Raw genomic sequence first — 143,896 nt, 5'->3', positions numbered from 1 at the left:
TGCTTCATTTCTATCACTAGCAAAGTCAGCATTTGAATAACCCACAAGCTTTAGATTATTTGTCTGATAGCATAACTTAAGTTCCTTACTTCTCTTTAAATATCAAAAAATTCTTTTCACTACTTCCCAATGAGAGAGCCCATGATTACTTTGATATATACTTACTAGACTTACAACAAAACTTAAATCAGGTCTAGTGCAAAACATTGCATACATCAAGCTTTCAAATGCCTGAGCATAAAAAATATTCAACTTTTTTTGTGCATCTTTTAGACAATAATTCTTACTTGGTTTTAGACCTTTTACTACAGAAGTACCTTTTGCCTTAGTACTTTTCATTCTAAATTTCTTTAGAATGTAGTCAAGATATTTTTCTTGACTTAGACACAACAATCTTGATTTTCTATTTCTTTGTATTTTAATTCCAAGAATATATGAAGCTTTGCTCATATCCTTCACTTCAAATCGATAACTTAACTATGATTTAATCATATTTATCATATCTATGTCATTTTCTGCAAATAATATATCATCAACATAAAGAAATAACACAATAAACTTACTTTCACTATTCTTTACATATACACAGTGGTCCAGACTATTTGCCTCATAACCCAACTTGGTTATAGCATTATAAAAAGTCAAATACCACTATCTTGGTGACTACTTAAGTTCATACAAGGATTTATTCAACTCATATACTTTATCCTCTTGACCTTCGATTTCAAAACCTTCTAGTTGCTGCATGAAAATAAATTTATTTAGTTCACTATTTAAGAAGGTCATTTTTACATCCATTTAATATAGGTCAAGATCAAAATAAGCTACTAATGACAAAATAATACAAATAGATATCAGTTTTGTCATAAGAGAATAAATGTCTTCATAATCAATCCCTTCTCATTGAGAGTAACCTTTTGCTACTAATCTTGCCTTGAATTTTTCAATAGAACCATTTGCCTTGAGTTTTTTCTTGAGAACCCACTTACTACCAATTGCCCTATATCTATTAAGTAATATGGTTAGTTCTTAAACTTCATTCATTTCTATGTAGTCTAACTCATCTTTCATTACTTCCTTCTATATTTCAGATTTATTAAAAGCAACTGCATTTTCAAAACTCAAGTTGTCAAGAGTTTTATTAAAGTTCATGGAATAAGATAATTTCTCACTCAAGAATGTATAATAATCCTTCGAGTAAGATAAAGGAGTTCTTGTTCTTTTCTGTCCAACTACTAGTTGTAAAGTTTGCTCAGTATTCACAACTGAATCATTATGCTCTAACTCTTGATTAGGTGCTCTAGAATTATTAATGATATCCAAAATGACACCATCATCTTCAGGATCAAAATTACTTTATTTAGTTTCCAGAAATTCTATCACCCTGTTTTTTATAAATCCTTTCTTAGGATTATATAGACGATATCCCTTTGATCATTTTGGGTATTCCATGAAGATGCATTTGATAGTCTTGCTATCTAACTTGTTTTTCATCTAACTAGGAATCAACACATGAGTAGGTGACTCTTACTTTCGCAAATGACTCAAGTCTAGCTTCCTGTCAGTCCATAACTCATGAGGTGTAAGCTCTACATCTTTAGAAGAAACTTGATTTAAAATATACATGACAGTGCATATTGCTTCTCCCTAAATTTTTTTGAGAAGATTTGCATGTGCCAACATAGATCTTGTCGTATCCATTAGGGTTCTATTCATTCTTTCTGCTACACCATTTTGTTGAGGTGTATAAGGCATAGTTGTATGAGGAATTCTGTTATTATCATTACAAAAGGTCCTAAACTCATCAGAGTTATATTCATCTCCTCTATCAGATCTAATAACTTGATTTTTTTTTTCCTAATAATCCTTCAACTTCATATTTATATGCCTTAATTTTTTCTAAAACTTCAGATTACTTATATATTAGGTTTTTTATATGTATTCATATCTTGAGTAGTCATCTAAGAATGTGATGAAATATGATTTCTTTTCATGTGTTTTTACTGTTAAGGGTCCACATATATCCGTGTGTACTAAAATTAGTAAGTCACATGCCTTACTTTCCTTAAGAAAATGTTGTCTAGTCATTTTACCTCATATGCATGGTTCACATCTTTAAAATTATACATTTTTAAGATAAGGTAATAATCCTATGCGAATTATTCTTTTCATTTTATTGATATTTATATATTCTAACCTTAAGTGACATAAATATGCATCAACATTAAATGCACAATCAATATAACCAGAAACATTTATTGTATTATTTATAGGAGTTACATTTAAATGAAAGATACCATGATCAACATCATAGCGGCCCCTGAATTTTACTTTTTCATCTTTCCTAATAGTGACCTTGTTACCACGTAAACATATTTTGAATCATTTTTTAGCAAAGTATCCTACTGCTAAGAGATTCTTTCTCATGGAAGGTGTATAAAATACATTTGTCAGTAAAAGACTAGTTTCTTTTATTTGGAGTTTGTAGGTCCCTATCTCAACCACATCACTATAGGTGCTATTTTTTATATACATCTTATGATATTCAAGCTTCAACTCCTTCATCTCCACAAGTTCTTCTTTTGACTTAGATACATAGTGTATCACCCCTAAATCAATCTACCATCTTGGGAGATTGCCATCTGTGATCAATGATTCAGACATAGTGCATATTATTTTACATTTTCTAGTTACTTGTTTTCTTGGATTTTCTTTCTTGGTTCTATTTGTATAATTTTTCTTGAAATGACCAACTTTTCATAGAAAAACATGCTCCCTTGGTTGCAGTCTTTGAGTTTTTAGTTTGCACTGGACGCTTCTTGTTGAATTTATTCTTCTTAAAAACTTTGAAGAATGTGCTCTTAGGCTTGAACCTATGAGAAGTTGTTGGAAAGGATTCTTGGTTATTCATGATTTCTCCCTTCATGTCTTTTGACATGTGCTCTTACTCAAGAACCATCAGCAAAGGGATCTCGGTTAGAGAGAGACTTTTCTGGTTTAATCTTATGACAATTGACACAATCTTTCAAGTTGAAAGAAGGCTGTTTAGTATGATAGAGATTTGCATTCGTTCAAGAATATTATTTTCAGCTATGGTTAAGTCCTTAGCCATTACTAACATTTGATTCACATGATCAACTACATTGTTTGACTCTTTCATCTTGCATGAGTTGTATTATTTCAGAAGAAGTTGAATATGGGTTTTTAAAGTCATATCATACTTCTTTTTGACTTCTTTCATTGTTTTCTTTGTAATGTCAAAGTCTTGAAATACTCGGATGATGATATCTTGCATAAATGTTAGAAGAGTTGCTCGAGCAATTAGATCGTCCTCGATAAACTTATTATAAGCTATTTTGTTTTCTTCACTAGATTTATCATTTACTAAAGATTTTATATTATTCAATACATGTAGGGTCTTGTCACATTTCAAATTTCATCCCATTGAGTTTCTCAATTTTGAAAAACTCAACCATCACTATTCGGTTTGCCATTAGCCTAATTATAAACAAATATTAGGATCTTTTTCCAAGTACTATTGAATGTAACATGCAATTTTAACATAAAGCACGAAAAAAAAGTTTTAGATCATACAATTTCTAAGCAATATAAATATAGTACATTAATGTGAGGTTTTATGCAAGACAACTACTTTTTTTGAAAAATCAGAAAAGTAAAAATATAGTTTCTGTGTTAATACAGACTTAAAGGGATTGTGTTACAATTTTTTGAGTTAATAAGAAAAACTCACACCTTTTTCAGTAATTTTAAAAACTCAGTAACCTTTCCTTTGCATAAACTATATTTCAGAACCCTTATTCTGAGAATATGTGAACTTTCTTTTTTTGAGTTAAACAAAAAGTTCTAACCCTCTTTCTGTAATATAAAAAAGATAAGAGTCTCTGTTCTGCAAAAATTCAATAAAGCAAAACACCTTTTAAGATTTTTTTGAGTTTATTAGAAAAAGCAAAAGCACTTTTCTGTAATTTAAAAAATATAGAACGTGTTCTAGAATTTTCAAAAAGCTTGAGTACCAAACACAAAAAAGTGTTTCTTTGATAAATACTTAAAGGAGAACTCGATTAGGGTTCTTCTTTTTCAATTTTCTGAGGAGAGAAAAGAAAAAAATAGCTGGAGCGGTGAGGGTTTTTCAACAACGTTTCCCCTTTTTATTTTTATTTTTTTGTTCCTCTTCTCCGGAGATGAGTTCCTGTCGATAAAAGGGGTGTTTCGACGATGACGTCCTCCTGCCTTTCAGTGCCTGATCTAGTCACCAACGACCAGATTTGTTGATAGACCACCACCGCCCCACCCGACATCACCAGTTGCCACCACCGGCATCCGATTTGGCCACCACCAACGTCAGTTCTGATGGGTGTACACAGAGGTAATCCGTTAATTTTTAATTTTTTTTTGTTTCAACGACCTAGCCCCTACCCTTCCGTCACTGCAATCGATCTCCGACGGGAGAGCTTTGGGTGGATTCTTCTCTGACCCAGCTGAAAATAAAGAGAGGAAATTTTTTGAAGAGGGTATTCATCGAGTTTCGCCTTCTAAACGCTTTTTGGGGTTTCCTCCTCCAAACAGAGAAACCCAGTAAGGGAACACTGGTAGTTGTAGCTCCTTCTATGGCTTCCACTGACAACATAATTGCCTCTTATAGCACCATAGCTTGACCAGAACTCCACCATCTCCTGCCTCTCACCATGGTTCTTCCTTTTTCACCAGAATTCGATGGCGTCAGGGCTAAAACACACACTCTCAATGTAACGCTCCCCCATCGTGGGGGGGGGGGGGATTACGGAAGGAGATGGAGACGACGCCCCTTCCTCTCCCACGAATCAGATCGTATGAGAGGAAGCAGGCAGCCCCCATTTAATACAGAAGGAGGGAGGGGGTAACCAACCAACCCCCATGGCTATAAAAGCCATGGGGGGGCCTCCTCTCATTTCCCTATTCGATCACCAGAGGAGCAGAGAGGGAGCGTGAAGGGAAAATCGGGAGGAGGTGTTGCAGCCGTCACCGGTCGCCGTCAGGTAAGCCTCTCCCTCTCGTTGGTTGTCTAAATACGGGGGTCGCCGGCAACCTCACAGTTGCCGGTGAGTTGTAACAAAACAAGGACAGAGAGAACCCTGTCCCTGCCTTGCAATAGAAGAAGGAGAATGACAGAGGGGTTTCCCCTCTGTTGTTGCCTCTCATTGGTGACAGAAATGGGGAGGGAAGGATCGGCTGTCGTAAGGAGGCAGGAAGTTCGACCGTCGCCCTCATCACCACATGCACCGGCCCATCTGCAGAAGCTGCAACAGTTCGGCAACAATGATGTTGCCAAAACTATTACAGAATTAATACAGAGCAGAATCAATCTGCATTTTCTGCAGACTTAGTCGGCCATATTGCTCGGTTTGAGCATGACCGGATCGAGCTAGGTCAATGCAAACTAAGATAGGGTCTGAGTAATCTGACAGACCGACTCGGTCTTAACGAACCGAGTCGGGTCTATAGACCGTGACAAACCGTCTCAGTCTATTCGGATCAAGTCGGGTCTTGATTAGTAAGCAGACGGAGTCAGGTGTGTAATGGGGGATCGATTTCGTCCAAACCAAAGGCGAACCCAATATGGGTCAGACCGACTAAGTCTAGACCGAGATAAATCGGATGCGTGTGCGATTGATTCATCAAGTGCGGTGGAAAAATCGAGGTAGCGAAGACTCGATTTTTCCATTACAAATTGGATTCAGGTTTGGATCTCAGTTTGGACCTAAAACTCAAATGAATTCGATTAGACGACCTCGTTTAGATCCAGACAAACCCTTTTCAAGCATGTTTGGATCAAGAATACCAAATCCATGATCCAAATCATAGTTGAGTTGATGACCTGTGTGGTCAAATTTTATTATGTGTGTGGATCTTAAAGTAACATGAAGTAAAGATGACATAGAGGTCATTGAAAGAGCAAAAAGACCATTTTGCTCTTGATACGCCTACAAAGCATACAAAGCATGACTAAGTGCCCCGAGGTCAGATCCATGTGATTCTTGAATCCATGGATTCTACTGCTTGGGTAGAATCTATTAGTAGGGGATGTGTGAACAAACTCTGATAGAATGAAGTCAGAGTTTGACAATTAAGTTTAAGGGTGTTTTAGTAATTTTGATGATACGAGGTATTCGTTGTTTTTAGATGAAAGGTTGCAATTGAAATTTAAGCGTTCCAGGTAAGTGAACATTTGCAAATTCATCCTTAGTTGATTAAAACACATGCTAGTTAGTTTAGGCATTTTAGATATGATTCGAAGTGCTTCAAGTATGCTAGTTATGTTTATTATGAATAGACACTGTTTTTGCATGCTTATGAATCTATAAAATTAAAGTATGATGCTTAAACTTGATCATGCATAATTTCTGAGTTATGAAATAAGTGTGGCATGACATGATTGCATGTATGAGATTGATGTGTTATGTGAAAATGGAGGGTAGAGTTCCATAGTCTCAAGGTAGGTATTACCTTGGGAATGTCACACTTATGCCTTGGGAGGGGCGTTGTAAGTGTCGTGTGGTGGGTTGCCATCCTTAACAGTTTAGACATGTAAACATGTGTTAAAAAGTAGTTAGTGGATATACATTGAGGATTGTATAATGCACTGCCTCCAAGATGTGAATGTTGAGTAAAAGTTATGTATAGGATGACTACCCTGTGTTTAATTGGAACTCTACTAGGAGGCATGGTCTGGGGCAATGTGGAGGTGTGTACCTCGTGAGCAACCTAGGAATATCTCAGACGTTTCTAGGTGACCCTTAGGGGTTAAAACATTGCCCACTAGACACATGTAGGATGTAGCATGAACCACAAAACCTTGGGGGCAGGTATAGCTCCTTGAGACACCTTGGGGGCAGGTATAGCTCCTTGAGACACCTTGGGGGTAAGTATAGCCACCCTGGCTCTTCGGCTAGCTATCGTTTGAGTCCCTTCGCTCCCGGCTTGCAACCGACGAGCTGCTGCAGCACCTATGTCTGTAGTCTGGGCCGGTTTGGACTACGTTGTTTGTGAGTGGTTCATAAGTCTGGCCAACATTGTAGACTCTGAGTTGTCTACATGGGTTGCTACGCCCGAGGAGGCTATGTCCGGAATAGCCGATTAGAGTAGAAGAGGTGTTTGAAAATGATAATAGAGATACGGTAAAGGGGGTAAAACTCATAACTAACATGTGTGCATAAGTAACAAATTAAACTAAGACTAGGAGCTTAAAACTCACTGCAGTTGCAATGGTCGTATATATTTGTAAATGAAATCTTACTGGGTTGTAGACTCACCCCCTTCTTTTGGTTGCAACTGTATGTTCAGAGACTACTGCCATCACTCACAAGACTTAGTATGACTCTGCCACATCAGCCACATTAGAAGTATGGTTTCCGTTTACTTTTTATTCTGCTTTTTTCTTTGGATGGTTATGATACTGTAAATGTATGTATGGACCTTCAAGTATTGAATAATAATAATAAAAAAATTATGGCATGATCTTGAGTTGTTTTTGAGATTATTGAGTAATTTCTCTCTGAGAATTAACGTCCACGAACTCGGGCTCGAGAGGCCCCGGATCGGGTCGTTACAAGTGGTATCAGAGCCAGGTTTCAATAAGAAAATTTGGATTGTAGAAGAAGAATTTTGTTTGAATTTGAAATAAGTTGAAGGTCCTAAAAGAACGATAATTACAACCATCCAAAGAAATAGGTGACAAAAGAGTCATAGGAAGGTCTTGAACTTATGAGTGTCTCTTGTTAGCAGGAATGGATACTAACAATGAAAGTGACAACAAGAGCGACCATAGAGGCGGTAGGAGCTCTAGGAGACAAAGACATCCTGAAGTGATCCAGACGGATGAGATGGTTGCCGTCCTTTCGCTCTTCGTGACGACCATGATAGACGTCACTAGGGCAACAGGGAGTATGACACCTCATGTTCTTTCTCTAACCCCAGTTCCAGTCATAATCAACAACTGGGGGTACAATGATTAAGAGGAAGAGGTAGCACCACCCCAACCATCCGTTGGAGAATCGCCAAGGTCACGAGGACGTCCTCCATATAGGCACGTTCGAAGAAGTTCACTGGCAAATCGAGGTGGTAGGGGAGCTGCAACATGTTGCTCGGGCTGCAACAGGTCTCATTTCAGACAATATAGGGCAGGACCGAGCAATGCTACCAGTAGCGGGAAAAGTCATGAGCAACCCGGTGCATCCGGTCATGAGGGTGTTCAAGGGTCAATGGTGCAACAAAGTAGGGGCACTAATGTCATAGAGAATGAACAAATAAGAGAATCAGTGCAACCTCTTCTAGGAATGACCTTACTGAGGAGAAGCAGGGGACATATGAATAGGCACGCATACATACATGCTCTCAACAACATGGCAGTGCCATCACCAGTTAGGGTTCCTTTAGACTCCAAGAAAGAAGAAGAACCTACTTATACCCCTCGTACCTCGACACCTTAGTGTTTGTTTTGTTTAAATTATATAATAAAGGCCTATGGTTGCCTAGTGATACCAGTAATTAACGGGTTGTATTACGGAAGAACCCATGAAAAGTTATAAAAACGTTGTTTTTATTAATAAATAGCAAGTTATTACAACAAATATGCAAACCTGTGTGGAAGCAAATGTAAACTTTAGTAATCACTTTATTCATATTGCAGTATGAGGACTCGTCAGGGAACATCGTACCAGTCAAGAGGTTCTCAAGTAAGAAAGAGACAAGTAGGCCCTTCTCAAGCAAGGCGTGTGAGTGAGGGCTCTGCAAGGAGAAGTGTTGCAAGCCCCATTGGTCCTATGTCTCCACATGCATCAAATAGTCTACCTCCAAGGAGCATGCGAGCAGAAGGTGGAGGTGCTTCACCAGTTTCACCTCGACACGAACGTGCTACAGTTGGTAGTGGTGTGCCTTCCGGCTATACCACAGAAAGAATTTTGTATGAGATATTACAAAATTCACTGCATCAAAGTCAAAACCAAGTAGCGTCAGGAAGCAATTCTTGGGCTGAGAAGTTCAAGAATATGAGAGTGTCCACGTTCGACGGAACTTCTAGAGGAGTAGCAGCAGAGAAATGGATGATGTAAGCGAAGAAAGCACTGGATGCGATACAATGCCCAGAGGACCAGAAAGCATGGGTCACAACATCAAACTTAATTGGGGATGCTGAGTACTGGTGGCGATCCATCAGAGATGTCCTGAGAAGTGGAGAGTTTGTTTCCTGGATCACCTTTAGGAACAAGTTCTACAGACAATTCTTTCCCAGGATTGAGAGGACGAAGAAAGAAGAAGAATTTAGAAAGCTCAAACAGAGAAGTATGAGTGTAGCAGCCTACATCGCAAAGTTCAATTCATTATCCAGATTTGCAAAGGCTTTAGTATCTACTGAGAAGCAAAAATGCAAGCTATATGAGCGCGGATTAAAACCTGAAATTCTGAGGATGGTGGGACCTTTGCAAATTCGAAGGTTTGTCAGGTTGGTGGAGATGGCATCTCGGTACAAGTTTTGGGATGCTCGAACAACAAAATCGGAGATACAAGAGAAACCTAAGCAAGTACAACAAGGACAAACTAGTTCGTCGTCTCGAAGGTTTTTCAAGAAGGGGCAAGGCAACGACAGATCTTTGAAGCCATAAGAGAGAAGCAATGTAGAAAACAACAATAAGCAGCAGAGAAAGAAGCCTGAACAACCAGAAGCTAAGAAACCTCGATATCGAGGAGCGCCTTCCAAGGGCAACAACTGTAGGACTTGCGCCTTCAAGCATGAAGGTCGTTGCGATAAAAAGAATATTAAATGCTACAATTGCAGTCAAATGGGACACATTGCAAGGAAATGTCCCCAGCCAGTACAGGGAGAAGGAGCAAAACCCAGGGAGAAACCAATTGCTCCAGGACGAGTTTATGCAGCGACTCTGCAGAAAGCTTTGACTAGCCCTGACGTGGTGGAAGGTACACTTCAAATTTCTGGCGTTAGTGCACATGTTCTATTTGATTCAGGTGCTACAATAGTTTCATCACCCCTATTTTTGCTGCACTATTACCTGTTTCACCAGTACCTCTAAAAACAAAGCATCAAGTAGAGACATCAGTAGGAAAGTCGGTGTATATAGATGAAGTCATCCAAGGATGTATGGTACAAGTCGAAGAACGTCTATTGTCGGTAGCCTTCTAATACGGGACTTTAAGGGAGTGGACGTTATCTTGGGCATGGATTGGTTATCTAACCATCATGCAACAATTGATTGTCGAGGAAAAAGTGTCAGTTTTCAACACCCTGAAACCTCAACTATCACCTTTCAAGGCGTTAGAAAACTTGCAAAACCGACAATCATCTCATGTCTTCAAGCCAACCGGTATCTACAAAAGGGCTGGATTGGATACTTGGCTTATATGAAGACTGGGGATGATGATAAACTTTCAGTCACAGAGGTAGAGATTGTACGGGAATTCATGGATGTTTTTTCTGAAGAACTTCTAGGACTTCCACCAGATAGGGAAGTCGAATTCCAGATAGATCTAGCTCCAGGAACAACGCCCATTTCTATTCCTCCATATAAGACGGGACCTGCCAAACTCAAACAACTCAAGGATCAACTGCAGGAGTTGTTGGATATTGGATTTATCCGACCATCGGTATCACCTTGGGGCGCACCGATCTTGTTCGTGAAAAAGAAAGATGGGTCATTGCGTATATGTATCGACTACAGGAAATTAAATGCAGTGACAATAAAGAACAAGTATCCTCTGCCAAGGATAGATGATCTATTTGATCAACTTCAAGGTGCAACCTATTTTTCTAAGTTGGATCTACGTTCTGGATATCATCAACTAAAGATTCAGGAAGAAGATGTATCCAAGACAACATTTCGTTCAAGATATGGTCATTATGAATTCCTAGTCATGCCTTTTGGGCTGACAAATGCACCAACTGCATTCATGGATTTAATGAACAGAGTATTCAAACCATTCTTGGATAAGTTCGTAGTGGTGTTCGTGGATGACATCCTCATATATTCGGCCAGTAAGGAACAACACACAGAACATTTGAGAATCATTTTGCAAATACTTAGAGATCAAAAGCTATATGCTAAGTTCTCTAAGTGTACGTTCTGGCTTGATCAGGTGTCATTTTTTGGACATATTATCAGTAAAGAGAGAGTGATGGTGGACCCAGCAAAAGTTGAAGCGGTAACCAACTGGCCTACACCCAAGAATGCCACAGAAATTCAAAGTTTTCTTGGGTTAGCTGGTTACTACAGACGCTTTGTAGAAGGATTTTCTATATTGGCAGCTCCCATGACTAAGCTGACAAAGAAAGAAATGAAGTTTAAGTGGAATGAGAAGTGCGAGAAAAGCTTTCAAGAAATCAAGAAGTGATTGACCACTGCACCAGTGTTAGTTTTGCCTTCTGGCACTGTAGGTTTTACCGTTTATAGTGATGCATCACATAAAGGATTGGGTTGCGTTCTGATGCAACATGGTAGGGTTATCTCATATGCCTCAAAACAACTAAAGGTGCATGAGATAAATTATCAAACTCATGACCTAGAATTGACTGCAGTAGTATTCACACTCAAAATATGGCGACATTACTTATATGAAGAACGATTTGAGGTATTCACTGATCATCAAAGTTTAAAGTATTTGTTTTCTCAAAAGGAACTAGATATGAGACAACGATGATGGTTAGAATTATTAAAAGATTATGATTTTGAGCTAAAGTATCACCCATGGAAAGCTAATGTAGTAGTTGACGCACTCAGTCGAAAAGCAGAATCAGTCACGAGACTGTCTATATCAAGTCTGTTGGTAAGCATTGTAGAACAAAAAGTAGAAGTGCAATGTCTGCCGAGTCGATTGATGTTTGTCCAGACGACCTTAGGGTCAAAAATTTGGGACAAAATCAGAGAAAAGCAACTTTTAGATCAAGAGTTAGAAGGAATCAGGTCAATAGCAATTAATGGTGAAGATCCAAAATTCAAAGTAGATGATCAAGGCATGTTGAGATTTCGAGAGTGGGTATGTATCCCTAAGGATGAGGAACTTAGGAAACAATTGCTTGCAGAGTCACATCATTCAAAGTATTCCATTCACTCTGGAAGTACAAAGATGTACAAGGATTTAAAGAATAATTTCTGGTGGAATGAAATGAAGAGAGATATTGCTGAGTATGTTAGTAAGTGTCTAATATGTCAGCAAGTAAAGATTGAACATCAGAGGCCGGGTGGCCTATTGCAACCACTACCTATTTCTGTATGGAAGTGGGCAGATATAACGATGGATTTTGTTATAGGATTTCCTAAGACCAGAGAGGGAATGAATGTGATTTGGGTAATTGTTGATAGACTGACAAAGTCCGCACATTTTCTCGCATGCAAGACAACGTGTTCCTTTGAACAATTAGCTCATCTTTTCATAAAAGAGATAGTGAGATTGCACTGAGTGCCAGACTCCATTGTTTCTGATAGAGATTCAAAATTTACCTCTAAGTTTTGGCAAAACTTTCAAGAAGCAATGAGAACTCAATTGAAAATGAGCACAACTTTCCACCCACCGACGGATGGGCAGTCAGAAAGGACCATCCATATATTGAAAGATATGTTGAGAGACTATACACTAGAATATCGCAACTCATGGCATGATATTTCACCGCTAATTGAATTTGCCTATAATAACAACTTCCAAGCAAGTATTGGGATGACTCCCTATGAAGCCTTATATGGGAGACATTGTAGGACGCCACTATGCTGGGACCAAGTTGGGGAAAGAAAAACCTTAGGACCTGAATTGGTTCAGCAAATGGAGGAGCAAATCAGATTCATTCGTGAAAGACTCCAAGAAGCCCAAAGTCGTCAGAAAAGTTATGCAAATAAGAGGCAACGTGAGTTGGAGTTTGAGTTAGGTGATCATGTCTTCTTAAAGATATCACCGTTTAAATGGGTAATGAGGTTTGGAAAGAAGGACAAACTAAGTCCAAGATATATCGGCCCATTCGAGATTTTGAAAAGAATAGGTTCTACAGCGTATCAGTTGGCATTACCCCCATCGCTTTCCAGAATACATAACGCATTATATGTATCCATGTTAAAAAAGTACATGCTAGATCCTTCACATATACTGGATACAATGGAGTCGGTGTTAGACATCCAAGAAGATTTAAGCATTCGGGAAGAACCAATTAAGGTAATTGAATTTAAGAAGCACAAGCTCAGAAACAAGGTTGTCTCAATGGTCCTAGTGAGATGGAAGCATCACAGTAAAGATGAAGCTACATGGGAGAATGAGGCATATATGCACGCACAATTTCCTCAATTATTTTCGAAAAAGATTTGAGATGAATCTTTTTGTAAGGAGGGTGGAATTGTAACGCTCCCCCCATCATGGGGGAGTTACGGAAGGAGATGGGGACGACGCCCCTTCCTCTCCCACAAATCAGATCGTGGGAGAGGAAGCGAGCTGCCCCCATTTAATACAGAAGGAGGGAGGGGGTAACCGACCAACCCCCATGGCTATAAAAGCCATGGGGGGCCCTCCTCTCATTTTCCTATTCGATTACCAGAGGAGCAGAGAGGGAGCGTGAAGGGAGAATCGGGAGGAGGTGTTGCAGCCGTCGACGATCGCCGTCAGGTAAGCCTCTCCCTCCCGTTGGTTGTCTAAATACGGGGGTCGTCGGCAACATCACAGTTGCCGGTGAGTTGCAACAAAACAAGGACAGGGAGAACTCTGTCCCTGCCTTGCAATAGAAGAAGGAGAACGACAGAGGGGTTTCCCCTCTGTTGTTGCCTCTCGTTGGTGACAGAAATGGGGAGGGGAGGATCAGATGTCGCAAGGAGGCAGGAAGTCTGACCACCGCCCTCATCACCACATGCACCGACCCATCTGCAGAAGCTGCAACAGTTCGACAACAATGGTGTTGAAAGTGTACTAGGATCGAGACAACGAGCACTAGAAAGGGGGTGGGGGGTGGGGGGGGGGGTGAATAGTGCTTTTAAAAATAATCTACAGAATATTAAAGGATTTTGCACTTTGAAAAGCAAACACACAAAGAACACAAGATTTTATCCTGGTTCGGTCTATCCTGACCTACATCCAGTCCCCAAGCAAAACCCGCTTGAGATTTCCACTATCAACCTTGTTAACTACAAGATCACACACACCAAAACCGGTCCCACTTTCAGTAACAACTCTACTGAAAGCAAACAACTCCTTTAAATCAAGGAGTTCTTCTTTTTACAGAAAATAAGTAACAACTTACAATACAACCTATGAGCTTTTCTTTTGAATGCAAATGAGATGCAATTGGCTTTTGAGGTTGTTGAAATACTCTACTCACGAATTCACTATCTCTCGAAGGGATTTGAGTGAAAAACTGAAGTGAAAATATCAAGTGAGTGAGAAAACAAATACTTGAATGAATAGGAGTGAAAAGCAATAAGTAAATAATTCAAATTGATTGAATTCAAGTTGTTTTTGAGTGTAAAATGCACTCATATTTATAGTTAAAAAACTCCATACGTTGAGAGTATGAAAGGGTGTCAAAATAGTTCATTTTGAACGATCAAAACGTTTGAAAAATGAAAAGACACGCCTTTTTTGAAGTTTCAGGAAAATGACAAAATTAGTCGACTGGAACCGTAGTTAGTTGACTAATAGTTAGTTATTAGTAGACTGACAGTTATCGTCGGTCAACTGATCTGTTTATCGAGCCGTTTGAAAATCTGAACTTTTGAAACTTAGTCGACTAGAGAAAAATTAGTCGACTGATAATATCATCAGTAGACTGAAAAACCTTTCAGTCGACTGCTGCTAAAATCTTCTGAAAAACAAACATTCTGTCCGGTCGACTGATAAAAGCATTAGTCGACTGCTGCTAAATTTTTCAGAAAACACATTATCTGTTCAGTCGACTGATAAAACCATTAGTTGACTGCTACTAATTTACTAGAAAACAGACATTTTGTCCAGTCGACTGATAAAACCTTCGGTCGACTAATTTGACAAAAATGTCTTTTTAGAAAATATGGCGCAAAAAGATTAGTCGACTGGTAAGTCTATTGGTCGACTAATAAACACAAAAATTTAAGAAAAGAGTTTTCTAAAAAGATTTTCATGAGGGGTTCTTTTAGAAAAGTTTTTCTAAAGACTTTTAGGTAAAATACAACCTAAATATGCACTCTAAGTAAGGCTCTTACAAGAATCTAAGACTTTTAATGAATTAAACATTTGCACACTAGTCTTCAAAGATTCTTCATCGAATTCTTCAATTTCTTCATAGCCTTAGCTGAAATACAGTTGATTTCACTTGCTCATCATCAAAACCTTGTACTTGAAGTATCATGTATGACTTCATTGTCGTAACAATCTCCCCCTTTTTGATGATGACAAACTTACTCAAAGATGGAGTATTTTAGATGCATAGATGGAGATTTTACTCCCCCTATCAATATGCTGCAAAACATTAAAAAGTTAGTACTTTCAAAGTACATATATCACATATTGATTGGCTTGCATTTTCATTCATCATTACTTCATGCATTTATAATTGCATTCATTCAAAGCTTACTTTTTCTCTTAATTTCACATTTCTCTTGCAAGATGTCTTGCAATTTCAATTTAATGCTATCTTTTATCTTTTTCTCTCCCTTTGTTAAAATAAAAAAGAGTAAGGGCAGAAATAGCATAAGCAAAATAGAGATAGAAGTGTAAAATATTACAACCCATAAAGTATGAAAGTTTAGACAACAAAGATCAGAAAAGTGAGTTGATCAAATCCTTGATTGAAGTAATCTCTTTCTGAATAGATGATAGTTGTTGAGTCACATCTTCACGAAATTTGTGTTGATGCAGCTCCAAAGCTTCCAATCTCTGCATAACTTCGTCATTGTCTTGACTTGTAGATTTTTTTTTTCTTTTTGCATGAGATGAAGGTGTCGCAGAAGGTGAAGGTTCAGAAATTGATGGTTCAGTAGGATCAGATGGTTCAGTTTGATCAACATTTAAAGGAAGAAGATATTTAATTTTCATTCTATTAAAAATTGTTTGATCAAAGAACTCTTTTTGCTCAATATATTTTTCATTTGTTAAGGGAACTTTGAAATGTTTAAAAATACGAGTTAGAAGACAACCATAAGGAAGAAATGGTTTTTGTTTCCACAAATTTGTAAAATACACATTGGCCCAATTTACAGAAATATTTCCAAATAAAACATAAAGAGCCGTAGGTAGATCTGTGGAATAGTAATCAAAAGAACCAGTTTTAGGTAGAATATTGTGGGCAAGGATTCGTCCAACAATGCGTGCACGAGTTTGAAGATTAGTATTTTTGAAAGGAGGGCAGTGAGGTGCACCTAGAAGAAGAATTTGTTCAAAAATTCTTTCATCATTTAGTTCAACAATGTTGAAAGGAGTGTCTGAAGGTGGAATTTCTAGAATTTCTCCAAGCAGTTTAGAATCAAACTCGATTTCAACATCACGAACAAGAGAAGAAAGAACTCCAGTTTCATGATCAATTTGTAAATTTGTGTAAAACAAGTGAATCAGAAAAGGATAGTGAAGGGTATCTGCACAGGCATCAAAAAGATGTTAAATTCCAGGAAATAATTCTCTTATTTTGAAACGAGAAAACATGTGAAACAGTACATTTCGGCCTGGTAAAATAGGTAGTGCAAAAATTGATCCAAAACTATCATATAAAAGAGGATTTCAGAGTAATCTGAGTGAAAAACCATGTCTTGAAGAAGGTGTAGGAGGAGGAGAACCTAAACCTTTTGCAGATGCAGACTTAGTACGAGGCATGATTAAAAACAGATTTACCAAAAATGTTGGCTTCCAAATGACGTTTGTCAAGAGGAAAATGTTGTTCGACGTTCATAAACTAAGGAAGATACGGTGGCTGACGGCGAGTGTGAAGGCTGCCACAAGGGGATTCCGGCAATGGCTAAAGATACACCGTCACGCCAAGAGTGTTCCAGCGTGTTTTGAAGATGCGCCAGTTACTGCAAGAGGATTCCGACGTTTTAAGATCACGACCAGAAGATTCCAGCGTCTCCCTCTCACGGCAAGAAAATCTCGGCGAAGATCGAACGACACTCCGAGGGTTTTTCGGAAGAGAGAGAGGAAAGAGACCAAAAAGGGTTTTCGTTCCTTTAAAATAAAAACGAAAAGGTGTGAAAATGAAACGATGCCTATTTTTTTTTTTTAAAAAATGGGTGTAAAAAAAAATCCAAGGGGTATCGGGTCCCTTCATTTAAAATTAAAAAAAAAAAATTTAGTCGACTAAAACTTTATCGGTCGACTAAGAATGTGCGACTCATTCTAAAAACATCAGTCGACTAGAAATATATCGGTCGACTAATATGGTGCGATACATTCTAAAAATTTAAAGCATCAGTCGACTAAATTTTTATCGGTCGACTAATATAGTGTGATTTTGAGATTTTGTTCAAAAATTAGCATTTTTATAAATCCAAAAATGAGCAAATACCTAGTTCTCTCCCAATTCTCATAAAATCTTCATTTTTAAGAGGTTTAGTGAAGACATCAGCATGTTGTTCTTTAGTGGAAATAAAATTTAACAAAATATCTCCTTTTAACACATAATCTCTTAAGAAATGATGTCTAACTTCAATATGCTTAGTTCTTGAGTGCTGAACAGGATTGTTTGAAAGATTTATAGCACTAGTGTTATCACAATAAATAGTTGTTGTGGAGTAATTCAAACCAAAATCTTTTAAGGTCTGTTTCATCCATAGTACTTGTGAATATGCTAAACTAGCCGCTATATATTCTGCTCCAGTTGTTGAGAGTGATACTGAATTTTGCTTTTTACTGAACCAATAGACTAAAGAATTTCCTAAGAAATGACAAGTTTCACTAGTACTCTTGCGATCAGATTTACTTCCTGCAAAATCTGCATCACTATATGAAACTAAATCAAAGGAAGATGATTTTGGGTAAAACAAACCGAAATCTGAAGTATCTTTCAAATAACGAAGAATTTGTTTTACGGCAGTTAAATGAGATTCCTTTGGATTAGCTTGAAATCTTGCACACATACAAACACTAAACATAATATCAGGTCGACTAACAGTTAAGTATAATAGAGATCCGATCATACCTCTGTAGAGCTTAGTATCTACACTTTTACCATTTTCATCTTTATTAAGAGAAGTAGTTGTACTCATAGGATTCCTTCTTGATTTTGATGAGTCCATCCCAAATCTCTTGAGGAGTTCTTTTGTATACTTTCAACAACTCCATTTTGTGGAGCCGCTCTAGGAAAAGCAAAGTTGTGAGATATATCATGTAAATCATAAAACTTTAGAAAAGATTCATTTTCAAATTCACCACCATGATCACTCTGAATTTTAATTATAGATGTAGATTTTTCATTTGTAATTCTTCTACAAAGTTTAGAAAAATCCGAAAAAGCATCATTTTTGCTTTTTAGAAAAATCACCCATGTAAACCGGGAATAATCATCTACTATAACAAAAGCATACTTGCTACCATTCAAACTTTGAATTCTAGATGGTCCAAATAGATCTAAATGTAAAAGTTTAAGAGGACGTTTTGTTGAAACTATATCTTTTGCTTTAAAAGAACTCTTGATTTGTTTACCCTTTTGGCAAGCATCACATAAGTGATCCTTTTTATATGGTATTCTAGGTAGGCCTCTTACAAGATCATTCTTGGATAACTTTGAAATAATTTTAAAGTTAACATGTCCAAGTCTCTTGTGCCATAACCATTGAATTTCATTTGAAACAATAAGATATTTTTCATTAAAAATGGGTAATTCATCTAGATATAGTTCATACACATTGTTCCTTCTTTTACCTTTAAAAATGATCTTTTTAGATTGAAAATCAGAAATTAAGCATAAATCATTTTCAAAAGAAACATGAAAACCTTTATCACATAATTGACTAATAGATAATAAATTATGCATTAAACCATCTACTAAAAGAACATTTTCTATCAAGGAAAATTTTGGATTACCAATATTACCAATACCTATTACTTTTCCCTTGTTATTGTCACCAAAGGTGACGGTTCCTCCATCCTTATTTTGGAGGGTGGAAAATAACTCTGGCCTTCCAGTCATATGTTTGGAACAACCGTTGTCCAATATCCATTTGCTCCTTATGTTGTGTACCTACAACAAAATTAGAAAACAGAGCATTTGACCCCTTTCTATTTTCGGGTCCATGAGAGTTAGTCTTAGGAACCCATATCCATTTGGATTTTGGTTTCCTTTGATAATAAATATTCTTTCTATAAAAGAATTTATCATGTCTAGAATAATCATGTCTAGGCTTATAAGTATTATAGTTTCCATGTTTAGATGCATTTCTATTAGAACTAGAAAGTTTAGTTCTATTAACAAATGGTTGAGAATAATGTCTTTGATTTTTCACCACATAGTTTGGTCTATTTTGAGTATCAAAGAAGCTATATCCCAATCCGGTTTTATTAACCAAGCAACTTTGAGAACCAAGAAGTTTTTCTAGATTCTCTTGACCATTTGTGAATTTGGTCACTATGGAAAGAAGATCGTTTGATTTTTCATTTAGACTAGATATTTCTTTTTGTAAGAGATTGGTTCTAACTCCAATTTCTTTTATCTCAAATGCTTGGCAAGAGTTTTCCTTCTTGAGATCTTCTATCTCTTGAAGTAACACTTTATTTTGAGAGTCAAGAGTTAAATTTTCAGTTTTTAACTCTTTATTTTTAGAACTTAGACTCTTAAATTTAGCATATAAATCATTGAATGCTTCTAACAAATCATCATAGTCAACTTGACTTACCGAATCTTCTTGTGCTACAAAACACATGTTAGCAACTTCTTCATTTGATTCTTCATCGGAAGAGGAGTCACTATCATCCCAACATGCTTGAAATGCCTTTTTCTTCTTGAATTGGTCCTTGGGCTTGATTTTGAGAAGAGGACAATCTTTCTTGATATGTCCTGCCTTTTTGCAGTTAAAGCACTTGACTTCATTAGGATTGAAAGAATCTGCTTTCTTTATCTTTCTTTGAAATCTTCCCTTTTTGATGAATCTTCTGAATTGCCTTGTGATGAGGGCAATATCTTCATCTTCATCTTCTTCTGAATTTTCTGAGTCAGAAGTAGCCTTAAAAGCAAGAGATTTCTTCTTGAGCTCTTCTTCTTGTCTGTCTTGAAGTTGGACTTCATATGCTATAAGGTTACCAACCAAATCTTCAAGAGTGAGAGTGTTAAGATCATTTGATTCTTCAATAGCAGTGGTTTTTCTCTCCCATTCAGGAGTTAAACACCTTAGGATCTTTCTAACTAAATCCACTTGTGAATATTCTTTTCCAAGGGATTTCACAGTGTTAGTTATATCGGTCATTCTAGTTACCATGTCCGATATAGATTCATTTTGCTTCATCTTGAACAATTCAAATTTATGAACTAAAGAAGCAATTTTAGATTCATTTACCTTTAACGTACCTTCTTGAGTCACAAGAAGAGTATGCCAGATTTCATTTGTTGTAGAGCATTGAGAGATGCGATTGAACTCTACCTTGTCAACAACACAATATAATGCATTCATCGCCTTGGCATTAAGTGAAGCAATCTTCTTTTCTTCATCGGTCCATCGATTGAAATCAATTAATGGAGTTTGGTACTTATCTGAAACAACTCTCCAAATATCGAGATCCATGGATTGCAAGAATATTGTCATTCTCACTTTTCAGTATCCATAGTTTGTTTCGTCAAAGAGAGGAGGACAAACAGAGGAGCATCCTTTTTTGTGCTGAGATGTTATAGTTGTCATGCTAGATGATCAAATCAGAATAATATCAAACCTGCTCTGATACCAAATGAAAGTGTACTAGGATCGAGGCAACGAGCACTAGAGGGGGGGGGGGGGGTAAATAGTGCTTTTAAAAATAATCTACGGAATATTAAAGGATTTTGCAATTTGAAAAGCAAACACATAAAGAACACAAGATTTTATCCTGGTTCGGTCTATCTCGACCTACATCTAGTCTCCAAGCAAAACCCGCTTGAAATTTTCACTATCAACCTTGTTAACTACAAGATCACACAGACCAAAACCGGTCCCATTTTCAGTAACAACCTTACTGAAAGCAAACAACTCCTTTAAATCAAGGAGTCCTTTTTACAGAAAATAAGTAACAACTTACAATACAACCTATGAGCCTTTCCAAATACTTGAATGAATATGAGTGAAAAGCAATAAGTAAATGATTCAAATTGATTGAATTCAAGTTGTTTTTGAGTGTAAAATGCACTCATATTTATAGTTAAAAAATTCCATATGTTGAGAGTATGAAAGGGTGTCAAAATAGTCCATTTTGAACGATCAAAATGTTTGAAAAATGAAAAGACACGCCTTTTTTGAAGTTTCAAGAAAATGACAAAATTAGTCGACTGGAACAGTAGTTAGTTGACTAATAGTTAGTTATTAGTAGACTGACAGTTATCGTCGGTCGACTGATCTGTTTATCGAGCCGTTTGAAAATCTGAACTTTTGAAACTTAGTCGACTAGAGAAAAATTAGTCGACTGATAATATCATCAGTAGACTGAAAAACCTTTCAGTCGACTGCTGCTAAAATCTTCTGAAAAACAAACATTCTGTCCGGTCGACTGATAAAAGCATTAGTCGACTGCTGCTAAATTTTTCAGAAAACACATTATCTGTTCAGTCGACTGATAAAACCATTAGTTGACTGCTACTAATTTACTAGAAAACAGACATTTTGTCCAGTCGACTGATAAAACCTTCGGTCGACTAATTTGACAAAAATGTCTTTTTAGAAAATATGGCGCGAAAGGATTAGTCAACTGGTAAGTCTATTGGTCGACTAATAAACAAAAAAATTTAAGAAAAGAGTTTTCTAAAAAGATTTTCATGAGGGGTTCTTTTAGAAAAGTTTTTCTAAAGACTTTTAGGTAAAATGCAACCTAAATATGCACTCTAAGTAAGGCTCTTACAAGAATCTAAGACTTTTAATGAATTAAACATTTGCACACTAGTCTTCAAAGATTCTTCATCGAATTCTTCAATTTCTTCATAGCCTTAGCTGAAATACAGTTGATTTCACTTGCTCATCATCAAAACCTTGTACTTGAAGTATCATGTATGGCTTCATTATCGTAACAGGTGTTGCCAGAAGTATTGTAGAATTAATACAGAGCAGAATCAGTCTGCATTTTCTGCAGACTGAGTCGGCCATATTGCTCGGTTTGAGCATGAACAGATCGAGCCAGGGTCTGAGTACTCTGACAGATCGACTCAGTCTTAACAGACCGAGTCGGGTCTATAGACCGTGACAGACCATCTCAGTCTATTCGGATCAAGTCGGGTCCTGATTATTAGTAAGCAGACGGAGTCGGGTGTGTAATGGGGGATCGATTTCGTCCAAACCAAAGGTGGACCCAATATGGGTCAGACCGACTAAGTCTAGACCGAGACAAATCGGATGCGTGTGTGATTGATTCATCGAGTGCGGTGGAAAAATCGAGGTAGCGAAGACTCGATTTTTCTATCATAAATTGGATTCAGGTTTGGATCTCAGTTTGGACCCAAAACTCAAATGGATTCGATTAGACGACCTAGTTTAGATCCAGACAAACCCTTTTCAAGCAGGTTTGGATCAAGAATACCAAATCCATGATCCAAATCATAGTTGAGTTGAGGACCTGTGTGGTCAAATTTTATTATGTGTGTGGATCTTAAAGTAACGTGAAGTAAAGATGACATAGAGGTCATTGAAAGAGCAAAAAAACCATTTTGCTTTTGATACGCCTACAAAGCATGACTAAGTGCCCCGAAGTCAGATCCATGTGATTCTTGAATCCATGGATTCTACTGCTTGGGTAGAATCTATTAGTAGGGGATGTGTGAACAAACTCTGATAGAATGAAGTCAGAGTTTGACAATTAAGTTTAAGGGTGTTTTAGTAATTTTGATGATACGAGGTATTTGTTGTTTTCAGATCAAAGGTTGCAATTGAAATTTAAGCGTTCCAGGTAAGTGAACATTTGCAAATTCATCCTTAGTTGATTAAAACACATGCTAGTTAGTTTAGGCATATTAGATATGATTCGAAGTGCTTCAAGTATGCTAGTTATCTTTATTATGAATAGACACTGTTTTTGCATGCTTATGAATCTATAAAATTCAAGTATGATGCTTAAACTTGATCATGCATAATCTCTGAGTTATGAAATAAGTGTGTCATGACATGATTGCATGTATGAGATTGATGTGTTATGTGAAAATGGAGGGTAGAGTTCCATAGTCTCAAGGTAGGTATTACCTTGGGAATGTCACGCTTATGCCTTGGGAGGGGCGTTGTAAGTGTCGTGAATTAATCTGTGGTGGGTTGCCATCCTTAACAGTTTAGACATGTAAACATGTGTTAAAAAGTAGTTAGTGGATATACATTGAGGATTGTATAATGCACTGCCTCCAAGATGTGAATGTTGAATAAAAGTTATGTATAGGATGACTACCCTGTGTTTAATGAGAACTCTACTAGGAGGCATGGTCTGGGGCAATGTGGAGGTGTGTACCTCGTGAGCAACCAGAGAATATCTCAGACGTTTCTAGGTGACCCTTAGGGGTTAAAACATTGCCCACTAGACACATGTAGAATGTAGCATGAACCACAAAACCTTGGGGGCAGGTATAGCTCCTTGAGACACCTTGGGGGTAGGTATAGCCACCCTGGCTCTTCGGCTAGCTACCGTTTGAGTCCCTTCGCTCCCAGCTTGCAACCGACGAGCTGCTGTAGCACCTGTGTCTGTAGTCTGGGCCGGTTTGGACTACGTTGTTTGTGAGTGCTTTATAAGTCTGGCCAACATTGTAGACTCTAAGTTGTCTACATGGGTTGCTACGCTCGAGGAGGCTATGTCCGGAATAGCCGATTAGAGTAGAAGATGTGTTTGAAAATGATAATAGAGATACGGTAAAGAGGGTAAAACTCATAACTAACATGTGTGTATAAGTAACAAACTAAACTAAGACTAGGAGCTTAGAACTCACTCCAGTTGCAACGGTCGTGTCTATTTGTAAATGAAATCTTACTGGGTTGTAGACTCACCCCCTTCTTTTAGTTGCAACTGTAGGTTCAGGGACTGCTGCCATCACTTACAAGACTTAGTACGACTCTGCCACATCAGAAGTATGGTTTCTCTTTACTTTTTATTATGCTTTTGTCTTTCGATGGTTATGATATTGTAAATGGATGTATAGACCTTCAAGTATTGAATAAAAGAAATAAAAAAATTCTGGCATGATCTTGAGCTGTTTTTGAGATTATTGAGTACTTTCCCTCTGGAAATTAACGTCCATGAACCCGGGCTCAAGAGGCCCCGGATCGGGTCGTTACACTCAATCTCTCAACATTCTCTAAAAACATATTGGGTCTCAGATCTCCCCCAAACAATGTGTTTTCATAGAGGTCAATTGACACTGATGACCAAAGCTCATAACTAAACTCTGGTTGTTGGATCCCCATGGCAATCTCAATCGAGGTCATGACCACTAGGTGGAAATCTTGGGAGAAACCAAGAAGATCTCCACCTTGGAACGAGGCAGAGTTGGTGTTGAGGATGCTACCCAGAATGGCGCCAAAGAAGTTGTTGTTGGAGAGGTCGAGCACTTGGAGGCTATCGAAGGAGAAGATCGAACCGGGAAGCTTTCCCAAGAAGCTATTTCTAGCAAACAATAGCACCTGAAGGCCTACCCACTTAAGGAAGGCATCTATTTTTTTTCTCAGTGGTGGCTAAGTTTTCACAATACCCAAAGCCTCAACGAGACTGAAGTGCGCAACACCAAGCTGGTTGTATCCCTTGAACCAGTCGGGCTTGAGCTCGACCATCTCCTCAGCATTGGCTATGGCATCAGAGTACCTATGGAGGGAGGTGTAGGCAGTGGAGCAGTTAGAGTAGAGGACGTAGTTCACCGAAGCTAGGGCGATGGCATCAGAGAAATGCTAGATGACCTCTTCAAACTGCCCGACGGAGAACTCTGTGTTGCCCTTGGCCTTGGCCTAGTCTGCCATCGCGTACATTTTCGGTCTTTGATTTTTTTTTCTTTGCTTCTCTAGCGCTTTATCGGTCTCAACCGGCTGCTCCTCTTGCACACACTGGTACTTTGCTCTTATACCACTGTTGAATTTTGGACTGTGGTGTGCGCAGTGAGGGCAAGTTCTAAGAGATAGAGGAGAAGAGAATTAGGTTGTGATTAACCACCTATGGAGGTTTTCTCGATGCAATTATCGAGCTCTCTCAATGCAGAGACAGGGGCTGGGTTACTTCTCCTTTCCTAGGTAGCCATTACTCAACCATAATTGTCTCATTGAATTCCCAAACATGCTTAAAATCTAATATGATATGGGGCCTATCACTATCTCAATGGTTCATAACTCAATGGCTTGTAAAGTGGGTTATTGGATTTCTGGCCCACTATTCTGGATTCAATACTTAGATCCATATTTCAGGTACAATACCTGGATCTATCTTTGACTTATGGGTTCCATGTATGAGACCCAATGACCATATTGGATCCATACCAAGATCCAACGATTTGATCATGTTATATTTGAGTTTCATCTAGATTTTTGTTGTGTAAAGGAGCAGGTGATGGGAGAGAGCTCATACGGGGCAAGAGTAGTAGGGCCTCTATCAACTAAAGTCTGAAGCTACCTATCGGTTAAGAGATGGAAGTCTTGATGGGAGAGAAGACCAGCTTAGATCGGTTGCATCAATGCCTTGGACATCTAGCTTTCTGAGTAGTGAAACAAATAGTTAGCCAGTTTGGTTCGTCTTTCTTTTATAAAGTAGAGAACAATATTTGTGATGCATGCAAGGAAAAAATCATGCCTTGCCATTTTCTTCTTGTCAACATAAAGTTTCTGGACCTCGATGTGTGAGGCCTGACTCCAATATTTAGTGTTGATCATTATGGTTATTATGACATATTTGTTGATGTTTTTTCTATGTTCACCTGGATTTACATGATGACATATAACTCTAATGTTAAGCATGTCTTTCATCCGTTTAAAGCTAGCGTTGAAAATATTTTTGGTAGGAAGAATAAATGTTTGCAAACCGATGGTGGAAGTGCATATTAAGTTCTTGACTCTTATCTTCATAGTTGTGGTATTGCACATTGTATGTTCTCTCCTCACACCCATGAGCAAAACTATGTTGTTGAGCGCAAGCATCATCATGTGGTTGACATCGGTTTGCGTATCATGAGTCAAGCCAAAGTTTTCATAAAATATTGGTCCTATGCCTTCAATGTTTTTTTAATAAACAAGCTCCCTTCTCCCCTCAGGAAGAACATGTCCCCTTATGAAGTGTTGTTTAAGCATAAGCCTGATTACAAGGAAATACATCCCCCCATGGGGGGAGGTGTGACCCTGTTTACACAAGAAAACTACTTGTTAGCATTTAAATGATTGGGCCCCACCACCTCTTTCTCACAAGGTTGTTTGTTTTACTCCCATGTCAAAAAGGGGCTTTCTTTCCCATGAAAGAAGACTTTTTTCTTCTTCTACCAACTGGGGCTCTACTTGTCTGGCAGGAGCAGTTAGTGCACGTCACTTTGTGTTGGGATGTTGCAAGTTCATACCCCAAAAGTATATGGTTGTATAATTAGTAGGGGTTTGCCTGTTTCGTACATCCATATTTTTCACCTTTTTGTTTGTGATGTATATACCTCTTTGGCAATCTTGAGTGCTCTTAAAGGCTTTACGACTTACGAACCCCGTGTATTCAGACCTTTTTTCTTCTTTATGTACTTTGCTTTCAAGTATCTATAAAAGAAGCTTTATACATCCTTGACTCTTTGCTCTCTTTGTGATTGTGTATGCATGTATTCTTGCTTTCACTCTTGCGCATGTGTTGTGAGTTGTTTGTGCGCTTAAAATGCCTACTTTCAGTGTTTGCGATTACCCGAAGCTACGTTGTAGGGGCCTTCACTTCTAAGCCCATGTCAAGTTGATACTAGAGCCTTGTCGACATTAGGATTGACATTGGCGCTGAAGAAGAATGTCATGACTCCTTCAGGCAGTATGGTTTCTCCTGAAGAGGACTTCATGACCAATGATCGGGTGTCAGTCATCTCGCATGATGTTGTCGAGCTGACTGAAACAGTGACCAATATGGAGAAGTTGGTCAATGAGACTTGTACTGCTTTTAAGGATCTCAACACAGAGATCAAGACAGAGGTAGAGGGGGTGGAAGACTGTGAAAACTCTTGCCACTAGATTTGGTTATTCAGTGGCGGACCGTGCCACCAAATTTGATGATCTATTCGGTCGGTTCAACATCATGGTTGTTGAATTGAATGTTGTTTGACGGAAAAATGATCATTTGGAGAGACAGTTGAGGACTGCCCCAGCTGGCGACGCACGTGGATAAGCCACATTACAGGCTACTTGAGCCCGCAAAGTATAAAGGTATGCCAGACTCAAAGGATCTCGAGAACTTGATCTATGAGATAGATTAGTTTTGGAAAGTTGTGAGAATAGAGAAAGACGTTTATAGTCTGCAGACCGCAACAATGTATTTTTGTAGATGAAGCGACTCTTTGGTGGAGACATCGTTTGGGCAATGTTTGACGCGGGTTGGTTGCTATAGTCTCGTGAGAGGACCTTAAAAAAGAATTACGAGGTTACTTTTTGCTTAAAAATCAAGAGAAAATGGTTTGCAAAAGGTTGTTGACATTGAAACAGACAACGTCAGTGCATGACTATGTCAAGGCATTCTCTTCGATAATGTTGAAAGTCGAGAGAATTGATGATCAGGATCGATTGTTCTATTTCAGTAATGAGTTGCAAGAATGGGCAAACTTAGAACTCATTTGACATGATTCTTCAATGCTAACTAAAGCACTAATGGTTGTAGAGAAGCTTGCCGAGCTTAATAAGAACAACATAACATTTCAAGGCAAGCAGCAGGAAAATGATTGTAACAATCGAAGGGACAATCAAAGGAACGATCATGCATAAAATGATGACTGAGGAAACCAACAGAATTAAGGCCAACAGGATGGCCAAAATAATAATTAGAACATGAATAACTTTCAGGGCGACAACTATCATCGCAGTGATTGTCGTATCTACCACGATGATTATTGGGCCGATACATGTCCCAACAGGAATGGGGATAACCACGCACCTCGAGCTGTGAATGTCATTCACAGTGAAGAAGTTAATCAACCTGCAGAGGCACCAACATTTGGTGCAATACAGATGATGAATACAGTAAAGGTGATAGCTACTACAACACTGGTCTTATGCAAAGAACTGATGTACTTAGAACTTCTACTCAACGGAAGACTCACCAAGGCACTGGTAAATACATGTGCCACACATAATTTTATCTCGCGTGAAGAGGCAAAACAATTGAGATTACAATGAGAAAAGAAAGAGAGCCGCATGAAAACAGTTAACTCGAAAGCCAGGGCCATTTACGATGTTGTTCGTGATGTGCCAATGCAGATTCAGAACTGGTAAGAAAGGATTACGTTACCGGTCACACCCATGAATGATTTCAAAGTCATCCTCAGAATGGAATTCTTGAGAAGCAATAAGGTAGTGTCGATGCCTCACCTCAACGCTCTCAGTTTTGACGGTGAGAATCAACCATATATGGTTACTGTGATACCAGTGAAGCCTTGCGAGCGCTTAGTGTTCACGCTCCAGTTGAAGAGAGGCATGAAAAACAGTGATGAAACTTTTCTTATCATAATTCATGCTACATGTGAGGCGAAAGAAGCTACGGATGTCCCAGAGGCCTTAGCGCCAGTATTAAAGCAGTTTAGTGATGTTATGCCCGACAAACTGTCGAAGAAGCTACCTCTCATGTATGACGTAGACCACCAGATTGAGCTAGTGCTGGGTGCACGGTCACCAACAATGGCTCCCTATCGTATGACAATTTCTGAGCTACAGGAATTGCACAAGCAATTGGATGACATGCTCGAAGCAGGAATCATCCAACCATTCAAAGCCCCCTTTGGAGTGCTCGTGTTGTTTCAATCAAAGTACAATGGGTCGAAGCATCTTTGAGTCAACTATAATGCCCTAAACAAAATGAATGTGAAGAACATGTATCTGCTTCCCTTGATCGCGGACTTGTTTGATAAGCTCAAAAAGATAAATGACTTCTTTAAGTTGAACCTAAGATCTGGCTACTGACAAGTCAGAGTTGCGGATGGGGACGAGCCAAAAACTACCTGCATAACACAATATGGGGTGTTCGAATTCCTTTTTATGCCCTTCGGCTTGACAAAGGTGCCCGCCACTTTCTAAACCCTACAACAACAACAACAACAACAACAACAACAACAACAACAACAACAACAACAACAACTACGCCTTCATCCCAAAACAATTGGAGTCAGCGATATGAACTTAAAAAGAAAATCATTCTGGGTCTTCCACTTGAATCCTTCTAAACCTTGATGAACAAAATTTTTTGCTCTCACCTTGATAAGTTTGTTGTTGTGTACTTGGATGACATAGTGGTGCATAATGATTCTATCGAGCAACATATTTAATACCTTTGGATTGTGTTTCATACTTTGAAGGATCACGAGTTGTATGTCAAGCGAGAGAAGTGCCTATTTGGTCAGAAGAAAGTTCACTTCATTGGCCATATTGTGGGAGGAGGCACATTGAAGATGAACCATAAGAAGATTAAGGTTATTCAAGCTTGGGAGCGGCCTACTAAGGTTCCTGAATTATGCTCTTTCTTGGGGCTTGCAAATTACTATTGGCGTTTCATTAAAGGATATTCGCAGATCATTGTTGTGCTCACAGATTTGTTGAAGAAAGACAGACTATGGCTATGGTCTGATGCATGCAAGAAGGCTTTTGACGGGTTGAAGCACGCCTTGACAGAGAAATCAATACTAAGGTTGCCCGGCTGTCAGCGACTGTTTGAAGTGCAGACTGATGCATCTAACTTCACAATTGGAGGGGTGTTTCTCAAGGAAGGACATCTCATTGCATTTGAGAGTCGAAAGTTGAACGACATCGAGCATCGATACACTGTGCATGAGCATGGGATATTGGCGATCATGCATTGTCTCTGCACATGGAGACACTATCTTTTGGGGTCACAATTCATTGTGTGCACTGATAATGTTGTAATAAGCTACTTTCAGACTCAGAATAAGCTGAGTTCAAGACAAGCTTGCTGGTAAGATTTCTTGGCAAAATTTGATATGGTCATTGAGTACAAGCCTGACAAGACCAATGTTGTTTTTGACACCTTGAGTCGGAAGGCGAAACTTGCAACTTTGCTCGCTTGGGATAGCAGTGTGAGCCAACCGATGCGAGTTCTTCTCGAGCAGGTTCAAGAAGCTTTAAAGAGTGACTCGACGGCTCAACAGTTGATTGCATTGGTAATTGAAGGAAAGACACATAGATTTTGACTGGAGGACGATTTGCTCTGCTCAACGAGCGACTATATATATATCTCGTGACATGATATTCTACGAAGACGCTTGATGCATGAGTGCCATGATACCACTTGGGTGGGTCACCCAAGACAACAAAGAACTTTGGCATTATTGGAACGCGCATTCTACTGGCCGCAGATGCGTGACGATATGGATACTTATGTGTGAACTTGCTTGATTTGCCAACAAGACAAGCCCATCAATCAAAGACCCGGTGGGTTACTGGAGCCCCTACCAGTGCCAAGTCATACGTAGGAATACATAACCATAGACTTTATCATGAGCTTGCCAAAATCTCAAGGTTGCATTTCTATCTATGTGGTTGTTGATAGGTTTTCAAAGTGTGCTATCTTCGTGTCTGCTCCTGCTACCTGCTCAATTGTCGATACTGCTAAGTTGTTCATGCAAAATGTAGTTAAGCATTGTCAGTGATCGTGATGTCTGCTTCACTGGCAAGTTTTGGCGAGAAGTGTTTCGCTTGATTGGGATAAACTTGCACTTCAGCACAAGATTTCACCCTTAAACCGATGGATAGACGAAGACGATCAATGGCATGTTGGAGGAATATCTACGACACTTTGTTAATGCCAATCAAAGGGATTGGGTTGCTTTACTTGATGTGGCTCAATTCTGCTACAACCTTCAAAAGAGCGAGTCATCCGGCCATAGTCCATTCAAAGTTGCAACTAGACAACTTTCACAGACTCCACACTCTCTTGCCGCTCGAGGACATGGCAAAACGCCTTATACATACCAATTCATCAGGAACTGACAAGTTTAGACATAGTTAGTAAAGGCGTATTTGAATAAGGCGATCAAACACATAAATAAATGAGCAGATGAGAAGCGTCGACCAACAGAATTTCATGTTGGGGACAAGGTCTTGGCGAAGCTCTTTCACGATCACACAACTATCTTTTGGGGCCACCACCGAGGCCTTATTCGCAAGTATGACGACCCATTCACCATTATTAAGTGTGTGACAAACTTTGTGTACAGGCTGGACTTATCAACAAACTTTCAAGTGCATCCAGTGTTCCACATATGCAACCTGAAGTCGTTTCACGAAGATGAAGGAGACTCTCAACGGAGATTGCTTCAACGTGCTCCTATTTTACAACGCACACCATCAACGGTCAACGTCTCAGGCAGAGAACCTGAAGTCATCTTTAACCATTCTAACAACTACCTTGAGGAAGTAAAAAAGTACTTAATGCAGTGGAAGAAATCGCTAGAATGTGAAGCCACCTAGGAGAAGTCCACTAGCATGTTTCAACGTCAATAGCTTTTAGATGACTACCATGAACAATTGACGTCGAGGATGGTGCCAACGTAGGCGGAGGAGCGTATTTCAGACCACCATAATTTTTACCTTTTTGTTTATGATGTATATACCTCTTTGGCACTCTCGAGTGATCCAAAAGGCCTTACGGCTTAAGAACCCTGTGTATTTGGACCCTCTCTTCTTCTCTTTATGTACTTTGCTTTCAAGTATCTATAAAAAAAACTTTATACATTCTTGCCTCTTGGCTCTCTTTGTGATTATGCATACACTTACTCTTGGTTTTGCTCATGTGCGTGTTGTGAATTGCTTGTATGCTTAAAAGGCCTACTTTCAGTGTTTGCGATTATCCAAAGCTATGTCATGGGGGCCTTTGCTTCTAAGCCTGTGACACTGTCTAACCCCAACTTTCTCTATCGTAAAAATGAGATGACCTTTTTTATAAGAAAGAGAGTGACACAAATGCCCCCTAAGGCAAGTTTGTTACACATGCACCGTAGGAGCATGTTTTCTGAGGAAACTGCACTCAAACCATAAGAAAGTGCTTATCTCCTTCTTTTTGCCCTTTCTAACCCTTTAAATGGGGATTTCGTTCCCTGTTCCACATTCGCATGTTTGTTTCAGCCATACTGACAAACATTTTTTTGGCAAGATCTCATTTTTCAAAAACTTGCGAGAAATTGAAAATTTTTCATGAATCTCGCATATTTTTTTTAAGCATTGGCAGTTAGCCCAGATGGTATACCTATCGAGGCTTGGAAATGCTTAGGAGAGAAAGGTTTAGAATGGTTGACAAATCTTTTTAACAAGATTTGGCGGACAAATAAGATGCCTAATGAGTGGAGGAAGAGTACTTTGGTGCCTCTATATAAGAATAAGGGTGATATACAAGATTGCACAAACTATCGTGGTATGAAACTCATGAGTCATACTATGAAACTTTGGGAGAGGGTGATTGAGTCTAGGTTGAGGAAGATTGTCATGATATCGGAGAATCAATTTTGTTTTATGCCTGGAAGATCAACTATGAAAGCTATACATCTTCTTAGAAAACTTATTGAGAGAAATAGAGAGAGGAACAAAGATTTGCATATGGTTTTTATTGATTTGGAGAGGGCTTACGATAGAGTACCTAGGGACGTTCTCTGGTGGACAATGATGAAAAAAGGTGTTTCTCTCAAGTACATTAGTATAATTAAAGATATGTATGAAGGAGTAGTAACCAATGTCCGCACTTGTGGAGGGGTGACAACCAATTTTCCTATAACGGTTGGGTTACATCAAGGATCTGCTTTAAGCCCTTTCCTATTTGCTATAGTGATGGATGAGCTTACGAGATCAATTCAAGAAAATGTGCCGTGGTGTATGTTGTTTGTTGATGATATTGTTTTGATTGATGAGTCTAGAGCTGTGGTTAGTGCTAAGTTAGAATTATGGAGACAGACATTGGAAGCAAGAGGTTTTAAGTTGAGTAAGAATAAGACAGAATACATGGAATGTCGATTTAATAAGCAACAAAATAGAGATGGGAGTGTAGTGAAGCTTGGTGGGCAAGAAATACCGGTGGATGATTCTTTCAAATATTTGAGATCTATCATTCAAAAGTATGGAGAAATTGATGGAGATGTAAATCATAGGATAAAGGTTGGGTGGATGAAATGGAAGAGTGCAACTGGAGTGTTGTGCGATCGTAGAATGCCATTGCGGTTGAAGGGAAAGTTTTATAGGACAACTATTAGGCCCGCTTTACTATATGGTACGGAATGTTGGGCTGCCAAGAGACATCATATTCAAAAAATGAGTGTAGCTGAGATGCGTATGCTGAGATGGATGTGTGGAAATACAATAAAAGATAAGATTCGGAACGAGGAGATACGTAAGAAGGTAGGCGTTGCACCCATTGAAAATAAGATGAGAGAGAATCGTTTACGGTGGTTTGAACATATTCGACGAAGGCCTAATGATGCTCCAGTTAGAAGGATGGAGAAATGGGAAAATATATTAGTTAAAATAGGTCGGGGTAGGCCTAGGAAGACATGGATGGAGGTGATAAGAAAGGATATGAATGCTTTGAACCTCACCGAGGACATGGCATTGGATAAAAATGAATGGAGGAGAAGGATTCATGTGGAAGACCCATAATGATTTTCTTTGTTGGTTCATGTCGCCGACCCCAATTGTTTTGGGATGAAGGCGTAGTTGTTGTTGTTATAAAAAATATTTTTATAAGAAAATATTAATAAAAAAATTTAAAAATAAAAATACACAGTTTTTTCATGATAAATAGTTATTTAAAGCGTAAATATTGCATTTAAATCACGGCATTTATGTTTTTTCATAAATCTCACAATATTTTGGCAATTTCTTGCGATATTATCGCGAGTTTTTCATAAATATCACGGTATTTGTCACTATGGTTTCAGTGCCCATCATTAAAAGGCCTATTTAATTTTCATGACGAAAATGGCCCTCTTTCCCATGAGTTGGGTTGATACAAACGCAGCACAAGGGTTGTGGTTATAACCGTTCCACCCATGTTTCACTGTCTCTTTTAAGACCAAGACCTATTGAGCTCTTGGACAGAAGGGGGCGAGCCTGGATAACAGGGCTGCTTGGAAATTAGCCTGTGTTTCATTTGCCACTGTAAACTTCCATTAACTAATTGGGATAAGCTTCAATCACGTTGCACTTGAGCAACCTTGGGGTCCAACAGCAGATGAAGCGCAATCAGGTGCAGCAGCACATTGCATTTTTCTTTTGATACTTACATAGAGAAACCACCCTCAGGATCAGAGACATAGCCGCACAGGCTCTGCCTGCTGCGGTCACTGTCCCGGCAGAGTAAAACTCTGTGGGCTTACCCCTTGCCTCCAGGGAGTCACCACGCTTCGGCTTGCGCAAAGGGTGATGCCCATGAGATTTGAACCTAGACCACCTGACTAACAGCCTAGGTCTTATCTCACCACACGGAACCTCTTTTTGGCGCAACACATTGCATTTGACCCGTCCTCCTATTCACAAACCGTGGCAGATGCATGCCCAAATGGCCTAGCAGTGCTCAAGGACAGTGACCCATGTGGATTGTAGCTGCCTTAGTTGCACTTTCAGGATAAGTTTGCTTTTGCCACCTACCATGAGATTCTGAATCAAATCTTGACTACAGAACCACAAGAGGCTGACAGCAATTGTAACCCATTTTTTTTCGACAGAGAAAGCTGGGGTTAGGCAGACCCCTACCAGTTATACAATCATATACCATTGGGATTCAAACTTGCAACATCCCAACACAAGGTGACATGCACTAGCTCCTGCCAGACAAGCGGAGCCCCATTGGTATCCACAGCAATTGCAACTCATTCAATTGAGAAAATGACTTTCCATGCTCCATTCATCGTTTGCTTTGATGTGAGAAAATGGAGCCAAATAAAATCATTCTAGAGAATGATTTTCTTTGAACCCCTCAATTGGGATGGGTGGAGACTGCTACTAGCCACAAAAGGATTCAAATGAAAGAGTGAACGCCAGTCACACAAGTTCTATTTGATGTAGACCCTCCAGCCAAGCCAAGTAGAGGTTAGACTGGGCTCTGTTTGCGTGTAAGCAATCAGGCATGACCCTTTGCAGATCTATCTTACAACCAATTTGTTTGAGTCAGCACGTTTGGTTCAGCACACCGTCTTGGAATTGGTTGGTGAAGAAGAAAAGGACATGATGAAGATGATGGTGAGGGTGAGTTAGATGATTTGCATCATTATAGCGACATACACCAATATATTTCAAAAATTCTTTCTTTCTGCCTGCTATTTTTATGTTATTTATGGAGGAGAATCTCTGGTTCATGTGGTGGGGTAAGCTTTTTACGCTGCTAGAACCACAATAAGTATGGCAGGCAGAGCCAACCGGCCCAACCTTACTAGGGGGTGGCAATCAGGTCGGGTCGGCGGGTCAGCATACCTCAACACAAATCCGACCCATTTATTAAATGGGTTGGCTGTGGCAAACATGATCCCGACCCATTTATTAAACAGGTAACCCGACACAACACGGTTAACCCGTTTAATAAACGGGTCAGGTCGGGTAAACGGGTTGGCGGGCTAGCGGTCGGGTCGGGTTCGGATAAACGGGTTGGCGGGTCAGGTTTGAGTAAATGGGTAAACGGGTTGGCGGGTCAGGGTTGGGTAAACGGGTTGGTGGGTGGGTTGGCGGGTCAAGGTCGGGTAAACGGGTTGGAGGGTCAGATTTGGGTAAACAGGTTGACCCGCCCACCTAACCCGTTTATTAAACGGGTCAGCTGGGTTGGCATACCCCTAACACAAACCCAACCCGTTTAATAAATGGGTTAGGTGAGTCAACCCATTTACGACACAAACCCGTTTAAGCCAAAATCAGATTTTGCCACCCCTAGCTACTACGTCTCTCTGATCCTGAGAGGGGTTTCTCCATGTAAATATCAAAAAAAGGTGGTGAGGTGAGAGATTGAGCCTTGTCATATTTCTACCTACACGTGGTTGAAACTTCTCAGCAGACCGTTAGCTGTTTCTGTCTTTATGGCTAGAGACGCCCACCACAAATACCAACCACTTGACATCTTTTGACTTGAATGCTTTAAGCCAACCCACCTAACCAAGTATGTGGAACCACACTACCAACGGGGTCTCCGGGTCTCCGTGTGGTTGGTAGGAGCTGTCAGTGTAGGTTTCTTTGTGATGTGACTTTGCAGGTTCAAACCCCAGTGATACCTGGAATAATAACTGGTAGGTTCTGCTTAACCCCAGCTTGACTTCAAAAAAAAATGTGTGGAACCACACCCCCCCACCTAACTATTCTTCTTAGCAAGGAAAAATCACCTCTATAGTTTAGATCAATGTTCTCAAAATAGAATCGGTCTTAGCTGATTTGAAATTGGGGTCGTCTCGACCCATTTTGACTCGTCTGAATAGGTCAAAATTGGTCGATTTTTCATTGAATTGGTTCTGATTAAAAAAAAAAAAAAACATAAACACGTGTAAAGTGTAACATGTGTTTTATTTAATGGGCTGTGATGCTACTCTATTATTTTGTTATTTTTTCATTTATTTTTTTAAAAAGTTTCTGTTTTCTATTTTTGTATTTTTCTGAATTTTTTAATAAAAAATCAAATTTTAAATGCTTTAATTCATAAATGATTCAATTTTTTTTTTTTTAAGAAACCGACTCACTTATTGAACCGATTTTAACAACACTGGTTTAAATATCTTGTTATGGGCTGAGAGGTGTCACATTGACTGTGGACCTGACATAGTTTCCCCATTTGACTTAAGCTTTGCAGCAAAGGATGCATATCCTAAAGTATCAAACTTTCAACCACCTTCAACTTGAAAGCCTTAAGCCGATCCACTTGATCAGGTGTATGGAGCCCTTGTAATTTTTTTTATTTTTTGTTACTCCAATAAAACCTTTCTCCCCCCCAAATCATCAACCACACATTGGCTGACCTTCGGTTCGTAAGACCCTTGAGGTCTCTTTTTTTTCTTATATAGAAATGGGAAAACCACCCTTACCCCTTGACCCCAAGGAGCCACCAGCTTCGGCTTATGCAACCGGAATAACGCCCCCAAGAATTGAACCCCGACTGCCAGTCTAACAGCCGAGGCCGGTTCCAACTATGCTACCCCTCATATCATCTTGAGGTCCCCTTACCCACTAGGGAGTACACCCAACTTTGATCTTCTTGCCAACTATGTCACCCGCGTGTTTTGAACTTGTGATATCCTGTCAACTTGGTGCCATTTATAAAAATCACCCCTAAAATCAACCCTATTAAATGAGTAGAGCCCTTGTAGACTATATTTAAAATATTTTGGATTATATTTCAAATGTTTTACTAATACAAGAAACCAAAAATTTAACTTATTATGAATGTGGATGATATTGACAAAATTGCTCACTCAATTGACATTGTTGTCAGAGTTTGGAGATCTTGTTAGAAGGGGTTGCCTGCCTTAATTTGCCTTCCCACTCAACTTGGAAACTGCATGCTTTTGACAAAGACTGCAAAGACCTCTGGTCCTTTGATAAAGTCATCCATCATTTTTTCTATTTATCATGACTCATTGGAGTTCATCAACTTTAATCTATTTCACATGTTTGTCACCAAGGTGAATATGAATCGAATTATTTACCAAATGCTTACAAGGGCTCTGCTCATCTGGTAGGGGTGGCTTGTGAAAGTCATCAAGTTGATGGAACATCACAAGTTGGAAACCCATGAGTGGTGTTCCTTGCCGCAAGGTTGAAGCTGGGTGTACTTAGGGATGGGCATCGGTGCGCGGGCTTTTGCCCGATTCTTAACGAGCTTGGGTTTGAAGAGCAGCCCATGACCTGACACATCGATCCAATGTGCCAATATTTAGCATGTGGGGCCGGTCTGCTAGACCCAAGCCCAACTAATTAGTGTAATTAATTAGGTAAATAATAAACAATTAACAAGTTTTCATGTACTCAACCAATTATCTTTATAGTTTTTACAAAATTAATACAACTAACTAATTAGGTAAATAATAAGTTATTATACAATTAATTACTTTTTTTAAAATTTTATATTATTAAAAATTAATAAATAGCTTAGGCGGCCGGACCCGGTCCTACAATATCAATATTTTCTTATGAATTATTGGTAATTTTCCTTTCGCCAACCAAACGACTTGCCGACGTCAAATGTGACCAATTGAGCTCTGCGTTGGCTTTATCCTCATTGTCACAATCTTTATACACAAAAAACAAAACGGCCAACCTAAAATCTCAAAAGAGCCCTGATGAATTAATGAATAGTTCCATAGAGGTATGCTTGGAACATTCACAGTTTTTGAGGGTATCCCTTGAATTATGAATAAGGGTTGGTTAGGTGAGCCATCTAAAGATTTCCCTTATAAATGGAATTCCATGATGGCCTCGAGTTGTGTGGAAATACCAACAAAGTTCCGATAACCATGGGAGCTCAAGATGAAGGCAAAAATGCAAGAGATGAAGCATATGTCTCTTTGCTATACAAGGTAAGCAACTTTTCTTTCATATATATCTTCTTGGTACTTGGGCATTCTTAAGCTAGCATAATTTTTCATGGTTTCAAGTGAAGGAAAAAGAATATGATGAATTTTGAAGTAGCTAGTTGTTGATTTCATGATGGCATGATCTTCTTTGAACCAGGAAGCTGCAAAACCAGAATCTTCTGTTTAAAACAATATGAAAAAAAACCCATAGTCTACATTCCTTCCATCTTTTTGAAGACTATGCTTTTAAAAATCATTGGTTTTTCAAATTTGCTTCCCAAATTGGCAGATATGGTTCTGATTGTAGCCATGCCATGGTCACAACAATTGGATACTGCACACCAGTTTTGGGTTCAAATGGACCTCAGAGAGAGTTCATTGGCCTGATACAAGTCAGTCCAGGTGAACAGAGTAACAGACTACAAGCCCGAGCTCTTCCAAGTCCATTACCTGCAGGTTGTATGTGATAATTGGATTGGTAGAATGCACACCATCTTAACCAAGGTGTCTGAGATTTGAATCTCACTTGGGGGATTATTCCCCAGCTTGACTATAAAAAAAAAGGGCCTCCACATTTGGGAGTCTCTGGATTATGATTGAGGATTAAATTGGTCAGAAACCTATCGTTTTTTACACCAAATTTAAGTGTACAGACACCCCAGTATCCCAAATTCTACAGAATCACTGGTAAATATAGTGATTCACAAATTTGGGTAGTTTTCACTTCTGACTGAATTCATTTTGATAGTGTCTGGCCAGCACAACTTTTTGGGCCTAAATCCAAAAAGTCTGCTTCAATCATCAATCTATGATCAGACACAGTGTCAAAATTCAAGATGGTTAGGTCTAGCCGTCTAGGTAAGCCAATTTGAGTAAGCCATCTGAACCGTCAATCTCCACATACCAACAGAATCAGGTCTGCTCATATTGGTTGCTGATTAGGTGCAAACCCAACTACCCCACTTATAAGAAATGGTTGATGGCTACTTTTGTATGTGAATTTTAGCATCATAGGTCATGTCAAATATTCAAAGTTGGACACAGGGCCCACAATGGTTGGTAAGGTTGTTTTATTTAATTTTCTGATCCATTGTGTGTGTTCCAGGATGTAAACGAGGAAGTAACCGAGGATGGTTCCGTTGACATACGTGGAAGACCTGCTCTCAAGTACAGAACCGGCAATTCAAGGGCAGCTACAATGATTCTAGGTGAGGACTTCTTTGTTATTATGATATTATTGTTCTAAATGTTTGGTAAACTTCTTATATAGTTATAGGTCAAAAAACACCACGCATATTTCTCTCAAACCCCACTGAAATATAATCAGCCTTCGTGGTGTGGGAGAGGTGGTGGTGAGGGTCTTGAGATGAAGACACTGGATTAAACCCCACTAGTATACAGGTGTGTTCATAGTACGTAGAACCACACTAGTATACAGGTGTGTTCATAGTACGTAGAACCATAGCCGGAGTTTTCTCGTTTTTGGAGATCGCAAATCACACGTGATCTGTCAAATCACTTTGACATCTTCACCGTCCACAAGTACCTCACACTTTTCTTTTGGCATATCTGGTGTCTTGCTTCGGTGAGAGTTCCTCGTCATTAAAAAACAAGAGCTGACTGAAAAGTAAGAGAGCTCTTCTGTCGACAAGTGATGATCTGGGCCTTTGTTGGCAAGTCTTTTGTCACGTTAGGTGGTAGAGACGTGTTGCACTCTTACAATTTCCAGGGGTTGGTAGCGTGAGCAGGTTTTGACTCCTCACTCTTTCTCTAATCATGAGGGGTGCCATATGGTAAGAACATGGAAGTACATGGCTTTTAAGTTTTGATTGAAATAAGCTTATTTTAGCAAAAGAAGCTTAGGATTTTGACCTGATCTATAAGCATACTCTAGCACTAGAACCAGTTGCTGACATGGTCCTCTCATTGATCTGTGGATGATGGGTCCCTCTAAAAGTGGGTATTGGAAGGGCAAACCTTCGGACCGGTTTTCCTTTGATTGTAATACGTAAATTGTTATCCTCATGTAACTAGTCCGGTTCAGCCTAACTCCAGCTTATCAATCCAAAAAAAAGAAAAAAGAAAAAATCTCTCGAGAAAAGGTTTTGGTTTGGTTTTAATTTAGAAAATGGAGCACCTAACAATGCATTTTCTCCGCATCAAGAAATTAAAAGCAAAAAACAATGGCATTGATGATGATGGTGATACTTCATTTGCAGGGGTTGAGTTATTTGAAAGCCTAGCTGGTTATGGTGTTTCCTGCAATCTACCAATGTATCTGAGAAAGGTACTCCGTGAGGGCAACGCTTCAGTTGCATCAAGTGTTACAACATGGACAGGGACCGGCTATCTGACACCCTTCTTGGGAGCCCTCCTTGCTGATTCATACTGGGGGAGATACTGGACTACCTTCAACTTCTTCTTTGTATATGCCATGGTATGTCCAGTAACTTTGATTAGTTCTGTTTCAAAATTCAACACTAATAACACATACCTTTGTTTCATGGGGTTCTATGAGAACAATCAAATTTCTAATATAAATTTTGTTCTCTCTATCTTCTGAGTGTAGGGTATACTGATTCTCACTCTATCATCGTCCCTCCCTCTATTAAAGACTCCAAGTTGTGAAGGAATTGAATGCCCTTCAGCAAGTTACATTCAGAAGTTTGTCTTCTTTGCTGGGTTGTACCTTGTCTCGTTTGGGTCAGGATTCATCAAGTCCTCATTGCTGCCACTTGGTGCTGACCAGTTCAGTGATATGGACCCCAAGGAGAGTGTGAAGAAAGGGTCCTTCTTCAACTCGTTCTACTTTATCATGAATGTTGGTGCTCTGATTGCAAGCACTGTGCTGGTCTGGATCCAAGAGAATGTTGACTGGTCACTGGGATATGGCATCTCTTTAGGGTTCATTATCTTGGCCATTGCCATGTTCATCATTGGCACTCCGTTTTATAGGATACAAAGACCAGGAGGCAGCCCTCTAACAAGGGTAAGCCAAGTCTTGGTGGCCTCTTTTAGGAAGATGGCTTTTCAAGCTCCTACTGATGGCAAGCTCCTCTATGAGGAGGAAAACAAGTTGGCTGGCAGTTCCCACGTCCATCTGTCTCATACTGACGACTTCAGGTTTCTCTCTCTCTTACTGATGACTTCAAGTTACTTCACAAATTTCCTGTTTTGAGTTGTGCATATAAACTAAGAATGAATTTCTTCATGTATTCAGTTTCCTAGACAAAGCGGCAATCATATCTGATATGGATATGGAGGATGGAAGTTCTAGGGATCCATGGAAATTATGTACAGTTACACAAGTGGAGGAGATAAAGTTACTCTTGCGCTTGCTGCCTGTGTGGTTTACTGGCATCATATACTCTGCAGTATATGCTCAAATGTACACAGTCTTCATAGAACAGGGTGGCACCATGCAGACGAAGGTTGGCAACTTTGACATCCCACCTGCAATGCTATATGCCTTTGAGGTACTCACTGTCATATTTTGCACCCCAATCTACGACACCGTTATCGTCTCAATCGGACGAAAGTTTTCTGGCAATCCACGCGGGTTCTCGGAGCTACAACGGATGGGGATCGGGCGGTTCTTGATTATTCCCTGCATGGCAGTAGCTGCACTTGTGGAGATGAAGAGGTTGGAGAATAGTAAGGATGGCAAGTTGATGAGCATAGCATGGCAACTTCCTCAGTACTGTCTTATAGGTGTCTCTGAGGTGTTCACTTATATTGGGCAGTTGGAGTTCTTTTATGATCAATCACCAGATTCTATGAGGAGTGTCTGCACTGCCATGTCTTTGCTAAGCTTGTCACTTGGTAACTACCTTAGCTCTATGACTGTGGCCCTTGTGAATTGGATTACCGCAAGGGGAGCGGGGGCAGGGTGGATACCTGATGACTTAAATCAAGGGCATCTGGATTATTTCTATTGGGTGTTAGCTGGGGTCAGCACAGTGAACTTGTTTGTCTATCTAGTTTGTGCAAAGAGATACAAGCTCAAGGAGCTAGCCCATGACCCCAATATGCTATATGTAAGTTAGTAGACAGATGTATCATATTGGTCACACACAATGTAGAGAGATACATCATATTATTGGTCACACAAAGAGGTGTATGTTCAAGGCGACCATGACTCCAATTTGTGAGTTAATGTCAAGTTGTAAAGAAACGTGGGCCGAATATATCTGGATCGACAGATCCAGAATCACAGGCTCCAATCTCACTGGTGGCTGCCCCCAGCTCTACTGAGAAAAAAGAAAAGCAACAAAAGAGTGACAGATATCAGAGAGATTATGTAAGTATTTTGTTGTATTGCTCATTTCAAAAGTGAAAGCAATCAGAATCCCTTATTTATGATGAGAACTGATATTAGGACCTTGCGAGGAATGCTGATACAGATGCGAGCAGGGGATTTGGGTAATTAGCTTAAATGCTAATGTGGTAAAAAAAATTGAAGCTCATGGTGAATACCATTCAAGTAAGGTGTACAATGATATAATTCAGGTCTACACAAGCCCATCTTGGGCTAAGATTCATTTGGAACATATAAGGTGTTCCATAGTTTACAATGTGTAAAGTGGTGGTTACATCACCTCTTCAATGACAGGATGGATGCACTCCTGCACGTCCTGTTTGAGCTAGCCTTGATGCACAACCAATGCTAATTGCCTATATCCGAACCTAAACCGGATCAAGTTTGAAGATGCAGCCTCAAACCTGGACATTTTTTTCATCTTTTTTCATTTGGGTCTTCAAAAGCCAAACCCAAGCTTTCAGGTCCAGGTAGGTCAGTTCGACCGACCCCATTAATAGCCCAGAACAGATACATGGTTCACATGCTTAAAAATCAGATCGTACCCTAGCTGCAATTGGATTATATATGATAACAGGCTTAACTATGAGTCTAATAAGAGGATCACAGATGCATGATAAATGTTTAATGGTAAGAACCTGCATTAGTCATTGCCCGGTCCCCTCGATGGTAATGGCTTTTTTGCCCAACCATAAACATAGTTCTAAAAGCCTTGAGAATAACAAAGGCCAACAATTGATAAGGTACTAGTCCTGGGAAATAGTCACCCGTCCAAGCCATTTCAAGAATAACCAATGTGCTTAAATCCCATCGCTCATTAAGCATTTGAACTGTCATAAATCCCATCGCAGATTCTTACCTACATCAGTTTTCTCAAGGATGCATGAATTTACTTTTACATAGTATCTCCTGTGTTTATCAAAAAGGTTAAAAAAAAGGACCTTGATCCCTCGTGGCAATCTCCATGTTAGACATACCATGAAAGATGCAATACAAGAACAGTATCCAATACATGACTCTTCTCTTGTTGAAAATCTATTCTTCTGTTTGCCAAGGCAATGCGTTCTCTAAGCAGGAAGTTTGAGCTTCTCATGGTTTCTCCAACTGATTACATGCAGTAAAAAGGTTAGATCAAGTTTGAGAATTCATACAAATAATATAAAACGCAAATAGCCTGATAACCGATTTACCTCTTAATATAGTAATAGAAGAAATCAGCATAAAGGGCAGTCTGAATCAGACCTGAAAGCCAAGCTATAACAATTTGGAAATTGTTCAGACAATAGCACATGGTCTGAACCAATCACTAGTTGAATTACAAGGAAGAAAATGAAGACAATTCATAGTCAGCAGAATAGACTTACGGATCCATCTTGTCCTGTGAATCTCAGTGAAGTAACGGTAAATCCAGTTGAGCAAATATAGCGCTCTGTAAGCCCTGGTAATAAGATAATGCGTAAGGTATCATTAGCTTCAGAAAGACGAGCATAGGAAGTACTGATATCATCCATCCTACTAGTTTATACTTGACCGACTCCCTGCATTTGGTAGTCTAGTCTTTTGTTGTTTCCTATCTTATACTATACATGCATATGGTATTCCATGAAAGTCGGGAGAATATAGCTCTCTTGCCTTCACATTCTGGACAAAATCATTGGACAAACCCAAAGCGCAAATAAATTGTAGGACAAAGCACTAATTGCACATACAGAAATGTCTTGGTCTCTTAAGAGTGTGAATATGAACTTTAATAAAACACAGTTATTAGATGGGGAATGCACTTTTTCCTGCTTCCTACAAGCTGAGTTTGTTCCAGCCATGACCTCAAACGAGAATGTTTGCTAGTCTTCATATAAAATAATGACAGTATCTGTGCCTTAGCTGAACTGCATCAATTTGCAATGTTATCACTGCAGGCATGATGATATGGAGTTTATTTTTTATTTTTGGATGAGTTTAACAAAACACAACAGCATCATAAGCCTGAATGAGGTTTTACAGTTACTGCACAGTGGTTAGCATTGTAGCTAATCGTCAAATAAGTCATGTTCCACAAAAGCAAGAAAAACCATAAGTTCCAAAACATGAGCTGTAACTCAATGATTTCCCCCATTATTTTCACATGTTTTGAAATGTAAAAGAGAACAGTAAATTAATAAAAAAGTAGGGGAAAAACTAATAGAACATACCCGAGAAGGAAAACATAGTTTCCAGTCAAGTTGTCAATGTTACTAGATCTTTGCAGCAACACAAGTTGAGGAAAGATTGCAACTGCTTCAAGATACAAGGAAAAAGTCCACAGAACCTGTAACATAGGCCCATTTTGAATTCAATATTTGAAAGCAAGAACTGGTACAAAAGGATTGGACACCAACCAACAGTAAGTGGTACAAAGAAGATAGCAACCAGTGGCCATTAAAAACCTGGTTGAAGAATTAACAGACAAATAACAAGGTTCCTAAATAGATAAGCCAACAAAAACACGATCATAAATGGGAAATGAACACCTGAACTAAGTCATGCTGGAAAAACAAAAATTTTTGCTACCACCTGTAAAGTTCAAGCTATTTTCTGAAAGCCAGCGCAACCCTTTTTTGAATTCCTTCAATGCTTCGTGGCATTGCAAACATAGCAGAACCACTACGTTTGCTCTTGCTTTATTCATAGAGTACTAGTGTAGAATGTATATCAAGAAATGAAATCCCATGTATGCCTTTCTATTGATTTAAGTGACATTGAAAGTTTTTTATATCTAACTGGTTCCTACCAGTAACTTCTGAGAGAAGGTGATGGCCTCAATTTTTTCTCTTCACACACACACACCAAAAGGAAGAAAAAAAAAAGCTTCTTAGGAGGGTTTATCATTGGAAGGTGATTCCGAATTTCAAATGAGCTATTGGTGTTTATATTCCAATCAAGACAAAGGTAAGAATGCGATACGTAAGCAATCATTTGCACATCTGAAGATCTATAAACACAAATCTACAAGGACTGCATGAATCAATCCATAAAAAAGTAAGAGATTGTACTCATAGCTAAAAAAATGGGAGACATAAGAACCTGTGTTCAACAGTGAGCAACGGTCACATTCTGAGCACTTTAAAAAGAACAGGTCATTTACAATCACAAGATAACATTGTCATATTAGTCAAAACTTTTATTCCAAAGGTGTAAATTTTAACTAAAAATAAATGAATGAATAGATAATACATAATTTATTGAAGCTGAAACATACTTCAAAGCATTTAAATATTATTATATAATACATTTTAATTCAATAATTTAAACATCTCTCCAAATGCAGTTCCTGTTTCAGTGTTTCAATCCTTAATCTCTCATCATATCTTTTGAAAACTAAAAGCTAAATTGAGTGAATGTATGTGTAGGCAAACTGTCTCCAATTTGAAAAATCACATTTTGTGCTCGGACATCTCCAAAGAGTAACAAGCAGAGTTAGCGGAAGTGCCAAAGGGAGTGGGGAAGCACGCTTCCCCGAAGCGCGAAACATCATGCTTCCGAAACGTGCTGGGCGTTTCGCGCTTCCGAAACGTGCTGGGAAGTGCAAAAAAAATTGGGAAGCACACTTCCCCCTTTTTTTCAAATTTTTTATTTTTTTTTATTTTATTTTTCTCTTTTTTTGCTTCCCCCTCACTTCAGATTAGCTTCCGAGACGATTCCTGGTTCGCTTCTAAGTCGTCCCACGTTTTCTGCTTCCTAAAATTTTGAAAATGCCTCGCTTCCCGCTCTTGCTTCCTCGACTTGCAACTCTGGTAACAAGCTCTAAAAATTAAAAAAGAATCTAGTTTCTATAAGAAAAAAAAGAAAAATTATAGGAATAAGGTTTTAAAGGGTTCACAAATCAGCATTCAAAACATAATAACAATATACTGAAATTCCATAACTTACCGCATTTAAGATGGAAAGAAATTCCCTTGATTAAAAAAAAGTGCAACAGAATACATGTAAAACCCGTTTAAAAAAATCCCTTGTTGGGCACGTGCCTGTTAAAATATGTGTACTCGTACACATATATGTATATATATATATATATATATATAAATATATACATATATGTGTGCAATACCCGATAGGGGTATTTTTGTCTTTTTGCATTTGCTATATAGTTGGTTTTAGAAAACAATTATTTATTTTTTAGAATTAGTTTATATTTTATATTTTTTATATTTTTTCTGTTTTTTATTTCACGCAAGTGGGGGGCCCACATAGATTCGTTGGGGCCTCCAACGGTGACAAATGTGACCGTTAGGGGCTCCCAACGTCTCTATGGGGAGCCCCTTTTGGCCTCTCCTTTTCCTCTCTTCGTGCATAAATAGAGGCTTTCCTCTTTGTATTCACCACTTCTTGTAGGAGCTTTTGCTCCATTGTAATGGGTGTTACACCCTTCTTCTCTTCAATAATATTAACTTATGCCTTATAGACATTTTTGCCCCTTTCATGGGTTTATGTGTTAGCACATTATGTGCTTGTGTTTTCCCCTTTATTGGGTATATCCGCACTTCATGTGCATGTGTATTGGTTCATTATTGAACCTAATGTATTCAAAGTCGTTTCCTTATATGGTATAAGAGCAAGGTTGGGATCGAGTTGCTCTTTGTTGCATCGGAAAGCATGCTATTCAAGAAATTTTAAAGAAAAATAGTGAAGTCCTCATTTCTCTCTTTTGTTTCTTAAAATTATTCGGTATGCATTATATTTCTTTAAGTATTGTGCATTATGAAGAATTAGATATGTTTTGCATATGTGTTTTCTTTGTCATTATGAGTTTGGGTTCTTAACATTTCATTGAACTTTTTTCGTATATTATTCTTTTTCGTATGTCTTTTCTTGAAAGTCTTTTATTGGTTAATTCTAAAACCGGTGAACTTGTTTTTCGAATAATTAAATATGTGATTGCTCAAAACATGGTCTAATGGGTCGATAAAAAATTATGACCATTGGAATTTTTGAATTTATACCTAATTTTGGTTGTAAGAAAGTTATGTTAAAAGTAAAATGTTTGTGAGATATGTAGCATTGCTCACATACTCTCATCATAATTGTTGGTTCATATTAAAGGTATGTGTTTATCCACTAAAATGTCCTATATGAGGCTTTTCATAATATCGTGTGATTGACATATATTAACTATGAAAAATTCCTTATTAATTTTTTATTTTCCTACCTAATGAGTTCTTTTCATATGAACAATATTTAATTAAGAAGGCATTTTATAATACCGGTTGAATTAAGTTTTAAAAATGATCTCATGAAATATAGTTATTTTCTTTACATTCTTCAATTCAATTTGAAGAATGTGTTTTATTATAAAATTTATGGTCTTCATTAATGTTTGTTGCATACTTATTACATTAGGAGTTGGTTATAATCTATTAAGTCATATGTTTTTAATAATATTATGAATTTTTGTTTATAGATTTATGCCATAACGCAATCCTATTATTCTTTTTGTTGGGATTTTCTCCACTTTAATGAAGTTTTCCCTCTTCCTTTCGTATGTACCCTCTTTTGGGGATTTGTTATTGTGTTGGATATCTCTTTGAGAGGCCTTTTGATCCTTGTGAATCTTCTTATGAGTATATACTCTTTGAGAAGATTTCATGATTGTTATAAGCTTCTTTTTAAATGACAATATTGGTTTTTATGAGATTTTTTAAATATTACCATCTTCATGAATGCTTGGGAGCTCTCTCTCTTTTTTCAATAAGAATTGTTTATATTGTCTTCTTTAGGGCTTGTGTTTGTTTTGTCTCTTAGTGGACTTGTGAGATTGTTTCTTTTATCGTTGCAAGTGCTTCCGTAATATCTTGTTATATGTTGTCCTAAATTTGTTATTTGCTCATTTTAAGATTATTGTCATTTGACATCTTGTATTGCGTAAAAATGCATCTATTATCATTTGATGTGCATATAATTGCACTTTATATCTATCATAGTTAAAGGTTTGATTTAATTCTTGGATTATTCCAAATCGGTTCTTACACATGCCGTTGCTTAATATTCTATGTTGTGTTTGTGGCATAAATAAGCCTTTTGATATAAATGACTTCTTTTTAAAGATTTGATCATGATTAAGCATAATTCGTGTTTATGCAAAATTATTGTTGTGATTGATTATATTGGACCTTTGATTTGATTTTTTCAAATCGACCCGCTTTGTAAAATCACGTATTTGGAAAATGATTTCCTTATGTGTTCTTTGCCTTTTTATGGCATTCATTTTTTATATGATGCATCAATCCTTTTTGGCCTCGTTATTGTTATATTAAGAGATGTTTGTTGAGGTGAGTTATGGACACCTAGTGTTATGTCTTTTTAGGTTGTCAACTTGTAGTTTGATCCTAAAATGACTTGTTATGTGATCTCTAATTATGAGTGTGTCACTCATTTTTTGCCATTATTTTTATGGATGCTCTTTATTATGTGAACTTGTGATAGATATATGATTGTTGGAACCTTAAATGTTTTAAGGTATATTAAAATTAATGTTTTATTTGTTATATGTTTGTCATTATAAGTCTTATTGTCTCAAAAGTCTTCTCCTTTTATAACTCTTATCTAAGTGTCATCATATGTAGACAAGATTTTTATTACACCTTTGTGTGTTGGTAGCCTTTTGGTGGTTTTGTTCTCTTGGTCTAGTAGCTGAACACACTTGTCTTGAGTGTTATTATATGTAGACAAGGCACGTTGATTCACACCATGATGTGTGATTTTAGTCCATGTTGGCATTTGTGTTCTTGTTCTAGTCGCTGAAATGTATGCCCATGGTTGGCTTCTTTCACTCATTTCAAGTGTCATTTTATGTAGACAAGAGATGTATTGTGTTTTAACCCATGGTTGGCTTGATACTCTTGTTCTAGTAGCCGAACATACATGATTTTGAGTGTCTTTTTACGAAGACAAGAGATGTTTTTGGTCCATATTGGCGTGTATTCTTTTATTCTTGTCGTTGATACACTCATTTCAAGTATTATTACATGTAGACCAGAGGTGTTTATACACACCTTTGTGTGTGTCTTTTGGCCTTTAATGGCATTATGATTATGTTCTTGTTCTAGTAGCTTATACACTTCATTTGTGGGTTTTGGAGGACTAATGAGGTAGTTGCTTGTAGTGGATGAACTATTATTGAAATTTGTGAAATTTCATTCATATTTTGTCTTTTTAAAGATACAAGTGAATAATATCATTAATATGCATATTTTAAAATCAAATTGATTTTTTGGCATTTAATCTACATACTAAGTGCTTATGGTTTTGACCACCTTTGTATTTGATATGCAAAATGAGTTTTTTGCAATCATTTGAGTGAGATGTTCCTAAATATGTAAGGTTCTCTACTCAAATAACATTCATTCTTGAATCTTGGGTGGATGTTTTAATATACTTAGTCAAATCATGCTTCTTATATATGATATTTGTTTGACATAGATCTTCTCCCTAAAGATGTGAAAAACTCTATTGTTAATCTATGCGTGTTAAATATGCTTTTATAAAGCCCCTCTTATTGAAGTTCATATTCGTCATGCCTTTGGACATTTGTAGCCGTGTTCTTTTGTGCCCACACTTCTTCCTTTCAAGTATTGATAAATTCCTTTGAGTACTTATTGGGCCTTTGTGCAAAACAATTTGTGGAAGTTGGTGCACATCATATACATTGTTTTTCTTGAAGACTTTTTCACATAGTATTGAAATGATTAAATAGTTTTTTTTTAATTATCCTATTATGATCTTCCATTTAGATATCCTTTTTTTTTGGATTTTGTTTTAAATGTCTCTTAATAGACATATTTCATCTTAGTAAATCATGATTTACCGTCATCCTTAAGGAATGTTGTCTCTTATCTAATGATTTGAAAAGTTTTTACTATCTTATTTAAAACCACTCTTGCTTGTCAATATATTATTGTTGCAATTCTTGGGTTAGAATATTTTATTTTTCTTGTATACTTTGAGTCTTCTCTTGGTTTTTTTTTTTTCTCTACAGGATCGCTAAGATGTGGTACCTTAGATACATCATGGATTCGATCAATGGAGGTACTATGGGGATAATTGCCAATAAAGACATTTTTTTGAAGACTTACATGTGAAAGCATATGTTGAAGAATTGGACTTGAAGACTTAGCTCAAGTGTCATAAAGATGGAGTTTTCCCTTGAAGACTTTTGAAGAATTGGACTTCTTTTCAAGACTTTCTTTTGTTTTTCCAAACTTTCGGGTTTTTTTCCCCGCAAAGTTTGAGGGGGGTGTTAAAATATGTGTACTCGTACACATATATGTATATATATATAAATATATACATATATGTGTGCAATACCCGATAGGGGTATTTTTGTCTTTTTGCATTTGTTATATAGTTGTTTTTAGAAAACAACAACAACAACTACGCCTTCATCCCAAAACAATTGGGGTCAGCGATATGAACCAAAAAAGAAATTCATTTTGGGTCTTCCACATGAATCCTTTTCCTCCAATCATTTCTATCCAACGCCATGTCCTCGGTGAGGTTCAAAGCATTCATATCCTTTCCTATCATCTCCATCCAAGTCTTCCTAGGCCTACCCCGACCTCTTTTAACAAATATATTTTCCCATTTCTCCAACCTTCTAACTGGAGCATCATTAGGCCTTCGCCGAATATGTCCAAACCACCGTAAACGATTCTCTCGCATCTTATTTTCAATGGGTGCAACACCTACCTTCTTACGTATCTCTTCGTTTCGAATCTTATCTTTTATTGTATTTCCACACATCCATCTAAGCATCCGCATCTCAGCTACACTCATTTTTTGAATATGATGTCTCTTGGCAGCCCAACATTCCGTACCATATAGTAAAGCGGGTCTAATAGTCGTCCTATAAAACTTTCCCTTCAACCGCAATGGCATTCTACGATCGCACAACACTCCAGTAGCACTTTTCCATTTCATCCACCCAACCTTTATCCTATGATTTACATCTCCATCAATTTCTCCATATTTTTGAATGACGGATCCCAAATATTTGAAATAATCATTCACCGGTATATCTTGCTCACCAAGCTTCACTACACTCCCATCACTACTTCGTTGCTTACTAAACCGACATTCCATATATTCAGTCTTACTCTTACTCAACTTAAAACCTCTAGCTTCCAATGTCTGTCTCCATAATTCTAACTTAGCATTAACCCCAGCTCTAGACTCATCAATCAAAACAATATCATCAGCAAACAACATACACCACGGTACATTTTCTTGAATTGATCTCGTAAGCTCATCCATCACTATCGCAAATAGGAAAGGGCTTAAAGCAGATCCTTGATGTAACCCAACCGTTATTGGAAAATTGGTTGTCACCCCTCCACAAGTGCGGACATTGGTTACTACTCCTTCATACATATCTTTAATTATACTAATGTACTTGAGAGAAACACCTTTCTTCATCATTGTCCACCAGAGAACGTCCCTAGGTACTCTATCGTATGCCTTCTCTAAATCAATAAAAACCATATGCAAATCTTTGTTCCTCTCTCTATATCTTTCAATAAGTTGTCTAAGAAGATGTATAGCTTCCATAGTTGATCTTCCAGGCATAAAACCAAATTGATTCTCCGATACCATGACAACCTTCCTCAACCTAGACTCAATCACCCTCTCCCAAAGTTTCATAGTATGACTCATGAGTTTTAGAAAACAATTATTTATTTTTTAGAATTAGTTTATATTTTTTCTGTTTTTTATTTCACGCAAGTGGGGGCCCCACATAGATTCGTTGGGGCCTCCAACGGTCACAAATGTGACCGTTGGGGGCTCCCAACGTCTCTATGGAGAGCCCCTTTTGGCCTCTCCTTTTCCTCTCTTCTTTGTGCATAAATAAAGGCTTTCCCCTTTGTATTCACCACTTCTTGTAGGAGCTTTTGCTCCATTGTAATGGGTGTTACACCCTTCTTCTCTTCAATAATATTAACTTATGCCTTATAGGCATTTTTGCCTCTTTTGTGGGTTTATGTGTTAGCACATTATGTGCTTGTGTTTTCCCCTTTATTGGGTATATCCGCACTTCATGTGCATGTGTATTGGTTCATTATTGAACCTAATGTATTCAAAGTTGTTTCCTTACAGTGCGCGGTTGGACTGTCGTGTCGGACCCGGATCCAAGCCCAACCCGGATCTGAGCCCGACCTTGGACCCGGCTTCTCGAACGATCGAGAAGTCTGTGTCTTTAAAAAGACACAGGCGCCTCGAGCGAGGGGCAAAAGCCCTCGCCCCTTCTCTCTCCTCTGCTCTGCCTCTCATCTTCGGTCCCTTCCTTGCGGACGCCAGCGATCGGAGCTGCCGGCGGTCTTCGAGCTCTGGCAACCCACCACCCCCTTCGACTGTCGCCACCTTCTCCCTTGCTCTCCAGGAGCCTCCCTTCGCCGCCATTCTTCTCCTCTGGTAAACCCCCCACTGTTGCTTGTTGTGTCAGCAGGGGGCTTCGCTCCCCCTGTCCCTCTTTTCTTGTCGGCAGGGGGGCGGAGCCCCCTACCGTTCGTTGTGTTGATAGGGGGCTTCGCTCCCCCTGTCCCTCTTTCCTTGCCAACAGGGTGTCGTTCGTGGTGTCGACAGGGGGCTCCGCTCCCCTGTCCCTCTTTTCTTGCCGGCAGGGGGGCGAAGCCCCCTGCTGTTTGTGGAGTCAACAGGGGGCTCCACTCCCCTTGTCCCTCTTGTCTTGCCGGCAAGGGAGGGGCTCGGCTCCGCTCCCCTTGCCGTTTGTCTTGTCGACAGGGGGCTCTGCTCCCCCTGTCCCTCTTGTTTTGCCGGCAGGGGGCTCCGCTCCCCCTGCCGTTTGCCTTGTCGACAGGGAGCTCCGCTCCCCCTGTCCGTCTTGTTTTGCCGACAGGGGGCTCTGCTCCCCCTACCGTTTGCCTTTTCGACAGGGGGCTCCGCTCCCCCTGTCCCTCCTGTTTTGCCGGCAAGGGGCTCCGCTCCCCCTGCCGTTTGCCTTGTCGAGAGGGGGCTTCGCTCCCCCTGTCCCTCCTGTTTTGCCGGCAGGGGGCTCCGCTCCCCCTGCCGTTTGTCTTGTCAACAGGGGGCTCTGCTCCCCCTGTTCCTCTTGTTTTGCCGGCAGGAGACTCCACCTCCCTTGCCTTCTTTATCCTGGCAGGCAGGGAGCCCCTGCTCCCTGCCTCTGCTGCTTTTTGCCAAGCAGGGGTGAGGCCCCTGCCTCTGGCACCCTTGTCGGCAGGATGCAGAGTTCCTGCCTCTGCAACCTGCAGGCAGGAGGCCTTGCTGCCTTTGTTGCCTTTCTGCAGGGAGCTGAGCTCCTTACCTATCCTTGTGGCCCGGTACTACTGTAGGTGTTACCGAACCCGCTTTTGGCTTTCAGTTTGCATACTAACGTTCTAAGCATCGCATGTTGAACGGTGGATCCTGCTCGCCCTCTGTGGCTCGAGCTCGTGCTTACCTACACCGCAGGCGTACGAGGACCTGCAACCCCTCAAGGTAGGGGATTCTTGAGTAAAAGGATAATGAACGGATAAATGTTAAAATAAGGAAAGATAATTAAAAATGAAAGAGGACGATCATATATGTATACGTATAAAATATATACGTATGTCTTTTAACTTAAGGACGCGGTTTTGAGATCTTTGTCCTCTTTACTTTTCTTGCACTTTCTTTTTCTGTTGCCGCCGTGCTATATGTGGCCAGGCTTTTTAATTAGTCTTTTCTGTTCCAGCTTTACTTCCAAGATGCGGTTTCACAATCCCGGTCCTTCCTTATGTTCTTGCACTTTTTCTGTCTTTTTGTTTCTTGTTGCCCCGCGCTTTGCGCCATGGCATTTACTTGTATGTGTATGTCATTTTAATTTCAGGACGCGGTTTCGCGAACCTGATCCTTTTTAATTTTTGCATTTTACTTTCCTGTTTGTCGCCGCGCTATATGTGCCCAGGCTTTTTACTTGCAGTCTTTTCTATTCCTTCTTTACGTTCTCGCACTTTACTTTCTACATTTACTTTTGTTGCCCCGCGCTTTATGTGCCATGGCCTTACTACTACTTTTGCTCTTTGTACCTTACTTTCCTGTTGTCGTCGTGCTTGCTTTTGCACTTACTTTTTGTATGTGTTGTTCGGCCTTACTTTACTGCCACACTTCGTGCATATGCTTTGCTCGTGCATGTGTTCTTATCTCTGTCGTATGCTCCTTTACTTGCTTACGCTTATCGTTTAATCAAAATACGACTTCGTGCCTTGCGAGTCATCTTTGATACTTGCTTAGGGTACGAGTTTGTACCTTGTGAGTTGCTTACATTTTTGTCTGCTTGTGTGTTTCGATGGTCGAGGTATGATTTCATACCTCATGTGTGGTTTGTGTGTTTTACGTTCGAGGTGCAGCTTCGCACATCGAGTCTTGCTCCTCGTTTTGCCATTACATTATGATGTGCACGGGTTTGCCTCTTGTCAGCTTGCACTCCTTGAGTGAAGCTTTGAGTGTATAGTGTATACTGTTTTGCTTATTTGTTTTAAAAGGCACGATGCACACTTATGCACTTCGGTTCTCCAAAAATGGTCTTAGGTGCAAACCTATTTTCAAAGATGTATATCTTGTAAAACAGATTTCGAAAGCCTTTTTGCAAGATAGCGGTTGAATCTCCCAAATCGATGTATTTGGAGAAGTGTGTTGCAACTTCAGTTCGCGTATTCGATACGACTCGAATAACCTTGTTTAGGAGCATGTGCATGAGTTGGGCGAAAGTTCTATTGAGATACTTGCACCATCACTAGATCGACGCTACATCACCTCTGATGCAAGACCTAGTTTCTAGGATTTTTGTCAAACTAAGATAGTTGGCGTACTTTCTTCTTTCGCGAGATTATTGCTGATGGATTTCTCCTCCCCTGGTAACCGTACCCTTAGTCATGTACGATATGTTTGGACTACGAAGAGCAGGATGCGAGGTCTGTAGTAACCTCGAAACGTGTATTGACACTTTAGGGTAATCATGTAATGTTGTTATTTGCCTAATAGGCAAGATGCTCATAACTGTCTAAAAGATCCGAGCATGATAAGTTGAAACTCGAATGAGTTCACTGTGAACTTCTGTAAAGCAGATGTGTTGGGGGATTTCCTGCGAGATATCCTTACCCCTCTCATCGTGGTTGTACTTTTGAACATGTACGTTGCGTACTGCGGTGAGTAGGATGAGAGGTGTGGTTGCCTCGAACGCGCAATGGCGTGTATAATTCTCATAATGATAATTATGCGCTTTCATAGGCAAGATGCTCGAGCGGGTCGAAATACCAGAGCATGTAGAATGGGATGGCGGTTAAGAAACTCCCGTCGTGCCCGTTCGACATGATTCATCAAGAGAGAGGATGGATGATACAAAACTCTGATGGACAAGCCATTAATGGCTATTACGGGCAAATGACTCTGCTTTCTCAGTCATCAGAATTAGGGAAAATGCTACAAAGATAGCCTTCAGGCCACTTCTGCAGAAGTTTGGATGCATCCATAGGCCACTTAGACCTTTGGGGACTTACTCTCTTAGTCACTGGCTGTCCCCTTAGGAGAGGACTCAGTTAGTCATTCGGGGTAGTATAATATACATAGCATAATCAACCCCCGAATCGATCTCGATTGTTTCTATACTTCGTGTCTTGTACGTACCCACAATGGCCAACTAATAATGAAAACAAATATAATCTACGCACAATACTATTGAGATGTGCGTACTGTGACATGACTCGCTTGTGTTGCCTTATAGTTCAGTGTACTACTCGTTGATCTATGCATGTCAGTTGTGGCGCTGCTTTTGGTTGAACTGCTTACGCAGCCCTTGGCTAATATCTAGCTGCCCGTACTAGTTAAATGCTTGTGACGATAGCATTATGCTAGTTGCCATATATTGGCATATGACTTGCTTGGTTGAACTGCGTGGTGCTTATTGTAATATAGCATTTGCTAGCTTGCGTCTCTTATGACGAATGTGATTGCTTACAGCTCGTAATCTACGAACTGATTATATGACGAATGTAACTACTCACAGCTCGTAATCTACGAACTGGTTGCAACTAGGACTGATGTAGCCACTTGTCTTATAAGTTGCTTACATATTATGATATAACTGTTGTCGTATGATTGCTTATCATGTGTAGCTTATAAATTACTTATGATGCAATGACTTGTACCTTACGATTAATATAGTTACTTGCCGATTGACTGAACCATTTAATGATAATTATATGTATTGTGAGCATTGTTATGAATGCTTGTCTTATTCAGTTGCTTTGTTTGACTGTTGGATAGAGTTAGTTACTCTTTTCCTTTAGAATCAGTTGGATTGTTATAGTTGCTTGTTTAGCACTATGGTCCTTACTGCTCTCGTATTTAGCTACTTGCTTATTCGAGTTTTGCTTGCAGTACTTGTCAGGGTTAGCTCTGCTAGTTTTGCTTATCCTGTTTAGTTTAACAATTATCTCGCTTATTGCAGTCTTTGTTCTTTCTTGTCTTTGGCACCCCTACTAGTTTCTCGCGAAATTGACCCATTTCATGGGCAGGTGGTGAACAGGTTGATACAGCTTGCGAGGGCACGATGACGTGATGCGTTCAAGGTGAGACCCTTTCCCTGACGTTACGTTCCTGAGGATATTTTGGTAAATATAATATAGAACTTCTTTGAAAGCCTCTCTTTTGATTAAAACTTTGAATTATTAAAAATGTATTACCAAAACTTCGTTCTTCTTTTCATTTCAATAAATATGTATTTGAGTTGCAAATCGGTTTGTAAAGGAAAGTTTGCGTTGTAATGCGCCCAAGTCCAGAGACTTGCTATTCTGAACTTGATTTTTCGCTGAACTCCTATTTTAAACTCTGATAAATAACCGATTTCAAAGCTTTCAACCTTTTTCATGAAAGGTTTAAGTCCAGGATTTTGGGGTGTTACAATACACATGTTAGGATTTTAAAGAAAAAAGAAAGTTGGGAACAAACAACATAATGTCAATGCCATTTTATTAAGAAAAATGTAAGAAGAAGTAGGCATTCTACCACTTTTTCCCGTTGATTGGAGAACCCACATTAACATCGTGATTTACCATCCTAACCAACCAATTGACATGAAAAAAACACACAATCTTAATAACATCCAGAACTGAAATGTGCATTGTCTCCATCAAGAAAGATTGAGACGACATCGACTAACCTCACACTATCATCAACAAGATTGAGGGAATTCTCGATCATAGTTAGCAAGATTCCCTTTAAACTCACCTTTTTCAATAAAACTTCCAAAAAAATGAAATTTTCCCTTGAATGTTAGCGTAAAATCTTTCTTTCTTGGAAGATGTGTTTATTTTCTGTTAAAAAAAATTCTAAACATGGATTCGATTTATTGATCTCTGGTTTGAATCACATTCGGCCCTACACTCGAATCCCTCAGTTCTACACCTAACTTGGTCTTATTCACCTATCTGAATGCAAAACATTTATAATCATGTAATCATTCTTTAAGGAATTTTTACAGTTTTTCACATATTGTTCACTATGTTCCACACAACCCTATTCTAATATAAAATAAGAGCTTGCAACCCTTGAACAATAAGAGTTGCAATACGGTCAATCTTGATGATTCATTCCTACAAAAAAGAAATGTAAAACTGAATGTAGTAGAGATCCTGCAAAACCAAATAAGAACAGACACCATAATAAAGAATAAGGCAGCACAAGCATCCTACAATGCACAATGCAATGTCAGGTAGACATCAATATGGGACATGGATGCATAATGTTTAGGACAATTAGAGACATGGAAACACATACAACAACACAAATATTTAATTCATTAAAGTGTGACAATTGATACTTTTTATGCACAAATATACTTATGACTAGGCAAGACTCAAAGTGCTCAAGCATAAAAATACAAACGCAGGTCCAAACTCAAGATTATTATGAAAAACACAAAGAGAATAACGAAAAGTAGCAAATGATAGAAAAAAGAAGACCAAACACATGATGGTTTCTGACGTGAGAGTATCATTGTATCACATTCTATGTCACTAGCCATCTGGCATAAAACCATCATGTCCCCATGAAATAGGCATATAAGCATGAGGATACATATGATTTTGAACATTTGAAGTTGTATGCAATATGAAAATTTTGTGAGATTCACACACTCATGCAGCACAACCATATCATCATGGCAGATGCCTTATATGGACCTAAAAAGAACATATACTGGATTGGTCCCTTGGGCTTGAGGTTGAGCTTCAGCATGGGATACCATTTATTCATAAATGCTGTCACCACATTGTGCCTTGTTGATACACCTCAGCCGGTTGAACAGCAGGACCTCTTTCAAGTTGTAGTCTTATTTTATCTTACAAGGTTCACCAACTGTTGCTTAAAAATCCACAAATCAAGTTCCAACTCACTATGTATTTCTTAGATAGTTGCTACCTAAATTTTGAAAAAATGTTCCAAATGCTATTCTAATTTCTAATGCGGACCTAGCAATTATAAGCAAACAACCAAAAGTTAGCCCTAGCAAGCATTAGTAAGCAAGTACTAGAGCACCTTTTCTATGTTTGTTGGGGCTAGAAGAAGACAGGAAAATAAGCACTCAAGACAAATGTTCTCTACTAGCCAAACTCAAGCAAATCAGACAACTGATCCCTCTAATAACAGCAAGGCTGAAGCAAAAATTTAGCGTTCTTTTTCATTTACTCCTCCATGATCACAAAATTAACCACCATTTACTACCAAAAGATTTTCAGCTCAAAAATTTCCTCAAAGGCATCAATTATCATCTTGGAGTGTTCTCCTTGACCCTACGAGCGTGTTTGATACCACAGACAAAAAATCAGCAGGGATATTTGTCCAGTATTTACATGGGTCCAGCGGTCTGAATCAAATACAGGACATTTTGTCTCCGTCTGTCTTGCGTTTACAGGACTAAAAGTTCCCAAAAAGTTGATAAAAAAAAGTTGGACCCTTGGGTCCAACTTTTCTCTGCTAACTTCTTGTCAGCTTTTTCATGCTGACTTGTTGTCCTAGTTATAAATTGTGCCCCAAGAATCTAAACAGGTGCAGATATTGCATAAAGTGAAAAAGAAAAAAAAAAGAATAAGAGACTTGCCTGATTGATTAACATATAAAAACTTGCATGAACAAGATACGAGTTGTTATTGCTGGAATTGAAGTCATCTTACACATATATAGGGGTGAGAAGTTGTGTGCCATCCCCAAAAGCCAAGGTTTTCCTTTTGCTGATTTCTCTAAATCGGTATGGATGAGTGACAAACAAGTGAAAATCAACAAAAAATAAAAAGTCTTCATTCTGGTAGTGTGAGCATCATGTGTTAATATGAGGCAGAGTCATCAGATCATATTTTTTTCTGCCCATGCCTTGCATTCCACTTTTTATTTTAATTGGCTCAGCTGGAGCTGGTAGGTAGGGTTACAGATCGAGGGTTCTTATTCTGCATAGGAAAAGAGAAAAAATTCTGTTGGAAGAACATCTGGAAATGGTGGTTGATGCTGCTTGGTGGTTCTGGTGGCTAAAGTAGAATCAAAGAATCTTTGAGCACAAACAATCTAATGTATTACTTGTAAATAGGAGGATTCATAATATTACTCCACACAAGAAACAAGTGGCCAAAAACCGATATTTCTTGGATAGGAAGTTTCAGTGACTTCTTGTCACATTTTTCATGACTAACGAGTTCTTACTTCCAAAAGAAATTCGATTAACGAGAGAAGACAAACATGATGAAATGAAAAGATGAACTTTAAGGATGAAAGTGATAACAAAAACAAAACGCTTTTATGTCGCTGTATAAGATGATGGGAAACATGGAGAGAAAATAATGGTCAACATCAATGAGACATGGTTCTAGAAGCCTCCTACCATGAATAAATTTTTACATGACTTTCACACCATCTACTAGGTAACTAGGGGGATAACAATTCATTTGTGCTAATAAATTTGCACTTTTGATAGAACCAAACAACTAAACGTGTGCAACTATAGCCACTATATTGTAATCTGTAATTTTTAGTGCACTTGATTATAGCTTGCCACAACACTAGATGAAATTTTTAAACAACTGCCAAGTGATCTTTCAGGAAGTAGTAACATCATCAAGGTACTTTAGGCCAAAGCAAATAGTACTAAAACCAACAGTCCTTGACTGTTGCTTGGGAATTGAATTCCATCAATAACTTGCCATCACAATGGAAATAATAATGACGAGAAGAGAAACAACCACAACAGGAAGTGTTGGTCAAAACTTTCAGAGTGCCTCCCCGGTTTCACTTTTGTGAGAATATGTTTGCCTATATTGAATATCAATTCTATATATTCTCCATCGGTGCTGTTTGCAGAAAGTTCAACAATGTAAGAAATTCATGTCCACTTTATAGTAACTGCTCAATGACTATATCTTATAGATAAAAGTCCTGGGTCAGAAATAGATAATAGAAGATGTCACCCACAAAGTGGCACACTGGAACAAAAATGCAAATAGCAATCACGATGGTTTATGTAAGTATACAAAGATCAAACTAAAGTTCAGGCATGTGTATATTTGGATAAAAGACTCTTAGAAAGTTCAGCAGAATTTTTTCAAGAAAAAAGAAAAGAAAGAAAGAAAGAAAGGGCATACCTCCATTATAGTGAAAGAACGATGAATAAGCAGAGCCAACACAAAACATGGCAGGATGAGAAAGTAATGACGGAATGTATCTTGATCCTTGTTGTATGTCTGTTTGACCACCTTATGGTGCCTCATATACCAAACTATACTCAACGAAGTACCCAAGAAAACAAGCTTCATCACCGTGTTGTATAAAGAAACATAAGTTGTGAATATGTCTAGATACCGAGTGACGAAAACAAGAACATATAACTCCTGTGTTTTAAGAGATATACCTGGTCCAAAGCAACAAAAAATTGCAACGAAAATCAAGAAATTCATCCATAAAAGAATAAGCAATGCTGTAAGAGAAAGACCAATATATACATCCAAGATGAGAACAGGGGCAAAAACAAGAATATCAAATTAAACAAAACACTTCCAAAGATCGTCAATTAAGATAAACACAACCAGAGGAAAAGGGATTATAGCCATTTAGAATAAATACCCACATACCAAAGTTAATGAGCAACGAAAATCTGGGTATTCATGAATTCATAAAAAGGATGAAACCCACATATACGGAATGTGCCTATTAGTTTGCCTAAGGAAAATGGAATGGATATTCATAATTAACACCCAAGAACCCCCAAACCATGAACTTTTAGCACACCCAACACAATTAATCCGAGCAAACAAAGATGAAGCTCAAGAAATACGAAGTTGGGTGCACTCATAAAATAAAACCCAATCGTTCATTCAAACATTTGCAAGAATCAAAGATAAAAACAACAGATCCACAAGTCCAAACAAATGAAAACCATGATTTTCCCCAAACCAGAAGCCAAAAAAAACTTGGGCATTCATTGGAGAAAAGTGTAAGGAAACATTGGGAGGCATTGAAAGATACCAGCACAAGATTTCATGGTGCGTATCTTGAGGAGGAGAACGATGATGCTGAGCATGTGGGTCACGTCCCCGGCTAGCCTGAAGATGTTCATCTTGCATCACACTCTGTTCCTTGCAAAACCCCACCAGAGTTTGTTCGGTCTCAATGCTCCTGAAACGGTGTCTTCTGCTCTCCTTCCTTCAGGATCTTTCTTCTCACTAACGCTCACTGGTTTTGCTCTTTGGCGTTACTTTGCGCATAGAGGGCACTGTCCCAAAGGGTGCCTGGTATTAGAGGGTAGGGTATCAGAGTGATGATAATACCAATAGCAAGTTGACTTGACGAGGGGTGTGGGTTCGTGTGGATCATGTCTAGGATTCAGGAGTCTACCCTTCGGAAACATAGAAAAACAACAATCCATGAAGAAAAGGGGCGAGCCCACGGAGTTTTTTGTTTTTTATGAATTTGAATTCATTCAAATCCCGATATTTGTCAGATTTGGTCGCCAAAAAATCAAAACTATATAAACATCTGATTATAATCGAATATCGTTATGGCTTACCGGATCTGAGATTCGGTCGAATATCTGATATAATCCGATCCACTGGCATCCCTACATCGGGGGTTAGACCTTGAGTCCAAGTCCAGAAGAATGGTTTAGGAGCGGATAATGCATAAGCCAAAATGCTCCCCCAAGTCTGATTCTCTGATGCAATTTTGTGTCTAACTCAGAGGAGATCCAAATCTTGCCATGTTTCCCATGTGAAAAAAATGGACATTTTTTATTTATGCATTAAGAGTAATTTCCAAATTGGCAAGTAATATTTTGGCATAATTCAAAAAGCCATATTATTTTGAAAATTATTGAAAAATGTACCTAAACTTTGTTACATTTTTGGCATTAAATTTATAGTGAAATAACAAATGTAACCTTTAAGAACGAATTAATCACCAATAACTTTTAAACATAAATAAAATAAAATGAAAATTTGAGGGAAGAAGATATTAAATCAAAAGCCACTTAATTCATATATCTCGCAAGCCTAGGTTGGCACACATAAGACCAAGAGTAAATTACAATTGTTAGAAGGAAAAATGGTAATATCTTTGTACTAACCTAAAGATATTTTAATAGCAACTGCATTTAATTAAAAAATGCTTTTTGTTGTATTAAAAAAAACTTCGTTGACTTTTTGAAAATTTTCAGATATTTTTTTGAGAGGGGAAACTTTCCAAATATTAGGTGTATTCTTCAGTTAGATGCCAAACATTTTGGTGCCATTTTGAAAATCCTCCCTCCATTAATTTGAATTGTTCAGTTCGGGTCGAGATTGGTCAAGCCTTGATCCATATTGGTTTGGAATGGGGCCCCGTCTTATCTGCCTATGGCCCATTACCAGTGCACATTTAGATGGGTAACTTGGTCAGTCTTGGGATGGTCCAGACCATTTCCCAGTGAAGACATGTTTTTTACCCAGACCCGAACCCAGCCTGGTTTACTGTTTGGACTAGGCTAGGCTCGTCATATTAGGTTTCAGCATGCACATGCAGCTGAAAGCCTGTCCCATCTCAGGCAAGGCACACATAACTCCTACCCTTTTCAAGAATAGATCTGGGTTTGGATTTGAAGCACCCACGAGCCACCCCTTGTTTGCGTTCAGAGTCCAACAGGTCTGAAAAGAATACAGGCCTTATGTGGATCCAAACTGATCTTTGGCCAATTTGGATTGGATCAAAATATGTAGCACCAAGTCCTGATCCAAATAGCTAATCAAGTACATTTTATATGTATTCAGCTTCATATTATCCGTCCAACTCAATCAGTTCGAATCGGATATAGAATTGCATAAGGAATTTAGATCCAATTACTGAAGCGGTGCCATGTATTTTACCAAATCTGACTAAATGGATTCAGATTGGGTCAGATATCAGACCCCAAACCAATCTGTTGGCATCCCTATGAATCAGGATTTACCTAATTGGGGCAGGGTCCGATGGCCTATCAGGTTCATTAAACCAAATAATAAGTGTCAGGGCCCAGGCTCAGTGACCTGTATAAGCGGTTAGGCTATACCATTGGGTTTTGAACTTGCAACGTCCCAACACAAGGTGACGTGTACTAGCTGCTCCTACCAGACAAGCAGAGCTGCCATTGGTGCCCCCACCAGTTATTATTCAAAGTACTATAAGTGTGATTGCTAATCTCACCCAACGTTTGACAGGATCTGCTCTCCCAAGCAGCCTATTAGTGATAGGATATTTGGGCATTTTAAGCAAACCATGAGAATGAGTAATTCTACATGTAAATTGTGTTGTAAATTGCAAAGTATAACAAACCTCATAGTTTCATCCTAATGAGGTTGCATATATAAGTATTTTATCAGATGTGGATGTTATAAGATCTCCACATTGAAGGGACGTTAGCAGCATACCCATGACAGTTGAAGATGATTTGTATAGTACACTTATTTATATTTTTTATTCCATGTGAATGGGAATCAACATTTCTCTCTCCATTCGTTCTTCTCACTTACTATTTCACTCCTTTGCATTACCATTTCTTTACATAGTATCAAAGCAAACGCGACACCATCAACGGTAATTGTTTCTCTCATCGTACCGTGGTGGCTCATCATCCAACCTGGATGTGCTCCTTGCTGCTCTCTCTACATTTGAAGGGACGTTACCATAAAGTAATGTACCTGCATAATCATTAGTCAATAAACAATAATCAAATGGTTTATGTACGCCAATATATGCAGAAACTAAAAATTTCATAAGATATGCATAACAATTTATGCCAACATTCAATAAATCATTTAACCATTGGTAAACCTGATCTAATGCATTATTTTTCTTTTCTTTTCCGAAGGGTATACACTCAAGACCTAATCTTGACTCAACAATCAGATAGAAGTTTATTATGCTATGTATTTTAATTAACCAATCGATTCGAAGAGTCAGGCCAAACATCCGCTAAAATGATCTTTAACCGAGAGAGAAACTTACAGTGGTCTAAGAAATCGATTCATATTCTACAAAGTGTGACTGTCTACCTATGATAAATTGATAACCCCAACACCCTACACCAATGATTGGGGGCTCAAGAGGTGTCAATGCACTCAAAACGTGTCAGTCGGTGAGTGTACCTCCTATCATCTTCAAGGTAGGCCACTGTAACAAATGAGCTATTAAGTATTATTTATATTGGGTCCAACTAGCAACACTAGGTGCACTCAGTACCAGGCTCAATAGCCCCAAGATCTACTAAGGATAGCTCAGCAAACTATGGCCTCATAAGGCACACACCCACACCTCCTACAGTCACTGAGGTGTCCTAACATAGCTCATCTTAACCCAACTGAAGGTATGCATTCAACTTAAGGAGCACTCAAGAGTATCTCAAGATATGTACTCACATTAAGGAGTACTCAAGAGTATCTCAAGGTACATACTCAACTTAAAGAATACCCAAGAGTCTAGTTAGAGTGTGTGTATATAAGCATATATAACAAAGCCAAACCAGGTACTCACAAGCACCCCATTGGTTCTACCAAACCTGACTCGCATTCAAGCCCCTTGTATGCATGCTTCACAAGACTTATAACATATCGCATACCACATACCACACTCCATGATACATGAGACTCATTTTAATTTAGCATGAACCATAAATTTCAAAGAATAACACATGCATGATCATGCATACCATCTCGTCTAATTATCATGCTTAATTCTCATGTTTAATATGCAGTCTCATATGCTATCATGCCCAAATAATTCACATGCATACATACAGCATATTCAAGACAAATTCCATATTAACATATGCATGATTAACATCTCATATAAAAATCAAACACATGACTTTAGAAACATAATTTCACAACTCAAGATATTATCTAAAATCAAGAACTGTATAATATCAAAATTTGCATGCTATTCACGAGCCTGACAGACCATCAAAATGAATAAATATAACTCTATAAAAATTCATCGTCATGTCAGAAGATATTAGCTTTCAATTTCAAGTGGTAGATCTAAAAAACATGATTTTGTTTGCCCCCAAAAAATCACGGACTGAAAACTAATTTTCTATTCTTGACAGAACCTGCCAGAATTTTTTTTTTCTAAATAAATAATTATCAGGCCCAATTCAGGAGAGATTTCGTCCTCCCATTTTTTTTTTTAAAACGTATACTTATTAGCTTTCAGAATCATTTGAGTTTGTCGAAAACCTCTATCATATGAATTTTCTAGGTTTTCTATACCGAACCCTAACTGAGACAGTTTCAGATCCAGGTTTTTTGCAAAATCTTTAATTTTTCACGACTTATGTGAGCCTTCAAGATTTACAGAAAATGAAATATATTTTTACTTTATTTTTCTCAGATCTATTCATATGATGTAAATGACATATCAAAAAATCAGACATTCTCGAAAACATTAATTTATTAGATTTTTTTACAAAACCAACTGTCAAGAATCACTTTGCACGCATGACAGAATTTCTGTCATGGGTTGCAGCAACCATAACCCTCACTTTAGTACTATCAATAAGGCTCAACATTTTTCTGAGACACCTCCCTGATGTTTGAAAGGTCTCCATGAAAGGGTTTGGCCATTGATGATCCAATTTGAGAGGTAAAATTATTTTACTATGATGAATCAATCAAAAAAATCAGAAAAACATGAAAAATATACTATAAATCATAAGAAAAACATGAAAACTCAAACATCATCATAGAATAATGATTTTTAATCATGCATCAACCCATGGACAGTATCAAAACATCATCTACAGTCATAAAGAGATGTCATATGATCATTATACATGCCTTGAAATCAAAACTATCAAAATAAATCATGTTTTTGCATAAAATAACTAGTTTAAGATGCTAGCATGTGAAAATACCATGAAACACATAAAATAAATTTGCAGAGACATGGTTCATAATGTAAACACATAAAAGAAAGCAAATACACATTCATTCATGCTAGAAATAAAGATTTAACTATCTAAAATTGCATAGCCCATGGATTTTTTTATTTTTAATGAATTTTACTCAGAGAAACCGGCCCAGGCCCAAAGCCTTAGCCGCGCTGGCTCAGCCTACCATACCATATCCAGTGGTATTGATTAAGACCAGAGAATGGAGCCGAATTTGAATTCGGTATGATGAAAAGCTCCTACCATATCCAGGTTTTTTATATGTGATTAGATTCGAATATCACTCAAATCCCAATATTTGTTAGATCCAGTCACCAAAAAATCAAAACTATATAAACATCTGATTATAATCGAATATTGTTATGGCTTACCGAATCTAAGATTCGGTTGAATATCTAATAAAATCCGATCCACTGGCATCCCTAGATCTGGGGCTCAGTCTGCCGATAGAACAGGTTAGACTTTGAGTCCAAGTCCATAAGAATGGTCTAGGAGCGGATAATGCATAAGCCAAAATGCTCCCCCAGGTCTGATTCTAATGCAATTTTGTGTCTAACTCAGAGGAGATCCAAATCTTGTCATGTTTCCCATTTGAAAAAAATAGACATTTTTATTTATGCATTAAGAGTAATTTCCAAATTGGCACATAATATTTAGGCATAATTCAAAAATCCACATTATTTTGAAAATTATTGAAAAAAGTACCTAAACTTTGTTAGGTTGATCAAGTAACGTAATTACAAAATTGGCATTAACTTTATAGTGAAATAACAAATATAACCTTTTAAGAACGAATTAATCACCAATAACTTTTAAACATAAATAAAAATAAATAAAATGGAAATTTAAGAAGATATTAAATCAAAAGTCACTTAATTCATATATCTCGCAAGCCTAGGTTGGCACACATAAGACCGAGAGTACAATACAATTGTTGGAAGGAAAAATGGCAATATCTTCGTACTAACCTAAAGATATTTTATTAGTAACTATGCATGATTGAATCACCATGAATTTTTTTTATAGCATTATAACACATATATGAATGATTGAATCACTATAATTTTTTTTGGCAACCTCAGAACACATATATGCATGATTGAATCACTATAAAAAAAAATCACAATCTTAGAACACAAATATGCATGATTGTGTCACTATAAATTTTTTTTTACAGCCTTAGAACACATATATGTATGATTGAATAACTACATTTTTTTTACAAAAAAGCCGTATTTATATTTTTTTTAAACGCAATCAATTAATTAGCTTCGTGCTTTGAATCGGAGAGCGATCTGTTGCATCGCAGCATAGTGATTTGTGGGTATTGTTCGAATGTCTAATCACACGTGGAAAACGTATTTTTGAATATTTAAAACTTAATGAGCGGCATGGAAAGACGTATTTTTGAATACTTCGAACGTAAGCATTTAATTTGGCGCGGTTATCAAAAAAAGGCGGCATGCGAAAAGCCGTATTTATATTTTTTTTAAACGCAATCAATTAATTAGCGGGCTGTTTTCAAAAAATGGCTGCACGTTAAAGGACTTTACCTTTGTAGGTGAGGACGGCGTTTCAGTATCTCCGTTGCAAAGGTGCCATCGATATCTCCGTCCAGGCATGGCGCCGAAGAAGGGGACAATCGGAGCAGTACGACCAGCCATGGCGGACAAGAAGAGGACTAGTGGAGCAATACGACCCGGCACGACGCCAAAGACGATGGGAGCACTACGACCGGGCACGGCGGCAACGGAGAGGACGATGGTAGCAAAACGACCAGGCACGACGCTAGAGGAGTGGACGAGGGGAGAAAAACGACCAGGCACGGAGCAAACGAATAGGAGGATGGGAGCTAAACGACCAGGCACGTTGCCAATGGAGTGGACGATGGCAGCAAAACGGCCACGCACGGCTCTGAACAAGAAGACAACCACATCCACAGTACCAGGACTAGCGCTTAAGAGGTATATTCTTTGAAACGTCTGAGCGGTTTAGTGAACATTTGGCTTTTCATGTCGTATTTGGACTAGTGTTGTTTACTGTAGACAATAATTTCAATGTCCAATCCTGAATACCACGCTCATGGTGCACTCAGTGCAACATCCACAGTCTCGGGTGGGCGGCAACGCCCTGACGAGTTCGTAGATGACATCGAGCAGATGCAAGATGAATTTGCAGATGAGAACACTATCAGTAATTTTGTAAGTATTTGTCCACTATCAATTTCTAGGTCATCGGTTTGCATGTTCTGAAGTTCGTAACTTTGTGCAACCAGACAATGTATGATTTTATCAATTACATTCAGAGCAACCCAACGAGCAATACAGTACGCATCATCAGTCCGTATTTCATGGTATGTCTGTGCCGCTGTTGTTCTGTTTGCTTTCATGACGTACTCATGTTTCTTGGTGGTTAAACCTTGCTATTTCGTGCAACAGTTGTACGTCCGGTGAAAGCCATACGGCATAGGATTCGAAGATGCACTACCTTGTTGGAACAGCGATGATGAGTGCATAGACATTTCGAAATTTGGAAAGGTAAGTGAACAAACCTTTTATCCAAGGTTTATTCGTAACATCCCCATCACGATAAGTCTCTGGAACGAAAAATGATTTTATCGATTCGCAGATTTTACTTCCTACACTCTGGCAACATCCAGACCATTGGGTCCTATACGAGATGAATTTTCAGCTAAAACAACTATGGTGCTACAACTCATTGGACTGCCACAGTGGCGTAGAACGCGATGCTATGCATTTGGTAAGCTTGTACCCAAAGGTGAAGTAGCTATTCGAGGTGGACCGGACTGTAATATATTATCCCTTTTTCACAAGCGGGATTCCTTAACGGGCAAATGAGTGTCAACATTGGTGAGTGGATGTTGCTCTGTGCTGACGATGCTCCGTTACAAAGTAATGGGGTCGATTGTGGCATATTCGTAATGAAGCATATTGAAGCAATATACAATGAATAATAACCTTGTTTCCACGCTGTATGAGCTTCGTATCCGATGTTATTGGGTATTCCTGTTATATATTGGATTTCACATTACCTGTTTTGTTGCAGGAACATATTCCGGTAATACGCGACGAAATATGCGGAAAATTGATTGAGTTTAAAACAAACGGCAGACAGAATAATATAAAGTGAAACCTATCGATTGCTCTGTCTGTACAACCTAACGAGGCCCTCCATCACCGTTCTCGCCGTCCTCCTCGACAGTAACCCAATAGGTGCAGTCGCGCTGAGGGTGGCCAGCAGGAGCTCCGCCAAGTCATGTAGTGTATAACTGTAATGTTTCAAGGTGTTAGTGGGTATCTAAATTTTTGTCATGTAGTGTAAAAGAGGGTCGACCCCTATATGTTGTAACCTTTTCAGGGTTTTTTGCTAATGAAGCTTAAGTTGTCTTCCCTCTCTATTCTCCTCTCTTCTCCTTTTGTTCTTGCTGGTTTTCCGATTTCAATATGGTATCAGAGCTCTATTGAAAATGAAAGGGTGCTTTGTTGAAGATCGGTGAGAGGAAGAAGCTTCATCTGGATCGGTCGTGCTGGGAACCACCTCAATTTGTGTTCTCCACAGCTGACGTCCGTACCAACCTTGAAGTCTTGAACTTTTGGTCGATTGATGTTGGATTCCATTAGCTCTTGATTTTTGTGATTGAATGAATCAAGAATTTTAATGGTCGGATGAAATCTCAATTTTTAGTGGATTTTCTTGTATTTTCTGAAAAAACTGATGAACAGTACCCTGAATGCAAAAAGTTTGTGATTGTGATGCTATCAGTGGGTTTTGTTTGCCCAAATCAATTGTAATCTGGTCATTTTTTGGTGTGTGATAGATTGGGACTGATTTGAAGGGCTATTTGGGTGTTTGGGTGCAATTTTGATGATAGATTTGGGTTCCTAGTTGAGGCGGTAACCCATTTTCTGTAGTTTTTCTCTGTTTCGACCAGCATATTGTGTTGGGTTGCTGATGCTTTCGACCAACACAAGTACGACCAGCATATTTTTCTCTGGCGAAAGATATTTCTAAATATCGCATTACGTGAACTTATCAATAAGACATGTTTGTTCTTAGAAATCGCTGTATTGATGAACCGACGGTAATGTACACCTAAGGCGATTTTTTTAGATGTACTAGTGGATTTATTTGAGACCCAAGGATTCAGTCCAATCGCATTGACTACCATTCAGAATAGCCCTCTGGCATGACATTGTTTTCATTAATGCGGAGTGCTTTTTTATTTAAGATTTGCTTTTGGTTTAATGAAACTGACGTATATACTCGAAAACTGACGGAGGGTGATAGGACATGTCATTAATATTTGAAAGACACAACACACAGTTCCACTTTGCTTCGCGAATAAGGAACCGACATAATCGACAATTCCCGCATAAACGACTTATTCTTGAATCGAGTGCATAGGCGGCTTCGACGCAGTTGTCGTATCCGTCTATACCTTTTTCATAGGTCTGTAAGATCATAATTGAAGAAACTGTTGTTTAAAATTCAAGCAATTTTCAAATGCTGGCACAGGTTTTCATGGTCGTAGCAGTGTAGTTTGACGTTAGACCACCAAGCGTATCGCTTTGTACTATTCGTAAAATAAGAACGCGACATTAAAGCGATGTTTAAGCATACAACATTTCATAGCGATGTTGAATATTATCATTTCGAACATTAGAAGTCTTTGTTCATTGCACACATCGTAGTCTCACCCTGCGACTGTCAATCCCGCGGGTTGAGCGCACATCTTTTATCAATTACAAGCCTTTTAGATTCTCGCCTCCGTCAGTTTCTCCTCCGAAATTAGAAAGGACGTCAACTTTTTGCAGAGTTCTTCGCGGAATCCGGGTATATCAACCTGCAAAAACAGATTGTAAACTAGAAGCAATAGACATGCCCTTAATTGCCAATAATAGAGGCCAAGGAATGGCATACAACGTCGAAACAGGGTTTTGCACCATTGTATATCGCTTCAATGTACTTCATTACAAATACGCCGCAATCAACGCCATTATCTTGTAAAGGAGCATGGTATGTCGTGCGATAGATCCACTCGCTGACATCGACTCCCAAAATGGCTATGAGGAAACCGATCTGAGAATAATGCGACCGAAAGTAAATTCATGACCCCAGTACACTACACTATACTCATATAGATGGAATCTTACGAGATGAGAAATGTCTAGCCGTAAACCACTGTCAACTTCCTACGAATTGTAACACCATAGTTGTTTTTCGCGTAAATCCATCACGTATAAGACCCAATGCTTTTCAGACTGCCAGAGTGTAGGAATCAGTATCTGCAAATAGATCGAAAAAATGTTGTTACCACTGTCACGCTGTAATATTACACTGTAGGTTTGTTTGCTTACCTTTTCACTTGTCATAAGGTCTTTGCAGTGATTACCGTTAACCCAATAAGGTTTGCCATCTTGAAATCCACTGGAGTATGGCAAACGGCGTAATATAGTCTGCAAACCGAAAGAAACATTGCTAACACCAACGTTAACATACGAATCAATTGGACTAAATCAATAATGAAAAGCAACATAAAATACAACCGATATACCATGAAATATGGGCTGACGACGCTCACAGTCTGGCTTGGTGCGTTGCTTTTAATATAATTTACGAAATCGGATATAGTCTGTTTGCAGCAAATATGGTGTTGTATTGATCATACGTACACATGGCTTACGTTTATAGACAACTACTACTAGTTTAATACTAACAAAATTACTGATCATGTTGCATTGTGCGAATTCACTGCGCATTCGGTTGATGTCCTCCAGGAGTGATTGACTAAGTTTTCGCCCAACTTCGTCGGTGGATGTTCGACTGAAATGAATGCGGACATTGCAACGACCGATATTTAAATTACATTATATAGTACACCAAAACAAATCGCAAAAAACGCATGAAAGAGACGGATTTTGCTGAACATGTAGACTATGTGTAGGCAATATACCCAGGATTCACCATTGTTGGTCGTGTAGCTGTCTTCGTCTGCCTCACCGACTATAATTTTCTATGTTCGAGGGCGGATCTTCAGGTTTATGAAGGAACCGTCGGTTTGGTTGTTGCTGGTTCACGAAGTAGAAGACAAACACACCTTCCAGTGCTTGTGCGACTATTTATGACCTAAAAGATGTATTGCTCAACCAACATGATCAATGAATATTGTACGACAACTCAAACATTTATGGGTATCCGTTGGAAAATACACATTGAGTAGCCTTTTATTTATAATATATGGATACAACTTTTCACAAGATAACAATAATGATTTCAAAAGGCAAGTGGAGGTGTCGGGAACGCGAAAGATTTGCTGGAGAAGAAGTTGACTGGAGGTGTATGGCGATTTGTGGTTATCGTTGAATAGCGATTTGTGGCATCGCAGCACAGTGATTGACAGTCCTACGCTGCGATGCCACACATCGCAGCACACTTGAACAATCATTCGCATCACGCTAAGATTGACAGTCCAACAATAATCAACAACGTTCTACTCTGCGATGCCACATATCGCTATTCAACGATAACCACAAATCGCCATACAACGATGTCATCAATCGCCTTCCTGCAGAAGCAAAAACCCGCTATCTATCGATTTGAACAAATTCAACCACGAACAGCAAGTCGTCAATGACAAACGACTATAAACTCTCCAAAAATCTGGCATTGTGGAGATCGGGTCATGCAAAGAGGCATGCCAACTAAGTTAATAGCCCACACGAGATTCCTGTGTCCCAAACCTATCTGTCGACTGCATCGTAGCCTGTCATGAAAGAGAAAATATTAGACACTGAATTAAGTTTCACAAGAAATGCCTACCTCCTCGCAACATCGATTACATACCAAAAGCCTTGTAAAACTGTAGCGATCGTTGCCGGAAATCTGGTCAGGAGGAATGTAGGTTTGAACGTTTGTCGGTACTTCTGCAGGGTATTGCTGCATGATGGACATTACACGAGTTAGCTATTTGACAAGCTTCACGCAATGGGGAGCAATATAATGTTTTACATACCTGTTCATTCGAAGGGCTTTGTTGTTTTTTATTACAGGTTGGTTGTTTCTTAGTCCTTTTCTTGCCAACCAATTCTAGTGCACCCTTTGCCCTCCGACGACTGCGATCAGAGGCAGGTTTTCTTTTGATACCCTTTGCTTCATGAATATGTCCATCATAATCAACAACGTTCACTACTGACTTGTTGAAGATAATGTTTACGCTTCGGCGCAACTTCTCGGGAGTGTCAAGCGAGACATGATTTTGACCTACATTGTTCGATCCCATTATCTTCGGCTGGTATTCATTCGCTGCAAAAGACTTAATGTGAATTAACTCCACGTTTTCAAGTAACTCCGTTGCAGCTTTTCTCGCACATGCATAGCCTTCTTCGCTTCTCAATGCCAAATCAGCAACATGCATGAATGACCTACACAGTTGTTGGTAACGGGAGGCTATGTGGCACTTCTCGTCAACACCAGATTTACTCGCATTGTCCATAACGAGCATTTCAATCTTCGCGCGTCTCGTCCATCTTCGCATTACGTAAGACTCAGGTATTTCTTGTATCTTATCTTGATTGAGTGCCTTTAATGCATGACAGCATAGGATACCTTTGAATTCATACATTTTGCACGAACATTCTACCCTTCCGTTGTCGACATTGTACGTGACATGCGCTTCTTGCCTTTCCTGATGCTTTTCGCCCTGACAAAAAATATGGTATTTGTGTATATTCTCGGTTTGCACCAGTTCTTCTATTCTGCAATTCATGACGTGCAACACATCTTTCTTGATCCATTCAAATACAGTTAGTGTATACAGTGCTGCAGGTCGCATCAATATTTTCATGCCAAAAGTTAGAGGTCGTGTATTGAAGCATTTCACGTTTTGTTCAAGCTCATTCTGTCTTAGACCGTCTACAAATAATTCATATTGTTCCATGAAACGAAACATTGTTAAACATGAATACAGGGTTTTCTTCAGCGTGGCATGCATAGATTCGGCTCTTTGTGTGCTTATCATACCTGCACAAAAGTATTGTCTTCCATATGCCAATGCCCACTTCTCTTTTTCTGCATATAAATTTTATAACCACAGACAGTCAGCAAGGTCGTATGTCTTAATCATTTTGTCCCAATCTGACTTAAAGGTGACCTCGTCTACGCTATGAAGTACACACCTTGTAAAATGTTTGTCAAACCCTGTATTCTGATTAAATGTGTTCTATGTTCTTTGCTGCATTTTAAAAGATATGCCACAAACACAGGCGATGGTGTGCATCTGGCCACACATGAAGCACTGCAGCCGCAATTGCGTGATCACCATCTGTAAGTACAGTTTCAGGATGCTTCTCGTTCATTGCCTGTGTAAATACTCTGAACAACCACTCAAAGGTTTCCTTGGTCTGGTCATACACAAAAGCACCGCCTAATATACAACTCTGTGCGTGATGGTTCACTCCCACAAACTGCGCAAATGGCCACTGTTCAGTGTTAATCTTTACTGTAGTATCAAACACAAGCACATCATTGAAGCATTCATAATCTAATCTAGACCTTGAATCTGACCAAAACATATTCATGGCATATCCATCTGCGTCCACTTGCATTGCACTAAAGAAACCATGTTCATTACTTGATTTATTCTGTAAGTAACGAACCAAACAACATATTTCTTCGTTCTTCATGTTATCTGTCCTCTTCCTGCTCAAGTGGTTTCTAAGATCCAAAGGTGTGAATGGCACATTTTCGCGACCACCATCAATGCGGGTAAACAAATTGTATGTCTTCCTTGGTGCAATGCTGGCGCTATCGGCTATTTCAGCCATTGCAGCATGAGCTACAGTTACTTTACGATGTGACCTTAGCATAGGAGTCATAAATGATGCAGATAAATCATGATTATGATCACTGATTAAAGTACGCACGACAAATTTCCCATTCGGATGTCTTCTCAAAACCAATCTCGCCTGACATCCACATCTTGATTCTGGCGTGCTCCTAGTTGGATTTTCCATTGATTTCTTCCAACCTTGCTTGGAATAGACATATGTCTTTCTAACCAAGACACCCTGTGCATTTTTTGACCAAGAAAACCTTCTCACACTGAAGACAACTTTTAAGGCATAATCATTGTAAAATTTATATGCATCTTCTTCGTTATTAAAATGCATTCCTTCTACAGGAACATAGTCAAGTGCAATTCCATGTACATTCTCAGTTCCTACGGTTTTATTAAGTGTACTGACATCAAAATCAGGATCATTATTGAATTGCATTTCTTCTCCTGAAACATTGAAGTCAGGTGTACTTCCGTGTACATTCCTGGTGCATACACTTTTATTATGTGCGTTGTCATGGTAGTCTACCTCATCATTGAATTGCATTTCTTCTACTGGAACATTCAAGTCAATAGTGGGTCTAATGCCTGCACCCTTCTTTTCATGTGCATCGTCAGTGCAGATGTTCAATTCTTCAGTTGGGTCATAAGCATAGATATTCAATTCTCCAGATCTTTCTATTGATTGAGCTACATCGTCTTTATTACAACCTGATGATAAGCTCAATAATGTTTTAAGCAATATATCAATTTGTGTTTGCAGTAACATGGCAAACAAGTCGATATTATCTCACAAAAACAAGAGTCTGTTACTAATACAGCGGTTTGAGATACAATGCATATGATGAGTGAATGTAGGATACCTGATGGGGTAGAGGCCCTTTCTAGCATCTGCAAACAAGCATTCCTGTCAACAGGTCCCAGCGTCTTACAAATATCGATAAGTTTCCAACCTTCGTAAAAACAAGATCTACCTGCAATAACCAAACAAAGCCTTAATGACACACAAGACGACATGCCTTCTTCATCGATAGCATGATGCTGGGAAGCTACTCATGCCGCTTTGATGGAACTGGTTGGAATGTTTGTGCATCATTGCTTTCTTCCTTAATGCCTAACAACAACGACAAATAAAAGAAGACAGTGGAATGTTTTGTAAGCAATATATCAATTTCCATTAGCAAGCGGCATAGGTTTACTACGATTTAATCAGGATGCATATAAGAACGGATACCACTAGGGTTACGCAAGTCAAAGCAACGATTTAATGAATGAAAGTATCAAAGCAAGTGTGGTTTGATGTTTGCTTGTGCTGAGCATCGACGTGTCGCTTACCATGCCAATAAAATAAACATGCCGTACATGTGTGTTGACGATAACGCTCTCATAATATCCACGAGGCTCTAAAGCGAGTTCAATAGAAGTCGCTGAGAGAGCAACGATATGCATGTGAAAATCGCCCCGCCATGCGTGTCAAGATGTGTTTCTGCACCCAAACATTTTCAAAGTCTGTGTACAAATATCTTACAAATACATATTACAAAACATATAATATCTTACAAAACGATATGTATAGCGATTTGTCAGATATTGAAAATCGATACTGCAGTTCAGTTTTTATAACTTATAACTCGACGATACAAAAACATACTATCTAAAAGGTCGATAAATATATCGCACAATAAATTACAAATCGATAAGGAAGAACTTGAACATAATAGCAAACAAATCGATATTAACTAACAAAAATGTATCGCACAAAAATGAGAGTCTGTTACTAATACAGCGGTTTGAGCTACAATGCATATGATGAGTGATTGTAGGATACCTGATGGGGTAGAGGCCCTTCCTAGCATCTGCAAACAAGCGTTCTTGTCAACAGGTCCCAGCGTCTTACAAATATCGATAAGTTTCCAACCTTCGTAATAACAAGATCTACCTGCAATAACCAAACAATGCCTTAATGGCACACAAGACGACATGCCTTCTTCATCGATAGCATGATGAGATGAAAAGCTACTCACTGTGCCTTGATGGCACTGGTTGGAATGTTTGTGAATCATTGCTTTCTTCCATGATGCCTAACGACAGCAGTAATGAAGAGAAGACACTGGAATGTTTTGTAACACTGGAACGTTGATAATGGGAGCACTGTTACAACAGATGGCGCAGGCGAACGTCTCCATTTTAAATGGTTAACATCAAACTTTCTGGAAGGAGGACTTTTTTGTCCTTTTCCCCACCCGTCGTTTCACAACTTTTAAATGGAGGATATTTTTGTCATTTCCTCAAACCGTCATTTCAGGGCAAGAAAAGCAAGTAAGGGTGATTAAGTCTTTGCAACAGCACCAGAGTCCGATGCAAAGCTATGTCAACATACACGGGAATACGAGACCCATGTGCATAAATACGTGGCGCTCATTCGATCCCCCGAACACGGACGTGGGATTCAGTGAATCATCGGTGGGCTCTATTCTTGAGTTTTAACCTTTTATCGAAGGTTGACACTAGTGTTTCTTGAGAAAATCAGAATCTGCAGAAAAACAGAGACCACTATGCCTCATGGACAGCATTTTTGGGTCAAAAAACAGTGTGCTTATTCTCATTTCTGTATTCTTTCCGCTTTTTTAGCTTAGTAGTCTTCTGCTTTGCTGTAAAATCCAGTGCTGGATCAGAGTTAGCATCTCTTTTTCTCACTTTTGTTGCTTATTAAGATAGATCACATAAATCACGGTTAAAATTGGGGTAGAAGTTCACTTTAATCCATTTGTTCAATGGACAGACAAGGTTTCTCCTCATTCTGCAGTTTTGTTTTTGGTTGTTTTGTGGGATGTTCAATGAAATCCATGAATATTTGAATGAATGAAATCATGATTTTGCTATTTGAATGAATGAACTATATATTTGTTCTCGCTTGAAATTGTAACCTGTTCATGGCTCGATTGTATCATTAGCATTTTTGGTTATAAGATGAGCACATCTAATACTGGATGCACACACTCATTTTCACACTCATTTTCTGTATATGATGTTGGCATAGATGCACAAAAACCTCAATATTGTTGAAGCATGCATCTTTGTGTATGGATATCCCTGATGAAGAAAGGTGTTTCTCTCAAGTACATTAGTATAATTAAAGATATGTATGAAGGAGTAGTAACCAATGTCCGCACTTGTGGAGGTGTGGCAACCAATTTTCCTATAACGGTTGGGTTACATCACGGATCTGCTTTAAGCCCTTTCCTATTTGCTATAGTGATGGATGAGCTTACGAGATCAATTCAAGAAAATGTGTTGTGGTGTATGTTGTTTGCTGATGATATTATTTTGATTGATGAGTCTAGAGTTGGAGTTAATGCTAAGTTAGAATTATGGAGACAGACATTAGAAGCAAGAGATTTTAAGTTGAGTAAGAGTAAGACAGAATACATGGAATGTCGGTTTAGTAAGCAACAAAGTAGTGATGAGAGTGTAGTGAAGCTTGGTGAGCAAAAAATACCGGTGGATGATTTTTTCAAATATTTGGAATCTATCATTCAAAAGTATGGAGAAATCGATGGAGAATGTAAATCATAGGATAAAGGTTGGGTGGATGAAATGGAAAAGTGCAACTGGAGTGTTGTGCGATCATAGAATGTCATTGCGGTTGAAGGGAAAGTTTTATAAGACGACTATTAGGCCCGCTTTACTATATGGTACAAAATGTTGGGCTGCCAAGAGACATCATATTCAAAAAATGAGTATAGTTGAGATGAGTATACTTAGATGGATGTGTGAAAATACAATAAAAGATAAGATTCGGAACGAGGAGATACGTAATAAGGTAGGCGTTGCACCCATTGAAAATAAGATGAGAGAGAATCGTTTACGGTGGTTTGGACATATTCGGTGAAGGCCTAATGATGCTCCAGTTAGAAGGATGGAGAAATGGGAAAATATATTAGTTAAAAGAGGTCGGGGTAGGCCTAAGAAGACTTGGATGGAGATGATAGGAAATGATATGAATGCTTTGAACCTCACCGAAGACATGGCATTGGATAGAAATGATTGGAGGAGAAGGATTCATGTGGAAGACCCAAAATAATTTTCTTTTTTGGTTCATATCGCAGACCCCAATTGTTTTGGGATGAAGGCGTAGTTGTTGTTGTTGTTGTATAGGCTTAGTAGCGATAAATATATATTTCACCAACAGGGGCTCTGCTTGTCTGGTATGAGCAGCGAGTTCACGTCACCTTGTGTTGGGACGTTGCAGGTTCAAAAAACATTAATGGTACAGTTGTATAACTGGTAGGGGTCTGCCTAACCCCAGCTAGCCTTTCAAATATATATATATATTGCTGCTATAGCTTATAGTGGCAACTTTAAGTCGCCGTTATAGGCCAATAACGGTGAGTTATTTCTCACCTTTATAGGATATAACGATTAATGACGACTTAATTGTTGCCGTTATAGGCTAAGTCGCCGCTATTGAGGCGTACCCTTTAACATTAACCTATAAATGTCGCTGTTATTACTCAGTAGATGCCAAAACTAGATGGCCACTTTTTGTCGCTGTTATAGGTCTATAACGGCGACAAAGAAAGTGATAGCAGCGCCTTTCATCATGACCCTCATTCTTATAGTGATGACCATTGCTTGCAGACATGGATCATCAACCTCCGCTACTAAATCATGGAAGAGTTTCCTTTGCACATGACCATCCAATGCTTTCTTTTAAGGTAACGACCCATAACTCTTTTGGGGAATTTACGTGCCTAAATTATGGCAAAATTAGTTTAGTTGCCTATGGCTTAAGACCTTTAAGAGGCACTTATCTTTTTAAGAAATTGGCCAAATGACCACCTATGTCACTTTTTCTGTCAAAGTTACTTATTTGGCCTTAATTGTACTACAACTACAAAAAATGGCATTCAATCATCTAAAGAAAGAAATGGTTAAAATGCCATTTTAAAGAGTCAACTATAGTAAACTGATAGAAAAACTCAAGGTGGTCATATGAGCAATTGGTTGAAAAAATATGTGCTTATCTGAGAAGTTTTGAAAAGTGGGCAGTTAAACATAATTTTTGCATAAGTTAGGTGCCTATACTTAAATTTCTCTACGCTTATTTATTGTAATATGTAAGTGCCTTGTCAATACAAGCGTTTCAGACAGTTTAGGGATTGCCTACTTTGGAGGATAGGGCATGGAGATAACGAAGATATCATCCACCCCATAAGAAGCAAAAATAGCTAAATATTTGAAGCAAGGAAAACCACTGCATGGCATTGATTTCTCAGATTTCCCCACTTTAGAGTAGGGATGGCAGTGGACCGGGGCAGGGGCGAGGCATAGGGTCTCCACCCCCGCCCCGTTTCAAAATCTGAACCTTCATCCCCGCACGGGGATGGATTTCAATTTCCACCCCCATCTCCATCCCCGTTTCATGTCCTCCATCCCCGGTCCAAACGGGGGTGAGGCGGGGCGGTGCCCCGTTTCCCCTTAGTCTATAGTCATCCCTTAAAGGATTGGGGGTGGGGTGGGGCGGGGTGGGGATTGAGATGGGAACGGGGAGGGGAAAAGCTTAAGTCCATCCCTGCCTTCATCCCCGCACGGGGATAGATTTTAATCTTCATCCCTGTTTCATGCCCTTCATCCCCGATCCAAATGGGGTGAGGTGGGGCGGAGCCCCGTTGTCCTCCGGTCCACTGCCATCCCTACTTTAGAGGCCAATGATTTTAGTACATGGGGAGAGCCTACAGCTAACTTCTCTCAACTCCTTCCACCAAGTCTCTCAAATTCAACTGTATGATGAATACAGAACATGAATAATTCTTCCAGCTTCTTTTTTAAATTAAAATATATATTGAAATCTAGACTTTGCAGGATCAACTGGCAAAATTCAATCAAGAAGAACATGGATCAAGCAAGCATGACAAGAACCAAGATAATCATCAAGGTGGCAGCAGAGAAATGGTTGATGGGGAGTAGGCAAAATTCGGAGATCCCAATATCAGCCATATTGGTAGCAACAGTTTGTTATGGCTTGATAACATAAGCTTAATGCACTCTTACCTCTCTCTTCCCATTTTTGCTAATAGAGACGGTGAAAACCAATTTACTCTTAGAGTGCCTTGCACTTTCCTGTCCTTGCTACTTTTTTTAAACAAAGGGGCATGTTTGCTTTCAAACAAGAAAAATCATGAAAAAAGTTTAACATGAAATTTTCAATTACAAGTAATGATTTCAAGAAGAGGCTTGACAATAAAAAATGTTTTAAAGTAGTTGAAATGTCTTACTTACTATTAATGGAAAATGATCATACTTTATGACAAATATGAAGTATTTCTTAAAATGTTCTGAAATTTTTGGTATTCTCTCCTTCCTATGTCCAAAATAGTCAATATCCAACTTTGTTATGATCTTTTTAACCCTTGCATGTGCGAAACTGGTGAAGTTTGCACGATATATAGCTCTGATCCTCTGATAACACAAACTCCTGCTTAAAAAGAGGTTAGCATGTTTTTTCTTGCAGACATTAGGAAGGTCACATAAAATTTATGTGTAAACTTCGTCTTAATCTCGAACTTTAGAACATCACACATATGTTACGAAGTTCGCACATAATTTTATGTGAACCACGTTGTACTCTCAAACTTTTGGAATATTGCATATACCTGACGAAATTCGCACATATGTTACGAAGTTCGCATAAAAGTATGTGTGAAATTGTTTAGGATAAAAATCGAAACGCCATACCTTAGAATCTTTTCGCATAAATTTTTAGGGTTCTTTGTAGTCCCCAACCTGCTTTCCAGTGTTTATGCGAACTTTGTCAGTTTGAGAGTAACATAGGTTCGCATAAAATTATGTGTGAACTTAAACTCCTTTTAAGTGAGAGTTTGTGTTGAGCAAAGAAATATATCGTGTGAACACCAATTTCGCACATGCAAGGGTTAAAAAGGTCTCAACGAAGTTGAGTATTTGAGATTTTGGACATAGAGAGAATAGCAAAAATTTAAAGGCATTTTTAAAAACACATCAAATTACTCAGTAGTCATTTTCTGTACTATTAATAAGCACTACTTCCCTTAGTGTTACTTTTGGCAACTGGTAAGATGAGTTGCCAACATGAAAGTTTTCTTGTGGACAAGTAGGCCTGCAAGTGGGTTTGATACCCATTAGGTCATGTTTGGTTTGATATCATATCCATTTAGCAAAATGGGTCTGGATATGGATCCAGACCAGAATTTGATCTGAACCTTACAATGGTCTCAAATCTCTCTTCTTTGGTAGAATTGGTTGTCACCACACGGATACCAAAGCTCCCTGTTTGAAAGGAATGACCTTCAACAAGAACGCTGGGTAGTCAAGATTATGTTACCTCTATCTATAACTATCCACACCTTCCTGATGATGACCTTTTGAGTCTTAAAGATGTAGTAAAAATCAAATGCCCCAGATGCACTTCAGTGGGCTTGATGGGATCACAATCATGACTGCCCATATGAGCATGCATTTCATCAAAGCGTAGCTGAGAGGGCTTCCATAATACTTGACCAACTTCTGATACGGAGAGCCCAAGTTCATGCAGCATTATCAGTAGCTGAGGTCGCCACTGACATTGCAGGTTTTGCAGCAAATAGCGGAAGTAACTGAGACCCAGCCTTGGCTTCGGCAGCTTCACTAGTGGCTGCAGTGTGCACAAAAGCTGCTGAGTCGATGGGCGCTGATTAAACCCTCAAACCCACGTTTCTCTGATTATCAACTCAGCTGCTAGTAGCCATTCACCAAATGATATCCTCACACTCACTGCCTCAGCAGCAACATGCAAGTAATAAGCATTGATGGCCAAACACTTTCCAAAGTTCACAGTTTCCAAATAATGAACACATAAAATGGAACACTAGCCAGCACTGCCCTTGGAAATAGATTTGTTGTTCTCCAACTCAAAACATCTACATCGTCACCATATAGATGTGTCCTCATGGTCATGGTCTTGGCATGTCTGTTTTATCCATCTTCATGCAACTTCATAGCTATTTACATAGTTGTTTTCCCCATATGGTGGGGCGGATCCTGTCATGCGATCCAAAATGAAGTTATCTGACCCATTATTCATGTGTATTCAAGTTGTCCGCACAAACGTAAATCAAACGCTGGACATAAGGAACAAACGCTGGACATAAGGAACACAAATTATGTGTACAGTCAAAATAAATGCTGGACGGAATACAGTTGTTACATAACGTTCTGTCTGTTCTGTTCTATTGTTCCGTCCAATCTTGGACAAGACATCAAACACACCCTAACTGTTCCACCAGAAATTGTAAAATGACGTTCCCACCAAAGCAATGATCGAATTAGAAAATTGATTATTCAACACCTGGAGTGCAAATCCAAACATAGTGAATCGTGCAGACATCAAAACTTGTTTAAAGCAGAACATTGAATAGTCACCAGGAATACTGTGATTAATGAGGCGTGTCAGACAATAAATAAACAAATTTATGCAATGTTGGAAACTTGGAATGGTTCCGACACAGAAGAACACATGCAGCGATGGATCTACGACAACATAAATAATGAAATCCCTAATGCAACAAATAAAAAACCAATCAAATGCATACTTTCTCAGTCAATCATCATACACAACTCCACTTACAGTAGGGCTTAGAGAATGGGCAACTCGATGCCCAAAATCAGGAAGATTTATAGCCAAGTAGTTTCCATGGCCATAAATTGCAAGTTGCTAATGAATAAACTATTCAAACACTCATTAGTGAATACAGCGTTCAATGAAATGCAACTGATCACACAAACTAAAACAACTAAAACGCTTGTACAATCTCGAAAGTCAATTAACATAAACGGACATATGGTCAGTTATACACTGACCTCAAACTCAAATCTTCACACCATTGGAGATCATTATGGTACAGATACTTGTGATCTTTATCTAGACCATGATACAGCATCTATTTCGTCCCTAGCTGACTTGTACAACTCAAGCCTCTTGGCACACTGTTGTCTACGTTCCATGAGTGCAGGGTCTTCATCCAACAAAGCCGCAAGTTGTTTCCCCTGCATAAAAGGTGTCAATTTCATTCAATATATGTCAAAGACACGTGAGAATGAGGGTGCAATATGAACCTCCACCCGACTCCCAACACAGAAAACCAAGAGAAGAGGGAAAATAGAAGCACCTCCTTCTTCCCAACTTGTGTGTAGAAGTGATCAAGCAATGATCGCTTGGCCTCTCGGACTTGACAATGGACAACAGCCTTCGGAATGGAGTGCTTCAGTGTCTCGCATACCATCCCCACATAAGCAGACACATTGGAACCAATTCTTCGCAAATGCCCCTCAGCATATCGATCCATAGTGGGGGCAGAAGGATTTCCTCCCTTTTCAATCTCCTGTGGGAGTTTCCGGAAAAAGTCAACTGTGAGATATGATGACTCCATTTCTACTAACCGTAATGTTGTCTTCCGACCATCTTCACGAAATTTTTCCAAAGCCTCATAAGCAGCCGCTGCTATCTCAGCTTGCAAGGTCGGGAACCGCCTCAACTCCTGTCAAGAATTAAAGAAGGAAAACAGAAGGGTCACATTGCAATAGATTAAAAAACATGCAGCACATCCCATGGTTGCACAAGACATAGTTGTGGTGTACCTGAGTTTCACTTATTGACTTTCTAACAAGTTCCTTCAGGACGAGATGCACCTGGCAGTAATTAGAAACATTAGTACTATTCAAAACTGCTCCAGGATCAGTTATAATTGTAAGTCTGTATCCACTGGAAGATATGAAGATATGAAACAACATAATCTTAGGGAAGGAAATAATTACTGCATCAACTGATGCTTCAGCTGGTCCCTTGAAATAGTTAAGAGCCCCATCTATCAGACGCCTATATCCCTGCTCAGGAGCAATCAAATGAGGTTGATAACCATCAGCCTCAGACACCACTTTTCGCACATTTTGCAAAGACAGATGCCGATCAAATGGCAGTTTTCTTAAAGCTGCAGGAAGTTGGTTGTCAAAAACTCCATATATCCGATCGCCGCCAGGTCGTCTAAGAAGTTGAACAAAAAAAATAAAAAATCAGAAAAAAAAAGATGCTGTTAAAACCATGCCTTCTGTAGTGTCATCAGAACAAGAGCCACTTCACATGTAGGTACTGACCTCGGGAAGAAAAAATTAAAAATGGCACCAACAGTAAAGAATTAATTTATTGAAATGGGGAAAGCAAACAAAACACAAATGACAGAGAAGTATCAGTAGGCATTTCATGTACATGTCTATAACTGTTAATCATATTGCATACTAGTATTAAGATAAGTATTACAAACTCTAAAGGAAGCATATATGCAAGAGAGAGAGAGAGAGCAGCCCATTCTAACACAAGCACATGCAAAGATTAAAGGTTATCTCCCTTATTCTGGCTATATGATTATCAAAGAGAAATGAACAAAAGAAAAGTTGATGCCCCACCCGCCATCAAGATGCTCTTTAAAAATACGATCAAACGCACGACAAAGCTCCAAAATTGTGTACAATTGGGCCTGAAGAAAACACAAATAAGGTTTCAAATTACAGAAATGCTGTCAAGCTCCAATTTGTTGAAATGGAGTGAATAACAATCATAACAGCAACAATAACTATGACAGAAATAGCAATACCCCAGCATCAACAGCAATAGGTCGACCAAGATGGTCCATCTCTGCCTCCAACTCATCGATGCTTTTGTTTATCAGCAATGATATACTTGGTATCCGTGCCCTAATTACAGACTCCAAGTGCTGCAGAATGAATAAAATTATCAAAAAACTGCCACAGGACACCTAACAATAGTTTTGCATATGCAAAAAGTTGCATTACCCTTGAGAGAAGTTTTGCAAGATATTCAGAGCCCATTTTACTTGCTAGGTGCCCGTAGTCAGGGCTTGTTACAAAATATTCCCTCTCCTTGCGTCGTGCAGCAATCATGTCAACATTCTTGTTGATATCTGCTTGTGAACGGTTCACTATCCCAACCCAAGGATGTTGTAATCTGTAAGCTCTTCCTTCAAGAACCTGAAAAGCGGAGTAGGAATTCAAAAAACTCAAAACAAAAAAATATTTTTGGGAGGCAAATGCAGATTCTTTCATAAAACAAACAGTCAAAGGATATCAATAAGAAACCATAAACAGATATCAAATTGTCATACATCTAATGCGTTTGTTCCCTTGTCCATTAGATCAAGCTTGGTCAACACTCCAAATGTCCTTTCACCTAAACATCACCAATTTAAACAAATTTCATCACACTGATCAGTAAAACTAGATGCGCAACAAGTAAACTACAAGAAATCAAGAACGTGCATAGGCTCAACAAAATGGATTTTGACCAACCAACACCACCAGTCACCTGTTGGATCAACTTCTCTTGCAATTTTAATAGCATCAGATGTTGCTATGTCCTGATTTGCTGGTGATATCGCCAATATGATGCAATTTGGCTACATAAACAGGTACCGTCATTGCACACAACAAAATGAACAACCAACAACAACAAATTGACCAAAAAAGTGACATCATATATATTCTATTTCTAGCAACAGGATGACAGGCAGCATTTACATGTGTGTGTACTTGTGTGTTCATCTCTGTACGTGTTGTGTTTACTATTGTGGACTAGACAAACAGACAGGTAAAGAATAAAAGTATTAGTGATGAGCAACAGATCAAAATCAGTAGTGTTATATTTTGTATGCACAGTGCAACTAGAAAATAAAAGGAAGGTGAAAAAAGATGTGACAAAGTTACTCATTCAACAAAGTTAAAATGAGGAATGGGCTAAAGGAAGCTGTCACATGCAAAACCTCCACTAACAGTAAAGAGATGTTACCCAGGGAAAAAAGGAGAAAAGAACCCTGCCCCTGCTTGTAAAATACTATTTTGTATGTCATTCCTAAACTGGCAATCAATTTTCCATCTCTATTAACATTTATTATAACCATCCATAATAAAATAATACCATGTACTATTTTTCAAAAGAAAAAAAAATCAAATTTTGGAGCAAATAGGTCAGTGAGGTGTTTCCTGTGTTATATCAAATTCAGATTTTATTTTTTTTGCAGCCTCTTTTTTTTTTCCAAAGCTATTATACAAAATAAAGTGTCCAAAAGGTTGTAGTTTATGGCCAGGACTTTTGAAAAAGAAATGGTGCATCAAAGCACAACCTTGACTCATGCACCTGACTTAAGCCTCAGGCAGGCCATGGAAGGTGATAAGGACATATTCAACACAACTTTGGTAACTGGCATTAGCTAACATTATACATTGAAATATTGACAAAATCAACAACCTCAAATTTCAACAAAGCCAAACCAAGTCCACTCAGATTCACCAAAGCTTCAAACATGAACACAAAACTTAGAATAACTACATTACATGTCATACATTGCAAAGGAAGAATGATAAACATGTGACATGCAATCACCTTTTCAACATATGACCGCACCATATTTTCAATTTCTGAAACAACGCTTTCAGGTTGTCCCTCTGCAGAAAAATACTCCATAATTAAACTCAAGGTACAAATGATAGATTCATCTAGTTCACAAATTATATTAGAGAACATTTAGCCGCAACATTAAAGAACATTACCTACAGCAACCTTTGTCAGACCAGGCAGATCAATCAATGTTAAGTTGACAACTGCCAAATAAGTGAATCAAAGTAAAGCATATTAGTGATTTATACAAACAAAGAAAAGCAAGCCTAAACTGATGCAATCAAAGGAGTATGAATCATGTGACACGACCACATAAATCCGAAGTATTAAAACTGGGCCAATTTTGGTTGCAATCGCAAGAGCTTAAAGAGAAAAAACCCACCACATAATAGTGATATGTAACCAGAAAATAAAAAATCAATCTAACTGTCAAAGGGACGGTTAACTGAATCAGAAATGTTGAAAGGATGAGTGACAAGAGGCAAGGGTAAGAACACCAGAAGGTTCCATAAAAAGAGTCTAAGGGTCAAGGCATCTGAGCTCATCCATTTTTAAGATGGGGACCTCAGGGACATTGAGAACAGTTTCAGGGGCATCCTTAATCATAACTCAATAGAAAATAACCAACTTTGCTTAAAGGAATCATCTCCTTCATGTATGCCTCCTATGGAAGCAAAGGATAAGGTTTGTTAAAGACCTGGGTGCTCACTCGCAGCCATCCACTCCTCTCTTCTTCTGAAATACTTCCCCCTAGCCTTATACATTGTCTACATATCAGGTCCACATCAACAGGGGATGTGGAACCTATGTCACATGGGTGCGGGTGCGGGAGCGGGTGCGGGGATTCGGCACTTCCAAAAAACCCGGGTGCGGGGGTGCGGCAGGGGCAAAATGTATATATATATATATATATATATATATAGAAGGGGGTCGGGGTGAAGACTTGTTACCCACGTTCTGCTTGTTGTGTACTTTAGCTCAACGGGACAAAATTGATGAACCGAAAGGATTGGCAATCTGATCGACCCAGCCTGTTGCGTTCTGCTGACTGTCATGATTCAATCATGTCTGAAACTCCCTGGTCTTCACGAAAAAAAATATAAGCGAAAGGTTTGACGTGGTTTGTTGGAGAGAGAGTCTTCACGAGGCCTATGATGCCACTGCCACGCCACTGCCTAGGGTTCTTCAAATTTCATTTTATATACAGTTGCACACAGATGACAGCTAAAAGAAATTTATTGGATTTGACATGTGGAAAAGAGAGGTCTACACAAGGCTACGGCTAGAGCACCTCGTCAAGAGAAAAGTGAATACTAATAGCCACCAAGGCTCTACTCTACCACCATCATTATCATTTATTATGGAGAGAGAAAATCCTTGACGAAAAAGGATTTGGTTGGTTGAAGCATAAAGACTTCAAAAGGCTCATAGTATGTTTTCCAACGCTGTGAATTAATTGTTTGGAGGCAGGAATAGCATGGGATGCCAACAAAGTTCGTCAGATGTTGTGGACACAAGTGCCCCTTTATAAAACAAGAGCAGCAGCAGCAAACAACTGTCCAGAAATTTTTTTTTTAAAAATTCTGCAGCCCATTTTGTAGGGCAAATTTTTATTTTTTTTAAAAAAAATCCAAACAAAAATGGACCGAAATGATCCTGGGTGCGGTCAACGCACCCAGGATCGGGTTGACCGCACCCGGTGCCGCACCCGCACTTGCGTCGAGTCGCATCGACGTGGGTGCGGCACCCTGCTAGCCGAATCCCTGTGACATAGTGTGGAACCAATAATCAGGAGTTTTTTTTTGTAGTTTAATCTCATATATTTTCTAGTTATTTCAGTTATGTAATCAGTTTCTTAGTATATTATTATATTTTAACTTTTGTTGGTTAATCTCGTATATTTTTCAGTTATTTCAGTTATGTAATTAGTTTCTTAATATATTTTAACTTCTGTTGGTTAATCTCATATATTTTCCAGTTATGAAATCAGTTTTTTAGTTACTTTTATATGTTAATCTCATATTTTTTAGAATAATCTCATATATTTTAACTTTTGTAGGTTAATCTCATATATTTTCCAGTTATTTAAGTTATGTAATCAGTTTCTTAGTATATTTTAAATTTTGTTGGTTAATCTCATATATTTTCCAGTTATGTAATCAGTTTTTTAGTTACTTTTATATGTTAATCTCATATTTTTTAGAATAATCTCATATATTTTAACTTTTGTTGGTTAATCTCATATATTTTTCAATTATGTAATCGGTTTCTTAGTATATTTTATCTTTTGTTGGTTAATCTCATATATTTTCCAGTTATGTCAACAATTTTTTAGTTACTTTTATATGTTAATCTCATATTTTTTAGAATAATCTCATATATTTTAACTTTTGTAGGTTAATCTCATATATTTTCCAGTTATTTCAGTTATGTAATCAGTTTCTTAGTATATTTTAACTTTTTTTGGTTAATCTTATATATTTTTCAGTTATGTAATCAGTTTTTAGTTACTTTTATATGTTAATTTCATATTTTTTAGTACTTATTTGAGATTTTCTATTTCTTATTGGTTGTTATTTCATCAATAAAGCATTTCCTTATTTATTTGTATTTTTAGATATTTTTTTATACTTTTTTTAAACTTTTCAAAAAAAAATATTTGAGGCTTACGCTTTACGCCTCGCCTCGGTTTTTGGTGGAGCACCTCGCTACGCCTCAATGCTTTTCACAACACTGGTCTCTCCTTTTGCCAAAAGGAAGAAGAGGCAGGTATTCTCTCTGTCTCTCTCTAAATGGTTTATATGATTTTTTTCCTTTTAACTACGAATTAAAATGAACCTTGTTGTAATCAAGTCATGTTTACTTTCAGTTTCTTTATGGAGATGCAATTTGCATAAACCTTTATGACCTAGGATTGGTTCATGTTTAGTTGGTACACAATTTGGATCATTTATAGAGTTTTCAATGTTTTTTGTAGCACATGAACTTTTCTGTAAATATTTATCAAATATTTTACTACAGGGAAAAGATGTATATGATCGATTAACAATTTAACATATATGGCATATGCTTTACACAATAATGTGGTGATACGCTTTTATTGTTACAGTTGATTTTTGTTTTCCTTCTCCCACCCCCCACCCAACGTTGTTAAAGGTGTATCTATTCAATAAATTGCTAGTCTTTGGTATGATCATAGTTATGAATGAGTTTTTGTGGTGAAGGTAGTATCTTCATGAAGTTTATCAACCACTTGTGGTACATCAGAATTTCAAATCTGGAGTTAGCTTTCTCTTCGTAAATGTATTAGAAATTGGAATTTGGTTTGTGAATGTTAAAAAAGTGCAAAAAACATAGGCTTTCTTTTCTTTGAAAGGATTTTTCAGATGCCTATAAATACTTCAAAAAGAGCATGTGATCTTAAGAAGGTAGTTAGTTTTGTACGGATGTGATCTGGTCACTTGCCTGTGTAATATATGTTGGTTCTTATTGAGTATGAAACATATTTTATTTGTTAGATACTTAGATAGATTAATTTGTTGCATTAATGTTACTTTTACATGTTAACATCATATTTTTTGGTATTTATTTGAGATTTTCTATTTCTTATTGGTTGTTGTTTCATCAATAAAGCATTTCTTTTATATATTTGTATTGTTAGATATTTTTCTAAAGTTTTTTTTTAAGTTTTCAAAAATATTTTTTTGAGGCTTACGTTTTACGCCTCGATTCATTTTTGGTGGAGCGCTTCGTTGTGCCTCAATGCTTTTCACAACATTGCTCACTACAAAACACTCAAACGCACACCATACCTATACAACAAAAGGATGAACAATATATAGAGGAAGACATAACCTAGCTTTTAGAGCAAATTCCAACAGCTAGTTTGACTATTCAAACTATTACAAACCACAACAGTTGGTTGGTCAATCTCATTTGACCAAAAAGAAAAGTAAATAAGTAAATAAAATTACAAAATTTAGTCATCTTAAATAATGACTAATAATAATAAAAATAAAACCCCTATTCTACCCTAAAAGTATACAATATGTATACTTATCCTAAATTATCCTTTTACTAAAATCTAAATCATAATAAGTATACTTTAGCATACTTGGAATTACAATGAGAAAGAAAATACAAAAGAAATATAAAGAAAAATACCTATAAGTATACCTTAGTATAATTAGGTATATAATACAATGCATATATCTTAGCACTGATGAACATACAGTTTAGAACTAAGAGAACAAGATTAACATAGTGAAACAACCAATTATTGCACTTTAAGGGATGATTATCAGGTCCACCACATACCATTTGGAGAGTAAATGCTGAGATGGATTGGAACAGGAGAGATCATTTTAGTTTTTCCAGTCATTCTGTCCGTTTCATCCTGAATTTCCTTGCGCACAGCAGCTGCATAATCACATCAGATGCAATTAAATCATACATCATGTGTGGAAGAAAACAAAACTTTCGTGAGCAGAAACCATACAAAACAATGGCAAGAATGACCCTCTGGTTCACAAGACTGTAATCAAGACTAAACAATATTTGCAAACCACAAATTCAGCATAGCCTTGAAGAATCAATTTGATCCAAGCTAACAGTAAATGGTATTGCATGCTAAGCACGACATTGAACAAGGGACAATACTGATTTAATTAAGAAGACAACAATGAAGGCATCCACCCAGGAGCATATCTGACAACGGTGCACCCATGTTCTTTCTACACCCCTCTTAACATCCACAAAATCCTAGAAAGAATTGTTGCTTCAAAATGGAACACTTTTTAGTCAAACTACCCTTGAACATCAGAAATGCATTGTGTATTTCACCTGTCACATAGACACAGACATATGGGATGATACGCTTGGTACAACAGATGAATTTTGTAAAACTAAGATATATGTACACATCCATACAGTATGTATGTATGTATGTATGTACGCATATGATTGTGCACATACAAAAATCTTTACCTAAAAAAAAAATAAAGCATAAATATCATTTTAAGTGCAAATTCTTGAACAAAAATTCTAAATCATTATAATTAAAAATAAATAATAAATCTGAATTGAAAAAGTGAAAAGGTGAAATGTATGTAATCAATGACAACTTTTAAAAGAATACAAAATATACATCAACAACATAAAAAGAAATAGATGAAGTTAGGGAGATAGTGTGGACTGTGACTAACACAGTTTGACTCTGCGCATGAATACATTGCGGTTCACTGGTGTCATATAACTCATATCCAATGTTGTGTCACGTCAACACAGGACACAAAGGATAAACAAAGTGTCTGTGTGCCAGTATTTGACCTATAAGTTCAAATTTTCTTTCTCGAGTCAAAAATGAAGCTTCATTGAAGATAAAAGAAACCTCCAGTGAGAGATTCTGATTCTATAACAGGAATCTCCCATGAGAAAGTATCAAGCTCCTGCTTGAATGTATTTCCAATTACATAAGCATGTCTATCTGCAAGAAATGAATATGTAAACATGGCAAAACAACAGCTATACGGATGTGTGCATTGCAACAGTAAACAATAAAAGAAACAGAAGCCCAAAGTAATAGATAATAAAACAGGAAGCATGCAAGAAATCATGGAGTCGAAGAAAGCTCCAGTCAAAGAGATAGCAAACATGTGTACATGGTCTAACAGCTACTTTCGTAATAAAGAAAGCTTAGGAACTAACTCTCAGATGATGCTAAGGCCAAAATCATCAGCACTGACACCATGAACTTAAGTTCAAGATAGAAGTAAATGACAAGGAACCTATCTCCTCCTTGCTCGAATGACTGCCAACCAAATATCGTGATATAATGTCCCATCTACCCAAGTCAAAAAGTAAGAGTGACTTCACTAAAGCGTCTACAGCAGAAAGCATCTGACTGATGTAAAGAAAGGACCCTTGAGATATACCGGACTATTTTGACATAGAAATGCTGTAACCATTACATAATAGCACTTCAAGAATCATTTGTTCCTTGCATCTGATGTTCTCTCAAGATCATATACACTTTTAGCAACTTATTCTAGTGCACTCATTTCCAAGATTCGATATGTGTAGTTCTTGACTACTCTCAGGCATGTAAGTAGCCTGAAAAAAAAATATATCCATTAATTAGCCATAGATGAATGAGCTACTACCTAAATTCCAGCTGAAAAAATATCAACTTCCACCTTAGCAGCAAAAGGATGTATTCAGAAACTGATTGGAAAGACGACAAAATAGTACATGAAATAGGGCCTTTCCTTTTTTTCTTCTCATTGCTTTTATATCATATTTAAGCCATAACAGATAACACCAGTCTCCAAGCATCCAACCTAAGCAGCTAATTCGTAACTGAAGCATAGCCAGCTGTTCAGCCTTTCCACGTCAAAACATCTTCATATCAAATTATTTTTTTTGCTCTTCCATTCATCAAAGTTGGTATGCTCAAACTTCAGCCATCTTATAAGAATTCAACCTCCCAAATAACAACGATGCCAAAATATTAACAAAAGAACCACTCCTATTTCAACTCCAACCATCGTCACACTACCCAATTCACTTCACTGTTACCAAAAGTACACCAAATCCTTATTTATTAAAGAAAAAACCCACCATGAATTCCTCAAAAAGGCAACCGTAAATTATTCAAAATAAAGTGCAAATTCAGTAACCAATTCATATGAAATGCACAGGAAATGCATCAAAATAGTGGAAAAGTGAGGACAAAAGGTGTATACCGAAGTCGGTGAACCTCTTTTTCGGCAAGTGAAGGAACTCTGCGTACTCTGTCTGCCCTTCCTCCGTCTTATGCAGTTGCAACACCAAAGGCCGCCTCGTCACAATACCTATCACCAATCAAATCCCTCAAAAGAGTCAAAACATCCGCCTGCGAGCAACCGCTGCGAAAAGAAAACCCCAAACGAAAAAAAGGAGATAAAGATATCAAAGATCTCACCGGATCCTCTAGGAAGGAAATCGCGGCCGACGATGCTCTCCAGAACCGAAGATTTCCCAGAACTCTAAAACCCCACAAAAAACAAAAACGCAAAAGAGAAAACCCGTAAGGAATGGAGGGAACGAAGCAAGAACTGCCGGAAAAGCGACTACCCACCTGACCGCCGACGACGGCGACCGAGGGGAGGGCCTCCCAGAGGGTGGGCAGCGCGTTGTCACCGCCGTAGTCGCCGAGGACAGTACAGGCCCTCTGTATCCTGTTGACGAGCCCGATCAGAGACTCCATCGTCGTCATCTCCCCTTCCCACAACAAACCAAACGATCGATTGATTGATGGATGCTTGCCCGCTCGATACTCTGAGAGAGGGACGTTCTAGAGAGAGAGAGAGAGAAATGAAGTAAACTGGAGTCAGTCCACCGCTACCTTCTATTTGTTTCTTTATCTTTTTAGTTTTCACTTCCTCACGAAGCGAGAGGGTGTTTTTGCGAAAACAAAGCAACAGAGACGAGGGTTTTGGTAAAGAGAGAACAGGATCAGGTGCCGTCAGCCGTCACATGGCACACTTTGCAGAGGCACACTCATAGTGTGATCGCTTGAGCCAGCGATGTGTTTGAAAATTAGAGTTACATGGTAGACAAATTTACTTTTTGTTTTAAGTAAAGAAGTAAACTTATTTTTCATATGAGAAAAAGATATAAGAAAACTTTAAGATTTGTACACATTTGGATCGGATCCAGTTAGTAGTTATCTTTGCACACTACCGCAGAAACTGATAATCAACATGTAGATGCATCATTATAATAAAAATAGAAAACTGAAAAAAAAAAAGTAAAATTTCACCAATCGTCCCTTTGGATCGGGCATGAGTGGTGCCCACCCTGACTGACCCAGGGCACTGCCCACCTGCTCCATCAGGTGACCCATGAACTCTTAGAGGATTTTCTGTGAAAACAAAATGAAACAAACACACTGTTTAGGGAAAATAAAACTAACAGATAAATGTAATTATTAAAAAATTACTAGTAGCTTTAGTAAATGGCTGATAAGTCAGGTACCTTTAGGTAAATTTTTCTTTTTTATTCTTTCGAATTTTTACACAAAGACATTGTGTGGCACGTGAGGGTTTCGTTAGCTTTCAAACAGACTATGGAGCGTGCACCGACTCTTTCTCTCTTCTTCTTTTTTTTTTTTTTTGTGGGACCCATAATTCAAAATATGTCGTATTTGATAACACCAAAAACAGTACGTCTACCGTTACTTTTCAAATTTTGAATATAAGTGGATCCACTTGGGACAGTATCGGTGCTTATCGGCAGAAAATCGATACATTTCACATCGTTTATTTTTTAATAAATATAAAAAATACTTAAAATTGTTTTTTAATATTATTTTAATGGATTCAACACGTGTTACGTTCTGATTAACATGTATTATTTTTTTAAATTAATTTTTGGCCGATTCAGAATGATTCACTTGAGTATGGGTATCGGCCGATCCACCTGAATCGTTGGCCAAACGATACAGGGCCTATAATGATACTGACAACATTGCTGTTTTGGACCACGACGGGTCCGTGAACATAAGGGAAAATGGGGCCCACTAGATTGCTTCCTATTTATTTATGGTAATATCAATACGAAGCTCATTTAGATCAATTATGGGAAATGGTCTGCACCATATGCGTCGTCCGTTTGAATCAGCGTATCCCTCGTCCACCACATTACATGGTTAATATTCAGCTTAAGGTGTACACAAGGGTTCGAATCAGCTGTTAGTGGTGACTTGTGAATGTTACCAAGTTAAGGGGATGTCATAAGTTCGAATGGTGGGTGGGACGAATTCAGAACGATCCAATCGAACAAAAGAACCCCATATCCAATTTAAAATGCGGAACCGAATCTGTCTTGAATTCGAAAGTAGGGATGGCAGTGGGGCGGGGCGGGGCGGGGGACAAGGTTTCCACCCCCGCCCCGCCTCCGCGGCGGGGATGGATTTTATCCTCCACCCCCGCCTTCATCCCCGTTTCATGTCCTCCACCCCCGCCCCGTCCCCGTCCCCGTCCCCGCCCCGTCCCCGTCCCCGCCCCGTCCCCGTCCCCGCCCCGCCCCCGCCCCGTCCCCGTCCCGACCCCGCCCCCGTCCCCGACCCCGCGGGATGAGCGTGCTCGTCACCGGCGCCGCTGGCTTTGTCGGCACCCACGTCTCGCTCGCCCTCCGGAAGCGCGGTGACGGTGTCGTCGGCCTCGACAACTTCAACGACTACTACGACCCCTCGCTCAAGAAGGCCCGCCGTCGAATCCTCGGCGACCACGGCGTCTTCGTCATCGCCGGCGACATCAACGACGCCCGGCTCCTGGCCAAGCTCTTCGACCTCGTCGCCTTCACCCACGTGATGCACCTCGCCGCCCAGGCCGGAGTCCGGTACGCTATCGAGAACCCGGCGTCCTACGTGCACAGTAACGTCGCCCGGCTCCAGGGTTAGGAAATTAGGGAAGGGAGTTAGGGTTAGTAAACAGTTCATCTGAGTTGGGGGCGGGGATGGGGCGGGGCCGGGACGGGGATGGGCCGGGGGCGGGGCGGGGATGGGCCGGGGCGGGGCCGGGGCGGGGATGGGGCGGGGCGGGGCGGGGCGGGGGAACGTGCCAGTCCATCCCCGCCTCCACCCCCGGACGGGGATGGATTTTAACCTTCATCCCCGCCTCCATCCCCGTTTCATACCCTTCATCCCCGGTCCAAACGGGGCGAGGCGGGGCGGGGCCCCGCTTTCCCCCGGTCCACTGCCATCCCTACTCGAAAGTGATCTGATCGAACAGATCTGAATCCAAAGTTGGATTTAATATCCAACCCAAATGCATTATTTTACATGTAAATAGTTTCTTTTTGTCCTATTTTTTAATCCAATATTACCATCTCCTCCAAGGGTTCTGCTCAGCTGTCAGGGGCGACTTGTGAATGTCATAAGTTTGAATGGTCGATGCTGGTTTTTACTGCCGCGTGTGTGTTTGTGTGTGGAACGGGGGGACGAATTCAGAATGATCAAAGTTCATTAGCCCCCGACAATTGAATCCGCTTCTCAGTCCTTTAAAAACCTTCTAGTTCATGAATGTGGATGATGAAAGGTGTTTATAAAAAAATTTTGAATGGAGAAGAACTAAACTTACCCAGATTATGCAAACTCCTTTTGAAATTGTGGGAGATGTTGTATATGAGTCTAGACCGTCCTTTGTTCGAGAGAAAGGTAAAGCCAAGAAAAGTTTTTTCATTCTTTGTAGCACAATTTATATCATCGAGATGCTTGAACATGAAAAACATATCAAAATGTATTAGTATCCATTCTTTAAAACAATCAAAATTAAAATAAAAATAAAAGAATGAATGATCCGAAAATCACTTTTTTTGGGCTCGAAACCCATTAAGCTTTCGCGTTCTTTTTCGATTCCTACTATGCTTCTGCATTGGGATGGAAAAGTTGCAACTTGGACAGTATTTCGGTGCAAGTAGGTTGGCTTGCAAGAGGGTGGTATGAATAGGCTAGGGCTCATTCTCAAGGATCACAACGTAGACCGAGAAATTTTAGATGTCTGGGTCCTAGGGGTCATATCCTATTTATAAGATTGAGAGCACTCATCCAAAAGAGTCTTCTTGTATGAAGACTCATCCAAGAAGTGTCCTCTCATTCTAAAAAATGTGCAGGGTGGTTGGAAGGAGATAAGGATAAACCATTTGACTTATCCACATGCGTTTGGTACAACGGACTGCGAAACAACTATTTTGTTTCCTTATTAGATGGCACTCTATGTTCTACCATTTAGTCACGGACGACATTCTAGTTTTGTCGTTCATTAATGGACGGTGGTCCATCCTTCCATCTTGTGCGAGGGTGTCCAATTATTTTACCTGCAAGCACTTATCTCAAAAATCATTAACATTTGAGCATTATAAAAATTTGGTATCTACAGATGCCCCTCTTTGTCATTAATCGATATGATTCCTATGTCATGTAAGGCGACAATTCCTATGTCATCCTAGGGACAATTCCTATGTCATCCTAGGGGCATTGCTTTCATCTTCCTTCAAAACATTAGCACGACCTCGTTCGGCGAAACTAATCATTGTCTTGGCAACCCGATTTTTCTTCTAAAAATACGCTGGCCCGACTTCACTCAACGAGATCTAGACTGTCTCCAAAACCTAGTGGTTCTTTAAATTGGCCAAACCTCATTCGGTGAGACCAATCATAGTCTCAACAACCCAATTTTTCTCTAAAAAAATGTTGGTCTAACCTTGTTTGCTAGGATCCAAACGGTTTCCAAAACCCAGTGGTTTTTCAAATTGGCCTGACCTCGTTCAGCAAGACCAAACATGGTCTCGACAACCCAGTTACGTTTTAAAATTTTGGTGTATCTATTTCTTTGTCATAAATCGAATCACATCGATTAATGACAAAGATGGGCATTTATAGACACTAAAATTTTATGATGAACAAATGTTAATGCTTTTCGAGATAAGTGTTCATAAGTACAAGGATTGGACACCCTCGCACGGGATGGCAGAACGAAAATGTTGTCTGCAGCTGGACGGCAGGACACGAAGTATTGTCTAATAAGGGGATGACACAATGGCTTTGTTGTTTGCTATACTGAATACGAGTGGATTGTATACAAATGGCCAACCAATCAGAATTAGAAACTCATCTCGCACTCAAAATGTTACCAAGATAAGATGTTGGTCATTGCACAGTCACCTCATGTAATATCGTGTTTTTTATACCAAGTTAAATTTTGGCTAAGTGTTATAAAAACATTGGTTAAATACTCGATATTAAGTGGCGTCAATTGAATCTGAGCTTGGCCCAGGTCCCATCGATAAAACCTAAATGAGCCAATTGAAATATGATAAAAGCTTTTATTTTTTACAATTAAAAATAAGTGAAATTCAGGTTAAATTGAAAGACAAAATTCAAGTTCTATATCATTAGTTGCGCCTCAAAATTATAAATTCAACAATATTTTATTTTTCTGAATTTGGGCTATGGTTGGCCTGAAAATCATATTTTTTCAAAAAAAGGCCCACCTCGATGTGATTGAATCTGATCCGATCTGATCCAATTTGATCCATATGATCCAAGTTAATATGGATTTAGACCCTCAAGACCCATATTAATTAGGATATGATCCAGTTCAAGATCTATATGGATATTAGATATAAATTTGGATCTTAGATTCAGATCCAGATCCAATATCCAAGTCTAACAAAATTAAAGTTTTAAATTTAATATAAAGCTTTAATTTAAGGAGAGTTAAAGTTAAAAAGACTCTTAGAGGGGTAAGACACCCTCTAAAATTTTCTAGATGCTTATTAATTAATAATTAATTAAATTATTATTAAAAATTAATTAATTCTGAAATTGATTAGATGTGGTAGTTACCAAATAATTAGGGTCTCTAGAAGAGCCCAATTTGGTTGAGTAAACAAAAAAACAATGTAAGTATTAAAAGGGGTAGTAAGTAAAAAAAAAGTCAACATAAAGAAATAAGGAAAGAATGGTTGGAGATAGAGTCTCACATGAGAAAGCTCTATTCCCAGCCCATATGGGAAGATCCTAGAGGGGTGTCACCCTTTAGAGGGCCCCTTCTATTATAAAAACTCAAAAGAGAGAGAGAGAGAGAGAAAGAAAGAAAGAGAAAAAGATATAGAGAGAGAAGGAAAAATAGTGGGAGAGGAGAAAGAGAGGAAAAGGAGAAGAAGAAAAATGAGAAGACCCTCTTCCTCTCTGATCGTTCAATTTTTTTTCTTTCGGTCTTTTTCAAACTTCAACTAAAGTACGAGTTCCTCTTTTGATTCAAATAGGAGAAAACAATCTAAATTAAATTTATGTGGGGTTTTTAGAAGGAAACCATGAATTTGAATTTGATTCTGCATATTCAATCAATGTATTGATGCACGATAGTAGGAGCCATGGAGTTCGTTGTATGCATGGCTTGTGTTATGTATTTCAGATTTAAACTTTTGATTTCATGACAAGAACATGCTTTATACATGATTATGCACATATATAAATTAAGTAAAGATCATGAGACATACCTTCAACTTAAGCTTCACGACACGTTGAAACAGGGTTGCAAATGAATCGAATATACTCAGATATCCAACCCGAACCCAACCTGAAATTTTTAGATTCAGATTTTTTTCAAAGTAAGATGTGAATGTGAGTATAGTTCAGATCTAGTTCAATTCGAATAAATATCTGACTTTTCGCAGGATGTAATCTTAGCATAATATGGACCCATTAACATGTTGATTTCGGGTGGCTCATCAGACCCAACCATGAGCTATATTGGGTGTTGATCATACCTAATAAATTGTTGTTTTCGAGTGGTTGATTAGACTCGAGTACATGCTATATTGGGTGCGAACCAAACCTGAATGTATGTTGATCGGTTTTCTCACAAAATATGTCATCTTTAATAATTATGTTGTATAGTTGTAGGCATACATGATATTTTCCATGCACAAAGATGCATCAGCATAGCTATGGCTTGATATTTATGTTTTATATTCTAAGCTTGTCCGAATAGGCAAAAAATATTTGTTGTTTACATATGCTCATGAAATCTAGTATTTTTTGGCATAAATATGCATATTATGAACACGTGAATTCTAAAGTTATATTGTTGTGGTATTAACATGATCATGTGCATGTTTGTATATTATGCATGAGAAGAATCATGAGACAGAATGCATGTTGCAAGCATATGTTCATATGCATATATAAATTACTTTACATGTATTGTAAAAACCCACGTTTTTTTTTCAAAAAAAAAAAATTATCTGACCCGGGCCGGGCCGGGTCGGGTCCGGACCCGACCCGGGCCCGCCTGCGATAGGGTTTCATAACCCGACGCAGGAGAGGTTTTGTTTAAAACAAAACCCCCCTGTGCGCCGCATCCCCCCACCGCGCCTTCGGCCCGATTGGGAAACCCATCGGGGTTTCCCCTTTTGTCGCCCCTCCCCGAGCTCTTTAAGAGCATTGCGGGAGGGGAGGAACGATGCCCCGCCCCCCCTTCTAGTTCCCTGCAGGCGACAACCTCGCCGGCAACCCCGACCGACGCCTCCTCCTTCCCTGTGCACGCCGCCGACCGCCAGCCACCTCGCCTCCTCTCCTTCCAGGTATGCAGCCTCCACCTTCTCCTCCTCCCCCTCCCATCTCTCTCTGTCACCTCGCCAGGACGCCGGCAGGCGGCGCACGGCCTCTGCCGCGCCCTCCCACCTCCCTCTTTGCCCATTGGAAACCCGACAGGGGGCCTACAGGGCCCCTGTCGTCCCCTTCTCTCTTGTGGGGGTTCGCCGGAGTGCCGGCAGGGGGGCCAATGGCCCCTGCGGCACCTCCTCACCCCTGTGGGTGATAGGGAAACCGACGGGAGGTCGGTTGCCCCCTGTCACCCCCGTCTCGAGCTCTCTCTCTGGCAGGGGTTAGCCCCCTGCCTCCTCTCAATCTCCGGTGAGCAGGGGCAATGCCCCTGCCGTTTCCTGTTTTTCCGGCTGGCAGGGGCGATGCCCCTGTCGCCCTTTGTTTTGCTGGGTTGGCAGGGGCTTGCCCCTGCCGCCTCTTGGCTTCTGGGAGGGCAGGGGATATCCCCCCTGCTGCCTCTTGTTTCTCGGCACGCAGGGGGCTTGTCACCCCTGCGGCTCCGTGGTTTTGTCAGGCAGGGGTCGAGGCCCCTGCCATTTGTTTGGTTCTACAGGCAGGGGTCGAGGCCCTTGCTGTCCCTTGATTCGTCAGGCAGGGGCTGGGGCCCTTGTCATTCCCTATTTTTGTCAGGCAGGGGCCAAGGCCCCTGCCATATCATGTTCTTCAGGCAAGGGGGCCGAGGCCCCTACCGTTCTCTGTTCTGCAGGGTAGGGGTCGATACCCCTGCCCTTCATTATTCTGTCTGGCAGGGGCCGAAACCCCTGCCATTCTGAGCTGGCACGCAGGGACCAGTGTCCCTGCCACTTGTTACCTTCGTGAGGCAGGGGCCGAGGCCCCTGTCAGCTGTTTTGTCAGGTAGGGGCCGATGCCCCTGCCATGCGTGACCTTGTTTGGCAGGGGCAGAGGCCCCTGCCCTTCGCTTCCTCGTCAGGCAGGGGCCAAAGCCCCTGCTATTTTATTGTTCTGTCGGAAGGAGCCGAGGGCCCCTGCCGCCTTGCTGTTTTCGGTAGTGGCTCGTCCCTGTCGCCTAAACCTACCCATGTCCTCATCGCACCATTAATTAGATTAGCTTAATTAAATGTTTCACACTCTTGCAGATTTACGCAACAGGTCTCGATCGTGCTCTGCGGCTCAACCCTCATATTATCCTCACGCGTAGGCGTACGCAGTTGCACGACATCCCAAGGTAGGGTAAAGTCGCACAAAAGGGCAATTGATGAACGTATTTAAGTTGAAACAATTAAGATGCCCATGCTAGATATGCTTAGATTTATATTGCTTCTGCGTTGCATATTTTCTTGACTGCATATTTATGAGTCGATGTATGATTTTACTCTTTGAGTATTAATTTGCATATTTGCTTATGTGGTTGAAGGTGGTTTCGTACTTTTTGCAATACTTATGCCCTTAATTGCTTGCATATATGCTTGCCTGTTCGTTCCTATGGATCGATGTACAATTTCATTCTTCGATCATTATTTTGCATAAGTTGATTATGAGATTAGGTGTGGTTTCGTATTTCTTGAAATACATATGCCCTTGTTTGCTTGCATCCATTTTTGCCTGCACGTTTCCTTTGAGTGAGGTACGATTTTGTGTCTCGTGTATTACTTATGACCTTATGTGTCTGCCTGTCTAAGTGGTCAATGTATGGTTTTGGTACCTCGTGTATTACTTATGTGCTTTTCCCTCGATGTGCGGCATCGCAAGCCGAGAGCTGTTTGTCGTCATGTTATAACCTGCATATGTTGACACTTATGGTAAATATGTACCTACATAAATGTAGTCTTGTGCCCATCCTGATTTCACTTGTTTTCAAAACACTAGAAGTTGTGCTTGTGCATTTCAGTTCTCTAAAAACGAGTTTCCTTCTGCGAACCTGGTGCTCTTCAAAATGCATAACTTTTGCAATGTATGTTTAAGTCTCGCAGGATGGCGAAGTCACGTTTGGCCCTCCCAAGTCCACACACTTGGGAGAAATGTTTTATAACCTTGATTCAAGTTGCGGCTCAATTCGAATAACCCCGATTAGGGGCATGAGCATATGAATGAGTGGGGTTCTGTTGAAGGACCCATTCTTTATGTATCAATCTAGTGTCACATGTCGATACCAAGATAAATTTTGAATGTAAGATTGATAGTGTTGTGTCTTGTGTGAATGACTTAATGTGGCATTATAGCTTTTAAGGATTAATCGTGCCAAATGAGCACTCCTATATTCTTTGAATGGTTATGAAGTTGGGTGTTGGGTATTCCGTTTGAGAAACCACAGACCTCCCTTGTTCAATATAGCGTACTTTTAGACATGCACAACATGTTAAGTACTTTGTTGATCGGACGAGAGATCCAAGATGACCTTGCATCATGAAATATGAAAAATGTTGTTGAAGTGAATTTAAAACTTATCTTGCCAGGTTGTGTTGTATTAATTCTTTTGCAGATAATATCTGTTGGGGTTTCTTTTGTGGAACCATATCCCTTTCATCGTAGTCGTACTTATGACATGTACGATCGTACTTTTTGACAAGTATGTCTTCTTATGTTGCGATGATTGGATGAGTAGGTTGTGGCAACCTCGATGAGTGCAAATAACAAAATGTTATGATCACCTAAATAAGTGATGTTTTCGCCTTCACCGGCAAGATACTCGAGTGGGTCGAAAGACTAGAGTATGTAGAATGGGTCTTCAGTTAACTACCCCTGATGTACTCATTCGAATCGCTGACTCCTGTCAGGAGAGAGGACAGGAAGGTACAAAACTTCGATGGACAGGCCATTAATGGCAGTTACGAGCAAAAGACTCGGCTTCCCCAGTCATCGGAGTTAGGGGAATGGGACTACCATAATTATCCTAGGTGGTAGCTCTCCATGTTTGGGATGCATCCATTGTTTATGCTGCTTCGGGGATTTCTCTCTTGGTCACCGACCGTCCCCTTAGGTGCGGACTCAGTCAGCTATCCGGGTTATCATAAAATACATAGCATAATAAACCCCCGGATCAGTCTAGGCTGTTTCTAGAGTCGTGCCTTGTGCGTACCCGCTTGGCCAGTTAATATCGAAACAAAATTTAAATCCGATCACACAATGTGTTCAGTTATGCACGTATGAAAGTTATAGGGTACAACATGTTCAATACTTATGGAAGTGTGTGTGTGGTTGATGAAGCATGGTGTTTTGCTAGTTAACTTTCTTGTGCAGTGCTTTGCTTGTAATAGTTAGCCTACTTGTGCCAGTAAAATGCTTGTAATAATTTTAGCATTGTGCTCATGATAGTTGCTCTGTGAATCTGTTGAAATTAAATTGTTATATAATTGTCTGTCTACTTGACATATTAAATTATTCTGCTTAATTATGTTCAATATTGTCCTGTCTGTGCACCTACCAGTTTTTAGTGAAACTGACCCATTTTATGGGCAGGTAATGGATAGGTAATACTGTCGCAATGGCATGATGGCGTGATGAGATCAAGATAGAGCTCTTTCCCTGACGTTTCGCTCCTGAGGACATGTTGGTAAATTTGGTATAAAGTGTGTTTCAAAATTTCTCTTTTATTAAACCGTGAGTTAATAAAACTGTTTTAGTAAGCTTCTTCTTGGTTTCAACAAATGAATTCTCAATTATTGAAACTCTGTTTCTAAATCATTTGATTTCAATGGTTGTGCGGGATTTGACAAAAGGAAAGTTTACGCTGTAACGCGCTCAAGGTCCATTGACTTGTGGTTTTAAAAATATCATTTTCCGCTGAAGTATTATTTAAACTCTGATAATTGTATGATTTCAAAGCTTTCTAAACTATTCTAAAAAGTTACAAGTCCGGGATTTTTGGGGCGTTACAACTTGGTATCAGAGCGACAGGGAAAATAGTGATTCTTGACCATCCGACATCTGCATCGCACGGTAAGTGCTATTGATTTTGTTGTTTTGTACTTAATTTGATTAAAATATTTTGCTTCGATTTAGATGTCGTTTAATGAGATGAGCGAGGCAATAAATGTTTTGACCGGAGCTGTTATTCATCTCCAATCTATGGTTCAGAACCTGAGTCATAGTGTGGCTTGCGAGAACACCTTCAATGGTCCGTGCAATAAACAGATGGATAACCATCAGGTTCTCCCGAATCTATCGTACTCCCGAAATTCTATTGTTTGCTCTTTCTGTGGTAAGGTGGACCATTCAGGGAAAGAATGCTGCCATAAGCGAAAGTACGACGGGTGGCAGCTGACCACACAAGGCTTGGAGCAACGGAAGCAAGTTAAAGATATTCAGAACAATAAGTCAGTTGGTAGTAAGGAAGTTAGCAAATGCCGACTTGCCGAGGATAGAATGCAGGGATCCCCACCTAAGAAACAAAAGCAAGGCAGAGGAATCAAACTACATCGATCGTCTAGTCGTAAATGCTCGAAGTGTAATTATGGTCATCCGGGACAACTATGCCCTCGAGACACATGAGGTTGTTTCTATTGCGGAAAGATGGGGCATTTCGCCAGAGTTTGTCGCAAGAAGGAAGTAGATCTGAAGAAGCGAACCGCGAAGGAAAGTCAGCAACAACAACCCAAGCTGCCTCACTAGTAGCAATTAGAGTAGTGAACCATGTTTATTTTCATCATAACAGGTTAGGTAGAGAATTGACGAATAGACACTTTAATAAGTTCGAGTAAGACTTTTTATTTTCCAGTACGGATCTTGTCAAGTAAAAGTTTATTAATGAAATTACGTATGAATTTTGTTCAACCTAGACCCTTATGATTACGATGCTTATGCTGGTAAATGACATGTCACGGCTACAACTGATTAGTTTTTGGGTAGTTAACTTGTTACGCCTACAAATGATTAACTTTTAAGTGGTTGACTTATACGCCTACAAATCATTAGTTAGACTATTTAGAGGAATGACACCTCACGACTACAAACACTTAGTTTTTATGATACATCACACCTACATAGCCGTGTTGTAGAGGGTTGCATTATGATTGTTTGTGAGAATATATCATACATGTATAGCATGATTGGCGGATATCATATTGAACTAAAATATCTTGTAGATCTGTGCGTGTGTTTCATACTGATATGGTCGAATGCGATGTGCTTTGAGGTAAAATTATATATGCATATGATGGTACCATGATTTGGATGTCTTAGATGCATATAGAATTTGAATTCTGTGTACGTAACTCGAACTACGTAGAAGTTACGTATCTGGAGGTTTAGTGGATCCTTGTTATATACATGATCACATTGTATAGAACTCATGCTTTGAGGTTAGATTTGGATAATAAAATGCTCCTGGTGGCAATGATATAATGCATAGGATAATATGCTTTTGTATGATATGATTGAAATGCATGTGACCTCAAATTTTGAAAGTATGGAACCTTATTGGTGAAAGGTGTGATTTTTGATGTATGTGCCATATGAAGTGATGTGATGCTCATTTATGATATATATATATACTTTTGCCCCTTTATTGGTGGCTATCGACCCTGTGAGTGGTCGTTTGTTTGATGCATGTATCATTGATTTCGGTACTTGTTGAGGACCTTGTCCGCAAAGGATTCTCTGTGAAGGGTATGTATGATCAAGATCAGGTAATCCGACTAGAGTGGTGAATCTCTGTGAGGAAGTACACTGTCCAAGATCGGGTAGCCGCAAAGATAGCAAATTCCTGTGAGGAAGTATATTGTCCAAGACCAAGTAAACCTTCTAGGGCGGTATTTCCTTGTGAGGTCGTACATTTCCCAGACCAGGTGATCCAGCGTGGAACTCGTAGATTTTGATTTCGTAGAGAATTATGGTGTGTTTTGATGCTCTTCTGAGAGCATTTGATATAACCAGTTATGAATATTTAAATTTGGCTTTCTGTTGTAGCATGATTATATATTGGTTTTAGATTAGAAAGTTGGATCCTTGCTGATTCTAGATCTTGATACAAGGATATGTTTTTGTCTTATACTAAAGTTAGGGCCATTCTACGAATGATAACTTAAGCGAAGATAGGACAACTGGCCATATAAGGCCTTGGGTTATGGGGATAAGTTGAGGCTATTCCGGACATAGAGTCTGTTAGAAATAGTAAGGGTAACGAACGACAACCTGATTATGATATAGGACAGAAACCTCCGTTTAAGGAACGTAAACAAACTAGAGCAATGACTTGTTGTGTCTCTTCATTCGTATCAAATCTAGTAGAAGGTGACGAATAAACATTCTTACAGTCTTCTGCCAAGCCCTTTTTGTGACTCCGTATAAACTCTTGCGAAGACATAAATTATTAACAATTTACCCACATTTTGTTCGATCGAGTTGTTGGCTTCGAACCTGTCTCAGGAATTTATTATGTGCTATCTTGATTACTTTAATAGCATACGTGATTCAGATCACTCACACATATAGTGTATCCTCGTTAACAACGATTAACTAAGAACCAGATTGTCGCAGATAATCTTTTAATAAATATTTCACAGACGAAATTCTTTTAAGAGGGGTAGGAAGTAAAAACCCACATTTTTTTTTTCAAAAAAAAAAAAAAATTATCGAACCCGGGCCGGATCGGGTCTGGACCCGACCCGGGCCCGCCTGCGATAGGGTTTCATAACCCGACGCAGGAGAGGTTTTGTTTAAAACAAACCCCCCCTGTGCGCCGCATCCCCCCACCGCGCCTTCGGCCCGATTGGGAAACCCATCGGGGTTTCCCCTTTTGTCGCCCCTCCCCGAGCTCTTTAAGAGCATTGCGGGAGGGGAGGAACGATGCCCCGCCACCCCTTCTAGTTCCCTGCAGGCGACAACCTCGCCGGCAACCCCGACCGACGCCTCCTCCTTCCCTGCGCACGCCGCCGACCGCCAGCCACCTCGCCTCCTCTCCTTCCAGGTATGCAGCCTCCACCTTCTCCTCCTCCCCCTCCCATCTCTCTCTGTCACCTCGCCAGGACGCCGGCAGGCGGCGCACGGCCTCTGCCGCGCCCTCCCACCTCCCTCTTTGCCCATTGGAAACCCGACAGGGGGCCTACAGGGCCTCTGTTGTCCCCTTCTCTCTTGTGGGGGTTCGCCGGAGTGCCGACAGGGGGGCCAATGGCCTCTGCGGCACCTCCTCACCCCTGTGGGTGATAGGGAAATCGACGGGAGGTCGGTTGCCCCCTGTCACCCCCGTCTCGAGCTCTCTCTCTGGCAGGGGTTAGCCCCCTGCCTCCTCTCAATCTCCGGTGAGCAGGGGCAATGCCCCTGCCGTTTCCTGTTTTTCCAGCTGGCAGGGGCGATGCCCCTATCGCCCTTTGTTTTGCTGGGCTGGCAGGGGCTTGCCCCTGCCGCCTCTTGGCTTCTAGGAGGGCAGGGGATATCCCCCCTGCTGCCCCTTGTTTCTCGGCACGCAGAGGGCTTGTCACCCCTGCGGCTCCGTGGTTTTGTCAGGCAGGGGTCGAGGCCCCTGCCATTTGTTTGGTTCTACAGGCAGGGGCCGAGGCCCTTGCTGTCCCTTGATTCGTCAGGCAGGGGCTGGGGCCCCTGTCATTCCCTATTTTTGTCAGGCAGGGGCCAAGGCCCCTGCCATATCATGTTCTTCAGGCAAGGGGGCCGAGGCCCCTACCGTTCTCTGTTCTGCAGGGTAGGGGTCGATACCCCTGCCCTTCATTATTCTGTCTGGCAGGGGCCGAAACCCCTGCCATTCTGAGCTGGCACGTAGGGACCAGTGTCCCTGCCACTTGTTACCTTCGTGAGGCAGGGGCCGAGGCCCCTGTCAGCTGTTTTGTCAGGTAGGGGCCGATGCCCCTGCCATGCGTGACCTTGTTTGGCAGGGGCAGAGGCCCCTGCCCTTCGCTTCCTCGTCAGGCAGGGGCCAAAGCCCCTGCTATTTTATTGTTCTGTCGGAAGGAGCCGAGGGCCCCTGCCGCCTTGCTGTTTTCGGTAGTGGCTCGTCCCTGTCGCCTAAACCTACCCATGTCCTCATCACACCATTAATTAGATTAGCTTAATTAAATGTTTCACACTCTTGCAGATTTACGCAACAGGTCTCGATCGTGCTCTGCGGCTCAACCCTCATATTATCCTCACGCGTAGGCGTACGCAGTTGCACGACATCCCAAGGTAGGGTAAAGTCGCACAAAAGGGCAATTGATGAACGTATTTAAGTTGAAACAATTAAGATGCCCATGCTAGATATGCTTAGATTTATATTGCTTCTGCGTTGCATATTTTCTTGACTGCATATTTATGAGTCGATGTATGATTTTACTCTTTGAGTATTAATTTGCATATTTGCTTATGTGGTTGAAGGTGGTTTCGTACTTTTTGCAATACTTATGCCCTTAATTGCTTGCATATATGCTTGCCTGTTCGTTCCTATGGATCGATGTACAATTTCATTCTTCGATCATTATTTTGCATAAGTTGATTATGAGATGAGGTGTGGTTTCGTATTTCTTGAAATACATATGCCCTTGTTTGCTTGCATCCATTTTTGCCTGCACGTTTCCTTTGAGTGAGGTACGATTTTGTGTCTCGTGTATTACTTATGACCTTATGTGTCTGCCTGTCTAAGTGGTCAATGTATGGTTTTGGTACCTCGTGTATTACTTATGTGCTTTTCCCTCGATGTGCGGCATCGCAAGCCGAGAGCTGTTTGTCGTCATGTTATAACCTGCATATGTTGACACTTATGGTAAATATGTACCTACATAAATGTAGTCTTGTGCCCATTCTGATTTCACTTGTTTTCAAAACACTAGAAGTTGTGCTTGTGCATTTCAGTTCTCTAAAAACGAGTTTCCTTCTGCGAACCTGGTGCTCTTCAAAATGCATAACTTTTGCAATGTATGTTTAAGTCTCGCAAGATGGCGAAGTCACGTTTGGCCCTCCCAAGTCCACACACTTGGGAGAAATGTTTTATAACCTTGATTCAAGTTGCGGCTCAATTCGAATAACCCCGATTAGGGGCATGAGCATATGAATGAGTGGGGTTCTGTTGAAGGACCCATTCTTTATGTATCAATCTAGTGTCACATGTCGATACCAAGATAAATTTTGAATGTAAGATTGATAGTGTTGTGTCTTGTGTGAATGACTTAATGTGGCATTATAGCTTTTAAGGATTAATCGTGCCAAATGAGCACTCCTATATTCTTTGAATGGTTATGAAGTTGGGTGTTGGGTATTCCGTTTGAGAAACCACAGACCTCCCTTGTTCAATATAGCGTACTTTTAGACATGCACAACATGTTAAGTACTTTGTTGATCGGACGAGAGATCCGAGATGACCTTGCATCATGAAATATGAAAAATGTTGTTGAAGTGAATTTAAAACTTATCTTGTCAGGCTGTGTTGTATTAATTCTTTTGCAGATAATATCTGTTGGGGTTTCTTTTGTGGAACCATATCCCTTTCATCGTAGTCGTACTTATGACATGTACGACCGTACTTTTTGACAAGTATGTCTTCTTATGTTGCGATGATTGGATGAGTAGGTTGTGGCAACCTCGATGAGTGCAAATAACAAAATGTTATGATCACCTAAATAAGTGATGTTTTCGCCTTCACCGGCAAGATACTCGAGTGGGTCGAAAGACTAGAGTATGTAGAATGGGTCTTCAGTTAACTACCCCTGATGTACTCATTCGAATCGCTGACTCCTGTCAGGAGAGAGGACAGGAAGGTACAAAACTTCGATGGACAGGCCATTAATGGCAGTTACGAGCAAAAGACTCGGCTTCCCCAGTCATCGGAGTTAGGGGAATGGGACTACCATAATTATCCTAGGTGGTAGCTCTCCATGTTTGGGATGCATCCATTGTTTATGCTGCTTCGGGGATTTCTCTCTTGGTCACCGACCGTCCCCTTAGGTGCGGACTCAGTCAGCTATCCGGGTTATCATAAAATACATAGCATAATAAACCCCCGGATCAGTCTAGGCTGTTTCTAGAGTCGTGCCTTGTGCGTACCCGCTTGGCCAGTTAATATCGAAACAAAATTTAAATCCGATCACACAATGTGTTCAGTTATGCACGTATGAAAGTTATAGGGTACAACATGTTCAATACTTATGGAAGTGTGTGTGTGGTTGATGAAGCATGGTGTTTTGCTAGTTAACTTTCTTGTGCAGTGCTTTGCTTGTAATAGTTAGCCTACTTGTGCCAGTAAAATGCTTGTAATAATTTTAGCATTGTGCTCATGATAGTTGCTCTGTGAATCTGTTGAAATTAAATTGCTATATAATTGTCTGTCTACTTGACATATTAAATTATTCTGCTTAATTATGTTCAATATTGTCCTGTCTGTGCACCTACCAGTTTTTAGTGAAACTGACCCATTTTATGGGCAGGTAATGGATAGGTAATACTGTCGCAATGGCATGATGGCGTGATGAGATCAAGATAGAGCTCTTTCCCTGACGTTTCGCTCCTGAGGACATGTTGGTAAATTTGGTATAAAGTGTGTTTCAAAATTTCTCTTTTATTAAACCGTGAGTTAATAAAACTGTTTTAGTAAGCTTCTTCTTGGTTTCAACAAATGAATTCTCAATTATTGAAACTCTGTTTCTAAACCATTTGATTTCAATGGTTGTGCGGGATTTGACAAAAGGAAAGTTTACGCTGTAACGCGCTCAAGGTCCATTGACTTGTGGTTTTAAAAATATCATTTTCCGCTGAAGTATTATTTAAACTCTGATAATTGTATGATTTCAAAGCTTTCTAAACTATTCTAAAAAGTTACAAGTCCGGGATTTTTGGGGCGTTACATGTATATTTGGATTGTGTATGAATGAATGCACATTTGTGGAAATGTATTAATAATTGTGCGATCACATGTTCACTGTGATTTTTGCATGAGATGTATCAGTGGTCTGATGTGAACCACTGTAGGCTAAATGGGCCACGAGCAAGTGTTGCTCTAAATATTATTGTATGCATTGCAAAAATCTATTTGAAATTTATTAATTGCAGTCTTTCATTTTGTAACGAGCTAAGATCTAGTGTTGTGTTTTGCATGTTGATTTGCAAAACAAATCTTTTGTAAGGAATCTGACTCTTGTTAAAAAGATAAAAGCGATAAAACAATGTAATTATTATTGTTCTTTTCTGATGTCCCTTTCACAATGTGAGAATCCTGGATGGTGGTTTTAGGGAGCCGTGAGGATACTAAAATTATGTGTATGATTATGCCCCTGAACCTAATATGATGGTTCACCTCTCGAACATGATTTTAGAGAGTTTTTTGCCACTTTTTTTGGGGGTGGTATGTAGACACAACTGTTGTTATCAGTATATCAAGAAAGTAACATCAGTAGATATTGATTTTCCTGGTGTCACAACATTAGATGATTTTTAATGTTTCGATGAATGATGTTGATTTTTTATATCGGTTGAGGGACAAGTGTGGAATCCAACAATAAAATACAAATGCAAAAAAAAAATTGTGTTAAGCTATAAGTGGAAACCTATCTTGAATTTCGATAATTGTTGTGATCGTTTTGAGTATCCGAAGGTTTTAATGAAAAGCGAAAGTAAATTTGTGTGCATTTAATAGGGGGCATGCATAAAAAAAAAACTTTGATAAGAATTTAATAAGTTACTCATACATGTGCATTGATATCATGCATATTTACTGTTCTGCATTAGTTCATATAATTTTACCTATTTATCTCCCTAGTAGCTATTGTCATTGCATGATATTTAATCTTGAATGTCTGGATAACTATTGAGTTGTGAGATTGTTGTAGTTATGTTTCTCTAAAAATATTGCATGGATTTGATTTATACTTTTCTTGCCTATTTGGATTTTTAAAGAAATTCGTATGTAAGATCTTTGATTCTGACCCTACGCGCTTTATGTTTTTCATAGAACCTGAAGCCTAGTGATAAGGATGTCTGCTATATAGGGCTTACGAGACTGCGCGACTACTTTCTGATATTTTGTTTGGGACAATGTGACTCCATTATTATTTACATTTATTTGATAATGTTCTTATACTTTAATTATTGATTAATAAAGTTAATTAGTTGATTGTTGGATTAATTTAAGATCCCTTGTGGTTTGGATTGTTTTATGTTTGTAAAGCCTCGGATCTCTGTGTTTGGTTTTCACAATTGTTAAAAAAAAAAACACTTCTTAAAAGTAATGAAGGTAGATGAATGTTTCCTATCAAGAGAAAAATTATTTTTACACTCGCCACTACCCATCTCACCATCACCACCACCCACCACCCTCCTCTCTCTCTATCATTTTCACACTTTTTCATTTTTTCTCTCATGCTACACAAACAAGCGAAAAACTTTCTTTCGGAAAACTTCTCATATAAAAAAAACTCAGGCAAAACTTTCTTTTCCTATGATAATTCTTTTTCTTCCAAACATGCCCTAAAGGTAAAATGAGATGGCAGAACCTTTTAGGACACTATCATAAGCCATAGCCAATGGATACGCTCCCTTTATCTAGAAGTCATAATTGAAACTTTACAAAAATGGCCAAACCCTGAATCCACAGCCATATCCATGTGACATAAGATATTGGGTTTAAATCCCACAGGGGTTATCCTCCAGTTTGACCATAAAAAAGAAACAAAGACATATACTAACTAGGGGTGTCAATGGATCGGGTTTGGTTTGAATCCAGGTGGAATCAGACCTGGATCTTATTTTTAGGTATGGTATCAGGTCCGGACCCAGGTCTAATCGGACCCACCATAAGAGAAACCATGCCCAAACCCGATACTACATGAACCAGACCCAGATCATACCCGGTAAAATAATATTTTTTAATCATTTTTACTTTGAAAAGTTGCAAGTCTTAATCGGTACTCGGGCCGGGCCCGGGTCTAGTATAAAATTTGACAAGCTATACCCGGATCCACATATTAATTAAACCCTTCATGTCTAGACCCGGGTCTTAATTGGGTCTTCATATTTATCACCATACCCGAACCCTATAGGGTTTGGTAGAGGTCGGGTCCGGGTAAACCCAACCCGTTGACACCCCTAATACTAACCTTGTTATTTATTCCAGCTTGAGTAGAGCAGCAATTGCAGAAACTTGGCTTCTCGGTGTGATATGGATCTGAAGTCTCTGGGGAAACTTGCTTCCCCTCGTCAATGGAAGATACAATCCTCCAGTATTCAGCTTCTTCTTCCACCGTTAGATCTATGACTTGAATGTAAGTTGATAACAAACGCTGAAATTGGTCTAGCTCCATCAGATTAAACAAATCAGATACTATCAATCTCGTGAATTATAGTGTCCACTGATTCATCTAATTTTATGTGAAGCAAACTTTTTCTTTTTTGAGTAAAGTAAAATCGAGTTGTATAAACGGTGTGTGTTTTAAACACATTTATTGACCATTGGAAGTATAACCAAGTAAAATCAACTTGGATTTGGATAATTAGTATCCACATTCAATAACATGGATCAGGCTCAATTCTGAACTGAACTTGATCCAACTTAACCAGACCAGCGACCCAAAACTTAGATAAGTATCATCCAGAACCAGGATGGATCTCTAACCAATTTGCAGGCTTACCAAATTGGTAGGTGACCTTCAAATCTTTCTTTGTTAGGCTTGTGCTTTTTGACTAGTACACCAGGTTGGGCTTGTAGCTCAAGTAATCTCAACAGACTGTAGTTTAAGTCATTACAAAGGCCTCAAAGAGTGAATTTTGGAATATGAAGAGTTTAGGTGTTAATCTAAGATTTTGAAAACTTACATGTTTTTTATTAATGCTAAAAAGTTAAAAACACTTTTTGAGGGTAAAATGAATTTTTTAATTAACCATGAAAATTGAATTTATTTAATATTAAACACAACTAGTTTAATGTTAGATTAACTAATATATTTATGTGGGTAATACATTCATGCTAAATATGTCATGGTATTAAATGAATCATTTTATTAGATTTATATTTTTTCTGAAATTTTCATCATACAAATGTGTTTAACATTATTGATTTACTAAAAATCAACACTTGAATCGTGCATTTTGGATGAAAAAAATGGGATTTGAAGTCTTGAAATTTATGAAAATCGTAGGTCATTGATTTTTAAAACATTATAAAAACCTATTTGTGCATTGAATCAAATGCTCTAAGGACTGATTCCTATAAAAATAAGCATATAGATCACATATGTCTGCAAAATAAAATATGCTGAATGGGTTTTGGACTTTTTCAATGCTTTTTTTACAGTTTGAACCCTATAAATGTGTTGGGCTTGGTCGATTTACTAGGAGTCCACACCTAGATCATGTGTTTTTAATGAAAAAAATGATATTTAGAGCTTCAAAAATATACACAGATTTTAGACAGTTGATTTTGTGAACCTTATAAAAACCCATCCATGTGTTGTAATTGAACGCTTCAAGGGCTGATCCCCCACAAAATCAAAACCCATTTAACACATATGTATTACCCCCCCCCCCCCCCCACACACACACACATATATATATATATATATATATATATATATATATATATATATATATATATATATATATATATATATATATATATATATATATATATATATATATATATTAGAGAGTAGTTGCCTACAAGGATATGTGCTAGTGCTACCTTTGAGGCTTTTGAATTATTCTTTTCTATGTTTTTCTTGAATCTGACCTTACAAATATGTCATACGTGTCTGATTTTATAGTAATGAACTCACATCATTTGATTTTGACGTGCAAGTAATTTTTTATAAGGTTTGAAAATAGATGGTGTAAAATTTATATAATTATCATAAATATTCAAGGATTAAAGGAAAAACAACTTGGAAACCCCTTTGGCTCTTTCTGTCATGGTAACCTGTCACAACTATTTATTTTTCGCTCTTTATTTATATATATATATATATATATATATATATATATATACTACAACCGTTTTTTTTTTTTCTATTTTTGGTTGTTTTTATTAGTGAGAATTAGATCTTACATTAATTTTTTTTCAAAGGCAAGATCTTACATTATTTGATCACGACAAGTATGTTGGTTTTTAAAAGGCTTCAAAAATCAATGATACTGTGTTGAACATGTCAGATCTTACATCATTCAATCACGAGAAATACGTAGGTTTTTATAAGGCATAAAAAATCAATGATACTATTAAATATGCTGAATCCATCTATTAGCTCCCATCGGATCAAAACAACCTGCGCCCTACAAACGTTTATATATATATATATATATATATATATATATAATTTTATATATAATATATTATCAAAATTTGAAAAAAAACACTTGAAAGCAAACATTTTTTTTCTTTTCCAAGAAAATGAGCCAGCTCGTGATCTGCTCATAGAGTGTAACTCTGCTCATCACAAACTCACGAGCTCAAACAAAGGGTTTACTCTTAACAAGGCGAGCCCGAATACCAACTCTTAAGGCAAAGAGGGGGAAGAAAAAGAAGAAGAGGAGGAGGAGCGAGAAGTTCGGGAGAAGGGGTAAATAATTTCGTCAATTATATTTAGCGTTTTCTTGTCCTTGTTTCTACCAAGATGTCTTGCCTTTGCCGTCTCTCTTTTTTCCCCAAAAAGTTTCCCATTTTTTCCCTTAATTCTTAGGGAAGATCCACCTCTCTCTCTCTCTCTCATTTTTGGTGTTTATCGTTTCTGTGACCTCTTTCTCTCACAGTCTGCTTTTCAGTCTAATTTGGTTCTGGGTATTGTTACAAACTATTTGTTCACAATAAATGAATTTTCCCATTGGTTGCTGAAAATCACCATGATGCATGTATTTAAGGAAAGGTTGAGTTTAGATGGTGGTCTCGGTTCGGTGAATTAGCTCATCGCAGTCTGAGTTTGTTACATGCGAAAATTCTGTTTGGTTTCAATATTGGCAAGATTTTTAATGCTTTAACAACTCATGTCGAAACAATTTTGTTGTGCTCAAGAAGCATTTCGTTATGCTGTAATTGCAAACTACAATAGTAAATATTCTTGCGAAGGTTATGTATTATACTTTAAGATGTGGAATTGTTGGGAACTCATTTACGATAAAAGGTTATATACTGTGCAAATTGATTAGGGGAATGGGCTGGTCAGATCTACACTGAAGACTTGGAAGGAGGCAGTTAGAGGTGACATGAAAAGTTTGTACAGTGACTGAGGTTTTAAACATTAATGGAGAAATAGGACTTCTAAAGCCGACCCCATGTAGTTGGGATAAGACTTGATGATGATGATAATGATGGCCAGATGGGTTGCCTGCGAAAATACTAGGAATGGCTTTTCGCTCATTATTCTGACTGTTTTTGGAGAGGCTATTGTATATAGGAAAGTTTTCTAGAAGGGTAAGGATTGGATGGAGCTTTTAGAGGATGTGAATTTTAGGTTTTATTTCCTATTAGGAGGCTGATTCTTTCACTTTTTATTACAATCTTTAAGGATATCATCAACCTTACAGAGGAAATTTCTAGATTTCCATGACACATGGTAACAAAAATAGAATATGCACTTTCTGAAAAAAGTTCTCCATATAATACTTCTTACTTTGAGTTCATCTAGGATTCCAGTTATATGTTTTTGAAGATTTGGGTTCACCAAGTGAATGTTCACATGCTTCAAGATGGCTATCTACATCCTCCAGGTTTTGGCTTATTCTAGTTTCATTTTTATCTCAATCTTCAGCGTGAAGTTTGTCTTCTATTCAATTGGTGTTACTATTGCCTGACCTAGCTTGACCTGGATTGCTCAACAAAAAGAGGGAAAGGAAGAGAATTGTCACAACTGTTAAAAGAATCTCCTGATAATTCCCTCTTGACTAATTACTTGAACCTTTTTTTTTCATTCTTTCAAAAATAGTATGACTGTTTAATTTTCTTTTTTTTGTTGGTTTACATTTCCCATTGCTTTCTCGTCTGTTTTCTCCTCTTCTAAAGTTTTAGACGTTTTCCAGCTGTGGACCTGTACATTTTCCCCCCTTCACCTTCCTTATTCAATTGGATTTTCTTTGTCTAATTTTTGTTCTTTATTCAGTAAGTCTGTAGTCTTTTTTGTATATGCTTTTTTCGATGAGAACTGGAGAAAACCACCCCTGGAGTAAGAGATCTGGCCTTGCTGGTTAACCCTGCCAGCCTACAGTTGCTTCTCCGGCGGTGAAAAACCAGGGCTCACCCCTCGCTCCCAGGGAGTCGCCTTGCTCGTGCATATGCTACTTGTGCTAGTTCACTTAATATTTAGCGATGTTGTCAGAAGGCAATAGGTTGGTAGGTGGTTGATAGCATAGTTGGCAAACTCGTGACTTGGGCTCGGATCACCCAATCCTTGACTCGCGAGTCAGCGGGTTGACTCGGACGAGTCAGGACTCCATATTTTATAGTGTAAGCACATGAATAAGACATGGAAATAACTAAACTTCAAGCTAATATGTCAACAATTAAGTTATAAAAACATATAATTATACATGATTATTAACTTTTTCATTGAACAATATTAGATTCTTCGTAACAAGTGACTTTATATAAGAAGTGTCCATTAAAATCATAAAATATATGATAAAAAATTATAATAGGCATTAGGATAGGTAACCTGAATTGGTGACCCATTAGGGGTCCAATTCTAGTCGACTCGGGCGATTCCCGAGTTGACTCACTGGGTTTGCCAACTATGGTTGATAGCATAATTTGTGCTTTAATTCAGGAGCCCACTGTCTTGAGATTTGCTTTATAATGCATATTGAACCCCATACCTCTGCAAGCAGGAGCTCAAAGCCAGAAAGTATGTCTAGTACTCTTGGCTTCATGGCGTCCTTCCAGCTTGTTTCCACCATATTTTCAGTGCCTAAAGATGCTAGAATTAAACAAAAGCCGGTTAGAGCTGTTTCAGCATGATACAAAAAACTGCTAAAACTCTATAATGTTCGAGTTGAAAGGAAGGCATCAGCTGAAAGGCATGAAGAGTTGGGAGTTTCAAGATGGTCAATATGGAAAACTGGAAAGTGCAAGTTGCCATGGGACTGGCATGTGGATCAGCAGGTTTACATTATTAAAGGGAGTGTGAAAGTGTTTCCTGAGGGATGCAAGAAGTGCATGGTCTTCAATGCTGGTGACCTGGTGAGGTATCCTAAATGGTTTGAAGCTGACCTTCACTTTGATGGACCATATGAGGAGCATTGCAGATTCCGAGCATATGGTGACCATTGAGGATATTTTTCTGAGGTCTAGTTGTTTCTGTGTCTATCTGTACTCTTTGCAAATAGCCTTCCTTAGCTTAATATCCAATGCAACATTTACTTCTATTTGTGGTGTAGTTGTGCTGCTTATTTCTGAATGCTAAAAAACATATGGTGATTATGGCTGCCAGGATCTCTTTTGAATTTTAGATATTTTGTTCCCAGTTTTGAGTGCTAATGGAAAACCTGGCACAAGGGATACCTAGTCGTGACAATTTTGGCCTATCAGCCTCTGCCTATCAGATTATTCCCACCTCTTTCCACAGGTCAAGCTCTTGTACATGTGTTGAAGGGGATTTCGATTAGCATAGTTGTGTTAATTTTTAAGAGAATTTTCTCACATTTCATCCCCTTCAGAGGCATAGGGCATAGAGTTTTGGTCACTCCTTGTGTTTCAAGTTCTTGTCAAAATGGTGGGATAGTGTTGATGCCACCATGCAAGAGGATGGACAGTGCCCAAAAGGAACTACTATTTTACACATAAAGTAGGTGATTTTGCCAATCCGGAATATGGTTCCCCAGTGGGTTTCAAACCTGATGTCTCTGGCAAAATTCGCATCTAATTTATTGATTCATCTCAGCGTATCCCTTTTATTTGGTTTGATTGTTTGTCTTGCAATTCTGGGTTGTCGCAGCATGATTCCGATTGAATAGTTGGTGAAACTAAAAAATTTGCATTGTATTTTCCCTTTGTTTGTTCTCCAGATAACAAGGATTTGGGTGCCAGATCCCTCAGATAAGATGTCATGTGGACCACTGCCTGAACTGGAATGAACTTTCTTTTACATTCTCTGGATTGACAAGGTTGAATTTTAACTTAGGATACCTTTTATTTTCAAAGCATGATGAGAAGTTCTGTCTGCTTAGATAGTTGAAGTTATTAAGGTGTTACCTGGAGTGATTAGGTTTATCAGAACCCTATCATCCCAGGCTATTGCCATTCGGCAATTCCTGGGTGAGCCTGTACACATCCATGACTGTTAGGTTGCCCTAAGCAACTAACACGGAACAACCTCTCTTTCCTTTTATCCTGTAATTTCTTAACGGCCCAGCAAATTATATGTTGAGAATTATAATCATATTTTGCTGCAGGTCATTTCACCAACATGGGTCACATGGTAGTAGTCTAAACTACAATCTTTTAATGGAAATTGATTGTATTGTCCTTTAAAAATGATGCACTGTCGCAAAACCCCACAAATATGCCAAAATGTTTTGCATGTTCAAAATCATTGATTCCTAACTTATTTAAGACCATTTTACCCTTCACAACATATTTGTACAGACCTCAAATATGTTGTGAACCTCCTGACATTCCTACAAATATGTTTGAACCTCCCGACGTTTGCACAAATATTTGTGCGGACCTCTTAACGCTTACACAAATATTTGCGCGGACCTCCTAACACTTACACAAATATTTGCGCGAACCTCCGAATATATTTGTGTGAGCCTCCTTCGCACAAATATAGTTTGCACAAATATGTTGCGAACCTCCGAATATGATTAAAATCATTGAGAAAATTAACAATATATTTATGCGGACTACTTGACGTTCATAAAAATATGTTGTAAACCTCCCAATATGGTTAAAATCGCTCAAGAGATTTGCAACATATTTGTGTGGATATGTTATGAAATTTCAAATGTGGTTAAAATCACTTAGAAAATTTGCATAATATCTAAACAATTTTTTTGACATTCACACAAATATGTTGCGAACTTTTGAATATAGTTAAAACACTGAGAAGATTTATAATCTATTTGTGCGAACTTCCTTGCGTTCACTTAAATATGTTGCAAACTTTCAAATATGGTCAAAATCACCAAGAAGATTCACAACATATATGCATAGGCCTCCTCACGTTGAAAGATGAAACTCATTGAATCTTTCATTCCTATTTATGCAGATCTCTTAATATTCACACAATTATCATGTGAGCATTCAAACATGGTAAAAGTTATTAAGAAGATTTTCATGATAGTTGTGCAAACCTGTATCTCGAGTGGCAAAGAGAGTCACAAAAAAAAATATTTATAAGAATATGAAATCATGTGACTAAACTTTCGGTGGTTTATAAGATATTTTATGCACATAAATATCATGTAAATCTTCTTAGTTTGATTTTAATCATATTTGAAAGTTCACAATATATTTATGCGAACGTCAAGAGATCATTGCAAATATGTTGTGAAGGATAAAATGGTCGCTAATAAGTTGAGAATCAATGATTTTGGACATACAGAGAGTTTTGGTATATTTGTGGGTCTTTGCAAGAACTCACTAATTTTAGAAGACAATATGATTATTTTCCAATCTTTTAAAGTCATTCAAGGGAAATTTGAAGGAACCATGAATGGGTGCTTGCCTTTCGTATGCAAAATGCCAAATTACTTAACAATCAAATCAAATTTCTACAAGGGGGTAATAAAGAAAATCACATTCATCCTAGCCATCTACTTTATGACCAACATTATTTTTCCTTTTGAAGAATGTGCACCGTGAGATCTTTGTTTATGTTTTCATTTTTTAGGATAAAAACTTATATTAATCATGACTTCCAAGTTGTCAACATTTCATTTTCCACAATCAGAGCAGAAATGACCTCCCAACTGTCAGTCATAGGGGTATATGTTCCATATCAGCTGAATTAGTGCACTCTTTTTGCAGACATTGACTTGGGCAGTTCGGGGGATGCATAGTAACCAAGCCGTTATTGTCTTGGCCTTGAATTGGGCACTTCAGACTGTATATTTTGCACTATCAGTCATCAAAACTGTAGATTGGAATGATTAAATGAGTTCGAGCTCCTTGGCAGGTGCTTTAGTGGGTTATTGGCCTGCTTTAGATGGGATGTTGCGTTACAACAGATTAGGTTTAGGTGGGTCAGATATCCGACTGAATTCGAACCCCATTAGTTAGATTTCAAATGGCACTTTGCATCCGAATCCAAATGGGATGGATAATCCAAATCAATTAAATGTAAAATATATCCGATTAGCTAATTGGATTCAGTAACACATTTTCATTCGAAACTGAATCCCATTAGGTGGGATTATAGATCTGAAGTGAGTCTGACCTGTTTACATTCCTAATGTGAAAGGACCAATGGCTTCATGATCTGCACACAGGCACCAATTAGATTGATTACTCCATCTTAGCAGCAGAAACTCTGCAATACATGGGCAATGCGGCAACATGGAGATCTAGGCTTCAACTAATTGGCAACTAAATGCACCACGCTTTGGTTGCAAGCCTTGGCCTAGCCATAGGGCATGGTATCACCAAGAAAACAAGGTCTAAATCTTTTGAATTTCATCAATGAACATTAAATGACATGAAATTACCAAAATGCACTAGCCTAAATAAATAGCAAAATGGAGTGCCTGGCACAACGGCTCTAAGTATGTAAGCTAATGAAATAAAGGAGATATCAAATTTAATGAGATTAATGGGGTATCAATTTTTAAACACACCTATAACAACCCCTCATGAGAATTTTTTAAATACAGAATAATTTTAGTTCTTGGTATTCAAGCCTTTGGAAATTTGGCCCACAGAGTCAGGCTTGGAGGAAAAACAGACGTGTGATGTAATTTTGGAAGCAAATTGAACCAATTATCCAATAAAAAGGTACATATATGTCAATATACAAGCCCCCAAAATGAACTGCTATATAATTGACAAATCTGGCAACCCTGCATGATACGGTGGTTGCAATGTCAAATTGGAGGGCCTTCCCGTGGCACAGCAATCATGCTTAGTCTTTTTTTTTCAGGATGAAATACAACACCATCTGTCTCATCCTGATCACAGAATGAAAATTTGAGAATCTAAAAATGCATCTCTGCTGCTCACGGAAGCTTTTCTCATATTTTAATCATTTGATTCACAGTAACAGAGAACTAAAGTTAACAGTAGGCAGTAGGTCAATCATGAGAGTCTTTTATCTGGCACAGGATCGATCAAGTGGTTAGGACAAGGTATATGATTAAGAAGCTGCAAATGTTCTCCCCAACAGATAGATACTGTAGGACAATCATAGAAAACAGCATGAATTATAGGTCAGGTACAAGGATAATAGAAGAAAATTGCTAACAATTACACTAAAAATGAAAGACTTCCTGCATTAGGAACTGCAGATTCAATGAGGTTTATCCAAAACCAAGTTTCTGAGCTATAGTTGCAAGAATTATACTCGATAGCATGCCAAACATTTAGAAAGTAATCTGAAAATAGTGGATAACCTGGCAGTCTGAATTCAGAATGTGGAGCTACCAACTGAGGTGGAATAGCCAGCAGCTTGCAACTCCTTCAGGGTGTTTGCTAGCCAGTCTAAACCCTCATAAAGGCCTTCTCCTTTGATAGCACAAGTTCCCTGGATATGCCATCTTCTGTTCTTCAGATCATAAAGACCAAGCCCTTGACAAACCTCCATTGGAGTCATGGCCCCCCTCTACAGATTTCAAAGGGCATCACACCATAAGGAGAGCAAAGATATTTCAACATTTAGTCCAAGTGTATATCTATCTTTGTGCATGACATGCTAAAGAGTGTACATGCCAAGAACCAGTCTCACAAGAGCATCCACCATAATATGCCCGTAGGACTAGAAATGGTATTATGCATACCTAAATATCTAAATAGCACCAGCCTTATGGAAATACAAGCATCTGTATTGAGTGAAAAATCATGTGCTGATGCATGTTGGCATGCATAAGGTCGCACAGCTTCCACCAGTACAACTCAGCAGTCAGCTGATTGTGCAGTAGCATTATGCAGATAGACTGGTGAGCTTCTTCTGCATATGTTTGCATATCCACAATATTACCTGAATTACTGTGTTCAATTGTTCATGTAAACAACCATGGATGCATGTATTACATGTGCAAGGAGGATGCTTTCACTTGAATGCAAATGACATTTGACCCACCATGTCTTGTTTGTTTGCTAATACCAAGATGACACTGTTCAGCATGAAGGGATCGCTAATAATGGCCTGCCAACAGATAACCAAATCAGAAGCCGTGTTGTTGGTAACTATTTTTCACCTTCATAAAGTCATTATGAGGTCACTGCTTACGACAGATTAATGAGACAAAGAAGCAAGATAACCTGAAACTCTGCTTTTGCTTTAACAATCCGCTCTCTGTCCAACGAATCAACAACATAAATCTGCAGAATGCAAAGAATGTCACTCCAAAATGTAATATCATTTCATGACTTTCCTACCCATTACCTATAAAAATGAGAGTTTATAATTAAGCTTCTTAAAGGGATAACAACTTCATTGTGGCAAGAAGCCAGCATAGACACTTTGTTGTATTTTATTGTGCATATATAACTAATGATAGGCCAACAAAAAACAAAAATACATAGAGAAGCAGGCAGCTGTAACTGGGTTATTTTTATAGTACAGGAGGTTAGGAATATTCAGCAATTTGATTCCTTCAACTGATTTGTGAGAAGAGGGTTGAGATTGTTGTGTGTGTGTGTGTGTGTGTGTGTGGGGGGGGGGGGGGGTGGGGGGGGGGGGGAGGTGGGGTGAAGAAGTGAACAGTCCTGTAAAAGCTGTTACAGTACAGGACCTAAAAGGTCCCAATCTGACAGAATACACCACTGAAACTAGCTTAAAAGGCACAATGCAACTGTATCTTATGTATCATACAATACCATGCAGTACATAAAATGTATATTAAAATAACCATCTAAGTCCCAGAACTAATTTTCTAGCACTTTTCTTTTTTAATAAATTTGCTCAACATTCTGGTCACTTTTTGCTGGACTTTCTTGGCTTGTTATCATTAAACCCCTATACTGGTCAAATTCATTTACAAGGTTTAAGAGAAGCTTTTAAGGTTTCCAAGAGTGGAGGTCTTAGGTCTTGTGGAAGTACCTTCTTCACTGATTGCTCTAAAGGCAAGCTAGGCCTCGAAAAGGGATGTTGTACACTAGATTTTGGCAGACTAATGTAATTTCTCAACCTAGTTTGCAGCTTCCTCTTATCAAAGGCAAGTCATTTTGATATTTTGATTGGAAGGAAATATAATATATATAAAAGCAGAGAGATATCTGGAGTTGTAAATGAGCATAGTACCAATCCACTCTTTCACAACAGTTAAATGAGCTACTTTTACCAATTAATCACTGCCACTGGTTACTGATTACAACTATGAAAGTAAACATTCTATACAAAAAAAAAACTTGAGCTAAGAAAGAACTCATGCAATTTTAGCAGTAGCAAGTAGCAACTACTATTACTTGAGGGAATGGCCACAATTTTGGCATAATTTCAGCTTTGCTTTGAAGCATCCCATATTGCTGAAAACAATACTAACCAACATTACCAGCAAAGAGATAAAATAGTACCATCATTACCAAGAAAAGAGATAAAATAGTACCAATTCTTACCAGCCCATCAGTATTGTTGAAGTAATGCCTCCATAGAGGCCGAAGCTTCTCTTGGCCACCAACATCCCACACAGTGAACTGTACATTTTTGTACTGAACCTTCTCTACATTGAAACCTACATAAAAAAAAAAGAAAATCAGACCATAAGGTTGGCAATCATGTACTTGATCATATAACCCCAGATGAAAATGTTTAATTGAGAGATGTTTCCAACACGTGCCATAAAAAACTTGACTAATAAGGTCTCCAGCAGTTTTAAAATGTTAAACTTTGCTTGAACTGATTATAGACAAAACCATCATCTATAACATATTTCTGTAAACCATATATGATACAATGATATATGCAAACTGTGTTAAAGGACTGATTTCAATAACAAGAGGCAACTCTACGGGTGTGTTTGCATATCATGGAAACGGTGGGGTTTCTGCAGAAACGCACAAAGCACAAAGCATTTCCGCAAGCCCCACCGTGGCAACACAAACAGAGGGCGAGAGCCCCAAAATCGACGTGACCACTCCCCTTTCAGCAGAATCGCTTCCCATGTGGTGGGTTGGGGGGGGGGGGGGGGGTCCGACTCTGTTTCTGCAGAAGGAGGCTCTGCGTGGATTGTGGTGTGGAGCCTCCTTCCACGTGATGCAAACCCCCCCTACAGAAGTTCTTCTTGCCTTTTCCAGTGTTAGATTCATGTCATTGTCCATGATGTCAGAATAGGAAATAGGTGCACTACCTCAACATAGAAACCCCATCTCAATTTTCTATTGATGTTTAACTAGCACTAAGTATGTTCTTTGATCATTTTGTCAACATACACGTGCCTATCTGTTTACTGAAACATGCTTCTTCCATCATATTTCACATTACCAAATTCATATTCTGTCCCATGAAAAGGTATCAGAGAACCACCCTCTAAATCCCCCCATCCCGACCTTCCTTAAGAATAGACAATTTTTTGTCCAATAAGGTGGATGTAAGTAAACACTTCAAAATCCGAAGATAAAAAAGAAGCTTCCTGCACATTGGAACAGCTTTACCCTTAGAAAACAGAACAGCATTCGAAGAAGAGAAAGCAACCTATTTAAAAAAAAAAAGGAAGAATAACGTAAAGAGTCTTCATTAAGTAGAAATTTTAATATCTAGCAGCATGATTGTCCCAATGGCATGAAATTTCTGTCCTACTGTCTATCTATAATTTATGTGCTTCTCAGGTAACGTTTCCAACAAAGGTTTAGCTAGTTCTGCTTGTGCATCCAGCTACCGTGTGGATCACTCATGAAAATTTTGCATACTCATGCAGCAGATAATCTTTATAAAAAGCTTACACCCTACTCCAACTAAAACGAGCAGATATTCCAATGAGGAGAAAACTGCCATCCTCGAAGCACCAACAATTGTAACCCTGGTTCCCTTGTCTAAGGTTAAATCATAGCCTAACTCTGTTTAAAACTAATTATTAAAAATATTTCAATAGGGTGCCATCCTCCGCTTTGAAAAGTGAAAAGTTGGCATTGTACAGTGTAATATGCATGTATTCTGTGTATTACTATTCATTTGTGCCACCCCACCATAAGTGTACATATTGCTATTTATTAGGGGTGACAATGTAATTTGTTAGGAGGTTAGATGTCAATTACTTTTGTCCATTTGTGCAATGAGGGGGTCGACCCCTATATGTTGTATTTTATCTCCCCTTTCTTGCTAATGAAGTTTCTTCAGAGAGTTCAGTGTTATCAAAAATGCGCCTTGAGGCATGGCTCTCTGTGCCTCAAGGCGCATGCCTGAGGCGCAAAAAAAAATTACAACAAGATTTCTGAGACATGATCAACAAGATTTTTGTAGGTTAATCTCATATATTTTCCAGTTATTTCAGTTATGTAATCAGTTTCTTAGTATATTACTATATTTTAACTTTTGTTGGTTAATCTCGTATATTTTTCAGTTATTTCAGTTATGTAATTAGTTTCTTAATATATTTTAACTTCTGTTGGTTAATCTCATATATTTTCCAGTTATGAAATCAGTTTTTTAGTTACTTTTATATGTTAATCTCATATTTTTTAGAATAATCTCATATATTTTAACTTTTGTAGGTTAATCTCATATATTTTCCAGTTATTTCAGTTATGTAATCAGTTTCTTAGTATATTTTAACTTTTGTTAGTTAATCTCATATATTTTCCAGTTATGCAATCAGTTTTTAGTTACTTTTATATGTTAATCTCATATTTTTTAGAATAATCTCATATATTTTCCAGTTATTTAAGTTATGTAATCAGTTTCTTAGTATATTTTAAATTTTGTTGGTTAATCTCATATATTTTCCAGTTATGTAATCAGTTTTTTAGTTACTTTTATATGTTAATCTCATATTTTTTAGAATAATCTCATATATTTTAACTTTTGTTGGTTAATCTCATATATTTTTCAGTTATGTAATCGGTTTCTTAGTAATATTTTATCTTTTGTTGGTTAATCTCATATATTTTCCAGTTATGTAATCATTTTTTTAGTTTCTTTTATATGTTAATCTCATATTTTTTAGAATAATCTCATATATTTTAACTTTTGTAGGTTAATCTCATATATTTTCCAGTTATTTCAGTTATGTAATCAGTTTCTCAGTATATTTTAACTTTTTTTGTTAATCTCATATATTTTCCAGTTATGTAATCAGTTTTTAGTTACTTTTATATGTTAATCTCATATTTTTTAGTACTTATTTGAGATTTTCTATTTCTTATTGGCTGTTATTTCATCAATAAAGCATTTCTTTATTTGTTTATATTTTTAGATATTTTTTTATTATTTTTTTATAATTTTTTTAAAGTTTTCAAAAAAAATATTTAAGGCTTACGCTTTACGCCTCGCCTCGGTTTTTGGTGGAGCGCCTCGCTACGCCTCAACGCTTTTCACAACACTGAGAGAGTTTCTTCTCACTTTGCTCTCTCATGTTTTTATGGTATTCCCTTGATAGCTTTCAATGTAAACAAGTGGGATTAGGAGCATAAAATGTTCAAAGGTGATAAAAAAAGTTCCTTTTGGTCACATAATATTTGCAAGTTAGAACCAGTGACAGATATAAATTCATGAAATGTCACATAAGTTCATCAATCTGTTTGGTGAAAACAAAATTTTTTGAGATGTAGTTTTCGTTACACAATTATATCAAATCAAAAGAAGCTCACCACAAGCAACTAGAAGGATAATGTACCAGATAAAGAAAATCAAGAGGTGTAACCATTAGTGAGGATTGAGTTACCTATGGTTGGAACAGTAGATAGAACCTCCCCAATATGCAGTTTGTACAAAATTGTGGTTTTCCCAGCTGCATCAAGTCCAAGCATCACAACCTAAGCAAGCAAATGACACCCAAATCACTCAAAAGAAATCATATACACAAAGGTGTCGTGAATTTCACCAAAAGTGGATGGGTCATACATTTTTCAATGCTTAATTTGCAATGAAGACCACCGTTCATTGTTTTAGGGGTTGTGAGACTTTTGTTGGACTATCAAAATGTGTTTTGTTTGAAATGTAGGTGGAATTTATGTGTTTTTCATGTTTCACTGGTCTGTTTTAAGGAATGCCTCCAACTATGTTTTTCACAGGAAAACATGAAACTGAAAATAACTTTTGAAAATATTCCAACTAAATTTCAATGTAAGTAGGGGTTTGATCTTCAACTCTCGATAAACATGCAGAACAATTAGTCCCATAGTACATGGAAAACAACAAAAATAATCCACAAGAGATTGCAGGAACAGATCCAAAAGCAATAACATAACGCAACAGAGCATGCGCCAAGGTCACTGCATTGACACCAATTTGAAAGAAACAATTTCACCTAATGATGCCCTTTACCGAAAACTAGCACCCTTTCATGGATGCATTCCATAAAATGGTGTACATCAAATATTTTGGACTGGTTTCAAGGAGATTCACATGTATATGGCATGTGTGGTTTTCACAACTGAACCATGCTTTTCTATTAGTCATGGCATCCACATTCCAGGGGAAAATATAAAGGGAACCACATTCAGGATGCAGTTTCGTCATCTTTCTGTGAATATGCATTTTTTTCATGTAAAGAAAAAACCTCCCATTTGCATGGAATGCACTTTCAGTTACAACCAAAAAGGAAGATCCAGGGGCAAGAAAGGAGGTGTGTGGGTGTGTGGAGGAGTTGCCTCCCAGAAAAAAACACGAGTCAAACATGTTATTAGAAATTGTTAATAAGTCTATCCTCAGACTGATGCACTTGATTCCATGTTTCCATAATCCTTCTGGAAAAATCAACTTGACCCCATCGGCCAAAAGATATCTACCAAGGAATAAATCTCACATGTAGAGTATCATAAGCACAATTAAGACACAAGTTTCCAAATGATCGTATCGCTACCAACCAAAAACAATTTCCAACTTAAAATGAATTGCATCTAAAGTTCAATTTTCTCTATCAAGAACAAATGGAGAGAACCAATACACTCTGTTATTAGCAACCCCTCTTTCTGGCTCAACATTCGATTATTATACCAACAGCAAGCATACCAATATGGTGATAAAACCATAAGATGCAAAAGAAGGCTCAGTTTGTTAATATACACGAGTCAAATCACCAAAGGGAAACATAGAATCATATATAATCAACAATATAAACCAACCCATCACAAAAAAGAACAAGAAAGTGGGGAAAGGGGAGAGAAAAGAAGCACCCTCATCTCTTTGTTGCCGAAGAAGGTATCGAAGAGCTTCCTGAAGGCCTGACCCATGCCTGGTTTGTCGGGTAAACCAATATCCACAATTTCATATGCACGATAAAGTTGCAGAAGACACAGATTAGACCACCAGGGGAATCCCCAACCAGCTAGCTCAATTCAAAACAGAGGGCCACCGACGCACTTTTCACGCCTTCCCTTTGTTCCGGCCTCTCCCTCTCTCTCTCCCTGTCACCAATTCCCTTCTCTCTCTCTCTCTCTCTCTCTCTCTCTCTCTCTCTTACACCGATGCCCTTTTCTCTATTTTCCTTGGTTCCAGTTTCTCACTCCCCATGAAATAGACTCTCTCTCTCTCTCTCTCTCTCTAGCAACTAGACTTGACCTGGCTTAACGGGATGGTGCCATTTTCCTAGGATGGACCGGATTCTTGTCCCTCTCCCACTCTTTTGCATGCCCTCATCCGGATCCAATGATATTAGATCTGGACCCTATGGACCCTATCCTGACCCAAAGCATGACTTGGGGATGGGATCTGGACTCTGACCTTGGTCAGATATTGTTTTCCACCATCCACCTCTCTTTTTCCTCATTTTCTGTGTGTAAATTCGATTTGGATCTCATGACCGAAAAAGTTCACCCACTAAATGGTCCACCCCCTATCCTTCCCTTCAAAATTTCAAAATTTATATGATAGGTATGTTTTTAGCAAATTTGACCATATGAATGTGATCTATAGGATTTTACAGGGATCCACAAATCAACGGTTTTGAACTTTCTGAATTTTCTTTATCATAAAAAATCTAATTTTGTACCTAACCCGTTGATAGCCCTAAGATCAGGAATTAATATTTATTTTATTTAGTACGATAATAATATGCTAATTTTTGTCAGCAATATGTGTCCCATAACCTTCCTGTCAATTTTGTTTAATATTGGAATTTGGAACAACTTAACGCTTATCTTGGAATCAAATGGTTTAAAGAAAACTGTCCTTTATATGGGTCATTAAAAGGTTAGAAAACTTTTGGCATGCTTCTTCTTTATACAAATCAAACATGGGAAAGACTTTCTCGGGGAATTTTGTCAAGTAAGAGGCCATTTTTTGTTTGGAAAAACGTTGATTTTTTTTCAATGATAAAGAATCGCTAGGGGATCTTCCGTAAGTTGTTCAAGGATGATCCCAATCGATTCTTTATCGCAAAAAAAAAAGTTGGTTCTATTTCTGCATATTAAAATTTTGGTGCATCGTGAGCCATTGATTTTGATTAGGGGGGTCAACGGGTAGGGTTTGGTTCGGACCCAGGTGAAACCAGACTTGGACCAGATTTTTTGGGTATGGTATTGGGTCCAGATCCAGGTATAATCAGGTCTACTATAAGAAAAAACATACCCGGACCCTATAAGAACTTCATGAACCAAACCCAGACCATACCTGGTAAAACCATATTTTTTTATCATTTTTACATTGAAAAATTGTGGGTCTTAATCAAAACTCGGGTCGGGTCCTGGTTTGTTATAAAATTTTACAAACTATACCTGGGTTCAGGTATTAATCGGACCTTCGGATCCAAACCCGGGTCTTAATTGGGTCTTCTTGTTTATCACCCCCGGACCCAATAGGATTTGGTTCAGGTTTGGCCGGGGTAAACATTGGATGATTTATGGTGGGGCCCATGGGGGCTAAACATGGTTTCTGCTCTCTCTCTCTCTCGTGCAATGAGTAGCTACTTAACTCATATGCTTAATCATCATGGCTGTCTATCGTGGGCTCATAAAAACACTGCTAAATGGTTCATAGGGACATGCGTGACATTTTGAAAGTGATTTTTAGCGGCGTTTTTATGTGCCGCTAAATGTGTAAAAGCATGCCAACACCATTTTTCACCAAATTTTTGTGAGTTTTTACGTGTTTTGCATTAAAAAAAGGCTAATCGTCCAACATATGGATGCTCAACAACATCAAGTAGGTGTTATATATACACACAAATCAGGATCCAAAATTCATGCTGGAACAATACACAATTTTAATTCTTGAAACAAGAGAGATAGATATAATCCCTTAAAAGCAATCAACTTCTATTATTTATGCCACCAGTAATCGACAACATGAAGTTAAAACTATGAACATTAGGCCAAACTTTATCTTGTATAATCTCTATGTTCCTAAGAAGAGGATGAGATCATCAACTGATTCATTTGTGAGGAGGCCATAATGGTGTTAAACAGTGCACTGAACCAAGTGATATTCCTTAATTCTATATCTTACAGACATAATCACAGGCTATAATCTCTTTACTGCTCAAAATGCCGCAGCAATGTTTGATGAAGATGGAGATTCCAGAGGGCAGTGAAGCGCCCGGGCGTTCCTGGTTATCGACCAAACTGCCCGCCCATTAATTGACCGTGGCGAAGGCCTCCTCTGGTTCATATCTGGGCTCTGCAAATCCTCTACAGCTCTGGATGAAGTAAGCTCCATTAGTTAGAACATCTTTCACTGAATTTTAATTTTGCGACTTCTCATTTATGCCATTGTTCATGCGCCATGTAACCTGCATTATGTGATGCTAACCTTAGTGATTAAGATGCATATATCACGCAAGGGATAAGCTCATTGAGTTTTACGCTGCCAGGACAATGACCCTAAGTACACCATGCAGTGGCGTAGCTAGGATTCATGTGAAGGGAGGGGCAAACAGGGGTGTAGCAAAAAAAAAATTTGGTGTGATAGTGGGGGGGGTTCGGGGGCAGTGCCCCGATTTTTTTTTTAGATAAAATAAAAAATGGCTACAATTATTAATAAAAATCTATTTCATATGGACAAATCAAACTATTTGCTGCAGTCAGGGCTGGGCTAAAAAAATGGATAAAAATCTATTTCATACGGAATCAGGGCTGGGCTAGGACTGGGCTTTTAAAAAAAAAAAATTTAACTGTTTTGGGAGGCAGGACTGGGCTATCCCCCCCAGCTCCGCCTCTGACAGCATGCAAAGCCAGAACGACTAGGTCTCTAATCTTGAGGGTGGTTTCTCCGTGTAAAAAAAAATGGATGCATATATTTTAAACCTCAAAAATATTAAATAAACTATATATATACCTCTTTGTTTCCATCTCAGGAAAATTCTAATATATATATATATATATATATATATATATACACATTTAAGAAAATTTCATTTAAAGGCCAAATTTTTGCCTGATGTTTCAAAATGAGACCCATGTTTTTGAAAAAGATCCAAAATTTAAATGAATTTCATGGTCAAGGACTATAAAAGAAATATCATTTTTAAACTTCTGGTTTGACTGTGTTTAGCTTCTTATATATGCAATAGGTGCAATTCAGTATTTATGAAAACCAATGTTGGGCTGCCGATTCAGCTTTATAGACCGATACCAATACTCAGCTGAATCGTTCTGTATCGGCTCAAAAGTAATAAAAAAACTATTAAGTGTCAATTATAACATGACACATGTTAAAACTATTAGAATCATTTAAAAACGATATAAAAAATTATTTTTAGTATTTTTTACATTTATTAAAAATTAGGTGAATCAGCTCTGAATCTGTATCCTATCGAAATTCTGCCGATATGATGTGTATCTGCCGATACATACATGCGCACCGATACTGATAACATTGATGAAAACTCACGGTTTACTTGAGTTACTCCAACTGTGGTCTCTATTTGACAGTTTTGCAAAAAATTTAGGTCTTGAAATGTCTTTGAAAGGATGAGCTTGGAGTATGAGGCAAAAGATGGGTCAACATTAAAATTTTAGTGTTATAGTCAATATATTCAATAGTAAACTAAGATGGTAAAGAAATGGGGTTGGTTTCTTAGGCGGAGGTGGGCCCATTAAGTGACCTGGTTCTTCGAAGCGGGCCCATTAAGTAACACTTTTGTGAATTTTCATATGGGCCAAACTTTTCATAAAACAATAAATGCAACAGTTTGGGAGACGTGATTCCTTTTTGGGTTCACGTATTGTCTTTTGAAAATACTTATTCAAGCAACAGTTTAAACTCTTAATGGTGAAGGTCAATGTTGTAATTTGACTTGTGATTTAACCAGAGTTAAAAAAAAACAATAAATGCAGGTCCTTGATTATCAGTTTCCAAGAAAAAAATAGAGGCGCATATATATATATATATATATATATATATATATATATATATTTAGATTCTTAAAAAAATTATGAGTTTTGAAAATTCTCTTTTGAGCATAGGAACCCTAATTCTGAGTTGTTCATTAAACCCTTTCATTGTTCATTAAAAGGATGTCTGATTTGAGGTTTTTCTGCTGGTGTTGCATATATTGCTCTTTCAATTTGAGGTAAGAATGAATGCTATTTCTTTTATTTTTTATGAAAATTGTAGATGGTTATTAGGTTGAGCATTTTTTTTTTTGCATTGTTTAGCCTACAAGGCATTACATTGCAAATGGTGATTGCAAATATACTTAGTAAGTTTCTCTAATATTAGAATAACTTGACCAAATATATATACACAAGTGAACTACAAACACTATAACCCCAAACCATAGTATGTTCATCTATTTTATGTGTGATTTTTTTTCTCTCAACCAAATCTTTGAAATATCAACATGAGTCACTCATATTTTCAATTTACTTATGAATTGAGATTTGAATCAAAACTCATGATACTATTTTAATTAGGTGAGATATGTTATGTTAGTTTCTTAATTTTACTTTAAAAATAAGTTGAATCTTTTAGTTCTTAATCTTTCGTAGGCCTATGTGTTTGAATGTACTTTTTATGTGTGTATCAAATGATCCATTTTTACGTGTAATTTTATATGTTCTCACATGTTATTGCTAGTAAAATACATAATTATTTACTTATTATTTATTTTATTATATAATTACATGTTTTCTTATCTTGCGCTACTCATTGTTGGGATACTTGCGCTTCAACACCTTGATGCTTACCCCTTGCTTCATCGAAGTTATAATGTTTTGCCTTGCCTCAATGCTTTTAACAACTTGAGGTTCATATTTGAAATTTGGGATAAAAGGTTAGGCCTTAAATGAAAATTTTCCTTTACATGGCATGCATATTGATTTGATAAAAAATTTTGATGGGTATTTGAAAATGAGGTAGACCTGGTGCAATCACATTGCTCAAAGAATGCGATACCTAGCAAAAGTGCAACAACAGTACATTTTAGAAATGTATCATACAATATATAAAATAAAAGCAGAAACATGGGTAGTTGGTGCAAAAAATTGAACTCTTTATAACCTTTTCTTAAGTGACATGTTTGTCATGTGTTTTAGAGATGTAAATTATAGATTTGTTTAGAACATTTTCAACTAATAAAAGTGTAACTTACATGGCATTGCTGTAATATTTTCTTTTTAAATTGAAGTAGTTACCGTTTAACTAGGTAACAATTCAAATGTCAATAACTCTTTCTTTTTTTCTTGGTGGTCATATTATGTAAAAATAAAGGAAACTTGACTAACAGCGATCAAACCTTATAGTTACCTATTTAGCTAGATAAGTATTCGAATTAGCAATAATTTTATAAAAATGATAGACCTTTGATTTTTGAACCTTATACAAACTTATCCATACATCAAAATCAAATGATCCAAGTGTCAAATCTAGTAAACCAATGATGTTGAACACATTTATAAGGTCAGAATATCAAAAAAATACCCAAAAGTTGGGTATTTTTTCACTATATATATATATATATATATATATATATATATATATATATATATATGTCATAGCATGTTCAGTTGTATCACCAAGGATACACAGACAAAACTGATGCGTCCATATATTATATGTGCACCCACCTTGGTGGGTCCTTCGCTTGTTCAGAGTCTCACTTCTATTACTACGTCTTATATGATCTGATCTTGGTCGTGTTAACAAAAGACAATGATTTTATGTCAATTTTAAAAGGTTGAAAATAAGATTCACTACTGTATATTTAGTTTTTCTAAATTTTTGAAATTTCATTCTTTTAATGTTATTGAATTTCAATGTTATACTTCTCTTTATTTGTGATTAGATAACTATTTGTCCTTAATCAGTGCCCCATCCCAGCTACTAGTGTCAAGTAAGGGTACGTTCAGAAGCAAAAAAAAAAAATCTCATAAAAAAAGAAAAGTTTTGATATGAGAAGTTTTCAAAAAGAAAACCTTAGTTTGTTTGTGTAGCATGAGAAAAACAGGCTGGAAACTAAAGAGAAAGTTTCACTTGTTTGTTTGTGCATGAAAAAATGTTCTCATGCTACACAAAAAAACTGGTTATTCGACAATTGAGGCTCAGTAACAACTGAACAGAGCAGCCTGTCAACCCAAACCAATATAGCAATTTAAAAAGAAAAAAGAACTGTAACAAAAAATCAAACAACTTGACACTACAAGAATTCTGCGGATTAACGATGGACGTTATCTGACGCTAATCTGTCACCAAACTATTTAGCGACGGATCAACGATGACTTAGCGATGGATAGCGTTCATCATAATTTTTTGGTCGCTAATTAACGACAGAACTGATTTGTCGCTACTTCCATCACTAATTCACGATGGATTAGCAAATGTCATGATCCATCGCTAATTCATCGCTAAATAAGCACTGATTTGGTTTTGCGATAGATACATGTCCGTTGCTAATCCATCGCTAAAATTTAATGATGAATATACATATCTATCTCTAATATCTATCGTCAATTTAGCAACAAATTAGCGATGGATTACATTCCAACGCAAAACATCGACTGATTTAGTTTTTGAGACAAATAAATATCCATCCCTAATATGTGGCTAAATTGGCGACGGATACTATACATCGCCAAATACCGTCGCCATTTTGCTACTGAATTTCTTCAAAAAATCCATCACTGAATATTAGCGATGAATAATATCCGTCACTAATCCATCGTAAAATTTTAAAAACTAAAACAATTTTGTTTGAAATATAAATATAGAGAATTTTTTTTATTATACAATTTATATAACCTATGTATAAAAAATAAAGTACACATAAGAAATACATATACAAAGTAGGTGAAACAAATTTAACATAAGTTATAAGTGAAACAAATTTAATAACCCAATATAATCCTCGTCAAGTTCTAATTAGTTATGAGTGAACATATACAAAGAGTTTTGTTTGAAACAACAAGTACGTGAAACAAATTCAACACATGAAGTTAATTCTCACCAAGATTTAGAGCATCATCCTCTTCATTGTCTCGATTTGCCCCTCCATCCATGCCTCCATCACCTCCTCTATGCTCATCATCTCCAGCATCCTACAAGAGAACCAAAATGTTAGTATTGATAAACAAAATATAATGAAATAAATTATATGCAATGCACCTAATCTAAGGCAATCAAAGTAACATGACTGAATGATACATAGACTAACAATAAAGTGAAGGCCATTAACAGAATTCAGGGGTTGTCAAAAAAAATTCAAAGTGATGAAATCATGCTTATATGTGTTCTAAGGTTGTCAAAAAACTTTCATAGTGATTCAATCATGCATATATGTGTTATAAGGCAGTCAAAAAAAATTCATAGTGATTCAATCATGCATATATGTGTTCTAAGGTTGTCAAAATTTTTTTATAGTGATTCAATAATGCATATATGTGTTCTAAGGCTGTCAAAATTTTTTTATATCGATTCAATCATTTATATATTTGTTCTAAGGCTGACAAAAAAAATTTATAGTGATTCAATCATGCAGATATGTGTTCTAAGGTTGTTAAAAAAATGTCATAGTGATTCAAGCACGTATATATGTTTTTTAAGGCTGTTAAATAAATTTCATAGTGATTCAATCATGCATATATGTGTTATAAGGCTGTCAATAAAAGTTCATAGTGATTCAATCATGCATATATGTGTTGTAAGGTTGTCAAAAAAACTTATATAGTGATTTAATCATGAATATATGTGTTCTAAGGTTGTAAAAAAAAATCATAGTGATTCAATCATGCATATATGTGTTCTAAGGGTGTCATACAAATTTTATAGTGATTCAATCATGCATATGTGTGTTCAAAAGGTGTCAAAAAAAATTTTAGTGATTCAATCATGCATATATGTGTTCTAAGGGTGTTAAAAAAAAATCATAGTGATTCAATCATGTATATATATGTTCTAAGGTTGTAAAAAAAAAATCATAGTAACTTAATCATACATATATGTGTTCAAAGGGTGTCATAAAAATTTTATAGTGATTCAATCATGCATATATGTGTTCAAAAGGTGTCAAAAAAATTTATAGTGATTCAATCATGCATATATGTGTTCTAAGGTTGTCAAAAAATATTCATACTGATTCAATCATTTATATATTTGTTCTAAGGCTGGCAAAAAAAATTCATAGTGATTCAATCATGCATATATGTGTTCTCAGGTTGTCAAAGAATGTCATAGTGATTCAAGCATGCATATAAATTTTTTAAGGCTGTCAAATAAATTTTATAGTGATTCAATCATGCATATATGTTTTCTAAGGCTGTCAATAAAAGTTCATAGTGATTCGATCATGTATATATTTGTTGTAAGGTTGTCAAAAAAATTACATAGTGATTCAATCATGCATATATGTGTTCTAAGGTTGTAAAAAAAAAATCATAGTGATTCAATCATGCATATATGTGTTTTAAGGGTGTCATAAAAAATTTATAGTGATTCAATCATGCATATATGTGTTCAAAAGGTGTCAAAAAAATTTATAGTGATTCAATCATGCATATATGTGTTCTAAGGTTGTCAAATTTTTTTTATAGTGATTCAATCATGCATATATGTGTTCTAAGGTTGTCAAAAATTTTTTTTATAGTGATTCAATCATGCATATATATGTTCTAAGGGTGTCATAAAATTTTTATAGTGATTCAATCATGCATATATATGTTCAAAAGGTGTCAAAAATTTTTATAGTAATTCAATTATGCATATATGTGTTCTAAGGTTGTCAAAAAATTTTCATAGTGATTCAATCATGCATATATGTGTTCTAAGGTTGTCAAATAAAATCCATAGTGATTCAATAATGTATATATGTGTTCTAAGGCTGTCATAAAAATTGTATAGTGATTCAATCATGCATATATGTGTTCTAAAGGTGTCAAAAAATTCATAGTGATTCAATCATGCATATATGTGTTATAAGGTTGTCAAATAAAATTTATAGTGATTCAATCATACATATTTGTGGTCTAAGGTTGTCAAAAAAAAATTATAGTGATTCAATCATGCATATATGTGTTCCAAGGTTGTCAAAAAAAATTCATAGTGATTCAATCATGCATATATGTGTTATAAGGTTGTCAAATAAAATTTATAGTGATTCAATCATACATATTTGTGGTCTAAGGTTGTCAAAAATTTTTTATAGTGATTCAATCATGCATATATGTGTTCCAAGGTTGTCAAAAAAAAATCATAGTGAATCAATCATGCATATATGTGTTCTAAAGCTGTCATAAAAATTGTATAGTGATTCAATCATGCATATATGCATTCTAAAGGTTTCAAAAAATTTTATAGTGGTTCAATCATGCATGTGTTCTAAGGTTGTCAAATAAGATTTATAGTGATTCAATCATACATATATGTGGGTGCTCGACCACTGTGACCTCCACGAACCATATTCTAACAAATAAAAATATTATTTGGATCAGTTACATAACTCTTGATCTTAGCATGGATATGACATATGCCTGAAATGTAAATATTTAAAGGTAGATATAACCATTTGTCCTATGATGTTACAGATATTATCTTAACCAGTTAAAAGATAATCATAATAATGATATGATGAAAAAATATTTAATTTATCATGCATTGATGGTGGATGTAATGATTTGATATATATATATACATATATATCACACATGATACATTCATTTTAATTACGAAGTAGGTTCCATTTTTCTAAGTTAATGAAAAAAAATGACTGAATTCTCCTTATTGGTTTGCTATAATTTGCATATTGTAGGTCATAAAGTCTTCATTTTGCTTGTTACTTAACAAAATATAAGTTGGTGCCTGTAAACCATATGTACGCATCATTTCTGCAGACCGAGTCAGCCAGCAAACTCGGTCTGCACTTCTACAGACCGAGTCGATGACCAGTCTGGGTGACCCAAACTGAAACACTGATCAGCCTGACCCGGTAGGCTCAGTCTGGGCGTAACCAGACCAAGTCAAGCTTTCGAGTATGTGCAGATCGACTCTCTGGGATGAGTCAGGTCTGCGATGTGTGGCAGATCGACTCGGTCTGTCCAGTCTGAGTCAGGATCTGTACACCTTCAACAGACCGGTTTGGATTGGACGATCAAGCTGGGTCTGTAATGTTTGACGGACCGACTCGGTCTGTGACCAGATCAAGTAGGGCCTATGATGTTTCATTGATCGACTCAACCAAGTCGGGTTGATGGAATGCACAGACCAACTCGATCTAATCGTATCGAGTCAAGTCTAATTATGTGAGACCGATTCGGTTGAAGCGAAATAAGTCAGATTCATTCTTGTGGTTGGGCTCGGTCATACCAAGTCGGATCGGATCAGACGCCCCGATTTAGATCCAGACAAACCATTGCGAGCGAGTTTAGATCAAGAATACCGAATCTAGGATCTAAATCAGAATTTGAATTGAGGACCTAAGTGATCCATTTTTAGCATGGATGTGGATCTTAAAGTAACACGATGTAAAGATGACATAGAGGTCACTTTGAATAGTTGAAAGAGTAAAAAAACTATTTTGCCTTTGTATGCTTATATAGTAAATAAGGCATAACTTGATGCCCTGAAGTCAGATTCATGTGATTTCTGAATCCTTGGATTCTACTGCTTGAGTAAAATCCATTAGTAGAAGATGTGAGGACAAAGTCTAAAAGAATGGAGTCAGAGTTTGACATTTAAGTTTAAGGTATTTTAGTAATTTTGACGATAATATGAGGTATTTATTGATTTCAGATTAAAGGTTGCATGAAACTAAGAATTAAAATTTAAGCATTTTACGTAAGTGAACATTTGCAAATTCCTTCTTAGTTAATTAAAACACATGCTAACTAGTTTAGGCATTCTTCAATATGATTCTAAATGCTTCAAGTATGCTAGTTTTGTTTATTGTGAATAAACATTGTTTTGTATGCTTACGAATCTATAAAGTTCACGTGTGATGCTTAAACCTGATCATGCATATTTTTTGAGTGATGAAATAAATGTGGCATGACATGATTGCATGTATGAGATTGATGTGTTATATAGAAATTGAGGGCAGAGTTCCAGAGCTGCAGGCTAGGTATCACCTTGAAAAATGTTACGCTTATGCCTTGGAAAATGTCACATTGTAAGTATCGTTAATTAATTTGGGGTGAATTGTCATCCTTAATAATTCCGATATCTGAACATGTATTAAAAAGTAGTTAGTGGATATACATTGATGATTGTATAACACACTGACTTTAAGATGTGAATATTGAAAAAATGTGTATATGATGCCCACATAGAATATGATGAAAAACTCTGCTAGGAGA

At 38.3% G+C, this 143,896-nt stretch overlaps 5 protein-coding genes across 5 annotated transcripts; 2 read left to right on the top strand and 3 right to left on the bottom strand.

The window, feature by feature from the left end:
• The first annotated feature begins 38,727 nt into the window (after window positions 1-38,727).
• LOC149822038 (protein NRT1/ PTR FAMILY 8.3-like) lies at window positions 38,728-43,172 on the top strand. The gene is made up of 5 exons (XM_089980929.1): window positions 38,728-38,815; window positions 39,918-40,020; window positions 41,032-41,249; window positions 41,382-41,935; window positions 42,033-43,172. Exons 1-5 carry the CDS (start codon window positions 38,753-38,755, stop codon window positions 42,856-42,858), a joined length of 1,764 nt encoding a protein of 587 aa, XP_089837055.1. The 5' UTR covers window positions 38,728-38,752; the 3' UTR covers window positions 42,859-43,172.
• Window positions 43,173-43,927: 755 nt separating this feature from the next.
• LOC149822037 (ER lumen protein-retaining receptor-like) lies at window positions 43,928-62,916 on the bottom strand. The gene is made up of 6 exons (XM_089980930.1): window positions 62,661-62,916; window positions 61,781-62,046; window positions 45,320-45,435; window positions 44,495-44,568; window positions 44,321-44,384; window positions 43,928-44,234 (listed from the first exon to the last, which is right to left on the bottom strand). The coding sequence occupies exons 1-6, from the start codon at window positions 62,749-62,751 to the stop codon at window positions 44,198-44,200; spliced, it is 648 nt and encodes a 215-aa protein (XP_089837056.1). The 5' UTR covers window positions 62,752-62,916; the 3' UTR covers window positions 43,928-44,197.
• Window positions 62,917-85,031: 22,115 nt separating this feature from the next.
• LOC149822036 (phragmoplastin DRP1E-like) lies at window positions 85,032-96,310 on the bottom strand. Its single transcript, XM_089980174.1, has 15 exons — window positions 96,043-96,310; window positions 95,887-95,950; window positions 95,669-95,776; window positions 93,243-93,344; window positions 89,078-89,128; window positions 88,911-88,972; window positions 87,837-87,927; window positions 87,637-87,701; window positions 87,308-87,502; window positions 87,109-87,228; window positions 86,921-86,991; window positions 86,276-86,501; window positions 86,099-86,149; window positions 85,630-85,998; window positions 85,032-85,507 (listed from the first exon to the last, which is right to left on the bottom strand). Exons 1-15 carry the CDS (start codon window positions 96,178-96,180, stop codon window positions 85,379-85,381), a joined length of 1,842 nt encoding a protein of 613 aa, XP_089836300.1. The 5' UTR covers window positions 96,181-96,310; the 3' UTR covers window positions 85,032-85,378.
• Window positions 96,311-120,796: 24,486 nt separating this feature from the next.
• LOC149822035 (uncharacterized) lies at window positions 120,797-121,198 on the top strand. The gene is made up of 2 exons (XM_089980208.1): window positions 120,797-120,865; window positions 120,932-121,198. Exons 1-2 carry the CDS (start codon window positions 120,797-120,799, stop codon window positions 121,196-121,198), a joined length of 336 nt encoding a protein of 111 aa, XP_089836334.1.
• Window positions 121,199-124,824: 3,626 nt separating this feature from the next.
• Window positions 124,825-132,583, bottom strand: LOC149822034 (ADP-ribosylation factor-like). Its single transcript, XM_089980974.1, has 7 exons — window positions 132,353-132,583; window positions 130,900-130,990; window positions 127,640-127,755; window positions 126,344-126,403; window positions 126,162-126,227; window positions 125,476-125,684; window positions 124,825-125,256 (listed from the first exon to the last, which is right to left on the bottom strand). Exons 1-6 carry the CDS (start codon window positions 132,407-132,409, stop codon window positions 125,490-125,492), a joined length of 585 nt encoding a protein of 194 aa, XP_089837100.1. The 5' UTR covers window positions 132,410-132,583; the 3' UTR covers window positions 124,825-125,256; window positions 125,476-125,489.
• Window positions 132,584-143,896: the final 11,313 nt, after the last annotated feature.

The sequence above is a fragment of the Nuphar pumila genome, chromosome 11, assembly GCF_984573655.1.
Source record: "Nuphar pumila chromosome 11, dmNupPumi1.hap1.1, whole genome shotgun sequence".
NCBI lineage: Eukaryota > Viridiplantae > Streptophyta > Magnoliopsida > Nymphaeales > Nymphaeaceae > Nuphar > Nuphar pumila.
Note: the sequence above shows the minus strand (reverse complement) of the source record. Positions and strands in the feature narration are given on the sequence as shown.

Excerpts from the sequence above, each read along its gene's own strand:
- LOC149822038 (XM_089980929.1), top strand. The coding sequence starts at position 38,753 with ATGGGAGCTCAAGATGAAGGCAAAAATGCAAGAGATGAAGCATATGTC. Across the intron at positions 40,021-41,031 it reads GGCAGCTACAATGATTCTAG|GGGTTGAGTTATTTGAAAGC; the intron begins GTGAGGACTTCT and ends CTTCATTTGCAG. Across the intron at positions 41,250-41,381 it reads TCTTCTTTGTATATGCCATG|GGTATACTGATTCTCACTCT; the intron begins GTATGTCCAGTA and ends TTCTGAGTGTAG.
- LOC149822037 (XM_089980930.1), bottom strand. The coding sequence starts at position 62,751 with ATGAACATCTTCAGGCTAGCCGGGGACGTGACCCACATGCTCAGCATC. Across the intron at positions 45,436-61,780 it reads GTTCTTTCACTATAATGGAG|GTTCTGTGGACTTTTTCCTT; the intron begins GTATGCCCTTTC and ends CCTATGTTACAG. Across the intron at positions 44,385-44,494 it reads TCACAGGACAAGATGGATCC|CTTGGCTTTCAGGTCTGATT; the intron begins GTAAGTCTATTC and ends AAATTGTTATAG.
- LOC149822036 (XM_089980174.1), bottom strand. The coding sequence starts at position 96,180 with ATGACGACGATGGAGTCTCTGATCGGGCTCGTCAACAGGATACAGAGG. Across the intron at positions 95,951-96,042 it reads TCGCCGTCGTCGGCGGTCAG|AGTTCTGGGAAATCTTCGGT; the intron begins GTGGGTAGTCGC and ends GTGGGGTTTTAG. Across the intron at positions 86,502-86,920 it reads AAAGAGCATCTTGATGGCGG|ACGACCTGGCGGCGATCGGA; the intron begins GTGGGGCATCAA and ends TCAACTTCTTAG.
- LOC149822035 (XM_089980208.1), top strand. The coding sequence starts at position 120,797 with ATGGCGTCCTTCCAGCTTGTTTCCACCATATTTTCAGTGCCTAAAGAT. Across the intron at positions 120,866-120,931 it reads CTAGAATTAAACAAAAGCCG|GCATCAGCTGAAAGGCATGA; the intron begins GTTAGAGCTGTT and ends GTTGAAAGGAAG.
- LOC149822034 (XM_089980974.1), bottom strand. The coding sequence starts at position 132,409 with ATGGGTCAGGCCTTCAGGAAGCTCTTCGATACCTTCTTCGGCAACAAA. Across the intron at positions 127,756-130,899 it reads ATCTACTGTTCCAACCATAG|GTTTCAATGTAGAGAAGGTT; the intron begins GTAACTCAATCC and ends TTTTTTATGTAG. Across the intron at positions 126,404-127,639 it reads TCAACAATACTGATGGGCTG|ATTTATGTTGTTGATTCGTT; the intron begins GTAAGAATTGGT and ends TGCATTCTGCAG.